Source organism: Apodemus sylvaticus, chromosome 1 (assembly GCF_947179515.1).
Source record: "Apodemus sylvaticus chromosome 1, mApoSyl1.1, whole genome shotgun sequence".
Classification (NCBI taxonomy): Eukaryota; Metazoa; Chordata; class Mammalia; order Rodentia; family Muridae; genus Apodemus; species Apodemus sylvaticus.
In genome coordinates, this window is record NC_067472.1 from 54,452,986 (window position 1) to 54,591,419 (window position 138,434).

At 48.1% G+C, this 138,434-nt stretch overlaps 9 protein-coding genes across 14 annotated transcripts in view; 1 reads left to right on the plus strand and 8 right to left on the minus strand.

Moving 5' to 3' along the window:
* Positions 1 to 14,933: 14,933 nt before the first annotated feature.
* Positions 14,934 to 45,309, minus strand: Ahnak (AHNAK nucleoprotein). Its single transcript, XM_052190300.1, has 6 exons — positions 45,143 to 45,309; positions 33,986 to 34,090; positions 33,471 to 33,627; positions 32,854 to 33,041; positions 24,004 to 31,992; positions 14,934 to 23,625 (listed from the first exon to the last, which is right to left on the minus strand). The coding sequence occupies exons 3-6, from the start codon at positions 33,625 to 33,627 to the stop codon at positions 15,790 to 15,792; spliced, it is 16,170 nt and encodes a 5,389-aa protein (XP_052046260.1). The 5' UTR covers positions 33,986 to 34,090; positions 45,143 to 45,309; the 3' UTR covers positions 14,934 to 15,789.
* Positions 45,310 to 55,716: 10,407 nt separating this feature from the next.
* On the minus strand, positions 55,717 to 65,389 carry Eef1g (eukaryotic translation elongation factor 1 gamma). The gene is made up of 10 exons (XM_052190321.1): positions 65,275 to 65,389; positions 64,125 to 64,283; positions 63,240 to 63,303; positions 62,969 to 63,111; positions 62,498 to 62,641; positions 62,050 to 62,179; positions 61,575 to 61,779; positions 56,402 to 56,574; positions 56,187 to 56,311; positions 55,717 to 55,955 (listed from the first exon to the last, which is right to left on the minus strand). Exons 1-10 carry the CDS (start codon positions 65,284 to 65,286, stop codon positions 55,797 to 55,799), a joined length of 1,314 nt encoding a protein of 437 aa, XP_052046281.1. The 5' UTR covers positions 65,287 to 65,389; the 3' UTR covers positions 55,717 to 55,796.
* Positions 65,390 to 66,381: 992 nt separating this feature from the next.
* On the minus strand, positions 66,382 to 78,911 carry Tut1 (terminal uridylyl transferase 1, U6 snRNA-specific). Of its 2 annotated transcripts, XM_052190306.1 has the most exons (9): positions 78,743 to 78,911; positions 77,412 to 77,602; positions 73,378 to 73,693; positions 72,943 to 73,043; positions 69,755 to 70,230; positions 68,397 to 68,506; positions 68,152 to 68,262; positions 67,931 to 68,023; positions 66,382 to 67,548 (listed from the first exon to the last, which is right to left on the minus strand). In XM_052190306.1, the coding sequence occupies exons 1-9, from the start codon at positions 78,822 to 78,824 to the stop codon at positions 66,428 to 66,430; spliced, it is 2,601 nt and encodes an 866-aa protein (XP_052046266.1). In that variant the 5' UTR covers positions 78,825 to 78,911; the 3' UTR covers positions 66,382 to 66,427. The 2 variants fall into 2 exon arrangements, with proteins under 2 accessions (XP_052046266.1, XP_052046273.1); XM_052190313.1 differs by lacking the exon at positions 77,412 to 77,602.
* Positions 78,912 to 80,782: 1,871 nt separating this feature from the next.
* Mta2 (metastasis associated 1 family member 2) lies at positions 80,783 to 90,637 on the minus strand. 2 transcript variants are annotated; one of them, XM_052190332.1, is made up of 18 exons: positions 90,025 to 90,635; positions 88,394 to 88,461; positions 88,014 to 88,107; positions 86,247 to 86,364; positions 86,047 to 86,110; positions 85,770 to 85,887; positions 85,417 to 85,519; positions 85,141 to 85,240; positions 84,829 to 85,017; positions 84,669 to 84,743; positions 84,483 to 84,541; positions 84,166 to 84,263; positions 83,892 to 84,031; positions 83,245 to 83,473; positions 82,726 to 82,815; positions 82,032 to 82,150; positions 81,783 to 81,931; positions 80,783 to 81,584 (listed from the first exon to the last, which is right to left on the minus strand). In XM_052190332.1, exons 1-18 carry the CDS (start codon positions 90,050 to 90,052, stop codon positions 81,419 to 81,421), a joined length of 2,007 nt encoding a protein of 668 aa, XP_052046292.1. In that variant the 5' UTR covers positions 90,053 to 90,635; the 3' UTR covers positions 80,783 to 81,418. The 2 variants fall into 2 exon arrangements, with proteins under 2 accessions (XP_052046292.1, XP_052046294.1); XM_052190334.1 differs by having other exon boundaries at positions 81,486 to 81,584; positions 81,783 to 81,962; positions 90,025 to 90,637.
* A 187-nt stretch (positions 90,638 to 90,824) lies between these two features.
* Eml3 (EMAP like 3) lies at positions 90,825 to 101,901 on the minus strand. 3 transcript variants are annotated; one of them, XM_052190329.1, is made up of 23 exons: positions 101,633 to 101,900; positions 100,898 to 101,079; positions 100,619 to 100,790; positions 100,283 to 100,540; positions 100,082 to 100,195; positions 98,805 to 98,872; positions 98,530 to 98,653; positions 98,124 to 98,294; positions 97,888 to 97,957; positions 97,691 to 97,801; positions 96,985 to 97,080; positions 95,469 to 95,624; positions 95,214 to 95,355; positions 94,833 to 94,984; positions 94,628 to 94,753; positions 94,421 to 94,552; positions 93,650 to 93,717; positions 93,068 to 93,156; positions 92,899 to 92,996; positions 92,676 to 92,763; positions 91,707 to 91,805; positions 91,361 to 91,491; positions 90,825 to 91,277 (listed from the first exon to the last, which is right to left on the minus strand). In XM_052190329.1, exons 3-23 carry the CDS (start codon positions 100,723 to 100,725, stop codon positions 91,074 to 91,076), a joined length of 2,604 nt encoding a protein of 867 aa, XP_052046289.1. In that variant the 5' UTR covers positions 100,726 to 100,790; positions 100,898 to 101,079; positions 101,633 to 101,900; the 3' UTR covers positions 90,825 to 91,073. The 3 variants fall into 3 exon arrangements, with proteins under 3 accessions (XP_052046289.1, XP_052046287.1, XP_052046285.1); XM_052190327.1 differs by lacking the exon at positions 100,898 to 101,079 and having other exon boundaries at positions 100,283 to 100,537; positions 101,633 to 101,901; XM_052190325.1 differs by lacking the exon at positions 100,898 to 101,079 and having other exon boundaries at positions 101,633 to 101,901.
* A 75-nt stretch (positions 101,902 to 101,976) lies between these two features.
* On the plus strand, positions 101,977 to 104,203 carry Rom1 (retinal outer segment membrane protein 1). The gene is made up of 3 exons (XM_052190345.1): positions 101,977 to 103,004; positions 103,375 to 103,621; positions 103,710 to 104,203. The coding sequence occupies exons 1-3, from the start codon at positions 102,415 to 102,417 to the stop codon at positions 103,926 to 103,928; spliced, it is 1,056 nt and encodes a 351-aa protein (XP_052046305.1). The 5' UTR covers positions 101,977 to 102,414; the 3' UTR covers positions 103,929 to 104,203.
* Positions 104,204 to 104,365: 162 nt separating this feature from the next.
* Positions 104,366 to 110,706, minus strand: B3gat3 (beta-1,3-glucuronyltransferase 3). The gene is made up of 5 exons (XM_052190356.1): positions 110,416 to 110,706; positions 109,008 to 109,182; positions 105,835 to 106,195; positions 105,368 to 105,658; positions 104,366 to 104,863 (listed from the first exon to the last, which is right to left on the minus strand). Exons 1-5 carry the CDS (start codon positions 110,495 to 110,497, stop codon positions 104,765 to 104,767), a joined length of 1,008 nt encoding a protein of 335 aa, XP_052046316.1. The 5' UTR covers positions 110,498 to 110,706; the 3' UTR covers positions 104,366 to 104,764.
* Positions 110,707 to 114,472: 3,766 nt separating this feature from the next.
* Ganab (glucosidase II alpha subunit) lies at positions 114,473 to 134,335 on the minus strand. Of its 2 annotated transcripts, XM_052190382.1 has the most exons (25): positions 134,248 to 134,335; positions 130,420 to 130,524; positions 130,148 to 130,256; positions 128,372 to 128,499; positions 123,578 to 123,757; positions 123,038 to 123,103; positions 122,240 to 122,309; positions 121,982 to 122,069; positions 121,799 to 121,895; positions 121,391 to 121,571; positions 120,598 to 120,751; positions 119,765 to 120,000; positions 119,547 to 119,673; positions 119,367 to 119,446; positions 119,008 to 119,151; positions 118,786 to 118,882; positions 118,165 to 118,266; positions 117,781 to 118,024; positions 116,525 to 116,589; positions 116,281 to 116,357; positions 116,120 to 116,194; positions 115,857 to 115,970; positions 115,641 to 115,753; positions 115,405 to 115,505; positions 114,473 to 115,301 (listed from the first exon to the last, which is right to left on the minus strand). In XM_052190382.1, the coding sequence occupies exons 1-25, from the start codon at positions 134,283 to 134,285 to the stop codon at positions 115,192 to 115,194; spliced, it is 2,901 nt and encodes a 966-aa protein (XP_052046342.1). In that variant the 5' UTR covers positions 134,286 to 134,335; the 3' UTR covers positions 114,473 to 115,191. The 2 variants fall into 2 exon arrangements, with proteins under 2 accessions (XP_052046342.1, XP_052046354.1); XM_052190394.1 differs by lacking the exon at positions 123,038 to 123,103.
* A 183-nt stretch (positions 134,336 to 134,518) lies between these two features.
* The window catches only part of Ints5 (integrator complex subunit 5), a 4,769-nt gene continuing 853 nt past the window's right edge, over positions 134,519 to 138,434 (minus strand). Inside the window, exon 2 of the mRNA XM_052190369.1 lies at positions 134,519 to 137,655. Coding sequence (XP_052046329.1) covers positions 134,676 to 137,655 — 2,980 coding nt within the window. The 3' untranslated portion in view covers positions 134,519 to 134,675. The remainder of the gene's footprint in view (positions 137,656 to 138,434) is intronic.

Consider the following 138,434-nt stretch of genomic DNA (forward strand, 5'->3'; position numbering starts at 1 on the left):
AGACATTTAGAAACCCACATAACAGGCAGGCATGGCGGCCTGTCTGCGATCCGGTCTCAGAAGGCAGTGACAAGGAATCTACAAACAAGCTGGCCAACAAGACAAACCATGTTAGCAAGCACTGGGCTTGCTGGAGAGACCCCGACTTAACGAATAAAGTAGAAGGACAATCAAAACCAATCGGGCTTACTCAGGTCACACACACACACAAACACACACACAGTCACACAAATGGAAAAAGGAAAAAAAAAACTGAATGGAGTTTCCAGTCAGGGGTGTGGTAGCACATGATTGCAATCTTGGCACTCAGGAGGTGGAGGCAGGAAGCTCAGGAGTTTAAAACAAGCTTTAGCTACATAAGGTCTTGTCTGAAAAAGAAAAAATAGTGGAGTTTCTATTTGGGGGTGGGCTATGATGTCATTTCTTTGGGGTAGGGGGGGGTCTAGAAGAGCTAACTGGGGAGATAAAGCGTGCCTGAAGGCAAGATCATGCAAAAGTGGGTTCTGGCCATCTCTTGGTAGCCACAAAAATAGGAAGAGACGGGAGGGGCTTAAGGCTTTAACACGCATGTGTAGCATCAGGCTGGCCTTTCACTAATAGGTCTTTGGGTGTGTGCCAAGCAGTGATACAAACTAAAGAATCTTCAGCCCCTTTCTCTCTGCCACACCCCAGCCTTTGAGAGGGACTGAAGTGGGTGGCAAACCTCTAGTCTGGTTTAGGAACACGTCACGAGAATTCCTTTCCTGCAGGTGACCACCTACAATGAGAATGACCAAGAGATGACAAGAGGACAAGAGATAGATCTAAGAGGCAGGGTAAGTGGAGCAAGCCACGAAGAGGAGTCCACACAGACACCAAGCATCTCCCTCCATATGCCATCCGGCCCCAGACCAAGGCCCACCCAGTCCTGGCAGTGCCGAGAAGCCACGTGGCAAAGCCTGTGGTGCCCAGGCCCTTGCTTCTGGCTATCCTCTCTCACAAGGCCATCTAGCTTCAAACTTTACTACCTATCTAAACAAGCAGAACTGCACTGGGATAGGCAAAGGACTGCACAGGGGCCTGAGAGGAAAAAGTGGAACTGAGTTTGTGGCTTACCCAAAAAAATTAAACATGGTTTAATTGAACCTGTTTCATTTAAAGTGAGAAGATTAAGGGAATCATGTATCCCAGACCACTACATTCTGGGAGAGATGGCAAAGACAGCCACAGACACAAAAGATAAATGACTCAGTGCTGGTGAAATTGCAGATATCCTTGACAAGCCGGTAGAGGAGATATTTCTGGCTCGGCAGCCTATCCTGAGGCTCTCAGATTGCACTTCATAGGACTTGGTTGCCCCACCCAAGCTTGGCCTAACCAGCTTCCTTGAGTGTGGGTTCACACGGGTACTGAAAGACTGGGGTAATCTGATTGGCCTGGAGATTCCGTGGTTGCTAGGGAAGATAGTTTCATTAATTATCTGAATCAGGTTTGAACCTGTTCCTCTCATTCCTACGTGCACGTCCTTGTATAGCCCTGAGGTGAGACACTGCCAATCTGATTACTCCCATGATTTGCAAAACCCAGGTTGGTTTTAAACTGCTACACCTGGTTGACCATAAGAACTTTCAAATTAAAGAATTACTTAAAGTCGTTTTGTTTCCCCTTAATGGCAAAAGAATCAGTGGTGAGATTCCTGACTTCCCATTGCCCTAGTGAATAATCTTTTTATCTCTGTTTTAGCCAGCAGAAGCTTGATTTCTGTGGAAGAGGAACCCACAGATGAAATCTGATGAGGCTAACGGAGCTGGCGAGGAACAGGGATTGCTAACCCTGCACAAATCCACTAACCAGTCATTTCTTAAAGACACGGTTTCTTGTATCCCCCATTGGTACTGAATTCTCTGTGCAGTTGAGGATGGCTTGAATTACTGAGTCTCCTGCCTCTATGCCTCAGGTGCTAAGGTTACGGGCGTGTCTGTGCCACCGTACCCAATTTAGATAGTACAGTGCTAGCAATCAGACCCAGCGTATTGTGCTTAGTAGGCAATCATTCTACCAATGGAGCTATATCCCCAGTCCTCAAAACTGCTTTCTAGAAGGACTTTGTCTCAACCTGAGAAACACAAAACATGTGCTCCGGACAGATATTTTTCTGAATTCACATGCCAGGATGTCACAGCCAAATGCCTCCTAGCAAAAGGCCCAGGGCTTTGTCTCATTCTGCAGTGGTCTGCATTGGCAACCCGGCCACTGGCATGTGTCTGGCAGGCTCAAACAGAACGGGAAGGCAGACATGGGGGTTGGAACAATCAGAAGAAAACATGATTCTCCACGTTCCGGCTGATTTCTCAGGATTAAAAAAACTCAGGAGAAAGGAAGGGGGTGGAGAAAAGGAGGAGAGGAGGAAGGGAAGAAGGGCAAATAAAGGTGTTTTAATATTTTGGTAAAACAAAACCTGAGGCTGGGAAGCTGGCTCAGTGGGCAGCAGTGCCCGCTGGACAAGCATGGGCTGCTGAGTGGGCATCCCCAGCACTCACCTGGAGCCCTGCACTGTCAGCAGCAGGGGCAGGACAGCTAGGGCTCTACTGGCCTGCAGTCCAGCTCCAGGTTCAGTAAGAGGCTCTGTGTCAAGGGTGTACAGCAAAGAGTGACAGAGCAGTACACCAAATATCCTCTTCTGGCCTCCATACATGCCACAGCTCACCAATACATGTCTGTATACATGACACATTCATAACCTTCACACACACCACACATAAACATGCATATATGATATCTACACATGTGGGAAAAGTAATATACTATAATATACATTTGGAGTCCCACTCAGAATTTTGTCTCATAGAAAAATGCATATATATATATATATTCATTTATATGTTGAAACAAGATCTTGCTATGCAGAATAGGATGACTTTGAGCTCATGATCCTCTTACCTTGATCTACCAAGTAGTGGATTTATAAGCCTTTGCTCCCATACCCAGCTATCATTTATTTGGAGGGTGGAGAAATAGCTCAATGGTTAGGAATACTTAGTGCTCTTTCACAGAATCTGAATTTGATTTCTAGCACCCACATCAGGAAACTCACAAGTACTGTAATTCCTGCTCCAGGAAATCCAATACCCTCTTCTAAACTACAAAGGCATCCCAGTGCAAGTGTGCAAGCATTTGTGCACATGCACACACACACATACACACACTTTATTTTGGAAGGTGTCTTAGTTAGGATTTCTATTGCTACAATGAAACACCATGACCAAAGAGCAAGCTCAGGAGGAAAGGGTTTATTTGGCTTATACTTCCATATCACAGTTCATCACTGAAGGAAGTCAGGACAGGAACTCAACAGGGCAGGAACCTGGAGGCAGGAGCAGATTCGAGGCCATGGAGTGGTTTACTTACTGGCCTGCTCTCATGGCTTGCTCAGCCTACTTTCTTGTAGAACCCAGGGCCACCAACCCAGGGATGGCATCCCCTACAATGGGCTGGGCCCTCTCCCAGCTGATCACTAATTAAGAAAATGCCTAACAGCTGGATCTCATGAAGGCATTTACTTAACTGAGGCTCCTTCTCTCTGATTATGTCTCTACCTATTACTTGTATCAAGGTTACACACAAAACCAGCCAGTACAGATGGATTGTTATGTTGTATATAACTATTTATTTTAATGTATATGGGCATTGTACCTCCATGGATGTCTGTATGCCTGGTGCCCTCAGAGGCCAAAAGAAGGCATCAGATCCCATGGCATTTCACATCGCTGTGAGCACCATGTGGGCTCTGGACACTGAACCTGGCTCTTCTCTGTCTCTCCAGCCCCTATTGTATCTGGAGACAAGGTTGCTTCGCTGCTCAGGCTAGTCTTAAACTCTTGGGCTTAAGTAATCCTCCTGTCTTAGACTTTTTAGAACCTGGTGCTACAGAGCCACACCACCATTCTAGCTTTTTTGGGCAGGGGGAAGGAGTTGAGTTAAGGTCTCACTATGTAGCTCTAGCTATTCTGGAACTTATGATGTATACAAGGCTAACCTCAAACTCACAGAGATCTGCCTGCCTCTGCCTTAACAGTGCTGGAATTAAAAGCATATGCCACCATCCCCCCATCTCATTCCATATATACATTCAATTCCATATACATATATGTATATTATATGTAATATAATAAATATATATTATATATAAATTATATACATTTAATAAAAATGAAAACAACTGAAGGGCAACATAATCATCTCAGGCACACTTCACTGAGCCATGACTAACACACCAGATGCCTGCCTCTTGTTTGGGACCTTACTGATAGAAAACTCTTCCACTCACCCTTCTCCCATAGCACCCCACCCTTCTCAGAGTTCAGGTCTTCACTTTCTGTGTCTCCAAGCTCCTGCCTGACCTCTGTCTACCCTTATGTCCTTCTGGAAGCTGGAATAACGTGGACCTGAGGAGCGCCACCAATAGTCTGCAGACCTTGCATTCCTGACCCCGGCTGAAGTCACATTCTAACAGCGCAAGGGAAGCAGCTGGCCTGCAGAAGCCTCAACAATAACTCAGAGAAGAAGAACAAAATAAATAAAAACAGCCCTGGTGTTTGTTGTTCATCTTCTTTTTATTTGTATTTGTTCTCATCCTGAATTTAGGAAAACGCCTCTGAGACCGCCCAGCAAGGGATAGAAGGAAAACAGGAGACCCTGCTGCTGATGGGAAGTGCATGCAGGGATAAGATAGTGCCGTGGTGGCTTACAGAGTCTCTGCCACGTGCTGGGTGCCACATGCCAGGTCCCTGGCATTATGCCAGAGGTGAAATAATAAATAAGAACACAACATCCCTCCCTCACAGGGTTGGCAGTCTTAATTCGGGAGAAAGACTGACAACCAATCACTCACTGGTAACTAAACATAAGTAGCACTGAAACCACAAAACTAGAGTGATGAGAGCACAGAACAGCTTGGGGGGAGAGAAATCCAGGCAGGCTTCCAGGAGGAGATGCTCCTTAAGCTGAGACCCAAGGGTGAGAAAGCAGAAGACTGCATCAAAGCCAGAGGGCTGCTGGGAAAAGCTGAGCATGGCTGGCAAGGCCATTCAGGAGCTTGCAGAAATTGACAAGCATTGCTGTAAACAGTAGGGGCAAGCCTGGGAGTCGAGGCTTCCTGGGTCTTGATTAGGTATGGACAAGCTGAGATATCACCACAAGGCTTCCCTCTGTGTGCGAGCCAACAGTCAGGCGTCCCACCACAGCATTCTCATCCACATTTCTTGTTTTGGTTTTTGAGACAGGGTATCACTATGTAGCTCTGACCGTCCTGACACCTGTGTAGCTCAGGCTGCCTGCAAACTCTCAGAGATCCACCTGCCTCTGCCTCCCCGTTAATCTGCTGGAATTAAAGGTGTGTGCCACCCTACTCCACAAAGATGGTTTTTAAATGGGTATGTGCGTATCTGTGTGACTGTATGCCACATGAGTTCAGACACCCAAGGAGGACAGAAGAGACAGTCAGATCCCCCGGAACTGGAGCTGCAAATGAATGTCCGCTACCCAATGTGGGTGCAGGGAATCAGACTTTGATCCTCCCACAGATCGGGAGTCACTCTTAACCACTAAGTCATCTCTCCAAGCACCCCACCCCCATCCAACTTTTAAATCTTTTAAGTGAATATTAAACAAGTGCTAGTAAATACACTCCAAGTTCAACCCACTGTCAGGGCACAGTGAATAAAAGACAAACCACAACCCCATGTTTTTTTCCTGTGACCAACAAAACCTATCAAAGGTTTTCCAAGGTTATGTAACAAGAACATGACAAGCGACACACAGGATCCAACCATTTCCCCTCTGGAAACAACGAAAGGGAGTGATTGCAGAACATGAAGTACAGGGCTTTGTACCTGGGAGAATGGTAAGGTCTGGAATGGCAATCCAGGGGCAGGAGGCTGGATAATCCAAAGCACTTATTTCCTTCTGATAATCAGTAATCTGTAATTTCCCCCCTCTTTTAGGGGTAGTAATTACTCCAAACAAAGAGCAGTAACCAAAAACAGTAGTTAAAGGGAGTGGCTTTTTTTTTCCTTAGGAAGAGATCTGTAGCTCAGTTAAAGAAAAAACAAATACCTTAGTCCAGAGCTTGTCTATTAGAATCAATAGGAAAAATAATTTGAAGGAAAATATGGTATGCAAACAGAGAAACAAGAAAGAAAGCCTACCCACACCGGGCCCCACCCCCTACCAGGGCCCCACCCCTACCAGGGCCCCACCCCCTGCAGTGAATTTGCCCTACCTGACCCACCTTCCTCCTACAGCTGAAATTCCTAGAATTTATTTTCTAGGAATTTAGACAATTCTAATGGGCTGCCTCTGCTCGCTCACCTGACATCCCTATCTGCCTGAAGGGCCCACTTGAAATTCAAGTGGTGAGCCAAACTCGCAGGCTTACAAATAGAAAATGCACTGTCATTCTTCTCCCTTGGCTTTTCACATTCCAGTCCTCCCCACGGCCTGGCTGCCTGAGCAAGGGGACAGAGAACCAGCTGCCTGGCAGCTATGTATCCTGGAAGAGACTGTACACACAGGGGAAGAAAAAAAAAAAACAACACAGAGAGCAGTCTACACTGCGTGGCTGAAAAAAATCAAAGTCTTCCACTTTGGGTGGACAGGAGTAGCGAACTTTAAGCTGAAGCTCTTTCCTTGGTAGGGTATCAAGTGCCCATACTGCAGTCCTATGTGACTACAGCTCAGTAATGAGGGCTGTCAGACTCCAGGAGATGGATGAATGGATGGACCTTAAATAGTCATTGGGAGGGTAACTCCTTGTGTAGCCCAGACTGACCTAGGATAAAGCAACCAATGGGAGGATGACCTTGAACTTCAGAGTCTCCTTCGTCCACCTCCTGAGTTCTGGGGTTTCAGCTGTGTGCCACCACACCAGGCTTATGATATGTCAAGTCCAGGACTTTATGCATGCTACTTTCCCAGCCCACACACAAGTCCTATTTTTATTATTATCTGTGTGTATTTGTATCTGTGTGCATGATTATGTATGTGCACATGTGTGTATATGTGTACAAGACTATGCCATTGCATGTGAAGGCCAGAGACATCTATCTTTTTCTATCATTCTCCACCTTGTCTCTTACTTGATCTGGCTCACCAATGGGCTAGACTGTCAGGCCACTATCCCCACCCCATCCCCCCAGGGATAAGGTTACAGACCAGAATACCATGCCCACCTTTTACCTCAGTTCTGGACACCAGAACTCAAGTCCTCATGTACATGCAGCAAGAGCCTAAATACCAAACCATCTCCCCAACCTTCTTTTAAATACCAACATTCAAAAGTGTAAACCTAAGATGTTGTCATATACCAGGTCATCTTTTAGGCAAACTCTGGATAAAGGAAAGAGTTGGGGCTGATGCTCTGTTTTAAAAATTAAGGTCTCACCAGATAAGGGCTGAGTTCCAGAGGCAACACATAAAGTGTGAACCACATACAGCAGCTTCCAGCTGGTCTCTGACGGTTTTTTTCTGTGATTGCCTAGCATCCTATGCCCAGTCTTATTTGGCTGTCAGCCTGGCCCATTACTTCACAGCAGCCGGGTCTAAATAGATAAAAATCTGCCTAGGGACTGTGACAGAACTTGGATTAGTTCCAAGATTGGCCAGTAGGCTAAAAGTGGCTACAGTTACTCCCAGAGACTGGGTTTCCTTGTTCCCTGGACTCTAACAGCCAGGACTGGTGATTGGGGTAGGGGGCCAGGATGTCAGATCACTTGATTTGGGGTCAGAGCAATAATTTTGCCTCAGTGTTACAGTGCTCTGATTTTCTTAGAGTACATTTATTTGGGGCACCAAGAAAGGCAGGGCTCAAACCCTCTGAAGCCATCCTTTGGGGCTGTCCATGTGGTAACGAATAAAGCCACCATTTTGCATGTACCAGACCACTGAGTCACACCCCAACCCTTCTTCTTCTTCTTCTTCCTTTTTCTGGTCTTCCTCCTCCACGCCCTTTACATTTCTCATCCAAATCATCCTGGCTCTGACTAAGGCACTTTTGCCCAGGCTTCTTGGGTTTTGACTTGTTTCCTTCTAGGCTCTAATTTGTGATTGAAGAGCTCTAGGTGTCCTGAGTTCTTACCCTCTGGCTTGGAACCCACGGTGGGTGGAACTGCCCCGTTCCACTTGGGGAGCGTGGAAATCCCTGATCACACTGCACTGCCGGCTGTGGGCTGATCCTCACACTGGAGTGGAGGAGGCGGAGACACACAGGGAAACACCATGCTCGCTGGGAAGCAGCTCTCTCCTACTCCCAGTTCCTATGTGGAAGCCCCTCACAGTCCCAGGCCCTCCCCTGGACGCGAGGCTCAACCTCCCAGGGTCCCAGATTGAACAGAACAGTGTTTGCAGACAATCAGCCTGTCCACTCTAGGGGTCCCAGGACCAGTGGGCAGGACTTATGGTGATACATTAACTTCAGTTGTAGTTTCTCTCCTTTATTAGTACCATGGAAGAGCGAAGACTGAATAGGGCAAACGACTGGGAATAGTATGAGGCAGGAAGTCTAAGGAAGACACTAACAGCTGCCCAGAAGGGCAAGCCTGTGCTAATGACTCACTGCTCTTGAGCCCGCTGGAGGGGAAAACTCCAGCACATACACCAGTCTTTGCCTTCCAAAGCCGATCCTGAAACCCGGGTTCCCCTGGGACCTCAATGTCCACCCTTCTTGCCCTAGTCCCACTCTGCTGCCCCACACTTCACTATCAGCTTTCACTCCTGCTGCCTCCCTGCTTGGAAAACCTCCCTCAGCTCCTCTCCAAGCCTTAAAACAGATTTACTAAGCCAACCTTTCCTGTAGCAGAAAGGACAAACTGCTGATAGACATGAGATTTCTCAGAACAGACTTCAGTGAGAGAGAATGTTGACCCCGTTTGACTATGTGCCCCTGCACACAGCTGCTAACCCTGTCTGAACTTGTCTATTAAATGCAAATTAGGGCGCACCTTGTGGAGTTGTGTGTAACATATAGAATACTTAACAGAGAGTTAGCAAGCAAGTCATAGGAATAACTCATACAATTTTTACTGTACACTGAGTACACTGTATTTTTCATGAAACAGAAGTTGTAGTTTATTAGAAAGAAAATATGTATTTTAATTTACGTTATTCTCATAATGCTTTAAGAGGAATTCTCCATGCCATCTCCTTCTTTTCATCTTATAGAAAAGGAAATTCCATAACTGCCTCCTGACCTGGGTCCTAAGGAATGAACCCAGGACCTGAACATACCAGGCAAAACTCCACCAACTAAGTTATATCCCGAGCCTCATGTCACAGATTTTGACAAGTTACCAAGGGTCCCAAAGGTAGGAACCCACAGAAATGATAGCCTTATTTTAAAATGGTTTTTCAGGACAGGATTTTTCTGTGTAGCCCTTGCCATCCTGAAACGCGATCTATAGACCGGGATGGCCTCTAACTCAAAGATTCACCTGCCTCTGCCTCCTGAGTGCTGGGATTAAAGGCATGTACCAACACCACCCAGCATTTAATAGCTTCTTTTAAACTATTTTTTAATACCTTTTTTTTGGGGGGGGGGGTTTCAAGATAGGGTTTCTCTGTGTAGCCCTGGCTGTCCTGGAACTCACTCTGTAGACCAGGCTGGCCTCAAACTCAGAAATCCCTCAGAAATCCGCCTGCCTCTGCCTCCCAAGTTCTGGGATTAAAGGTGTGCACCACCACCACCTGGCTTTTAATTTCTTTAGTGTGTATGATTATGTTCTTCTATTATATGTATGCATAGCACATGTGTGTCTGGTGCCCTAAGAGGCCAGAATGTATATCAGATCTTCTGAAACTAGAGTTTTGGATCATTGTGAGCCAACTTGTGGGTGCTGGGAACTGAACTGAGATCTTCCAGAAGAATAACAATACCCTTAACCTCTAAGTCCCAAGATTTAGTTTTTTAATTTATGTGTGTGAAACTTCATTAGTATATGTGCACCATATGCATGCATGAGGCCCTGGAGGTCAGAAGAGGGTGTCAGATCCCCAGGAACTGGAATTGCAGTTGGTTGTAGGTGGCCATGTGGGTGCTGGCACTGAATCTAGGGCCTCTACAAGAGTAATAAATGCTCTTAACTACTGAGCCATCTCTCCATCCCCAGTTATTAGCTGTTTGTTTGTTTATTTGTTTGTTTGTTTGTTTGTTTGATGAGAAATGGTCTCACTACATAACCTGGGCTAGCCTGGCACTCAACTATATAGACCAGGCTGACCTAGTACTCACAGAGAACCCACCTGTTTCTGCCTCCCCAGTGCTGAGATTAAAGGCATATGTCGCCATGCTTGGTTCTAGTTTCTATTAATACTTTCAGAGATGAGAAAATGTCTAAGATCCTACAGATTCCAAGACTCCCCCTTCCCAAACTCCCCCTTCCTTCAGGGAACTCTCACAGGGGAGAAAAACAATTATGTTTCTAAAATCTGAAAGCTTTGATTTCCCTAAGTAGGATTACCCTTCTAGGCTCTGAGCGAGCCTCACCTCTCTGGACTATGCGATGGAGTGGGTGGTACCTGCTTTCCTGGGTGCAGCTGAGAACACAGTGTGAGATATCCTGAGATAAAGCACTTGTGCACTAAAAGGACCTGCCTGTCCCCCACCCCCCAAAAAAGAAGGGTTCTTCATCTGTAACCCTTTCCAACCTTAACCGTCCTACTGGGAAGTCGTTCTGTGCTGGCCAAACCTCAAACTTGTTGTGGAAAAAAACAGAGGCATTTATGGGGAAATGAAACCACCCTCCTCGGCAGAACGTTCCCCCACACATTTGCTGTGGCACAGGCTGCTACTCTGCAGGGAGCATTCAGCCTCAGGAGGCCTCTGAAGCCGGCCTGATGCCACAGGGTGATCCAGAGGCTGGTAAACAGCTCGTGGTATTCCCAGCTCTGTGGCAAGCATTCATGCACAGAATTCTTTGACCTCGTGAGGAAAGACAGAAAGCTGCTGTGTGCTGCAAAGCCCTAGGCCAGAGCCTCACTTTCAAAATCCCCGAACCAGACCAGAGATCACGCCAAGGCCTAGCATGCCACCAGCCTCCAGAGCACACTTGCGAAATAAAACTTGCCCAAACTTGGACTTCTCCCTTGAAAACTTAGATTTACTTGTTAATTCTGAAGGGAAAACATGGCAAGATTACAAGGAAGAAGTCTGGCAAGCTCCTACTTAATTGGCACTAGTACACTTACATGCCTTCCGAAGGGTGAGTTAAAAGGCACCTAATGTCACTTCTGTGAGTGCCCTACCCTCAAAGGCATCACCTGATGTGATCATGGAGGGTTATTGCTACAAAACAACTGGCTCCACACCCTTCAAAAAGATCAATGCCAGGCCAGCGAGAGGGCAGCAGGTAAAAGTACTTACTGCCAAACCTAAAGACATGAGTTTGATCCCTAAGACCAAAGCTCTCACGTCCCAAGGTTTGTCTTCTGACTTCCACACTTGAGCCGTGTATCCCCCCCATACACACACTCACTTACACACTCATACACTCATACCCACATTAATTTTTTTAATTTAAAAGAAAGCTATTACAGCTGCTGGGGGTGGTTGTATACACTTGTAATCATAGCTTTGGAAGCTAAGGCAGAAGCACTGTGAGTTTGAGGCCAGCTTGAACTATAGAAGGACCTCCAGGCCAACGTGAGTTACAGGGCGAGACCTTCAAGACTGAAGAAATAGTGGCTCACACCTGTCATCCCAGAATTTGAGAGGTTGAGGCAGGAGGATCAGCATTAGTGTAAGGCCAATCATACACCGGGAGTTTCAGGGTAACCTAGGCAATAAGTGTAAGACTCTGTGTCAGAGACGGCATTAAAAGCAAAACAAAATAATAGACTGAAACCATGGAGAAGGGAACTAAATCCAAGGGGAACTCAGCCTGAAGGTCACCTGGGACAAAAACTCAGCTCTGTGAAGGAAACTACAGGGGTAATCAAGAAACTTACAAATGGATGATGTGAACGATAGATCAAAGACTTACCGAATTTAATCATTATATTAGCGTCGCGTAAGAAAGTGTCCACACACATGAAGCACTTAGGGGTTAAAGTGCTGTGACTTCTGTGGTCAGCTCTTGACCAAGTCAACAAAAAATAATGGTTATCATAATATCTATATGGAGGGAGGTTAAAGTAAGGGAGGAAAGTGTTAAGAATTGGAGAACAACTCTGGAGATGGTACACGTCTTTACCCAGCACTCAGGAAGCAGGCAGATCTGAGTTTGAGGCCAGCCTGTACTACAGAGATAGTTTCAGGACAGCCAGGGCTACACAGAGAAACCCTGTCCTCCAAAGGGGGGTAGGGGGAAGCACAAGTGTAGTGTATATGTGCGTCACCATATTATTCTTGCAATTTCTCTGAAGATTTAATTTAAAGAGTGCATACTTTTAACAGAGTGAGAGAACAAGTTGTGTGCACACCTTTAATCCCAGCACCCAGGAGGCAGAAGCAGGTGATTCTTTGAGAGTTTGAGGTCATCCTGGTCTATATAAGGAGTTTCAGGCCAGTCAGGGATACAAAGTGAGATCTGGGGATGGGTAGGGGTGGAGGTAAAGGAAAAAAAAATGATAAAAGGAAGGAAGGATGAGGGAAGGACCAGCACCTTAAGTTGCATGCTTAGCTGAGTTTCCCTGGTTGTATTTCCTAACTTCACAGCCCAGATGGTACCCCGGAGGAGGATGTGTGCATTAGCCATGTGTGAGTCCTGGCGGAGGCTGTCTGTCCATTTTGGTCTGGGAAGCTGGAGACTTAGCTACACTTTAACACTGACATGTCTCAAACCATTTCAGACAATGCCACACAGGAAAAATGTTACAATCATACCTTGCTTTTTACCCAAAATGGCCCATCCGCACCACTCTCCAGCCTGCTTCCCAAGGAATCATGGACGGTTGGGTCTGGGAAGGACCTTAGAGACTCTAAACGCCCCATCCACATTACCAGGGAGTAAATAGAAGCTCATGATGGACCCTTATGTACCCAACACGGGAGATGAATTCAGTGACTCCCAGGCCAGTACTCTGGTGCAGGTCCCAGGAACTCTGCAGTATCTTTTACTCCCTTTTGGCTCTCTGTAAAATTGAGAGAAAACTTTGTTTCCCTAAGGAAATTATCTTCCCTCTGTGTGCATTTGTACATGCATATGTATCTGGCTGGCTGGCTGGCTGGCTATCCAGCTGTCTAGCTGTAGTTCAGAAAGCAAACTGCAGGCGTTATATCCTTCCATCATTTGGAGCCTGGAGATTAAACTCAGGTCGTCAGGTTTTGCAGCAATCACTTTTACCTACTGAGCCATCTTGAGTCCAAATTATCCTTTTTAAATGTATACTTAACTCTGTATGCAATTACCATAGAGAAAGAACAAAAATACTGTTTCTGGAGATGTAGCACATTGGGTAGTGTCAGCCTAGCACACCAGAGGTTCACACTGGGTTCAATCCCCAACACCAGGTAAAGCAAAGAGGTAGCACAGAGAACTGAAATCCCAGCAGAGGGAGGAGGAGGACGATTCAGGTTATCCCCCAGCCCCTTCTGCCTCCTTCTGTGCTGTTCCTCCTGCTGAGATGGCCCCTGCAGAATGGAGACCTGTTCTATAGTCACTGCCTCCAACCTAAGCCTGGAAGACCTGAAAGGTCCCTTGAGGTTTAATGGCTAGTTACTGCCCACCCATTCCACTCAGGACTCCTAATTGTCCCAGCCAAGAAGTTATTACCTGAAGTCTTGGGAGTCTCATCGTCTCCACTAGATGTGCCATTTCCCCCACCCCTACCCCTTTTTCCAGGGTTCAGAGCATTCCAGATTTCAGCATCCACTGCATCATTTGGTCTGTAGAAGTCAACAGAAGAGATTTTTGAAATCACTGGGCCTTAGACCGCATCTAAGCCACGGTGCTCAAAAAGTATTTACTGAATGAGTAGACACTTCAGACTACCCTAGCTACACCTCTCCTTCCTCAAGCTAAAAATAAACGAGTTGGTGTACAATTGGACAGCTTGGACACTTCTGTGTAGGATATCTTCCCAATATCCCAATGGCTATCTTCCCAACAGTGTACATGGGTACTGGATGTAGTAACTTAACGCTTGTAACCCCAACACTCAGGAAGATTGTCTCAAATTCAAGGCCAGCTCAGACTACACTGGGAGTTCCAGGACAGTCTTGAATACTTGGATACAGTGTATCTCAAAATTCAAAATATCTGTCTCTCTCATTTTTTTTGTTCCCCCCACCCCCCAGACAGGGTTTCTCTGTGTAGCCCTGGCTGTCCTGGAACTCACTCTGTAGACCAGGCTGGCCTCGAACTCAGAAATCTGCCTGCCTCTGCCTCCCAAGTGTTGGGATTAAAGGTGTGCCCCCGCGCGCGGCCCCCCCCCCCGCCACTGCCACCACCCCACCCCCCAATCCCCCCACCCCCAAGCCCCAACCCCTACCCCCCACCCCCCACCCCCGGCTAAAATATCTGTCTCAAAAATACAAAAAAAGAATCCTTTTGCTTCCACCCCCATGTGCTGGGATTACAGTTGTTAACCACCATACTGGGTCTTAGGAGTGTCTGGGAATTTAAGCCAGGAGGATCTCACGCATACCAGCCAAGCACTCTAGGAACTGAATTACATCCTCAGCCCCATCCCCACTCCATTTTAAAGTCTTGCTCATGCTAAGATGGATGCTCTATGGTGAATTATGACCACTCCACTGTCAATTGCTCAGCAATGATGCTGCCGGTCTCCCATAATAATGAAGAAGCGAAAGCTTCCTTCTGGTATCCGTGCAGAGGTAATGCCTTAAAGTCACTATCAAAACTAACAATAGCATTGGGCAGATCAAGTCTGAACCATGAGGGCTGTGCGTGCAGTCTCCCTTGGCTTCATCTCTTCCACACAGAATGCAAACGCACAATACATCAGGGTTAATAAAGAGCTTTATTTGGCTTGTACAGCATCAACTTTCATACATTCTCAATTAATTTGCCATTAAAGTGCCAGACATTTCCTTAATCATGATGACATTTGATAAAAAAAAATATTGGAATTTTTCTTAGGACGTAGCGGTCATGTATGAACACTTTTCTAACCAAACCCAGAATGTAAGCCCCTCACATTGACCTGGTGGATTGGACAAACAGATTCAAATCCCCTCTCACCTTGAGCACCAAACTAGGCTGGGACTAACACACCTGGGGATTAAGAAGTCATGCTACAGAGATTGAGAAACAACCACCTACTGGCTCCCATTTCCTCGGGGCCATGCCGGGGTTTCACAGGTCCAACCCTCAGAGCAATGACGACCTTGCCCTCTCTGCCACCTTTTATCCCACCCTCCCTTACTCATGAAAGCCCCCAAAGTCATTACAATGGAAAAAAAAGTGGGTTTCCATTACCCAGGCACTAACCATGTTCAGTAAAAATAAGGAAGATAAACACAAAAGCTTGCTTAGTAAACACGAGCTCTCAGCGTTCAATGCAAAAAAAAAAAAAAAAAAGAAAGAAAGAAAGAAAAAAGAAACCAAAAACTGAAATCTTAAGGCAAATACTGTTGACTTTGCACGCGGGTCAGATGAACTTAGAACTCTTTACGTAGCTGCAGAGTCCCAGAAGCCTACAGGCGTTTGGTTTGTCAGCACTTGCCGCTGGTGGAGGCAAGATCTTTGCCTTATTGCTGAGGCTATTGGGGTGTTTCTCTTTGGAGTTATATACAAACACACCCAAGGCTGATGTTTTATATATATATATATATACATGTACATGCATGAAGGCCCACTACTCTTTCTTTGTAGAAACTGATAGCTCTACCTCAGGAAGCTGGATGCCGACCTTGGTCCCACTGTCGTTGCTAGAGGAAGAAGACAGTCGGGACTTCTTTGAGGCCAAGGACACTCCACTCCCCTGTAACTTGCCTGCCTCATCATCACTCCCAGTAACCTCATAATGACCTTTGCTCTTTGATCCCAAGCCACCAAAGGTGCCAAACTTCAGCTTCCCATGTTTGCCTCTAGCTTCTCCACCCGCAAACTCCAGAGTCCCAGTTGGGGTGGAAGGCGCTGAGAACTCCCTCTCATCGCTGAAGGAGTTGGAGCGGTGTCTTGGCTTCTTACTTTTAAACAGGGAGAATTTGCCTTTGGGGGAAGACGCTTCAGCTTCCACTTCCCCCTCCAGAGAGCCCAAGCTGGCCTTCGAGCTCTTCAGGTCCCCTTTGGACCCAGAAATGGATGCTTCTGGTGAGCTGGTGACACCACCTTTCCCTTTAGGTTTAGAAAAGGTAAACTTGGGCATTTTGATTTTGGATTTTTTAAGTTTTACTTCAGACTCTTCCCACTCGCCTTCTCCAGCACCAGCCTGCACATTGGCCTCCACTTTAGGGAAGTTGACATCCACTCCTACTTCTCTACCAATGAGCTCTCGGCCAGAGAAGGTAAATTTAGGGATCTTCATCTTGGGGAATGTTACTTTTCCAGATCCACTTTCCAAGTGACCTTGAGGCCCAGACACACTCAGCCCAGGACCCTGGAGTCCGATCTGGCCCCCTTTCACATCTCCTTCTATCTTTGGTCCTGAGAAATGAAGGTTCCCAGCGAGTTTAGATGTATCCAAGTTTAGAGAAGAGGAGGCTTGGGGTCCCTTCCACTCAACTCCAGAGCCTTTGACACTCATATGCCCTTCACCCAGGTTGATATCTGGGACACTGGCACCCCCTGAAACATCTATGCCTCCTTTGACTTTGGGGCCCTTCAAACTGACACCAAAATCTGTTTCAGGAGATGCCACATTAAAGGAAGGCGCCTTGACACTGATATCAGGAACAGCCCCATGGAGACCTATTCCTGAACCTTTCAGATCTCCTTTAATTTCAGGACCAGAAATCTGCCCTGATGAGAGTTTCACATCACATCCAGAAGCCTTAATTCCAGGCATTTGGAGATTTCCTTCTGGGCCTTGAATGCTGATGCCGGGAAGACCTCCCCCAATCACTGGGCCTTTCAATTCTCCAGCAGCCCCGAGGTTCCCCTTCACTTTTGGTCCTTCGAAATTAAAGTCCATGCCTGGTGCTGAGATCTGAGGCCCTTTCAGATTCACATCCATCCCTGAACCCTTCAGTTCTCCACAAACTTGTGGCCCCTTGATGTTAATGTCCAAGTCGGACCCCGGAGTAGAGATGCCAAACTGAGGCAGCTTCATTTGGGGAAGTTTGACACCACCTTCTGAGGCCTCCAAGCTAACATCAGGAGTAGTCACAGATACTTTGGGGCATTTGATGTCTCCAGCCACAGTCAGATCTCCTTGTAGACTTGGTCCCTTCAGTGTCACATCTGGTGCCCCCACACTGAGTGCCGTTGTGGCATCAATCCCCGACACTTTCATACCATCTGCTCCTATCTGTACTTTTCCACCAACACCTTTGAGGTCAAGACCTGGGGCGTGTAGCTTCATGCTTGGACTGGAGGCACCCAGGTCTCCCTTCAAACTTGGTCCTTGCAAGTGCAGGTCAAGATCAGGCCCAGACACTTTGGGCATAGAGAGGTCCACCGAAGGCAAGTCCACTCCTGGGCCTTTTAGAGACATATCAGGCCCTTCAAGCTTAACATCTGTTGTACTCAACCCTCCTTCAAGAGAGGGCATCTGAATCTCAGTGCTCCCACCTTCCACTTTCACACCAGGGGCACTGATCTTGGGCAATGAAAACTTAGGGAACTTGATTTTTCCTTCTGGACCTTGCAGATCTATGTCAGGTCCTTCCAGTCCCACACTGGGAACATCACCCTTTATCTTTGGTCCTGTCAACTTAACATTTACATCAGGTATGGAGACTTGAGGAGCAGAAACACTAAAAGAGGGTGCTTTGATTTTAGCTTCAGGGCCTTCGATGTTGATGTCAGGTGTGTCCAAGCTTGCCTGTACCTTGGGACCTTTCAAGTTGCCCTCTATCTTTGGCCCTGAGGCTTCCACTCCTGGCACCTTGAACTTGGGAGCCTTCACATGAATATCAGGAGCTTCCACATTAATCCCTGGTGAAGAAACATCCACATCTGGTACCTTGATTTCACCCTCCAGCTTGGGGCTAGGTAGGGGAGCCTCTGCTTTAAATTTAGGTGACTTAATGTCAAATTCTACATCTGGAAAGTACATTTTTCCAAACATAGTTTTCTTGACTTTGGGAGATTTTACTTCAGCTTTGAGTGCAGCATCAGGCCCTGCAACACTGGCATCTACATCAGGAACTTTGAGACTGGCATCGATCTCACCTCCAGGAATATTCAAATCAAATCCCTGTTTTTTGGCTTTAACTTTAGGACCACTCATGTGAATTTTAGGCATTTTAAACTTGCTTTTCTTGCCCTTGCCACCGATGTTTATTTCAGGAGAATCAACACTCAGCTCTGCTTCAGGGACATTCACATCAACTGTGGGTGTCTTGATGTCAGCTTTGGGGCTTTTTGCACCAAATCCAAACTTAGGTTTCTTAAACTTCGGAACTTTAACATCTGGCCCCTCAATATTGATGTCTGGGCTCTCCATGTGGACATCTAAGCTTGGCGTTTCTAAATCAACTTTAGGCCCCTTGAGATCTACTTCACCACCTCCTAACTTAGGCCCAGAAATTCCAACTTTCGGTGTCTTGAGGTGCACATTAGCATCAGGCCCAGTTATTTTAGGAACAGACATCTCCAACGATGGCATCTTCAAGTTAGGACCACTAAGTTTAGCATCGGGACCTTCAAAATCCAGCCCTGGACCTTTCAGGTCTATTTCAGGTCCTTTGAGAGTACCTTCAATCTTAGGAACAGACCCATCAAAGGCTCCTTTTACTTTGGGTCCTTTTAACTCCAGGTCAACATCAGGCATAGAAATCTTGGGAGTCTTGATATTAATCTCAGGCATCTTGAATTTGGGACCTTTCACTTTCATATCTGGACCCTCAATATTCACATCTGGAACATCAATGTCCACCTTGGGTCCTGAGATATCAAGGTCAGCCTTGGGCAGGCTCACATCTACTTCTGGACCTTCTGCTTTGAAGCCAGGCATGCTGAACTTGGGCATTTTCACCTTGGGCATCTTCAGGTGCCAGTCTGGACCATGAACATCCACATCTGGAACATCAATGTCCACTTTGGGGCCTTTGATGTCAACTTCAGGAACTTTAATCTCACCTTCCACTTTGGGCAGAGACACATCCACATCACCCTTCACTTTGGGGCCTTTCAGGTTTAAGTCAATGTCAGGCATGGAGATCTTGGGAGCCTTGATGTTCATCTCGGGCATCTTGAACTTAGGACCCTTCAGTTTTGCATCTGGACCTTCAATATTCACATCTGGAACATCAATGTCCACCTTGGGTCCTGAGACATCAAGGTCAGCCTTGGGCAGGCTCACATCTACTTCTGGGCCCTCTGCTTTGAAGCCAGGCATGCTGAACTTGGGCATTTTCACCTTGGGCATCTTCAGGTGCCAGTCTGGGCCATGAACATCCACATCTGGGGCACTGATGTCCATTTTGGGACCCTGGATATCAACCTCAGGGCCTTTGAGGTCTCCTTCCACTTTAGGTAGAGAAACATCTACATCACCCTTCACCTTTGGCCCTTTCAAATTCAGGTCAACTTCTGGCATTGAGATCTTGGGTGCCTTGAGGTGGAGATCAGGCATTTTAAACTTTGGGCCCTTCAGTTTCCCTTCTGGACCATGAATATCAATATCAGGAGTGTCAATATCCAGCTTAGGGCCTTTGACATCCACTTTAGGACCTTTCAACTCCCCTTCTGGTTTAGGAATAGAAATGTCCAAATCTCCTTTTATCTTAGGTCCTTTCATGTTCAAATCAATGTCACTCATTGAGATTTGTGGAGTTTTGAAATGGACATCAGGCACCTTAAATTTGGGGCCTTTAAGTTTTCCTTCAGGACCCTCAATGTCTATTTCTGGCCCTTTAAGGTCACCTTCCACATTAGGGAGTGCAAGGTCCACATCACCCTTAACTTTAGGCCCTTTTAGATTTAAGTCAAAGTCAGGCATGGAGATCTTGGGTGCTTTGATATGCATGTCTGGCATTTTAAATTTGGGTCCTTTTAATTTTCCTTCTGGACCTTCAATACTGACATCAGGAGTGTCAATATCCACAGTGGGGCCCTTGATATCAATACCAGGACCCTTTATTTCGCCTTCCATTTTAGGCAATGAAGCATCCACATCTCCCTTCACTTTGGGGCCTTTCAGATGCAAATCAAAGTCAGGCATGGAGATTTTGGGTGCTTTGATGTTCATCTCAGGCATTTTGAATTTGGGGCCCTTCAGTTTGGCATCTGGACCTTCAATATTCACATCTGGAACATCAATGTCCACCTTGGGTCCTGAGACATCAAGGTCAGCCTTGGGCAGGCTCACATCTACTTCTGGGCCCTCTGCTTTGAAGCCAGGCATGCTGAACTTGGGCATTTTCACCTTGGGCATCTTCAGGTGCCAGTCTGGGCCATGAACATCCACATCTGGGGCACTGATGTCCATTTTGGGACCCTGGATATCAACCTCAGGGCCTTTGAGGTCTCCTTCCACTTTAGGTAGAGAAACATCTACATCACCCTTCAACTTTGGCCCTTTCAAATTCAGGTCAACTTCTGGCATTGAGATCTTGGGTGCCTTGAGGTGGAGATCAGGCATTTTAAACTTTGGGCCCTTCAGTTTCCCTTCTGGTCCTTCGATATTCACATCTGGAACATCAATGTCCACCTTGGGTCCTGAGACATCAAGGTCAGCCTTGGGCAGGCTCACATCTACTTCTGGACCCTCTCCTTTGAAGCCAGGCATGCTGAACTTGGGCATTTTCACCTTGGGCATCTTCAGGTGCCAGTCTGGGCCATGAACATCCACATCTGGAACATCAATGTCCACTTTGGGGCCTTTGATGTCAACCTCTGGGCCTTTGAAGTCACCTTCCACTTTGGGAAGAGAAACATCTACATCACCCTTCACTTTGGGACCCTTAAGATGTAAATCTGGCATGGAGATCTTGGGGGCCTTGATGTTCATTTCAGGCATCTTGAACTTGGGGCCCTTCAGTTTTGCATCTGGACCTTCTATATTCACATCTGGAACATCAATGTCTACCTTGGGTCCTGAGACATCAAGGTCAGCCTTGGGCAGGCTCACATCTATTTCTGGACCCTCTGCTTTGAAGCCAGGCATGCTGAACTTGGGCATTTTTATTTTGGGCATCTTCAGGTGCCAGTCTGGGCCATGAACATCCACATCTGGAACATCAATGTCCACTTCGGGGCCTTTGATGTCAACCTCTGGGCCTTTAAGTTCACTTTCTACTTTAGGTAGAGAAACATCTACATCACTCTTTACTTTGGGACCTTTAAGATGTAAATCTGGCATGGAGATCTTGGGAGCCTTGATGTTCATCTCAGGCATCTTGAACTTGGGGCCCTTTAGTTTTGCATCTGGACCCTCAACATTCACGTCAGGAATATCAATGTCCACCTTGGGTCCTGAGACATCAAGGTCAGCCTTGGGCAGGCTCACATCTACTTCTGGACCCTCTGCTTTGAAGCCAGGCATGCTGAACTTGGGCATTTTCACCTTGGGCATCTTCAGGTGCCAGTCTGGACCCTGCACATCCACATCTGGAGCATTGATGTCCACTTTGGGACCTTTGATATCAACCTCTGGGCCTTTGAGGTCACCTTCCACTTTGGGTAGGGAAATATCTACATCACCCTTCACTTTGGGTCCTTTCAGATGCAAATCAAAGTCAGGCATGGAGATCTTGGGAGCCTTGATGTTCATCTCAGGCATCTTGAACTTAGGACCCTTCAGTTTGGCATCTGGACCTTCAATATTCACATCTGGAACATCAATGTCCACCTTGGGTCCTGAGACATCAAGGTCAGCCTTGGGCAGGCTCACATCTACTTCTGGGCCCTCTGCTTTGAAGCCAGGCATGCTGAACTTGGGCATTTTCACCTTGGGCATCTTCAGGTGCCAGTCTGGACCATGAACATCCACATCTGGAACATCAATGTCCACTTTGGGGCCTTTGATGTCAACTTCAGGAACTTTAATCTCACCTTCCACTTTGGGCAGAGACACATCCACATCACCCTTCACTTTGGGGCCTTTCAGGTTTAAGTCAATGTCAGGCATGGAGATCTTGGGAGCCTTGATGTTCATCTCAGGCATCTTGAACTTAGGACCCTTCAGTTTTGCATCTGGACCTTCAATATTCACATCTGGAACATCAATGTCCACCTTGGGTCCTGAGACATCAAGGTCAGCCTTGGGCAGGCTCACATCTATTTCTGGACCCTCTCCTTTGAAGCCAGGCATGCTGAACTTGGGCATTTTCACCTTGGGCATCTTCAGGTGCCAGTCTGGACCATGAACATCCACATCTGGAACATCCACTTTGGGGCCTTTGATGTCAACTTCAGGAACTTTAATCTCACCTCCCACTTTGGGCAGAGACACATCCACATCACCCTTCACTTTGGGGCCTTTCAAGTTTAAGTCAATGTCAGGCATGGAGATCTTGGGAGCCTTGATGTTCATCTCAGGCATCTTAAATTTGGGGCCTTTTAAGCTTCCCTCTGGACATTCCACATTAAGTTCTGGGCCTTGGATATTCATACTGGGACCTTCTATATTGATGTCTCCTTTTGGTAAATCCACACCCACATCAGGCCCTTCTGCTTTTACACCAGACACACTGAACTTGGGCATTTTCATCTTGGGCATTTTCACATTCCATTCTGGACCATGAACATCCACATCTGGAGCATTAAGTTGAACATCTGGTGTGTTAACATCCACTTTGGGACCTTTCAAGTCTACTTCTAAATTTGGGCCTGCTGCATCTAAGTCTCCTTTGACTTTAGGACCTTTCAAGTTTAGCTCCACATCGGGCATGGAGACTTTGGGAGATGAAATGCTCAGGAAAGGCATTTTAAACTTGGATCCTTTCACTTTACCTTGGACTTCAACTTCTGGAGCATTAACATCAACTTTTGGAGCTGTTATATCAATGTCTGGCTTTTTAAGTTTGGCATCCACTTCAGGTGTCTGAACTTTGGACCCAGAAAAATTAAATTTGGGAAGCTTAAAACGAGATTTCTTTGCTTTCCCATCAATACTGACTTTAGGAGCAGAAATGTCCACTTCTGGGCCCGTAACATCCACCTTGGGAGATTTAATGTCACCCTCCAGTTTGGGTCCAGAGATATCAACATCTCCCTTGACCTTTGAGCCCTTTAAATTTAAGTCAATTTCTGGCATGGAGATCTTGGGCATGTTTACATGCATATCAGGCATTTTCAGTTTGGGACCTTTCAATTTGCCCTCAGGACCATGAATGTCAATATCTGGAGCACTTACATCTACTTTGGGGCCCTTTATGTCAAGAGAAGGGCCTTTCAAATCACCCTCTGTATTTGGAATGGAAACATCCATATCTCCTTTCAGATTGGGGCCTTTAAGATTAAGATTCAAATCTGGCATTGAGATCTTGGGAGCCTTAATGTTCATCTCAGGCATCTTGAACTTGGGACCCTTCAGTTTTGCATCTGGACCTTCAATATTCACATCTGGAACATCAATGTCCACCTTGGGTCCTGAGACATCAAGGTCAGCCTTGGGCAGGCTCATATCTACTTCTGGACCCTCTCCTTTGAAGCCAGGCATGCTGAACTTGGGCATTTTCACCTTGGGCATCTTCAGGTGCCAGTCTGGGCCATGAACATCCACATCTGGAACATCAATGTCCACTTTGGGGCCTTTGATGTCAACCTCTGGGCCTTTAAAGTCACCTTCCACTTTGGGAAGAGAAACATCTACATCACCCTTCACTTTGGGACCCTTAAGATGTAAATCTGGCATGGAGATCTTGGGAGCCTTGATGTTCATCTCAGGCATCTTGAACTTAGGACCCTTCAGTTTTGCATCTGGACCTTCAATATTCACATCAGGAACATCAATGTCCACCTTGGGTCCTGAGACATCAAGGTCAGCCTTGGGCAGGCTCACATCTACTTCTGGACCCTCTCCTTTGAAGCCAGGCATGCTGAACTTGGGCATTTTTATCTTGGGCATCTTCAGGTGCCAGTCTGGACCATGAACATCCACATCTGGAACATCAATGTCCACTTTGGGGCCTTTGATGTCAACTTCAGGAACTTTAATCTCACCTTCCACTTTGGGCAGAGACACATCCACATCACCCTTCACTTTGGGGCCTTTCAGGTTTAAGTCAATGTCAGGCATAGAGATCTTGGGAGCCTTGATGTTCATCTCAGGCATCTTGAACTTGGGACCCTTCAGTTTCCCTTCTGGTCCTTCAATATTCACATCTGGAACATCAATGTCCACCTTGGGTCCTGAGACATCAAGGTCAGCCTTGGGCAGGCTCACATCTACTTCTGGGCCCTCTGCTTTGAAGCCAGGCATGCTGAACTTGGGCATTTTCACCTTGGGCATCTTCAGGTGCCAATCTGGACCATGAACATCCACATCTGGAACATCCACTTTGGGGCCTTTGATGTCAACCTCTGGGCCTTTGAAGTCACCTTCCACTTTGGGAAGAGAAACATCTACATCACCCTTCACTTTGGGACCCTTAAGATGTAAATCTGGCATGGAGATCTTGGGAGCCTTGATGTTCATTTCGGGCATCTTGAATTTGGGGCCCTTCAGTTTTGCATCTGGACCTTCAACATTGACATCTGGAACATCAATGTCCACCTTGGGTCCTGAGACATCAAGGTCAGCCTTGGGCAGGCTCACATCTATTTCTGGACCCTCTCCTTTGAAGCCAGGCATGCTGAACTTGGGCATTTTCACCTTGGGCATCTTCAGGTGCCAATCTGGACCCTGCACATCCACATCTGGAGCATTGATGTCCACTTTGGGGCCTTTGATGTCAACTTCAGGAACTTTAATCTCACCTTCCACTTTGGGCAGAGACACATCCACATCACCCTTCACTTTGGGGCCTTTCAGGTTTAAATCAATGTCAGGCATGGAGATCTTGGGAGCCTTGATGTTCATCTCAGGCATTTTAAACCTAGGGCCCTTTAGTTTCCCTTCTGGTCCTTCAATATTAATATTAGGGCCTTCAATGTCCACCTTGGGTCCTGAAACATCAAGGTCAGCCTTGGGCAGGTTGACATCCACTTCAGGGCCCTCTGCTTTGAAGCCAGGCATGCTGAACTTGGGCATTTTCATCTTGGGCATCTTCAGGTGCCAATCTGGGCCCTGCACATCCACATCTGGAACATCAATGTCCACTTTGGGACCTTTGATGTCAATCTCTGGGCCTTTAATGTCACCTTCTACTTTGGGCAGGGAAACATCTACATCACCCTTCACTTTGGGACCCTTAAGATGCAAATCAAAGTCAGGCATGGAGATCTTGGGGGCCTTGATGTTCATCTCAGGCATCTTGAACTTCGGTCCTTTCAATTTGCCCTCTGGTCCTTCAATCTCAATGTCTGGCCCGCTCATGTCCACCTTTGGCCCTTTGAGGTCTCCTTCCAATTTGGGGACATCTACATCCACCTCCCCCTTTATCTTTGGACTCTTTAAGTGAAGATCAATGTCTGGCATGGAGATTTTAGGAGATTTGAAGTGCATGTCGGGCATTTTGAACTTGGGACTTTTCCATTTACCTTCTGGGCCTTCCACAGCTACTTCTGGTATGTTGGCATCCAATTTGGGGCCCTTGACATCCAGTTCTGGACCCTTTAGTTCTCCTTCAAGCTTTGGGACTGAAACATCAATATCTCCTTTGATTTTAGGACCCTTTAAGTTGAAATCAACATCAGGCATGGAAATCTTGGGAGCCTTGAAGTGCATGTCAGGCATCTTGAACTTGGGGCCCTTCAGCTTCCCTTCTGGCCCTTCAATGTTCACATCAGGAACATCAATGTCCACCTTGGGGCCTGAGACATCAAAGTCAGCCTTGGGCAGGCTCACATCTACTTCTGGGCCCTCTCCTTTGAAGCCAGGCATGCTGAACTTGGGCATTTTCATCTTGGGCATCTTCAGGTGCCAGTCTGGGCCCTGCACATCCACATCTGGGGCATTGATGTCAACTTTGGGCCCTTTGATATCCACATCTGGAACTTTCATTTCACCTTCTATCTTGGGCACTGTCACATCCATGTCCCCCTTGACTTTGGGGCCTTTCAAGTGTAAATCAACATCAGGCATGGAGATCTTAGGGGCCTTGAAATGCATGTCAGGCATCTTGAACTTGGGGCCTTTCAACTTTGCTTCAGGACATTCAAGATCAACATCAGGCACTTCCACATCCATACTTGGGCCTTTTAATTCTCCCTCTAATTTTGGCACTGCCACATCCATGTCCCCCTTGACTTTGGGGCCTTTCAAGTGTAAATCAACATCAGGCATGGAGATCTTAGGGGCCTTGAAGTGCATGTCAGGCATCTTGAACTTGGGGCCTTTCAACTTTGCTTCAGGACATTCAAGATCAACATCAGGCACTTCCACATCCATACTTGGGCCTTTTAATTCTCCCTCTAATTTTGGCACTGCCACATCCATGTCCCCCTTGACTTTGGGGCCTTTCAAGTGTAAATCAACATCAGGCATGGAGATCTTAGGGGCCTTGAAATGCATGTCAGGCATCTTGAACTTGGGGCCTTTCAACTTTGCTTCAGGACATTCCAGGTCAACATCAGGCACTTCCACATCCACACTTGGGCCTTTTAATTCTCCCTCTAATTTTGGCACTGCCACATCCATGTCCCCCTTGACTTTGGGGCCTTTCAGATGCAAGTCCACATCAGGCATGGAGATCTTAGGGGCCTTGAAGTGCATGTCAGGCATCTTGAACTTGGGGCCTTTCAACTTTGCTTCAGGACATTCCAGGTCAACATCAGGCACTTCCACATCCACACTTGGGCCTTTTAATTCTCCCTCTAATTTTGGCACTGCCACATCCATGTCCCCCTTGATTTTGGGCCCCTTCAAATTCAAGTCCACATCAGGCATAGATATCTTGGCAGCCTTGATATTCAACTTAGGCATCTTAAATTTGGAGCCTTTCAGTTTTCCTTCTGGGCCCTCAATATCCAAATCAGGAACATCAATGTCCACCTTGGGTCCTGAGACATCAAGGTCAGCCTTTGGCAGGTTAACATCCACTTCAGGGCCCTCTGCTTTGAAGCCAGGCATGCTGAACTTGGGCATTTTCATCTTTGGCATCTTCAGGTGCCAGTCTGGACCATGAACATCCACATCTGGGGCACTGATGTCCACTTTGGGGCCTTTGATGTCCACATCTGGAACTTTCATTTCACCTTCTATCTTGGGCACTGTCACATCCATGTCCCCCTTGACTTTGGGGCCTTTCAGGTGTAAATCTACATCAGGCATGGAGATCTTAGGGGCCTTGAAATGCATGTCAGGCATCTTAAACTTAGGACCCTTCAGCTTCCCTTCTGGACATTCAATATCAATATCACCAACATCCACATCAACTTCGGGACCTTTCAAATCGCCCTCAACTTTTGGAAGAGAAACATCTACACCACTTTTCAGTTTAGGTCCTTTCAAATTAAGCCCAACATCAGGCATAGAGATTTTGTGTGTCTGTATATTCATGCTTGGCATCTTGAACTTGGGACCCTTTAGTTTCCCTTCTGGACCTTCAATATTCACATCTGGAACATCAATGTCCATTTTGGGTCCTGAGACATCAATGTTGGCCTTCTGAAGATTTACATCTACTTCTGGGCCCTCTCCTTTGAAGCCAGGCATGCTGAACTTGGGCATTTTCACCTTGGGCATCTTCAGGTGCCAGTCTGGACCATGAGCTTCCACATCTGGTGCCTCTACTTTGGGGCCTTTGATGTCAACAGCTGGAGCTTTTATTTCCCCTTCCACTTTTGGAACTGAGACATCACATTCTGCTTTTACCTTAGGGCCTTTCAAATTCAAGCTGACATCTGGCATGGATATCTTCTGAGGCTTTATGTTCATTTCTGGCATCTTAAATTTTGGACCTTTTAGTTTTGTCTCTGTACCTTCAATATTTACATCTGGAACATCAATGTCTGCCTTGGGTCCTGAAACATCAATGTTGGCCTTAGGGATGTCTACTTCTGGGCCTTCTCCTTTGAAGCCAGGCATACTGAACTTTGGCATTTTTATCTTAGGCATCTTAAGGTGCCAGTCTGGGCCATGAACTTCAACATCTGGAGCATCAATGCCAACTTTGGGCCCTTTAATGTCCACATCTGGCACTTTTATTTCACCCTCCACCTCAGGCAATGATGCGTCCACATCTGCTTTTCCTTTGGGTCCCTTAATATTCAAGTCCACATCAGGCATGGAAATCTTGGGGGCCTTGAAGTGCATGTCAGGCATCTTAAACTTTGGGCCCTTCAGCTTCCCTTCTGGTCCCTCGATGCTCACATCTGGGGCTTCAATATCAACTTTGGGTCCTGAGACATCAAGGTCAGCCTTGGGCAGGTTAACATCTACTTCAGGGCCCTCTCCTTTGAAGCCAGGCATGCTGAACTTGGGCATTTTCATCTTGGGCATCTTCAGGTGCCAGTCTGGGCCCTGCACATCCACATCTGGAACATTAATGTCTACTTTGGGGCCTTTGATGTCTACATCTGGAACTTTCATTTCACCTTCTATCTTAGGTACTGTCACATCCATGTCCCCCTTGACTTTGGGGCCTTTCATGCTTAAGTCCACATCAGGCATGGAGATCTTTGGGGCCTTGAAGTGCATGTCAGGCATGTTAAACTTGGGGCCCTTCAGCTTTCCTTCTGGACCCTCAAGGCTCACATCTGAGGTTTCAATGTCAAGTTTAGGTCCTGAGACATCAATAGTAGCCTTAGGCAGGTTCACATCCACATCTGGACCCTCACCTTTGAGAGTAGGCATACTGAACTTGGGCATTTTCATCTTGGGCATCTTCAGGCTCCAGTCTGGGCCTTGCCCATCCACTTTTGGTGCTTTAATATCTACATTTGGACCTTTAATGTCCACATCCGGAACTTTCATCTCTCCCTCTATTTTTGGTGCAGACATGTCTAGATTTCCTTTCACTTTGGGCCCTTTGAGATCTAGGTCCACATCTGGTAAAGACACCTTTGGAGCCTTGAAGTGCATCTCAGGCATCTTAAATTTGGGGCCTTTCAACTTCCCTTCTGGTCCTTCAAGGTTCAAATCTGGAGCACTAATATCTAGCTTTGGTACAGAAATGTCCACATCAGCCTTAGGCATGTTCACATCCAACTCTGGACCTTCTCCCTTGAGACTAGGCATGCTGAATTTGGGCATTTTAATCTTTGGCATTTTCAAGTTCCAATCGGGGCCATGAACATCAACATCTGGAGCACTGACATCTACTTTGGGGCCTTTCAAGTCTCCTTCCAATTTGGGCATTGTGACATCATATTCTCCTTTTACCTTGGGACCTTTCATATGCAAATCCACATCAGGCATGGATATCTTTGGGGCCTTGATATTCATCTCAGGCATCTTCAGCTTAGGACCCTTCAGCTTTCCTTCAGGTCCTTCAGTGTTCACATCTGGAACTTTGACATCTACCTTGGGTCCTGAGATATCAATGTCGGTCTTTGGGAGATTCACCTCCACTTCTGGGCTCTCTGCCTTGAAGCCTGGCATGCCAAACTTGGGCATTTTTATCTTGGGCATCTTCATTTGCCATTCAGGACCTTGAACATCCACATTTGGAACATCGATGTCCACTTTAGCACTTTTAAGTTCAACATCAGGAACTTTAATCTCACCCTCTGCCCTTGGCACTGTGACATCATATTCTCCCTTTACATTGGGGCCTTTTAAGTGTAAGTCCACATCTGGCATGGAGATCTTTGGAGCTCTGATATTCATTTCAGGCATTTTAAACTTATGCCCTTTCAACTTTCCTTCTGGTCCTTCAATGCTTACATCTGGAGCACTGACTTCCACCTTTGTCCCAGAAATGTCAATGTCTGCCTTGGGCAGGGTCACGTCCATTTCTGGGCCCTCTGCTTTGAACCCTGGCACGCTGAATTTGGGCATTTTCATCTTGGGAATCTTCAGGTCTGGTCCATGAACATCCACTTGTGGGGTGTCAATGTCCACTTTGGGGCCTTTCAGTTCTCCCTCAAGCTTTGGTGTTGTTACATCATATTCTCCCTTCATCTTTGGCCCCTTGATATGCAGATCCACATCAGGCATAGAAATCTTTGGAGTCTTGACACTTACTTCAGGAAGATTAATGTCAGGGCCTTTAAGTTTGCCACCCAGACCCTCCATGTTGACATTTGGAGCTTCTACATTGACCTTAGGCCCTGAAATACTGATATCTCCTGTGGGGAGAGTAACATCTGGGCCTTCTCCTTTGACTCCTGGGACACTGAACTTGGGCATCTTCAAGTTCCATTCTGGACCATGAACTTCCACATCTGGGGCACTGATGTCCATTTTGGGGCCTTTGACATCAACTTCAGGACCTTTGGCTTTTCCTTCTACTTTGGGGAGAATGACATCTACACCCCCTTTCCCTTTAGGTGCAGCTACATTTAAGTCTACATCTGCCATAGAAATCCTACATGTCCCTATTTTTCCAGAAGGGCTGCTGAGCTTAGGACCTGTCAAGGCCCCTTCTAAGTTTGGTGTCTCTATGTCCACTCTAGAGCCTTTAACTGCCACCTGAGGGCCTTTAACATCACCTTTCACCTCAGGAGCAGATACCTTCATATTTCCTTTCAGTTTACAGGACCCAAGGCTCAGATCCACATCCTGCATAGAGATTTTAGGTTTCTGGACAATCATTTCAGGAGTCTTGACTTTAGCACCCTTCATCTTCCCTTCGAGCCCACCAGTAGCAATCTCAGGCAGATTGACATCCCCAGAGACCCCAGGAAGGGTCACTTCACCTGTGGGCAGTGCCACATCAAGGTCAACTCCCTCTCCCTTTGAACCTGATGCAGAGAATTTAGGGACTTTCATCTTGGGCACATTCAGTTTGCCCCCTAGCCCATGAACATCAACATCAGGGGTTCTGATTTCCACACTTGGACCAGTGATGTTGCCCTCAATTTTGGAAGCACAGGCATCCATTCCTATATTCCCTTGCAGCTTGGTACCTTTCAGGCCTAAGTCACCCTCAAGTGATGGCTCAGTGATTTGGGGACCCTTTAGCTTCCCCTCAAGCCCCTCAATATTGGCAGAGGAGGCACTTACTTCCAGATGAGGGGCCTGGATGTTTCCCCCAATAGCCAAGCCTGGCTTGTCACCCTTGTGTCCTACAGAAAATTCAGGTGCAGAAACATTCAGCCCTACCTCTGGTATCTGTCCCTCCAGGCCTGCTGAGACACCAAATTTTGGCATCTTCATGGTAGGAATTTTAATTTTACCAATATCACCACTCTGGAGGGATGGGCCCTGTACCTCTACTGAGCCAGCCCCAAGAGAAGACGAAACGTCCACTCCTGGAACTTGGATCCCTCCTTTGCCACCCAAGTCCAAGCCTTTTGCTTTGACATTGACATCTAGGCTTCCCACCTTTGCCCCAGGCACAGTGACCTGGAATTTTGAGTGGCCAGCACCTTCAAGCTCTGGTCCTGAAGCAGAAATGGCACCTGCCCGGATATCAAGAGCAGAGCCTATGATTGGAGAGGCTGCTCCGGATCCTGAGGGCAGTCGTATCACCGTTTTCCCAGGCTGGGTTTCCACATCTGTGTTGGAGATTTCTGTCACTTCATGCCTTGGTATCTTAATCATGAACTCGGGGCTGCTGATGTCAATGTCCTTCACTCCTTCCCGACCAGTCACATCCACAGTGTAGGCTGTAACTCTTCTGGTCACTGTGATGGTACGGCTCTGGGTCTCCCCAAGGTCCCCTTCTACTCCATCCTCCGACCTCAGGCGTGGCTTGATCTTTGTGGTGTAGATGCGCTGGTAGTCCTCATCATCCCCACTCTGCAGAAAGACACGCCCAGCAGAGGTTGCAACAAAGCCTGCCTGCATTGGCAGATTCCTGGCTGCAGTTCAGCCGACAACAGGGTTGCCTGTTTCCCAAAGGTGCTCAGACCATAACAGAAGTCTAGAGAGCCTCCTAGACACAGGGCACTGAAGAAAGGGGTTGACAGTCATATCAGAAGAGGAAAATAGAAATTATTTGGAAGAAATTTTTGGTAAGCAGAAGTCAGGGCAGGGTTAGGAAATATGTAGATTCCTTGACTGTGCTGCCCAGGAAGAGGCTCTCCCACCCAGTGATAGTTCAAAGAAACCTGTTCCAGGGACCCTTCCCAATCAGGCCCTTCATCTTTCAATTCTCAGCTCACTGGCTTGACTGGTTAAGGAGCCTCCCAGGAGCCTTTGCACACTGGAAAGCATTTGTGAAACCTGATGGCTTAGCTGTGGTTGGGTAACACTTTCACTTTGAGGACACATGGTTTATCCAACAAGCAAGCCATTAGGAGTAAAGAAGCACTTCTCGCAAGCACCGTGCTGTTCATCTTCTCACTCACGGAATGTAGAGAGGCAGGTTGCACACCCGTGAGGTCATGTCAGAGTCAAGCAGCCAACCTTCCTCTTGGCACCTAAGCCCCCACTACTTGAGTTGCTTCCCACACCATGGCATTGTCTTAAGAGACTGAAGGAACACTATACTTGTAGGAATGGAATCAGCCACATGCCACATATAAAGAGGAAGAAACCAGCGGAGAGAAGTCACAAGAGAATGCAGAAGATGAAAGAAGGAAGGCTCGGGAAGTGAGGCCAAAAAGCCATCAGGATCATGGGGGAACTCTGAACAAAGGTGGGTCACCAGGTACTCACCAGAACCACCTCAGAGCTACGGGAACTGAAGACTTCGTGGGTCCAAGTCTGTCCAGGCTCAGGGGAACGGTCCCCTTTCCGGTGCAACTTCAAACCAACAGTGTGATGTCCCATGGTATTCAGCAACTGGGTCACCTCACCAGACTGCAGGTTGTCAAAGTAGATGGTGGCACCCACAATCTGGTCCCCTAAGTAAGGGAGTACAACAATCAGGTAAAGACCCACAGGTCTCAAGAAAGCACTACAAAACAGCCACTAAAACTGACTTTCCTTTAGCTTCGCGAACACCACGTAGACACAGTAGTGCCCACTCAAGCACAGATAAGGGAAGGCCAACCATTTTACACACAGCTGCAGAACTGGGGAAGAGCACAGAATCAGACCTGAGGACAAGGTCAGTCTCCAAGATTCCACATGACTACCTCCCCTGAGATTCACAAGCAAGACACAGAGTAGCAAGGGACAGGGCTTGGGTACTGACCTTCCTTATGTTGTCGGACCCATGTCTTCCACAGTCATTTGGTCATTTCTGCCTGTCCCCTGCCTCCTACTCTCTCCCCCTCTTATCCCCGCCCCCCCCTGCCCCTGTGCCCAGTCATTATCCTGGGGAGACTCACCCTCCTTGACCACCCCAGTGCGGGCCGCAGGGGAGTTCTGCATCACCTCCTGTACAAAGACTCCATCATCCCTCTGGGCAATGGTCAGCCCATGGGAGCCACTGCCCTGCCAGTTAGGCAGCAGCAGCTCCCGGGTTGTCTCTTCTTCCTTCTCCATCTGGGATGAGGTAAAAAATAAAATAAAATAAAATAAAATAAAAATAATAATAATTAATAATAATAATAAACAGATCTGGTCATGGGGATATGGAGTGCAGAAGGCCAAGAGAGCCAAGGATCTCTGGTGCTGTGCACTCCAGGGAATGGAGCCCAAGCTGCTCCCTCCCTCAGCCCTGGCTCACCTGAGGGGAGGACTGTCTCTTCCATGTTTTTCCACTGTGGAAGTTCTCACAATGCACAATAAAGACAGAAAGAGGAACACCCGCCCTTTGATCCACCCATGGCACAGGTTCAAATGCATGTGTCCAGCACGCCCCATCCTATCCTCTATCCTCTGCCCCATCCCATCTACTAACCTCTGCAGGACTCTGCTCAAGAGCAAACGCCTTGCCAGTAGCCCGCCCCTCCTTCTTCTCTGACTGTATCAGTCTTTCTCTCTTTGGGAATCTTGGTCACACAACCTAGGAAAAAAAAATCATCATGATATTCACCATCAGCCTCTCAAAACTCAGTGAGCTACCACCCAAAAGACAGATGAATACTGAACCCCTGGGCAGGCCAAAACTCCGGTCCCCACTACAATTGGTAACCACATGACTTTTTTTTTTTTTTTTTGAGACAGTTTCTCTGTGTAGTTCTGGCTGTCCTGGAACTCACTCTGTAGACCAGGCTGGCCTTGAACTCAGAAATCTGCCTGCCTCTGCCTCCCAAATACTGAGATTAAAGGCATGCGCCACCACCACCTGGCATAGGACTCTTGCCAAGGACACTTAACTTCTTTGAACCTGTTTCTTTGTGAACATGGAAACAGTTTAAGAGTTCCATGCAGACTGAAGGAAAATAAGACAGAAGCTGGTCCACAAAGGTTCCACAAAACACTCATGTTCATCAGTCTCTAGAATAACTGGTCCCACAGTTACGAGCAGAGACTGAGACTCTGAAAGGCCCATTGGCCTGGAGTGCACACAAAGAGGGTGATGACACAGATGTCTCTGTGGGTCTTTTTCGCTATGACACATTTAGTCTATACCCCGTCACCAATGTGAGACTTTTCTCTAAGCATGGATGGTGGTGTCTAACCCAGCGACAGTGACTCAGCTTACTATCTGTAGCCTGGTCCCAAGGACCAGAAGGAACCCTTACCCGCTGAAAGTTCCATAAGCTATGCTCCTAGTAATGGCCTAAACAAAGACAATCCCATCCCCACTAAGCTCCCAAAGCCAAAAGTCCGGCTTGGGCCCCTAGTTAGTCAAGGCAATGTGGATCCTACAGTGGACACTATAGGTGAAGGCATCCCTCCTTGCCTCAGGAAGAGCTATCAGCTGCAGAGGTGCCCTGGGAAAACACCCGCAGAATGGTGAATATGACAAGAGTTACAGCCACCCACACAAAATACCACTGGCAGTCGTCTAAAAGCATACCTATGAAACTGTATGAAGGACTCTATAAATTGTGGTGAGCCTCACCCAAAGCCCCACCCTGAAATTGTTTACATCTAGAAATTAGTCAACCAATCATAAATACATGTGTACTGATCACCTCCTGCATGTCCGAGTCTATACTAGATGTTGCAAAGGAAATCAGCCAGGGACAAACACAGCCCAGCCCAGCACGTAATTGTACACTGCGTTAGATTGTTACCTCCCAACACTCATGCATCCTCCAGACATTTATTAAATGCACTCCCTATGCCAGATATGGAAATTTAAAAGACTTAAGAGTCCTATCTCCATACAAATGATAAACAAGGGACTCTGGGTGTGACCAACTGGGCTCCACAAGGTTCCAGAAGTCTTAAGAGGCATCTCAGACTGAAAGATAAATGAGACTTCCAAGGTGCTGGAGCCAGCCTCTAGGATGGGACGGTAGCTTTTAGAAACCCATGGCACTTAGCAGGTCCAGTCTCAGACAGAAACCAACAAAAGATAAACACACGCAAACAAAAGCAAAAACAAAAAAACAGCAAACAACCTAGATCACCACACCTGTTCTCAAACTTGACAAACTCATAAACACAGTATTTATCGTGGGCCTACTTAACAACACAGGTGCAGGCTAGAGGGTAAGAGAAGACAAGAGAGAAGCCTGCTGGTGCAGGTTTGAGCTAGGGAAACACCCCCTCCCTTCCCAGCAGGCAGAAGAGGCTGCCTTAAGAGGAAAGTCACACTGACTCTTATCAACTTGAAACTGGCACTGTCCTGTCTGCCCTACCCCAGACCAACACTGAGAAGCCAGACTAGAAGTCAGAATCCCGGCAGAAACAGGAATGTAAAGGTCTCAAGCTCAAACACCTAAGAACTGAAGGCAGCCCTTCAAGCTCCTAGTACCTTCCTCCTTGCGCAGGGCCCCTTGCTGAGCCAAACATCCTGGTGCTGAGCCAGCAGAGGAGAAAGAGAGCCAGCTCACTCTCACCCACATGGTGGCCCCACCCTGCCTCCTTCCATGGTGAGTCACTGCAGTCTGCAGCAACAGCTCCAGACATGCACAGGGTCACGCCTAAAACCTAGTCAATGCAATGCCTCCTAGGCCAGGCCCCGAATGCTAAAGGAGCTAGGACTTCCCACAGCTTCCCTTCTCTCGATTGAGCCCTAGGACAAGGGTCCTTAGATGCCAAAAGCACTGAGGACCAACCTGGACCTGCTATATGCTTCACTCAGTAGGTTACTGCGAGAAGTCATTCCGAAAAATTCTCAACCACTGCAAACAGGAACCACTGGACTCATGCTACAAGTTGGCCCTGCCCAAGTGGGTCTGCCAAGCACCTGCCTACTCTGCCCCTGGCCAAGAAGGACTCCCTTCTCAACATACATGGTCCTGAAAGCCATGGGGATGCCTGTGAGAGATGGAAGGACGTGGTGGCAATAAGTTTTGTTTTCTGCATCTGGGCGGCAGCTCTTGGTCTGTCCTCCACCCATGGAGTCCGTAACCAGCCCAGATGTTCCTCCCTCTCCTCCCATACAGGTTAAGTCAGGCCTCCAGGTAAATCAAAAAGGTCTTAGGAGGTTGGGAGAATTCTTCACAATTCAGTCACTCATCACAAGCCTTGGGGCTTGAAAAGAGTCAGATGTGAGCTACTAACAGGGTAGCCACATGTGGCTATTTAAATGTAAATGGATTAGCCTGGCATAGTGGCACACACCTATAATCTCAGCTCAAGAGGGAAAGTTGGGAGAGCAAGAGGTTAAGGGCTGGCCGGAGATACAGCACAAGTTCAGGGCCAGCCTGGGCTACATGAGAACCTGTCTCCAAAAGCCAAAAATAAAATAATATTAGGCAAGTAATTAAATTACTGTGGTTTCACACACACACCACCACCACCACCACCACCACCACCACCACCACCACCACAGGGAAAAAAGATGAGAACTAACTAACCCAGTGGTGAAGAGTGCTTGCTGCTCTTCCCAAGAACCTTAGTTCAGCTCCCAGCAACCAAGTCAGGAGACTCACAACCATCTATAACTCCAGCTCCAGGGACTCTCAGGCCCTCCAGCTTCCATGTATACCTCCACACATGTGGGCATCCAGTCACACAGACATACATGTATACACATAAATAAGCATTTAAACTAGTTTTAATTATTTTAGTTGTGTGTGTTTGTATATAGTGCATAGGTGTACATGACTACAAGTGCCCATGAGTCCAGGAGTGTTGAATTCCCTTGAAACTGGAATTACGGGTGGTTGTTAAGAGGCCCAACATGGGTACCAAACTCAGGTCCTCTGAAAGAATAGTACTCACTCTTACTTTTTTTTTCCTTTGGATTTGTTTTTTTTTCGAGTCAGGGTTTCTCTGTATAGCCCTGGCTGTCCTGGAACTCACTCTGTAGACCAGGTTGGCCTCGAACTCAGAAATCCGCCTGCCTCTGCCTCCCAGAGTGCTGGGATTACAGGCATGTGTTACCACCACCCGGCATAGTAGTCACTCTTAACCACCAAGCCCTCTCTCCAGCCCTGTGGGGTCTTTTGTTTTGGTCCTTCGCCTTTTGAGACAGGGCCTCACACTGTCCAAGCTGACCTCAGCTTTGTAGCTGAGAAGACCTTGAACTCCTTGATCCTCTTGCCTCCACTGCCCCAGTTCTGAGATTACAAAGGTATTCTGCTATGCCCGGCTCAAAGTTAAAAATGTAATACCATTAGCCACATTACAGGGGCCTAACAGCCACTACCACACTTAGACAGCAAGGGTATGCATAATCTCCCCTACAGTAGCATCCTAGAGGACAGCCTGGCTGCTGCTCACATACAGGGAAAGGAAGATATACACAGAGGCTAGAATAGGGAAGTGTTAGAGCCCGAGAATTCAGGTCTGATAGCTCCAGTGCTATGGCCCAATAGAGATGAGCATTTGTGATGGGAAGAGGCAGGGTTGCAGTGGAGAACCCCTAAGGCGGAGGACTGCTTGGGGAACACAGGCCTGAGGTAGTGGGAATACTCCAAGTAAAGACAGAAAGGACTCAGAGATAGAGCATGATTCTGGCCAAAGGTCATAAACAGAATGCCCTTTCTGCAATTCAAAGTCACAAACAAATATATTCAGCAAAAATATATGTGCCTGCTACCATTGGGGACTGTACTGAGCAGATCCAGAGAATTTCCAAAAGCAGAGAGGCCTGGCAACAGTGCCCTCCAGAAGAACATTCTCTCCTCTCTGTCCTCTGAGAACTAGGCCTTTCTCTCTTCCCCACAGGGGAGAGCTCAGGGCAATTGCTAACAGCCACTGTATGTGTCAAGATGACAGAATCTATCATTCTCTCCTCTCTCTCTGTCTCTCTCTGTCTCTGTCTCTCTCTGTCTCTCTCTCTCTCGGTCTCTCTCTCTCTCTCTCTCTCTCTCTCTCTCTCTCTCATTGAGAAGCCAAGCCCTAGTGCCTCAATGGCTGAATGGGCCAAGCCTGAAGACAAGGCCTATACCAGGAGGGGCACATGGAGTGGACCTGCATAGCACGACCTGCACACCGACTACTCAGGGAAGAAAGAAGTACTCCGCCTACATCAGGGAGGACCTCTTACATCCGGGAGGACCTCTTACATCAAGGAGAACCTCAGCAACTGACCCTCCTACCACTGCTCCACCCACATGCTCTAACTAGCTATACACACAAGGCCAGGGACACGGAGTTTCCATCCCAAGAACATCATGACTCACGGTAGGATTAGAGATCTCCACTGGAGGGAAAGCCTTGGCACTCCGAACCAGGTGAGGGGTTGGACAGTCAGAGAGACACACCCAGAAGGACGATAGATGCACTGTCGTAAACACCCCCCAAAGGGGGAGAGAGAGCTGAACACTGGCCTGTCATCAATGGTTAGAAGAAGGAATTCTAAGATCTCTCAGACAGTGAGCCCACAACCAGGCAGCAGACACAGCAGAGGACTGCCTGATCTGGCCTCAGTGAGAGAAGATGCACCTAACCCTCAAGAGACTTGGGGCCCCAGGGAGTGGGGAGGCCTGGCAGGGTGATGGGGTGAGGGAGGGTGGGGGACATCCTCTTGGAGTCTGGAGAGGAGGAATGGAATGAGGGACTGTCAGAGGATGAGGATGGACCAGCAGAGGGATAACAACTGGACTAAAAAGATTTTTAAAAGAAGATTAAAGATATTTTTTTTTTAAAGATTTATTTATTATTATATGTAAGCACACTGTAGCTGTCTTCAGACACTCCGGAAGAGGGCATCAGATCTCGTTATGGATGGTTGTGAGCCACCATGTGGTTGCTGGGATTTGAACTCAGGACCTTCGGAAGAGCAGTCAGTGCTCTTAACCACTGAGCCATCTCTCCAGCCCGATTAAAGATATTTTTAAAAAAAAAGTTTTGCCGGGTGGTGGTGGCACACGCCTATAATCCCAGCACTCTGGGAGGCAGAGGCAGGCAGATTTCTGAGTTCAAGGCCAGCCTGGTCTACGGAGTGAGCTCCAGAACAGCCAGGACTACACAGAGAAACCCTGTCTTGAAAAAAAAAAACAAAGCCAAAAAGAAATTTTTTTTCACCAAGAAAAAAAAAGAAGAGAGAGAGAAGGAATGCTGCAGAACCCTGCCTGCCAGGGCTGTGCCGCTGATATCCCTTCCTTAGGGTCTCATCTCATGTACAAACAATCCTACAGGGATGAATTAACATTATTTTAGGAATATGGAGACAAGCCCCACCCCAACAGTCTTCACCCAAGCAAAGAGAAGAAGCCACAAATGTATATATAGGATGAGACACACGTGGGAAACCACAGAGCAAGACCCCTAAGGAAACAAACACCCAGAAGCAAGTCCTGTGCTGGAGCAGGAGAGAGTGAGCCAGAGGGAGGTGCCCACCAGGAGCGGGCAAACCGCCTACCCTTACTTCCACCAGCCTCATGATGGCCCCTCTGAGGAAGAGTTGTAGGTACCCCGGGCCCAGCATTTAATGAACCTTTATTCTGGGTCTCTTTGAGACTATGTCCCCAAGAGGCAGGAATCCCAAGCTTTTCAAAAGCCTGAACTCTCCAGAACCTAGTTCTGGATTTCTCTTGGGCTGATACATGGAAGGCAAGAGAAGTTTTTCTTTCTAGCACTCAGCCTGAGTTGGGTCAACAGAACACACGTGGCAGAAAAAGAGAATTGATGCCTACAAGCTGTCCTCAGACATTTACATGTGTGTCAAAGCGTGCAGATGCATACACACACACACACACACACACCACACATGCATTCTTAACAAAACAAGGAAAGCAACAGTTAGCAGAGACGGGCATAATGGTGCACAGTTACAATCCTAGCACTTAAGAGGCTGAGCCAGGAGGATCACTGCAAGTTCCAGCCCATCCTAGGCTATACAGTGAGTTCAAGGATTGCCTTGACCACATGAGATCCTGTCAAAAACAAATGAAAAACTTGACAGGAGTGAACCTTGTGCCTCACGCCACCTAGAATCCTCGGGAGGCTAAGACAAGAATATCTAAAGTTTTAGACAAATGAGGCTACTTAAGTAGACACGAGACAGGGCACTTTCCACTTATGGGAGGGAACGATCAAAGAGAACTAAACCAACAAGACCCAGATGACCTGGATATTGGAGGAATATTCAGAGAAAGGCATAGGGGAATCACACACACACACACACACACACACACACACACACACACACGCAGAAGCTCACAGAGACCCTGGTCAGCCCCACCACCCACCTTTCCCAGCTTAGGCAGTCCTCTGTGGTAAGCTTTATGGCTCACAGGAGGTATCTGTCCGCCTGGCACTCAGACCCTGGGTGTGCACCTTCCCCTCTGTGTCTGACCCTACCTTCAAGGGTCAGCCGTGCTACCACAGCTACCAGAAGAAAGTCTCACTTTCACGGGGATGCCCCCTTTAGCATCCCCCTCCCCAACAACTCCTCCCCCACCATGCTGGGATTTTTGCTCATTGACCTCTAGAACAGCCATAGCCAGACCCAAAACTGCTTCTTGATTTCTACCTCTTCCTCTCTACTCTGGCCACACACATTTCCCCACAACTCTTTAGAACAAGCTGCAAGCCCCAACGCCCTAAATTCTCACTTCCAGCAGGAAGGGAGAGTCCCTCTTCCTCCCCTAGCTAGGGGACCTTTGCCTCTCCTAGTGGTAGAGACCGAAGACAACATTGTATTACCCAGTGGGAACTTCCCCATCAGGGCACAACACCAAGGAAAAGTTGGCCTTAGACAGGACTTCTGGGATTAAAATACCAACTCTAAGGACAGTATCCTATGGTTGGGAAACCTGAGGGAGAAGTATGTTGTTGCCTTGTGGGGTAGATTACAATTTAGACTATACCCTGTGCCCCACCCAGCTCCCTAGTAAGTGCTGCATGTTCGCCCCCCAGTGGTCAAGTCATGTAGCAAAGAGACTCAGAGCCAGGTCATCTAACAGCGGCTGCAAAGCTCCCTCCCACCCCCAGCCTAGCCAGGACACGTAGCCAGGATCAGCTCCAGGCACTTCCCTTCCCCCAGAACCTCCGCTCCAGGCCCCAGGGACCAGGCAGGATGCCGCTCCCTGACAGGCCGTATGCAATACTTTGCCCAGCTCAACCTCCTTCTGTGGGGACTATCCTCCCAAGAGTGCTCTATGCTCCTTGAGGGCCTCTAGACGCAAGGCCTGGACCTGTACAGGACAAAGGAGCTCACTTCAGCCCACAACTGCAGTCTCCTCTGAACACTGGCATAGAACTTCCACCCTAGAGTAGTCAGTCATTGCTTCTACCCTCCAAGTCCCGGTAGGCTAACAGAGGTGACATATCCAGATTTTACCACAGTGTGAGGGCCCCATGAATAGCCAACAGGACATCATCTCACAGGCAATAACACAAACTTCACCGAAAGTGAACAGCGACTCCTGTAATGCAAACAGTGACAGACCCAAGACCAATCATTTCAGCTTTAGCCCCAGTGGAAACGGGGACTAGGAGAGAGAAAGGGGTGCTTCATCAAAGTATACAGACATCTCTGCAGAAATATTCTGCAACACCACCCCCATTCTGACACTGTTTGGACACACTCAGACACGGACGATACTTTGATTACAAAGGCTTTGGAAAGCCAGATGATCCAATGGTCAAATCAAGGAACTGCACGTTTCTGGGAGCCCTGGATGAAGCCTGAAGGGGCCCAGGTGTATTGCACATTCTAAACTGGCAGCGACCTCCCTTCCTCTAACCTAAGTGGATACAAGCACGTGGTCAGCCCAGCCCTGAGGAGAGAAACTTGGGGGCGTCTGGGCAAAGATCCCTTCAGAAGTCAGACTAGCTCTCCCAGTTTGCCTCTCTTGTCTGTCTCCAGGCAGTTCCCAAGTTCTGAAAAAGGTAGTGACCACACCCCAGTGCCCAGCACACTCCTCCACCCCCACAGCTCTACCCCAACCCCTCAAACCAGCTCCTCAGGCTCAGAGTGGTGTGCTCTGCCAGAACCCGACAGTCGGTTCCAAGTGGAGTGGAGCATAAGGCCTGGTAGGGCTCTGAACCTCTAAGCAGAGCCTCTCTAGGCCTAAAGTGAGCTGGGGCCCCATAACTCATTCCCTGTCCTTAACTAAGGCTACTTTTCTTCTTCCACAGAGCTCCCTGCTCCACTGTCTCTCTCTTGTCCTTTCCTTGACTTGGAGCTGTGGGGTGCTGGGCCAAGACCCTCTGTATCACCGCTGACCTCCAAACCATTAGTACTAAGCCCCAGATGACTCACATGCCTGTCTCTCTGAATGTCCTGGTTCTCTTCACAACGTCCCTTTGCATAATCTCTTAGGGACAAGAGCTTTAGAAAGGAGTTCAGACATCCTCCAGATGTCATCCAGGCCCCTGAGTCCTTTACTAGCTTAGCTCCCAAGTTCCCAGTTCCTTCCCCACACTCTAGCCCATAACCTAGCTCAGACTAAGGAAGTGCCCCTTAATGAGGGGTTCCCTTCAACTGCATAATCTGCACACTCTACAGACCAGATGCAGGCCTGTCCCCCACCACCACCGCCCATAGTTTTTCAAGTTAAGAAAAGGAAGCTACTGGTTCATTCAGCTTGGGAAAAGGAAAAGAGGCCCACCCTCCCTCAGGAACTTCCCTAATAGGGCAGGACCGAAGCGGTTCTACTCACCGAAGCTATTCTAAGTGTGGGTAGAGACCCTAAACATTACCCACATTGCCCATGGCATCTTCCTGTTTGCCCTCCCCTCTCCCAGTCACCTATGAGGACAGCGGCCAGCTGAATCATTGGATCTTGTGAACTCATCCCAACATCTATTATATGTTAGGCTGCTATTAGGAAAGGGGTGCAGTAAGATGGTCCCTGCCATTGCTAAAGTTTAAGGGCAGACAGTTTCAAAATCATTTGTTGGGAGTCCAGCGGTGTTCTGGGAACAGAAATAGACCTCTGGGTCCTTTTGCTCCTGGGAATTCCAGGTCACTCTCCAAGGACTCCCAACAACCTCCGGAAACTTTTCTACAAATCCCCTCCACAGAACAGGAACATAGAGAATAACACAAGTACCCCTGAGCACCGCGTGTCCTCAGAGACTCTGCCTTGGGCCACACCCTGCCAAACCAGGGTGCCAACCCAGACATCATGCGCACAATCTTCTGTGGTCACATTGTGCAGAAGTGACAGAGTGAGCAGGCAAGTACAACACACACACACACACACACACCAGGGACACTAGGTTGTTGTCAGGGTTATCCTCGAGTCCCCCCTAAGAGACTCGTGGATATCCTCGGGTCCCCCCTAAGAGTCATCAGTGCTCATCGCCATGTACAGCTAGCCCTGATACCAACCCAGAGCCACCAAGGTTCCGCAACCCCCAAACCGGCCCTGGCACTGCAGGGAGCTCCGGCCAAAGGAGGCCCAGGCTCCCGCACACTGCACATCCCCTCCCTGCATGGGAAAGCCTTACATAACACAGCTCTCTGCACACACCCTAAGCATGCTGCCTTTCCAACCCCACAGTAGGATCTTGGCCCCCGCCCTCTCCGCTGGCGTGCACTGCAAAAGTGGAGGGTTCCAAAGAGAGCAGTGAAGTCCTTCACCTACGCCCAGCGCTCCGGCCCCACCGCCTACACACGGCCTCTTTCCCCCTCCCCTTTGCCCCTCACCCCCATCCCCACCCCCGAATTCTGGTTTGAATTAGTCACCGGCTCCAACCACTACATTCCTCAGGCTGCTGGAATCCAGCCAGGCGCTGGGGCGGGGGCCATCCCGCCCGGACGAGTTTGGGAGTGGGGTGGGGTGGGGAGAAAGCACCGCCCCTCGAAGGAGCAAGGGAGGTTCTGGGGACTGTGTCGATTGCACAGCCCCCTCCCCGCCCACCCCAGCGCAGGAATCTCCCTAATTATGTCCCCCACCCCCAACTCCCACCCATCCCACAGGGAGGCACGCTGCAAACTTCCAAGCTCCGACGCCCTGGAGAAAGAAGGGAGTTTTCTGGATCTGGGAACACAGAGGGGCAAGACTAGGGAGGGGCAGCTGAAGGGGAGCTGTTGAAGTCGCCGCTAGGAGCCAGAAAGGGAGAGGCTGGTGCTACAGAGCAGGGTGGGGCCGAGGGGAATCCGGACGCGAAGTTCGAGATGGAGGTGTGGGGAGCCGCGAAGGACAGCAGAGGGGGCATGCGGTGCAGGGACGCGGGAGGGGCGAAGGGAATCTTGGAAAACTTCTCCAGTAAACATGGAATAGGAACCCATTAGCGCTCTGAGCCACCGCCCCAAAGAGAAGGGGTGGGTCAGGGACCACCGGACCAGAAACGCCCTGCAGTGCAGTTGGGACGACAACCCACCCGCGGGAAAAACTTAAAGTGCAGCAAAGCACACTTCGAAGCGATTTTCTAACTTAGTTAAACTTGGCCCCAACTCCGGTGAAAGAGCTTTACTCCCGAAGCACGACGCGTCGCCTGCCCCGGCGGCCCGCAAGCGGCCAGGTTTGCTCCAAACTCTTGGAACCCTCGTAGTGACACTACCGCAAATGCACCTCGTCCGAGTCCCTCCCTCCCCTGGTCGCCCGTACCCAGGCCCCACACCTCACTGCCCAGCGCTCCGCTTCCCTACCTGTGGGCTCAGCCCCAGGACGCAGCCATAGCCGGCGAAGGGCCCGAGGTCGCAGTGCTGTGATTGCTGACGACGGCGAGCCCCAGTCGGGGCGGGTCTGGCAGGGCGGATAGTGCAGTCCCTGCGGCAGAGCTGCTCCAAGTGGCCGGGCCCCCGCTCGCGGAGGCGGCTCTTGTAACTCGGGCGGGTCTGCCCGGAGCTGTGGGGAGAGGGCGGGGCCGGGCGGGGCCCAAACAGGGCTGGGACCCGAGAGCGAGACCAACACTGAAGCCACCCTGGAATAGACTGGTGAAGGGAGAAGGTTGAGGGGGCTCAGGGACGAGGAGACGTCGCCTATCCCCCTCTCCTATCCCATCTATTGCTCCTGTCCCGGGTCTGGATCTTCCCACCCCGTTTTAAACAGTTGTGTCTTCACCGGCGAGAAATTCCTGGAAGCACGCAGGGACAGAGGCTCACCCTCACGGTTGGAATCCAGCATCAACCTATTCTGCAGAAGAGCCAGGAAGCTCAGATGATTCAACCTCGACCTCCAGCCTCCACACAGACCTTTGAGCTTTCTCTCAAGCTCAGATACGTTAGTCCCAGTCCCAGTCCCAGGCTCCTCTCCGGTCCCAAGCTTCTTGCGGCCTCGCCCATTTCTTGCCTTCAGGCTCTCTTCTACAAAACACACTGACTCTAAGACTTAGATCCGACCCCTAGGAACGGAGACATCCGTGCACCATACCAAGTGGTGCTGTTCATCACTGCATCGACACCAGTCAGGCCTGCAGCCATTGGACCAGCCATAGAACTGTTCTCCTGTAACCCTGTCCCCCACGCCTTTTGGGTGTTTTGTCTGGGGGAGGTTGCATAGACTGTGTAGCCCTGGCTGTTGTGGAACTGGTTAGAACCTAATAGCCTTTCAGATTTTCCTGCCTCTGCCTCTCTGGGATTAAAGGCAGGAACCACTGTGCCCCGGTAAGCATGAAGAACCCAAGATCCAGCTCTTTCTGTGCCTCCCAGTTCTTCTGTCCCCCTCACAGCTCCTCCCCCATATCCCCATTTGCAAGTTGCTCAGCTCCCCAATTTACAGCCATTTCCCACAGCCACTTCTAACTATATGTGGATTTTATTAAATGCTTAATGATGGGGTTGAGAGATCTTCTGGCTACATCCCCCCCACACCTCCCTTTTTCTTCTTCCCTATTGAGTTCTACCCTCCCTGGCAAGTGGCTACCCAGCTGCCCACTCCAGTTTCCCTTCCTTCCCAAATGCCCCAAGAGACCTCAGGCTGGAGAACTGAGACCTTGGCCTGAGGCGGGAGCACCTTCGCTCCAAGATCATGAGTGGGCTGGGGCTGAGACCAGCCCTGCCCTGTCCTCTGAAATGGCAAACATGTTTACAGGCTAAAAATATCAGTCAAGTCTGCTGCCAGCCCTGGGGGCTGTGTCCAGGTCCAGTTACCACACTGGGTGCAGGCGATGGGGGGGGGGGGAGACCACAGCAGGGAGGGATTGAGAACAGGCACAGATATGGACACACCAGGGTGGAGAAATGTAGGTAGAAATTCAGGCAGGCATGGACGTGCAAAGACAGGCAAAGCAGAGGCTTGGCTACTAACATTCCTCTCTCTCTCTCTCTCTCTCTCTCTCTCTCTCTCTCTCTCTGTCTGTCTTTCCTCAAATCCACTAGACATCACACACTGTCAATTGGCTTACCAGACCCCCTCCAAGTCCACTCCTTTCCCAGCACTCACTAGGGTGAACTTCATGAGTTCTAAGCCACCCAGAGATACGAAGTCCTTCAGACAAAAAAAAACATTTCAAAAAATAAAACACAAGAGCCAGTCTTTTTTTTCCCCCTCTCTTTTATTTAGTGTGCATGATCATGTGGAGGTCAAGGGACAACTTGTGGGAATCTGTTCTCTCCTTCCACTGAGATCAAAGAGGTCATGAGGCTTGGTGTCAACTCCTTGAACAGGGCGAGTCATCTCCTAGCCTATGGTCGTGAGTTACTGAAACAGCCTTACAATGTAGTCCAGGCTGTTCTGGAACTCACGATGTAGGTTTGGTTGTCCTCAAATGCACAACAATTCTGTCCTAGCATCTCAAATACTGATATATTACAAGTGTTCACAACATCAAGACATTTTATTTCATTCATTTTATATAAGCACTCATACATTTATTAAGCCAGGAATGGTGGTACATACCTTTAATCTCAGCACTCAAGAGGCAATGATTGGCAAACTCTGAGTTTGAAGCCAGCCTGGGCTACATAGTAAAACCCTATCTACATATAGACAGGATTTATTTCACCTCTTAAACATAGACCTAAAATAAAATGAAGTACTCTGTAAGCCTACCAGCCAGCTAACCCCTGTAGGCATTAAAACAGTGCCTCCATCATGGTTAAGGGTGTTTGTTAGGTGTTTTGTGTATGAGTATTAGGAATCGAACCCAAGTCCTCTTACTTGAGAAATGAACACTGTAAAATTGAGCTTCATCCCAGTCCTTGAAATTTAAGCCCTATAGAGAGGCAGAACCATAAAAAAGCAAACTTCTGCCTAGTGTGGGTGTCACTCTGAGGCTGTCTGACTGAGACACCCACGAGTCAGGGTCATCTGTGATTTTGGCTACATAGAGTTCAAAGTAAGCCTGGACTACACAATGCCTTGTCTCTACCCAGACTCTCTCCCCCAAAAGACACCAGTTGGTCAATTACCAACAGATTGTTAATTTTGAAGCGTCTTCAACAGGGTGGCAGTAGCACATGCTTTTAATACCAGCATGCAGGAAGCAGAGGCAGAGGCAAGAGGATCTCTGATTTTGAGGGCAGCCTAGTCTATAGTGAGTCTAGGACAGCTAAGGCTATGCAGAGAAGAAACCTTGGGGGGTGGGGGAGGTCGGGTCCGGTCTTCATTTTATCCTTTGAAGGATCAAGTTTCCTGATGCGTGCTCAAACGGAAACTGATTTATCCTTAGGCTTTCAGGAAGGAGGCTATGATGTCAAGTGATGTAAGCCCAAAGTTGTGTGGTATCTGCAAGGAGCATCCCAGGCGGGAGAGTTAGGAAGGAGGGAAAGAAGAGAATGAAGGGATGTGGGCACTGGGCACCTCAACATCACATCTCCAAGAGGGTGAGCTTCCTGGGCTCTGAGCCAATTGTATCTGCCCCAGTGTTTGTTCTGACAACCCTCTTGGTCAACAGGGAAGAAGGCAGGACGGCCAGGCTGGCTTTTGTTGCTGCTATACAAGGATTACTGTCCAGACACTTCATTCAGGTTAAGGATGTCAAGTTTACCTGGTCAGGGCATAGTTCTGGGAACCGCTCCTGTCCCATTCTAAGCTAAGAGAACAGAGAATGGAAAACCTCCATCCTTAAAATCCTTAAAGATCATGATCGTGCAATTGGAACCAGACCCCAAGTTTCCTAATTAACCCAGAGGAAGGGGTTCTTTTCAAGTTTTCAGGTAGGTGTGATGATGGTTCCATGTCTATAAATCTAAACGCTCAATGGGGTGAGGCAGGAGGATCACTAAGTTCCAGGCCAGCCTATATTATATAGTTCTAAGTCAGCCTGGGTTACAGAGTGAGACTTTTTTCCTCAAAGAATCAAACACAATTTTTTTTGAGTGTTTTACGTGGAAATTCTAGCCCATCCCCAGCCCATGCCACCCACCACCATCCCATGTCATAGCTCCTTATCCCACCCCCACAATGATGACCATTGTATGTGACTCTGCAGCAGATTTTCACATATTAGCTCACTTAGTCCTCACATACCCTGAGAAGGAGCTACTTGATAGGGAAATAGTCTCAGGGGCAACTGATTTACCTAAAGTCACACAGCTGGCAAAGGAAAACCTCCCACTCACATCTACACTCCTTAAAGGGATTTTCCCTCTTCATGTGCTCTAGGTGGATGGGGAGGCACTGGCAGACACCCAGCAATCGCTCAGAAGCAAGAGTTGTTTATTTATTGTAATGCTAGGGATCAAAGCCAGGGTCTCATCCATGCTAGGCAAACACTCCACTACTAAGATACATCCCCAGCCCTCAGCAACATGTTAATTTACTGAATGCTTTCTCGATATAACTGGATCCAAAACCCTTGCTCCTTATACAAATGCCTTGCCTCTCTCTCACATCTTCTCCAGACTGTCAGTCCCTAGGGAACAATTCCAATTCCTCTACTTGTACATCTTCGTTGCAGCTGCACAAACATTATTGTCCACCTAACACTGGGCCCAAGGACTTGTCACTAGGTAATGGGGAACTCAGCAGGATGGAATCCCTGCCCTCCAGGTACTTAGCCCAGAAGGAATGGTTCAGAACCCTTTACCGTGTCTTCTCAGTTCCTTGTCAGAAATTTTTCCTGTTCAGAAAATGGAAAGCTGTCTTTTCTATCCTGTCTTTTTTTTTTTTTTTTTTTTTGCTACCCTACACCCAATACCAGATGCAGGAGCAAGCATCTCTCATGCACACACACACACACACACACACACACACACACACACTTTAAAAGAATTCCCTTTGCCCTAACATTGCAAAGAAAACCTGTTTTCAAGGTTTCAGGCTCCTGTCAACACTGGCCTGGGTTCAGGTCCGCTGTGGGTGGGGAGCACCTTCTCATCCTTCAGAGGTGCCCCCCACCTCAGTCCTCCAGATTCACAAAGAAAGCTAAATGAGCTCTAGGACTCGTCACTGGGAGAACCCGGCTTCCAGGAATGACGCTCCTACCCTGGGGGTTCCCTGAAATGAAGGAGTCATGAGTATGTGTGTGATGAACCTTAGGCTCCTAGGTTGCCAAGCAACGTGACTATGTTTTGTTCCTATTATGCCTGTTTCCATAGTAACCACAAAGGGGAGCTCTGTGGATGGGCCCTCTGCCAGGGGATTCCCCTTCCCCTCCCTTCTTGCCACAGTCCTTTTTTCTGAAACCAGTACATTAAAGAGAGAGAAAAAAAAAAACAACAGCTTTTTAAGTGTGATCCTAGAAAGGAAGTCAAAGTGTGCTATCTGCAGTTTAGAAACATACTCCTTCCCCTATTCAAAGTCCTTTCAGACAGCACCCTTAAACACAGAAAAATGACTGGCAACCCTTCCAAGTACCACAGGGTTCTCCCAGTGCCCACTTCCACCCGCCAAGCCCCACCCAGCACTAGGGACCCTGTTAAACGCTCTCTCCACTCACTCTAAGCTCTTCCTATTCCATCCTCTTTCCCAGCCAACCAATCGGTTAGTTCTGGAATCAAAGCATTTTCTAGCAACTCTTAAACTCTCAAGGCTTCCCTCTAAAGCAAAATACAAAACCAAAAACAAGATCATCTTTCCCCAGTTCAGTACAAATCCCAGCCTGTAACTAACCTCAGACTTCAAATAAGGACTTCCTGAATTGCTCAGACTAATACAGGGAAACCTTCCATGGCACTGGGTCCTAATAAAATCCTTAGCACCAGCTAGAGTTCAAGTTAAAGCTGGTTAAGGATCAAGAATGATAGTGCTGTCTTGAGAAATAGACGTCTCAGAAAGACTATCTGGAAAAAGGAAAAGAGCTAAGCAGAGGGAAGGGTGGGGGAAGGGTGGGTACCCACCCCAACAATGGAGACTTCAGGCATGAGTGTGCTTTTGGAGATCAGGAAAAAGAAACTGAGGCAAAGCAGGATTGCTTAAGAGAGAAGAGAGGAGAGGTAAGGAAGAAGACAAGTGCTCAGACTGGGCAAAGAGAGGGAGCTAGAATGAATAGAATCAGCCCAGCCTGCCTTCCCTCCCCAAAGGGACAGGGAGGAACACCAGTTTTGACTCTTCCCTGGAATCAGCTTTCTAACTTCCTCTGCCTTCTTGGGGGAAACGAATGCCAGCCTGGGTTTCCCTCCCTCTTCTGTTCACACTTCTCCCAAGCTCAACTTAAGATCAGGCTAAGAAAGGGCCGAGGAGGCTGCCCAGAGCCTGAGTCACCACATAGTTGAGGCTCCTGTCACTCAGTCTTGCCTCTGCTACACCCTATGCCCTCTGCCCGCCCCAGGACTTAGATTGCTGTAGCTGACCCTGCCCTGAGACTTGCTTCACTTCTAGGCTTCTTAGCACAGAGCTCTGGGCTGCTAGAACCTTTGGAAGCTACCTACTCCCTGCCCTCCAAAAGCTGCATTGTGTCCCTGTAATTACCATCATCTTCTGAGGGGAGCATTCTCTTACTTAGGAGCAAAGGTGACTGACTCAGTATGTGGCTGCAAGAGCTGAGCCTTGGAAGTATGTGATAAGTCACTTCCCCCCTCGGGGCTCCAGTTCATGCGAGATAAAGAATGTCTTCAGATGGTCTTACTGACAGCGAGTGAGGTACATTCTGTAAGGCTGAGTCAAAGAAATGGATACTTACTATTTGAAGAGAGTGGGATAGAAAGCGTGTGTTCACCAACCCCTGTCCTAACAGTAGAGATGAATGGGAATGGGTGGGGCAGAGCCAGGCCAACCGTAAGGCAGCCAACACCCTAGGAACTGGGTGACTCAAGTCCCACATGGTGAAGAACTGGCTGGAAAATGTATTATAGCTCTGCAGTTTATGAGTCAGGGGAAATGAGGATCTCCCTGATGACTGGCTAGGGCCCTGCTACAGCACACACTCACTCTCCCTTACATCTACAAAGTTGTCAGTCCTACCTCAACCCCAACTTCCTAGGATGGGAGTCTTTCCGCCTCCCTTTCCTGTTTGGCTGTTTTCTGCAGCTCCCATTTGACCTAGGCAACCCCTCTCCTCAGTCCTCAAATCCAGTCCTCCTTAGCCTCCACCCTCATGCCCTGCCTCGCTCCCAACTGCCATTAGCTCTGCCCATCCTCACTGTCCACCCCCAATGCTGGCAGAACTAGCCAGAAAATTGCAAAAGGGCTGAGCCAGCTAGAGGCCTTCACATGACAGCTGCTGCTGCTGCTGCTACAAGGGGATGGACAGCTGGGAATAAAGGCACATTCCATGGAAGATCCTATCAGAAAATAGTCCCAACAGCCTGACCGCCCCAACTCCTCCTGGTCTGGGCAGTATCAGGCATGGGATGTAGCGACAGAGTGCTTTCTTAGCATAAAGGAAGCCCTGGGTTCAGTCTCCAGCATTATACAAACCAGGTTCAGGAGCACACACCTGTAATCCTAACACTAAGGTGAAGGGAGACGAACAGAAGTACAAAGTCACTCTCTGCTATGTAATGCATTGAAAGATCCTCTAAAACAAACTCTATTATGAGCTCCAAAAACAGATATAATAGGCTCCAAAAACAGATATCCAAGGTAAACCAATACTATGTACCCAAGGTATTCTCCCTTTTATGATTAAAGTGACTAGTGATACTCTATAGTGATCCCCTGCAGAAGGATGTCTACCCCTCAAGCCGTAGGCACTTGAGCACAGGACATCCCAGAACTCCACTGGAGTTAAAAGACAGCCTACTCTGGGATCCATGCCAGCCTGATTTAGTGCACACAGACAGGAGCAGGTGGTAGCTTCTCTTTCAGGGGCATCAATATTTCAGCAGCACAGCATTAGAGGAAGGGAGTAGAGTGGGTACCCTTATCTACATTCATACACACAAAGGACCTGGAATATTATACCTTTGGCCTCCCATTTTTGAGAGCCTGGGCAAGCTCTGGCCTAACACAAGCCATCTGATATATAGAGACATTCTAAGAAGTGCTGGTTATTGTAGAAACTACTAATTTCAGGGTGGGGCCCTCAAGACACTTACTCTTCAACACTCTAGAGCCAACACACACACACACACACACACACACCCCTGCATCTTTCAAAGGGGGAAGTGGCACATTTGGAGCATGTGGGCAGCTGGTGGGCTAAGTCCAACCCAGGGAGAACAGCAGCTGTCCAGATCTAACTCAAGGCAGGACATGAATGGAAGAAAAAAGACAGTCTAGGTCTATCTTGGAAGAACTTTAAAACATCCTAACTTTTTAATAAGTGATTTATGCAGAACTGCCAACAAAGCTAAAATAAATAGCTACTTATGACCATTATCTACTGGCTTATCCACAAACTAAAATAAACCAAGGCTCTGCATTCCCATTCACACTCTAGACTCAGATTCTGAGGCAACTACCCCCTTTCTACTTTCAGCCCCCTCTGAGCTAAGAGTCTGCCTGTTAAGTGGGTACAAGGGCCTCCCTTCCGCTAGTTTTCCAAGATCTCAGCCTGATCCATTCCTAACACCCCTCCCCTTCTGCCCTTGACCCCTTAACTTTGCCAGCTTGTTGTGGGTAGTGATGCCAACTCTAGACAGTGGCTGGTGGCAGAGAACCTATCTGGCACCCGGAGACCTTCACTGGCTCACGCTTGTATCTGTGGCTGACGGTAGAGGACTAGCTTCTAACAAAAAGCCTCCAGCCCAAGCTGAGATGGAGTAAGGCCAGGCTGGCAGTGTGGTGACTCAGGCCTCCCCAGGGCAGGGCGGGACCAAACTAACCCCAGATGTGCTTCCCCTTTCTGCACTGCACCAAAGCCAAGGCCTCCCTCTGCTCCTCACCCCTTAGAAACTTCTGTTAACTCTTTCCTAGGAACCAGCCCCAAAGCCTTCCATACCCTCCTCAGATCTCTAACCCATGTGCACTGGCCCTTTATCTAACCATCTGGCCACCCTGCACCCAACCAAACCACCAGGGTTAGAGGCATGAAGCAGGATGTGCAGATGAGTCACCCTTCCTGCAGGCTGAGAGAAAGAGGAGCTGGCGGTGGGGTCCCTGCCACCTCCAGTCCAGATAAAGGAGGCTGCTTGGTCCACCCTGGAGAACTCTGTCCTTAACAGGTCTCTCCCAGGCTAAGGCCTACCCCTTAAAAGCAGCACACAAGGTGGCCTTTTTGCCTCAGTCTCTTGATATTGGAAAAATGCAAAGGACACCAAAAAGTAGTGAAGATTGCACAAGTACAGGGGGTGGGGTGGGAAATGGGATTTAGGAGTCTGACAGGTTCAGTGAGGTCCCAGCAAAAAAAGGTATCGACACACCCCACAGCATCTAGTATTGAGAATACCCAACTGCACAGGAGACAAGTTTGGATCTAACTCAAGGTCAGCTGCCTGGGAGCAGCACTGGAGTAAGAACCAACCCATCTTTGGCTTATTTGGATTCTAAAATACAGCTCCCACTATTTTTACAAAAAAATATCCAACAGCAGGTTCAGGGTTCTAGATAAAGAATTGTCCTACCCCTCACTAAAGGATGGGGTAAGAAACACAAATACAAAATCCTATACCAGAGATGAAGGAAGTCAACTTTCTAAAAATACTAGTTTCTAATTCATTTGCTTTTTGACATAGTTCTGAAGTAGCCCAGGCCGGCCTGTACTTCCTAACCCTCTGTCTTTAGAGACAAGAGCTTTACTATGTAGCACTGACATTCTGGTAATACTTACACTGCTTTAAATGTGCAGCAGCCTAGCCACTGCCTTCCGGTTGTTGAGATCACAGCCATGTGCCGCCACAGCTCACTTATGTTGTACAGGAGCGACCACAAGGTGTCACCAATACTAGCCAAGACTCTACCAACTGCGGTATAGACCCAGCCTAGCATCTGATTTTTTTTTAAACTGATTTCTTTTTTAAAGATTTATTTAAGTATGAGTACACTGTTGCTGTCTTCAGACACACCAGAAGACATCGGATCCCATTACAGATGTTTGTGAGCCACCATGCTGGGAATTGAACTCAGGACCTCTGGAAAAGCAGTCAGTGCTCATAACTGCTGAGCCATCTCTCCAGACCCTGGTATCTAATTTCTAATGTGAGCTGTTAAGTTAGGGGAACATCGAGATGGGGTGGCACATTCCTCTAACTCCAGCACTTGGAAAGCTGAGGCAGGAAGACCACGCTAGCCTGGGCTGCAATGAGAACCCTCTGGGGCAGAAAAACCAACCAAAATTCTGAAAAGGTTATAGAACAAGTTCAAAGTGGGTGCAGGGGGGCAGGATTTACTATTAGCCTTTGGTCTCAAAATATCAGGAAATAATCACAACTTGATATTCTAGACGTCAGCGCAACACCTACTGGATTCAGCAGCCAGCCTCCACCTCAGACATGTTTACCCAGAGTTACTGTGAACTGTCCCCTCCTAAGGCATCTACGAGGAATGAGACCTCCCTTTCCAAAGGTCTTCTGTAGAGCACTTCACTGCTCTACAAAACAGATAGGCAGAGGCCCTATGAAAATACTGCACCATTTACATTAAGGTCCTGAGCATGAAAACTACATATGACGTTACTCCAGAAACCCAACCCATACAGAGAACAGCAGATATGATAGAAAACGCCTGTGCACACTGTGAGCTACCCCTTAGCTCAGTAGACACTTTCTTCAATGGTTACAGTCTGGGTACAGCGTCTAAGAGTTTAGTAATTAAGCCCCATGTCACCACCCAGTCTGCCTCTCATCTTCCCCAGCTAGAATGGCATCATTGTAGGAAGCAGGGCAATAAAGACAAAATTGAGGCCAGGCCTTTACTTCTGCTCTTCTGAAAACTTCTGCCTCACCACAGTGATGTCTCAGGCAAAGGCAAAAACTTTTGAAGAAGCCACCAATCACAAAGGAGGCAGGACAGGAAAAAGTTCAATGTTCAGTTTCCTTTAATGACCCCCATCTCCCTTGAAAGGTAGGTGCAGGCAGCTAGACGACTGGCAAGACATGTTCACTTGAAGATCTTGCCTTGATTGACGGCTTTGCCCACGTGCTGGAAGGCCCCCTCCCAGGAAAAGTACTCTCGAACCAGGGTCTGGGTCTCCTCACTACCAGGATCCAGTTTCCGCCATGTATACGACTCATAGTCCACCTGCCAATCTGGACTCAGCTGAGGATTTAAAAAAAACAAAACAGTACAGAGGCATGTGGTTAGACACTGGAGCCATCTCTCCAAATTCTAGCTCAAACATATGACAGCAGATGCCAGGATTCCCACTGATGTGAACATACTTTCCATGTTTAATCCAAAATTCTTCCTTCATACCCACTGGCCATGACTCAAGACTCCTAGTTTCCCATATTACTGCCCACCGCCCCCCACCCCCAACACCTTCCTTACCGGAAAGGCAAGCTCTTGGCCTCGGAAGACCCAGACGCCAGAAATAGAGCTGCTGTTGTTGGTTCCAAAAAGGATAACACTAGCAAAGGCATTCTTCCTCAGTTTGTCCAATCGCTGAAACATTCCTGGAGGGGAAAAGGGAGACTCTCTAGTCTCTGGAATCATGTCACCCACTACCTTGTTCTTCCTCCCAGACCCACCCTTCTTCTTCTCACCAGTGATGAGGTTGCAACTCATGAAGGTCTGGGTGAGCTCTTCAGGGAAGCGGTACTCAGCATACCACAGGGACCAGCCATCTTTATCAAAGTGCTCCCAAAAATATGGCAGCGCCACTGAGAGGGTGTCCTCGTTGGAGTACTTACGCTTAAACTCGTCCAACACAAAGGTACTGAAGAGAAAAGAAAACACAGAAAGCCCATAAGGAGCAGGCCCCACGGAGACTGCACAGCATCTCTAGGCCGATGGCATTTTTATTTAGTGCCCACTGGTGTGAAGGAAGTGGTCCCTGTAATGTAATGCAACGACAGAACACTAATAACATGAGTAAAGAGAATGACAAGCCAGGACATCAGTCTGTCTGTCTGTCTTGACATGCATAGATGAGCCAAGACCTTTTAATGTCATAAAGTTGAAACAATTTAACTATCATTTGTTCAAGATTTCATTCTGGTCATATTTCTTGTTTAGTGGTTTTATTTACATGTTTTTTGGAGTGTTGGGTATTGAACTTGGAGGTTCGCATGCTTAGACAAAGTGCTATACGTTCTAGTCACACCACCAGTCCTAGCTTTTTGAGGCAGGATCTTGTTAATAGTCCCTGCGAAAGCCAAGACTCAAAGCATCGGTGAGCCCGCAAGGACACAGCTCCCTGCTGCCCCCAGGTGGTGGCTAAGAGCAAGGTAGTCTGTTTTCCTCTCTCCCCTCTCCTGGACATTCACCAGGAGCCACAAGTCAATGCTCCAGCCTGAGTCTCCCTCTCTACCATTCAGGCCTTCTCAGGTTACAGGCTGGACCCAGAATTCTAGCAGAGGACAGCCACTTCAAATCTTTACACCCAGGGCCTCTAGTTCTCTTTGTCCACTAACAAGTTTGCATACTGAGAGCTCTAAGGTCCAGGTTATCTTCAAAGTAACCTGACACTAGGGTCAGCTGCCAGGACAGCCAGCCAGCAGACAGGCACAGGAGGCATTACTTCTCCATGGCTCAGGCCCTATTTTTTCTTTCCTCTCCAATCATAAATTGGTTCACAACCATCTTTTTAACTCCAGTTCCAGGGAATAGGCCACCCTCTACCCGCTTCTGAGCTCCTCAAGCATTAGGCATACACATGGTACATATAAAAATAAATCTATAGAAACTGTTAAAGACTGAGCATTGACTGAAGAGAATCTATAATCTCAGTAAGGACTAATACTTTATGTCCTTTCCTTTAGCCTTTGTGCTTCCAAAGATGCAGCCATGAGTTTTGTGTGCCACAATTTAATAGTGTGACATGCTAGGAATAAATCTTACCAGGTGTGGTAGACTAGCACACCATAATCCCAGCATTTGAGAAACTGAGTAACAAAGATCATGGGTTCAAAAGCTGCCTGAAATCCTATGTGAAAAGAAATTTTAGCAGCTAAATAATCTCGTATTGCATGAAACATGAAATGTGCTACAACCTCCCACAACCTGTTAAATAAAATGAATTAGCAGAGTGCTTTAAATTAACATAAATATTGCTTCGAGGTGGGGATGGTTGTGCCATACTCACCCAGTGCTTGGGAGGAAGCAACAGAAGATCAGGAGTCCTTAGACAGCTCCAGTGCCAACATGAGCTACACAAGACCTGACTCAACAGTGTAAGGATCTCCTTGTTTCACTCAGTCCTTGTAACTTCTGAGTTATGTTATTACCTTTCTCTCACTTCACAGCTGAGGTTAAATAGTAAAACTTTTCCAAGATTACTTTGTAGCAAAGTCAGAAGTCTGCCCCCTAACCACCAGTTCTAGATTGGTCTCCAAATGTCCATGTCCCCTCTTCCCCCCAAATAATGTAGATCAGGTATGTTCTGCATTTGTCATCTCAGCACAGGGACTATAACAAGATTCTGCCTCAAAAAGCTAGGACTGGAGGAATGAATACAGAAAATGTGGTATATTTACACAATGGAATACTACTCAGCAATTAACAATGAACTCATAAAATTCTTAGGCAAACAGTTGTAACTGGAAAATAGCATCCTAAGTGAGGTAACCCAACCACAAAAGAGCACACATGGAACGCAGTCACTGATAAGTGGCTATTAGCCTATAAGTTGTTTTTTCTTAAAGATTTATTTATTTACTGTATGTAAGTACACTGTAGCTGTGTCTTCAGACACCCCAGAAGAAGGCATCAGATCTCATTACAGATGGTTCTGAGCCACCATGTGGTTGCTGGGATTTGAACTCAGGACCTTGGGGGAGAGCAGTCAGTGCTCTTAACTGCCGAGCCATCTCTCCAGCCCCCTAGAAGTTCTGAATACCCAAGACACAATTCACATATCAAATCATTCCCAAGAAGGAAGGAGAGGGCCCTGGTCCTGGAAAGGCTTGATGCAGCAATGTAGGTGATTACCAGGACAGAGAAGTGGGAGGGGGTTGACTGAGGAATGGGTGGAGGGAAGAGGACTTATGGAACTTATGGGGAGGGGAAAGTGGGAAAGGAAAAATCATTTGGAATGTAAACAAAGAATATAGAAAATAAAAAAATTTTTAAAAGTTTTTTTAAAAAGCTAGGGCTGGAGGTAACTAGACTGTGTCACGCTTTAAGCATGTGTGACCCTTCAAGTTCAATACCCAACACTTGAAAACCACAAAACGATAAACATGACTGGAATGAAACCTTGAACAAATGATAGTTAAATTGCTGGTTTCAATTTTATGACATTAAAAAGCCTAAAGATGTTGATTAAATATGGTAGCACACTTCTTTAATCCTAGCACTCAGGAGGCGGAAGCAGGCAAATCTGAGTTTCAGGTCAGTCAGAGCTGTCCTAAGGGAAGGGAATTGTAGCACGTGTCAGTTGTTTTTTTTTTTAGATTTTGGTTTTTTCTAGACAGGGTTTCTCTGTATAGCCCTGGCTGTCCCGGAACTCACGCAGTAGACCAGGCTGGCCTCAAACTCAGAACTCAGAAATCCGCCTGCCCCTGCCTCCCAGAGTGCTGGGATTACAGGTGTGAGCCACCACCGCCCAGCTAGTAGCACATGTCAGAAATCTAGAACTTGGGACTGAGACAAGGAGTCTCAGGAGTTAAGGTCACACCTAGCTACAGACCATCCTTTGATGCATTAGAATCTGTCCACCAAAAACAAAAAAACAAAACAAAAAACATCAGGGCTAGAGAGATGGCTCTGGTTAAAAGCACTGACTACTCTTGAAAAGTTCTTGAGCTCAATCGCCAGCAACCCACAAGACGACTCACAGCCATCTGTAATGGGATCTGATGCCCTCTTCTGGTGTGTCTGAAGACAGCGACAGTGTACTCTTACATAAATAAATCTTTTAAAAGGGGAAAAAAATTCCCACAAACTAACAGCAAACAAAACTCCTTTTTTTTTTCCTTTTGGTTTCTTGAGACAGGGTTTCTCTGTATAGCTCCGGCTGTCCCGGAACTCACTTTATAGACCAGGCTGGCCTCAAACTCAGAAATCCACCTGCCTCTGCCTTCCAAGTGCTGGGATTAAAGGTGTGTTCCACCACCGCCCAGCAGCAAACAAAAATCTTAAGAGAAAACCACATTTTGGCACCTCATCATGGTAACACAAAAAACAGACATTAAATAAACATCCTCGAAGGTTCCTAAGAGCCAGCAAGATGGTTCAGTGGTTAAAGATGCTTGCCTAATGACCTGACTTTGATCCCCCAAGACTCCTGTGGTACAAAGACAATGGACCTCATTCAAATTGTCCTGACTTCGATATACATCAATGCTGAACCTCTACAGGTGGCAAGAGCAGGCACACAATCACACATAAATTGCAAAAAAAAAAAATTATTTTTAAGGAGAAAAGGCAAAAGCAGCAAAATTGTTCAAAGATTTTATTTTGCTTTGTTTATTCCCTGTCCACAATATAGACCAACTTACTATGTGTAAGAAGTGTCTAGATTACAACAGCATATGTTAGATGCATTATAGATTATAGACCTTGCTCATTAAATCTATCCTGGTGCAAGGCTGGAGATTAGTTATTTGAGTTCAAAACTTAATGTATTCTTAAAAAGCAGGGCTGCAGATATCCTGAGAGTTTGTCTTAAATGAACCTAAGTTCCATCCCCAGCGCCTTCCAAATCTTCCATGCACACATACAACTTAAATAGCAGCTATAGCTGGGCGGTGGTAGTATATACCTTGAGTCCCAGTACCTCGAAGTCAGAGGCAGGAGAATCTGAGTTCAAGGCTACCCTAGTCTTCAGAATGAGTTCTAGGACAGCCAGAGTTACACAGAGAGAAACCCTGTCTCAGCCCACTCCTCACCCCTCAAAAAAAAGAAAAGAAAAAGCAGGAAAGCTAAATCTGAAGTCTTTTTGGTCTCATACCAAAAAAAACAAACACACAAAAACAAGAACTAGAGATTAGGACTCTCAGCTGTAAGTCCCTGTCCTTTGGTACTAACCTTTGCTGCAATTTCCAACTCTACAGCCAGAGTACTTCTACATGCTAGTTTACAAAGCAATCATTTAAAACATCACAAAATGTAGGTAGGTCAAAACTGAGCCCGCATGGCTGCTCTTTGGTCAACTCGACCAGGATAAATAATGAGTGGACCCCAGCATTCACATCTCTCTGCTCCCCAACTATGCCTGGTTGCCATCAAACCATAGACAAAATAATCCTTCCTTTCCGTTGTTTTTCCTCAGTTGTCCCAGCAATAAAAACAAGTAGTAAGAAGCAGACCAGTGTAAAGCAGGCGGCTTTGGGAAGGGCGGAGATGCTAGACTCCGGCACACCAGTAATGCAGGTACTTGAGGTGCAAGTGCAGAAAGAAGGTCCTGCGCAGAACAAAACAAAACCTGCTTCCAGGCAAAGCCAAGTCGGGCACGGTGGCCTCTGAGCCACAGTGAGACCCTATCTGAAAGGGGATTAAAAAAAAAAAAAAGCAAAAACAAGCACCTCACACATACACTCCACTCTAAACTTTTGCCCTCCTGTTAGAAAGAAAATTCCAAGAGGCGAGGACATGGCTTGGTGGGTGAACTGCTTGCTATGCAGGCTTGAGGAACTGACTTCAGGTCCTCAGCACAGCCTGGACTACATGAGACTTTGACTATACTTACACCCATCAGTATTTTAACAACCTAAAATTGTAGCCGTAGATGTGTGTGAGAAGGACAAAGGTTAAGAACACCTTCCAACGGCTTACCTCTTGGGCAGGTGAGCAAAAGGGTCCTTGGCCTTGGGCTCGGCAGCCAACGCCTGCTCACACTCATCCATCTCTTCCTCAGGAGCTGGAGCAGCTGCCTTTTTTTCCTCTTTCCGCTCAGCCTGGGGCTTCTGTTTCTCTTCCCGTGAACCCTTTTCTTTCCTTGGGGTATCCTTTTTAGGCTGGCTCTCTGCAAACTTCTTAGCTGGCAAAGGAGGGAAGACAATAAATATGCTACCTCTTTCTTTTCAACCAAACCAGGAAACAATCAGGGGAAAAGGGGTGGCTGGGACAGCCAAACAAGCCTTGAGGAGCAAACCACACACTATTCATTATCATACAGATCTGCATTTTAATGTAAACGTCAGTCAATGGGTGATGTGGGTGAACAAAACCAAAGGTTATGCAAATCAAGGGGTTGACAGGAGCAAACTGCACCCTGACCCGATCACATGCCCAGTCCCTTCAGACTTACCATCAAACTGGGCCATCTTCTCACACAGCTTCACCTCCCCCAAAACAGCCCTGAACTGGGGCTGGTTAATGCAGGTAAGGAACCATCGGTTGGTATTGGGGAAGGCCTGGCGAAAAGAAGGCTCTAAGACCTGACAGGATGGAACAGAAACAAAATCAATAATGAACAAAATCAATAATGGAAAGGCCACAGGCAGATTTCACACCAGATTACCAGACCCTTACCTATAGGTCCACTGTGCTCCCCACGCCCTGACATCAGAACCTTAAATGACTAGACCTACTGAAGAACTCCTTCCTTCTCAAAGAAAAAGTGCATTTTTTATGTGTCCGAGTGTTTTCTCTACATAGACGCTAGGATCCCTATAGCCACTAACTGGTCTGTCCTAAGCAGAACCGGGGTAACCCAGTACAGGTCTAATACCTGTCAAATGGGATATAAACCTTACCTGTTTATAGAGCCACAACAGGGTGCAGACAACTGTGATATCAGCCAGTGTCACTCGCTCACCCACCAGAAAAGTCCGGGTCTTCAAGTGAGTGTCCAGCAGGCCCAGGATTCGCTTCACCTCCTCCTTTGCATTTTCAGTGGCCTGTTGATCACTCAAACTTAGTGGGTTCCACAGCCCTTTCCTCAGATCCCCCCACCAACAGAACTAGAGAAGCCATTTAATCAGTATTGACTCAACCCCAACCCTCTATCATAAGACTCTAGAAGCAGTTAAAATGTTTCAGAAATGAATCACTCATGTTAAATTTCTTCATGACTTTATTTCCACCATACCGGTAGAGGTAACCACGTCAGCCTTTGCACTGCCCACCCATTCCTGGTTATCTTTTCCTTCATCTATTTCCCAGTCCCAAAATTTAGGCTCTGACCCCATCTCTACCCCAGCTTCTCTCCAAGTCCAAAGCGTTACCTGTTTGTTGTGGTGCATAATGCCCAAGGTGGGGAACACCCAGGTGCTGGCTGGAGGGACGATGTCGCTGTCGGCAAAGCTCACCCACTGCACCACCTGAGCTGCTGCCTCTGGCGTGCTTCCCCGCAGCTCCTCATTGCTTACTGCAAAGGCAGAATGTACAGCTTACAACTTTGACCTCATGCCAAAACCAACCCAGGTCTCTACTGCAGCCTCTTCTACATACAGTCTTACCCCCAGACCCTCGCACTTCTGCATCCCCACAAATTACCGTAATAGGCGATGGCATTGCTCTCAAACACACAGAATCCATCATCACCCTCAAATGCTGGGACCTGTGGAGAAAGTAGTGGAGAACACATAAAACAGGGATTTCTCACTAGCCAATTCGTCAGGTTGAATTGTTCTAAATAACATGTTAAGACGACAACTCCTGCTATACAAACTCGTGACATCTCGAGCTCAGAAACGAAAAATACTTAGTATCCCTTATGATATGGATTCACATTAGCCGAAATTCAAACACAGCTGAAATATGGTATCCCATACTCTCAATCCCAGAACTTTTTGTCTGGAACCAGCCAGAGCCAGTGAGGGCCCCCTCCCTCATACCTCAAAATAAATTCAGATGCAGATGCCATCCAACAATCCTACAGCTTCACCACCCAAAGCATTAGGTACAATCCAGATTCAGCATTTGCCCTCCTCCATATTTAGTTTGGATATTTAGCTCTATTCAAACTCTTTGGGGCAAGAATCCAACTCAAGACATACTTAATATATATGTACAGATACATTTTATCCCACAAACATAAACTAGGTCTGTAATTCTTGACAGTCACTGGACAGCTGTGAATTTCCCTTCAGAAATACACATACCTCCATTTTTTTATTTTTATTATTATTATTTTTTTAGACAGGGTCTTACTATACCATATAGGCTTACTTCACACAATCTTTCTGCCTCAGTCTCTGGAGTACGGGGATTACCAGAAACTTTCAATTTTTTTTTTCCTTTGGACAGTCAAGGTCAGTGGCTTTCGTAGGTTACATCCCTGACCTCACAAAATTTCTTAAATAAGAAAAAAAAAAAACACCATGGAGGCCATCTCCAGAAGAATGGGATTCTGGGGATCCCTGGTACTTCCCTACTCACCTTGCCGGCAGGAAACTTTCGGAGAAATTCAGGGGTGCGGTTGGTTTGGCCAAAGTGGAAGTGGGGTGGTGCGGAGAGCACGCGGACCTGAGCCCCGCTGTACTGAGCAGCGATGAGGGCCTTGAAGGCCCTCCAGTTCTCAGGGTATGTGTACAGGGTCTACAAGAGAAAGGGGGAAGGGTGACCTGAGTGACGGAACCCTGAATGCCACTCCCCACTCACTTCCACGTAATTCCGCCGTGCACAGCTTAGTTTCACTCCTAGTGAACCGAATGTAATCAGAGTCCTTTGAAATACCAAGAAGTAGAACATACCAGCTGCTAAATAAAGCCTACCGACAGATGTGACCTCTCTTAAGGACATCTCTAAAAGCAGTCTTCCCTTCAAAACTTCTGGTCCCATCAGACTCCCATCCGCCTAAACACACGCACACATTCACACCCATCTCTCCCAGAACCCTTGTTTCATTCATTCGTGGTGACCGGGCATCTAACTACTTCCAGGCTGTTACCACTTCAGAAGCACGCACATACACCAAGAGAGCTCAAAGTTCCCCTCAGAATCACCACGCTGAATTCTAACGCTCATCAGTTGTTCTTCCTAAAAGGCCTTTCTTTGCACGTCGCGACTTAACATCCCTCTGGTCCTGTCCTGCAGTGAGCTCCCAGTTGTCTCCCTACTAAAATATCAGCAGGGGCCATGTGGGCTCAGTGCACTGATCCTTTATTCCTCTGGTTCTCAAACCTCCCGGAAGGACAACTCCAACTGTGCCTGTCACCCCTTCCCATAAAGACCCTCTCCTTTTCACTATCCACATTGTTGACCCACAAAACGGGAGCAAAAGTTCCACCAACCTGCTCAGACGCCACATCTCAAAATGGCAGTGAGGCTAAACACTTTTTAAAGGTCCAGACAGTGGAGACCCAGCATCTCTTTTACTCAACCCCAGAACGTTCCACCTCTGGCCTCCGAGCCCCCAGCCTCAGTTGCCCTCCAGGCCCTAGGAACCCTGCTGTCCGACCGTACGGTCCGTGGACCTCAGATCGGCTCTCGGCTTGGGTCTGAAACTCCCCTGGCGCCGACTGGCCCGACTCAGGCAAAGGATGGCGGTGGATAGGGTGACCCAAATCACCGGAGCCGGCAAACTTACCCCAGCCGCCATGGTGATTCCGCAGAGAAAGGGGGTGGGGCTGTCGGGGCTGCCGCAAAGTAAGCCGCAAGGGAGACGAGGGAGGAGGGAAGGAGAGAGCCGTGTGGAAACAGCTGCCGGAAAGCGAGGACGGCATAAAAGGCATACGCACGACAGTTCCGTCTCCAGCCGCGCTGAGTTGGAAAAAGCAAGGGGTGGGGCCCGCTGCCTGGAGCGCAAAGAGCGGGCGCCTGCGTAGAATAGCTCTGGACGAGCCAGCCCCACCCGCGTGACCGACCAATCGGAATTCTGATAGGAGATGCAGCTCACCGAGGGAGGGAACAAGTGTGAGAACCTGGCGGAAGCACCGCCCCTCGAAGGCTAGTATCTGAAACCTATGACTACAGGAACTGGCCCAGGGAAAGGGGGTGGCAATTTACTGAATTCCTTTTGTTCCTGTTCGAGTTTTTTCTATAAGGGGATGTCTGTTCAGCTGGGGCCCGTGGCGGAAAACATCTGAAAGTAGGTCTGCTCCGACTAAACTCCGTGCTGCTAAAACTTCTACAACAGAGCAGCGCAGACAACTTGCCACGTCACGCGTACCTCTCAGGCTTGGCTGCACCCCAGAGGGTCGGGTAAGGCAGCCAGTTCTGATACAATAGTTTTCACATATCTAAATTTGAAAATCTTGCATCCAAGTCGGGCAGTGGTGGTGCAGGCGGACTTCTGAGTTCGAGGCCAGCCTGGTCTACAAAGTAAGTTCCAGGACAGCCAGGGCTACACAGAGAAACCCTGTCTCGAAAAAAACTTATCCAAAAAATCTTGCATCCAACTTACGGGCAGTTTGAACTCTCTTTCACGTTAAAGGATAGAAAAGACAAACCCTAAATCCAAATTTGTGGTGGTTCCCATCACCTGGAGGAGCAGGACAAACTTTGTGTAGGCAAAGCTTGTTCTTAGAAATCAGTGCCTTTGCCTCGTGGAGGTGGCCCTATGAAAGTGGTGTGAAGTAGGAAGGAGAACTCTGAAGTGTAATTGATAGGACTGTTTTAGGATAGTCAGGCCAGAAGCTACATTAAGGCAAAGAAAAAAGGCATTACCAAGAGAAAAACAAAGTTGTCCAATGTCTGTATGAAAAAAACTAGCAGCTTTATTGTTTTTGAGGTTTGGGTCCTCACTTGAGGAGATTTTTAAGCGCTTGGGGGATAAAAACCTGTAGAAAATGATGAAGACCAGGGAACAAGCCTTGGGGATCCTGGAGTGGTGCCACAGTGAGTGTCTGCTCAGCTTGGGAGGCAGATGCCTCGAAGGTGAGGAGGGGCTCCCCCTCTAGCCTCTGCTGCTCGCTGTTGGGTCCTTTCAGTTCCTTGGTTACACGAGCTTCCATTGCCAGCCACTCTGCTCCAGTGGTGGGACCTCTGCCTTCTTCCCTGGTTTGTTGCTGTAGCCGTCTCCGGGCACGCCGCCTCCCCTGCCATACTTGGTGCCACAAGGCACAGCGCCAGCTCACTGACGATGGGTGTGATGCCTCCTTCCCGCTCTCTCCCTGACACCCTTCTCCAGCCACTTCAGGTGTCATGGGATTATGCTCAGCTGGCTTGTCTAGACAGTCTGCAGTCATCAGAGGCAACTCCTCTGGTGGTCCAGAGCCCAACAAGGCCCAGTCCTGAGGTGTGTCTCGCACCTCTATTACCATTTCTTCTACCTCATTCTCACTGTGGTCCCCTGCACATCCCTGTGGCTCCTCCTTCCCTTCCTCACAGCTCTTTTCTTGCCCACCAATTCTCAGTCTCTTGTTTGCCCCTCCCAGGGGAGAGTCTTTCGTTCTGGCACCTTCTGACCGCCGTCTCTTGGTTCCCTGTTCTACATGGCATCCTAGCGCTTCCCTTAACACATTCACCAAAGCCATAATGATCTGTGGAAAGGGGGCAGAGGGTAAGGGGATAGACTTGGCAGATAGCAGGGAGCTAGGGGAGCTGGGCTGCAAAAGCGGGAGCAGCCCCCAGTCCCGGCCCCGGGAGGAACGTTGCTGGTACTGGAGGCTTCGGCAGTAACTGGCCGCTGCTCCACAACAGCTCTGCAGACGTTTAGCCACCCGGCTAGTAACATTGGCTGCAACATTGTGGCTCAGGTCAAAGGGGTCCTGGAGATTCATGGGGCCAAGGCGCAGCCCTTCCCAGAGATCAGAAGGCAGGCCCCCTGCCACCATCAATGGCTGACCTTCCCGCAGGGACAGCAGGGAGCCAGAAAGATCCCAGCAAGAAACACAGGAGAAGAACTGGGCCAGCAGTGAACCTGATGAAGACAGATTAGAAAAAGGGGGTCACCTGGAAGCCATAACTGGAACATCCTGTAGCTACTTGAGTGGGACTTTCTTCCCTTCATAGGGCTTCAGAAGTGTCCTGAGCAACCCAGTTCCTCAGCCATGTCCTGCCCCAGAGCTTGCCCTAGAGAGCAGTGAAACTGGGGAGTATACCTCTTACTGGCCTGCTCCAGATGTGTGCTTTTTCATCCATAAAACATTCGCCATAGGCTACCATGAAGACCATGCTTTGCACACAACAAGTGTGATGTATGTCCCCTATTCCTGAGCCTGCCTTGCACACAAGTATGATATATGTCCCCTATTCTTGAACTTATCATCACTATCAGTGTTCTACTAGGTTCCCAGACTCACTGAGAGACTCTGTGTTGGTGCTGGGCTCCAGTCTTGAGGCATCCTTAGGGAAGGTACAGTCCCAGCCATCAACTTCTACCTGTTCCCCTTCCCCTGTGACAAGAAGAGACAACAATCAGCCTTGCGCCAGGCTGATAGGTGAGATCTCATGCAAGGGCATCTGAAGTGTGAAGGGCTGAGGTGAAGCAGAGGTCCTGTCAGTAGAGGCTGTTCTGCAGTACCTGATCTCTGGGTAAGCTGGGCCACAGTAGGAAGCACTGGAGGGTCTCTGGTCTGAAGGAAGTAGATCACTAACAACGTCAAGGCGTAGTTATTGAGAAGGGGGCCGCCCCCTGGATAATAACCAATAATTCATGTTAGGAAAAAGTATTTACAAGCCCTGGTTCCTGTACCTACCTCTTTTTTTCTTGCTCAATCCCTGCCTTTGCCTGGCACACACTTGGAGCAAGTCTGTCCTCATTCTCACCTGACAGCCCATTATGCTGAGCCCAGCAGCGTATGGTATACACAAGGGGCCGGACTCGACCATCCATCTCAGAGCAGAGATTCAGGAAACGGGAATTATACAAGGCCAACCTAGGAAAATGGAGAAACAAAGGTGTTAGAAATTTTCCCAAAGTTTTACTGACATAATGGTCTTATGAGAGAGTTTGCAAAAGAACATTAAATGGATCTAGGGGGTGTGGCTCAATGGTGGGACATTCACCTGGTACTGATGAAGCCCTGTGTTGTATCCCGAGCCTAGGGATGAGGTGGGGGAAGTATGTATCAACTGAACCTTAGGCGATACTACATTCCAAATGCTCACCCTGTACAGTCACCATTCATAAAACATGTTTGTTTATATAGGACTTCTCATTAGCCAAGTGTGGTGTAGCACATGTCTGTAATTCCAATACTCAAGAGATTAAATAGTAATATAGAGACACTGCCCCAAAGACACAGGACCAGTGAGATGGCTCAGTGTGTAAGAGTCTGCCACCAACCAAGACGGACACCCTCAGTTCAATCCCTACGAATTGTGTTACAAGGGAGAGAACTGATTCCCACACGTTGTTCTCTGAACTACACTCAAGATGCACACACAAATATGTGATTTAAGATGTTTTTGAAACAAAAAATACTATCAGAGACTTTGGGGGAAGAAGCAAAGTAGCAAGAATAGTGCAAAGTGATAATACAGGAAATAAGTGATCATAAGGAAATATGCAGGCCATGTTAATGAGAGTATTCAGGGCCCTGTTATAATTTTTGGGGGCCTCCTTTTATGGAGTTCAAGAGAAAGCATTTGGTTGCATAGATGTTAATATACAGAGAAACATGGAGTAGGGGAGGAAAAAAAGTGAGGAAAAACCTGTTTACTTTTAACCTAACAGTTCCTAGACTTATGTAGTTACAGAACTCTTTCCTATGCATTTTACCCCGACTGAGGAGGCAAAGGCCTCTGAGCTCGTCGGCCTGGCCCACACAGTAAGACTGTCTCAAAACACAAAACCAACAACAGAAAGCAGTGCTGCAGAATCACAGAGTCAAGCACAGTGGCACATGCCTGTCAGCCCAGGATTCAGGAAGCTACGGCAGGAGAATCACACAGGCTTAGGCCAGTCAGAACAATGGAACAAGACACTGACTCAAATGCAAAGTATTCCAAAGAAAAGCCAACACTGAAATGGAAGCCAGGTAGGAGGTGACATTCATGGAAGAAAGGAGGACTGAACCAAAGAAGAAAAAAACAAACTCAAGGCGTAAGCCCTTCTACACCAGAACCCCCTCCTCAAATACCTGAGACCTTAAGAGCCAGCCTTTAACCCCACACAAAAGTACCGATTACTGAGGGAGACATCTCCATGAAGACCGGAAGGCCGATGACAGAACTTGACCACAGGACGCCGGGCAGAGGGCACAGTTTGGACTCGGTACACTCCAGGGACACAGCCACGGAGAATAGATCCCACCAGCTCTAACACTGCTGCTGCCTCCTCCTTCTCGTCCTTTGAGGCCTCTGCTAATTCTAGCTCCTTCCCCTGTTTCCCCTCTCCCCTGTCCTCCTGCAGTGGTGAAACTGGAGGCAGAGACTGGGGAGAGGTGACAGTGTCAGAGCCCAAAGCAGAGTCTGGTGTCTGTGGTGCCAGAGAAGAAGGGGTGTCAAAGTCCAGGGCCTCAGAATCTTGGAGAGAAGTTGGAGACAGTGAGTCTAGAGGAGACGCTGGGGTGCAGGCCGGTGCTTGAGGATCCAGGGAAGATGCAAGGGCTGAATCCAAGGAGGAAGTCTCTGGAACCTTTGGAGCCTGTGGGTCTGGCTGTAGTGGAGATAAAAGGGAGTGAATACCCCTCCCCCTCCTCTACCTTCTAAGGACAGGCTTTACTCTGCAGCCTTACATAACTCATTTACATAACTCATTTTCAACAGTCATTTGAAGCCAGGCAATGGTGGTGTGTGCCTTTGATCCCAGCATTCAGGAGGCAGGTGGATCTCTGTGAGTTGGAGGCCAGCATGGTCTACATAGTGAGTTCTAGGACACCTAGGACTATATAGAGAAACCCTGTCTCAAACAAACAAAAAAGACAAGGTGTACATGTAGCTCAGACCTTAAACTTTCTTCCTTTTATTATTATATGTATTTGGTTTTTTGCCTGCATATATGTCTGCATCACATGCAAGCAATACCTGTGAAGGCCAAGCAAGGGCATCAGAGTCCTGGAACTGGAATTACGGACAGTTGCAAACTGCCGTGTTTGTGCTGGGACTCCAATCCCTGGTCCTCTAGCTAGTGTTCTTAATCTCTGAGGCTTCTTTCCAACCCTATGACCTCTAAATTTTCACAATCCTCCTGTCTCAGCCTCCCAGAGATGTTCATACTTTAAATTAGCCTAACTATCAAGGCTGTCCAAAAGATACAGCCAAAACATACAGCCTACTGCTGTTGTCCTTCCTTGGCCCCCAACACCCACAATGTCTGCAGAAGACATTACACATTTCAGAAATAGAGCCCAAAAACCCCTGAGCCGGAAATGACCTGAATGCTTCCTCTGTGAAGACAAGCTTTCAAACTTCCAGAAGAATAAGGCAGCAAACACCCTTAGCCAGCTATGGATGCCTATGAACAACATCAATAACCAACACATCATTGCTGGGCGGTGGTGGCGCACGCCTGTAATCCCAGCACTTGGGAGGCAGAGGCAGTCGGATTTCTGAGTTCGAGGCCAGCCTGGTCTACAAAGTGAGTTCCAGGACAGCCAGGGCTACACAGAGAAACCCTGTCTCGGGAAAAAAAAAAACAACAACAAAAACCAACACAGCATGAAACCCCTAAAAGTATAGTAGTGGCAAACACACTTGACAGTAAATGGCAGCTTTCTAACTGGACTTAAGACCTGCTCAACCAGAGGATAACCATGCCTGAGAATGGAAACATATTACCTACTTGGTGCTAGTGAAGTCCTGGATCTTGAAGAGAACCTACAACCACTACTTTATTAAACCAGCATAGTCAATCCCTAACAACAATCTAAACATTTGTCCTTATAACCACAGGGAAATACTGACTTCACCCCTCATCAAGGAAACTTCTTTTTATAATAGAGATCACTACAGAAAACCACAGCTAATGAAAATGCAGACTTGTGGAGCCCAGTCCCAATGGATACAGAGAACTCCTGTACTTAAGGCTCAGCGGACATTGTGAAGGAAAGAACTGCACAGACAGTAAGAACCAGAGAGTCAGGGAGGCTGCTCTGTGTTGGAATGATCTTTTTGTACGCTGTGGAAGGAAAAATTATCTCTGTAGTCAAATGCTGATTTCTGTACCACAAGAGTACAAGCTGCACTTTATTTATACTGTTATTCTTATAGCTGCATCATATTTTATAAACACTCCAACACCTGATTGGTTTAATAAAGAGCTGAATGGCCTATAGCAAAGCAAGAAAGGATAGATAAGACTTCCAGACAGGCTGGAGAGATGGTTTAGCAGTTAAGAGCACTGACTGCTCTTCCGAAGGTCCTGAGTTCAAATCCCAGCAACCACATGGTGGCTCACAACCATCTGTAATGAGATCTGACGCCCTCTTCTGTGTGTCTGAAGACAGCTACAATGTACTTAGATATAACAATAAATAAATCTTTAAAAAAAAAAAAAGACTTCGAGACAGAGGTAGGAACCCTGGGGAAGAATCAGGCAAGAGGGATTTGCCAGCCAGACACTAAGGAAGAAACAGGTGCTGGTACTCAAGAGGTAACAGGCCACATGGCAGAATGGAGATTAGTGTAGATTAGTATAAAGTTAATCTAAGTCTAAGAGGTAGTCGGAAACAAGCCTAAGCTAAGGACAAGCTTTCACAATTAATAAAAGGTCTCCAGAGGCCAGCATAGTCTACATAGCAAATTCCAAGGCAGCCATAGCTACATGGTGAGACCCTGCCTCAAAAAATACAAAAACAAAACCCCAATAGGCCAGATGGTGATGGCACATGTCTTTAATTCCAGCACTCAGGAGGCAGAGGCACATGGATCTCTGAATCTCTGAATTTGAGGCCAGCCTACATACAGAGTGAGTTTTCAGGAAAGCTAGGAGTACATAGAGAAACTCTTCTCTCAAAAAACAAAATAGCCCGGGCGATGGTGGCGCACACCTGTAATCCCAGCACTCTGGGAGGCAGAGGCAGGCGGATTTTTGAGTTCGAGCCAGCCTGGTCTACAGAGTGAGTTCCAGGACAGCCAGGGCTACACAGAGAAACCCTGTCTCGGAAAAAACCAAATCCAAAAAAAAAAAAAAAACCCCAAAAACAAACCAAACCAAAACCAATCATACAGACTTTGAAATGTCTTACTTCCTGTGACACTGTTATCTATCCTATGCCAACTCACTTTCACTCTATCTAATGTACATCCACCCATATCCACATTCTCACAATTATAGTAAGGCCTCTGGTTAAGAACCACCTTGTATACGTGACACTAAAACAAGAGAGTACAGGTAACGTCGGGTGACTGCATGCTCCCCCTCACTCACCGGGGCCTCGTCCACATCGCCCAGGTCCAAGAAGAGGTCGAGATCACAGCCATGAACATCAAAGCTGTTGACAGAAGAGCCAAAAGGATGGACCACACAGCCTAGGGGCCAAAAAATAAAGATAAAAAAAAGATATTAGGGAGCTGGCAAGATAGTTGAAAAGGTGAAGGTCTGATGAGCTGAGTTTGATCCCCAGGACCCATGCAGTAGGAGAGAGCCAACTCCTCAACGTTACCCTCGCTTCCATAAGCGTGTGTGTCACTTGTATGCACATATAATAAAGGGGTAAAAAGACAGGGAGCTGTCCAGTCATGAACATACTGAAGTACAAAGACAGAAGAGCACACAAATGAGGGAGAACTGAGGGTTCAAAAACGGGGGAGAGGAAGACTGACAGAGGTGTGAGAGAGCTCAGACTTAGAGCAGGGGACTCACCAGGGAAGAACTCTGTGAAGACCTCCTGCATCAGGGCCACAACAAGGTTCCGAAGCTGCCGCTCAGCCTCAGACAACTCCCTCAGTTCCACAAGCTTCACCATCTGTGCCCCGACATCTGCGGCCTCAGCCAGTGCTTGGGCCAGCTGGTGACTACTTGAGTCCACTCCTTTGGGAGACTTGGAAGCTGGGCTCTGGAACTCCTTCTGCTCCCTTGGCCGGACACGCAGTCCATGTCCCCCAAGGCTGTGCTTGGGCTGTGATAAGACAGCCTCCCGAGCACTTATGTCTCCCATCTCCACAATGGCAAACACGCCCTGGAAAAGCAAAGGTGAGTTTGGCAATCAGGAATCCAAGCATATGTTTTAACAGTAGATGAGAATCTTTGAAATGGGAACCAGCCTATATATATAATGGTAATATTTGCTTGTTTTTGTAAAAGGGAACATACTCTGAGTAGTCTTCACCCTTATCCCTTACATTTTTTTTTTTTAGAAAGATTTATTATATGTAAGTTTACTGAAGCTGTCTTCAGACCCAACAGAAGAGGGCATTAGATCTTGTTATGGATGGTTGTAAGCCACCATGTGCTTGCTGAGATTTGAACTCAGGACCTTCGGAAGCGCAGTCAGTGCTCTTAACTGCTAAGCCATCTCTCCAGCCCCAATCCCATACATTTTTATTCCAGGCTGCCAATTAAAATTTCATCTATTGCCCCCTATGCTTCACAATAACTTAGTTTTGCAGGTAAAAATAAGATCCATCAAGCCATGCTTGGTGGTACATGCCTGTAATCCCAGACTAGGAGGGAGAGACAGCGCCTGATAAGATGGCCCAGGCGATAAAGGTACTTGCTACCTAGCCTGATGATCTGAATTTGAGCTCCCTGGGACTCACATGGTGAAAGAATACAACTGACTACTGAAAGTTATTCTCTCTGGTCTGGAGAGATGGCTAGGCAGGTAAGAGCACTGACTGCTCTTCCAGAGGTCCTGAGTTCAAATCCCAGCAACCACATGGTGGCTCACAACCATCCATAAAGCTACAGCTTTAGCATACTCATATACATAAAATAAATAAATAAATCTATAAAAAAGACAATAAACATACTGTATGATTTAAAAAAGAAAGAAAAAGTTCTTCTCTGCCTTCTCTGCCTGTGCCATGCATGTCCCCTTGCTCACCTACCACACAGACACACAAACCAAATAAAATGTCACTAAGGAGCTGGAGTGCTGATGGCTCAGAGGTGAAGGGCACCTGTTACTCTTTCACAGGCCCTGGGTTTGGTGCCAGCACCTCCAGGGCAGGTCCCAACCATCAGTTACTTTAGTTCTTGGGGACACAATACCCTCTTCTGACCTCCAAAGGCACCCACAAACATGTAGAGTAAAACTCATAAACATAAGTCTTTTTTAAAAAATTAAAACACAATTTAAAAAGCTTTAAAGGAGTTAAAGATGACTTAGCAGTTACCAGTTTGGTTCCCAATACCTATGCCAGCTAGCTCACAACCACCTATAACCAGTTCTAGGGGATCTGATGCCCACGTCTAGAGTTAAATGTACTTGTACACAACTTCTCACACAAACACATGTATGCATAATTTAAAACAAAAACATCTTGTCCAGGCTCAGGGGCACGCGCCTTTAATCCCAGTTCTTGAAAGGCTACAGTGGGCAGATCTCTGTGAATATGAGGCCAGGCTGGTCTACCTATCATGTTCCAGGACTAGGGAGAGAGAGACTGTCTCAAAAAGAAACAATAAAGCCAGGTGGTGGTGGCACACACCTTTAGTCCCAGCACCAGGAAGCAGAGGCGGGCAGGTCTCTGTGAATTCAGCTATAGTCAGTTCTAGGACAGCCAGGGCTACGTGGAGGAACCTTTCTTGGAAAAAAAATTAAAAAGACAAAAACCAACAAAATCCTTTTAAAAGGAGAGGACTTGGCAGGAAGATCGGGAGCTCAAGGCCAGCCTCAGCTATATAACAGATTTGAAGCCAGCCAAAAAGACACGAGATTTACTCTCAAAAAAACCAAAAGCCAAAGTACAACTTTTTTCTAGCTGATTCTTTTTAATGATAAGAATCCATAGCAGGGAGGGTCCATATATGGAATTCTAGAGAAATCACTCAGTGATTAAGAACACTTGGTGTCTTTCGAGGGACTGGAATTCAGTTTCCAACATAGCAAACAGCTTGCAACCACCTATAACTCCAGGTCCATACAATCCAATGCCCTCTTCTGACCTGAGCACCTGTACTCACATACATGACTTCATACAGACACCCACACACAAACATTAAAGTAATAACAATAATATTAATAATTCATGTTGGGGAAGCCCGGCGGTGGTGGCGCACACCTGTAATCCCAGCACTCTGGGAGGCAGAGGCAGAGGCAGGCGGATTTCTGAGTTCGAGGCCAGCCTGGTCTACAGAGTGAGTTCCAGGACAGCCAGGGCTATACAGAGAAACCCTGTCTCAAAAAAAACAAATCCAAAAAAAAAAAAAAAAAACAAAAAACAATTCATGTTGGGGTAAAGTGCTTGCCACCAAACCTGACCCTGATTTTAATCCCCTGAACACACTCTGACAGAACAGACTCCCAAACATTGTCTTCTGACTCCCATATTTGCACCATTGACCATACATATGCACACATAATAAAGTTTTAAAAAGAATACATGTTGGGCTTAAAATGTAGTTCATTGATAAAGTTGTGTCATAAAATCTTGGATTTAAGCCTTAGCACCAAAATATAACAAATTAAAAAAACAAACAACAAAAAAACCACCTGCTACTGCTAATATACCCACTCACTCTAATAAAAACCCCTGTCTTCAGGGGACTTACTATCTAGGATTACCAACAATATGAGAGCTGGGCTGCTGTGATGTGGATGAGCTGAACATGGCGAAATATATATTTTTTGTCTTTTTTTTTTTTAAAGGTAAGGTAAAACATTAGCAGGAGCAAGGCAAACATGCCCGCTTTTAAGTAAAAATACTTGTTCTTTTATATCAACTATTCCTATAAAGAGACACTCTGTATAGTAAAAAGACTGTAGTATTGGGCTGGAGAGATGGCTTAGCCGGTGAAAGCACCAACTGCTCTTCCAATGGTCCTGAGTTCAAATCCCAGCACCCACATGGTGGCTCACAACCATCCGTAAACATATTTGATGCCCTTTTCTGGTGTCTGAAGACAGCTACAGTATACTTACACATAATAAATAAATCTTTAAAAAAAAAAAAAAAAAAGACCAGTGTCAGCATAAAGACATAGTCAGATGGAGAGAAACTGATACCAACAAATAAATCCGTGCATCCAGTCAACTAGTTTTCAGGCAGACAAGACCAGTGGGAAAAAATGGCCTTATAGACAAATGATACTGGAACATCTGATAGTCATAAGCAAAAGAATGTTAGACCCTTACCTCCTTATCATAACAAAAAATTTACACAGATCTCACCAGCACATAGGCATGAATCACAGACAGGAAGTGATTGATAACAGATATGGCAATAGTTTGGAGATAAAGGCCACTTTCCTAGCATTAGTACTTTTCAAAAGTACTCAGGTTCAATCCCTAGGACTAAAAAGAAAAGGGGAGTGTGTGAAAGAATAGGGCAAATGCCTTTAATATCAGCCTTTAATTCCAAGACCAAGGTAGGCAGAAGCAGGTGAGTGTCTGTGAGTTCAAGACCAGCCTGGTCTAGATAACAAGTCCCAGTCAGCCAGAGTTACATGGCAAAACCCATAGTTATGTGATAAGTACCCTCATACATACATACATACATGCATACATACATACATACACACACACACACACACATTTGGTAAACAAGACCCCCCATAATTAATACTGGTGAATGAAAATCCAAAGAGTGGAAAAGGTGTCAGAAGCTCACAAACTGAGCTACTCAATGTTCTAAAATGTCTACCAAGGACAAGCCAAAACAGACTGCTGGTTTCTCTCTTTGCAAATGAAGCAAACCTGTCTGACACATTAATCCCAGAGCCATTCACTCTACCTTGTCCTTGTCCATGACAATATTGGCCACAGGGCCAAATGTCTGGAAGTACTCAGAGAGCTGAGCAGAACCCACATCCCTGGGAAAGCCACTGACAAACACACTTCGAAGTCCCTGGGCCTTTCGGGTAGCTCGTAGTTGTACCAGATCGCGGTGCTTCCGGCCTTTCAAGTGGGCATCTAGGCTGGGTCCTGTAGAGACGAGTGTGACACAAAAGCATATAAAGTATCTTTTAGCTCTTTGTTCTGCCCTCTACAATGGAATTCTTGTTCCTTCAAAGACAGACAAAGGGTGATACTGGAACAGAGTTGTAACTCCTTCCACACTTGATATTCTTTCCTTTTCTACACAGTGCACTCTCTGAGTGGTCTAAGTGAGGAAGACCTAGAGTGCAGGTAGTTTTTTAAGCCACTGAAAAGCATCAAGTAGAGCAACATCTGCACACTGTAGAGGAATTATCAAGTAGCTTGTCCAAGGCCATATGCAGCAGAACTAAATTAGGGCCCTGAATAATTCTCAGGAATAAAAAGTAGGTATTCCAAATGTATTTTTTTTTCTCAGATATATGACAGAAATGATAGTGCCTAACACATAGGAATCATTCACATACAGCTCCGGCCTTCTGGGATGTGGTAAGTGTAGAAAATTAGCTATTAGTATTATCAGTCAGCTGCTTGATGCCATGGAAGTATGTTATGTGGGCAAAGAAGGCTCCTAAGTTGCTGGCTTGTCCTAATGAGCAGAGTGCTTGGCGGGGAGGGAGTGGAGAAAGGGATCATTCACAAAGAAAACACCAGAAGGCCCTGTTTAGGGGAGACCACAATTACAGACATAAAAAGTAGGCTCTGATGTGTCACTGAGCCGCTTACAATGTCACAGAATGATCCAGGCCACCTTCCCAACCCCTTTCCTCACTGGCACCTTCGGCACTCATTCCGCTGTTTCACTCATCCTTGCCTTTGGGGCGTCTGAAACTGAATTACTGCCAACTCTGTGATGCCTCAGCCCTGTGGTGTACTGAAACTACCTCATGGCAAACAATGAGTTCCTAAATCCCCTTCCCTACTCCAGAGACCAGCAAAGTACCAGAAGCATAGAAGGGATGACCAGTAGATGATGATTTTAAAGGGAATAATAAAACTTCCACTATGGAGATTTTCCATAATGGGAACGACAAGTCAGATTTTTCTCCACTCTCCAGTGCCCCGGGATATGCTGAGTGAAAATAGGTGGATGACCCTAGCGACCGCATAAAAGACAAAACAAACAAAAATAACCTAGAAAACCCTAACTTTCACTAGCACCCACCCCCCTCACTAGCCACCGCTTACGGTTGGCTGTAGTGACATCGCAGAGGCAGCAGCGAAAGCGGCCACGCGGCAGCGATACAACATCCGAATCCGCCGCCGCCATAGCCACTCTCCGGTACGGATCGCCTACAATCTAGTCGGCTACCACCGGAACACACAACTAAAAATTGTAACGTGCGGGTAAGCCACTTCCGTCAATGCAGTAGGAAGTGACGTCGTGTCCTACGCTACAATATTCCCCCAGAAACCTCGTTCGTAGGGTGGAGAGTTCCAGCTCTAAAACACTTTCAGGAAAAGCCGCCCCTCGACGGTGCTTATTGGCCTACAGTTCCACTCCAGCGTTGATTGGCCCGAAGAACGTGAATATTCATTAGGCAGCCACAAAGGCGGGCCTGCTTCTTGACAGTAGAGGTCCTTCTTTGCCAAGCGGTGGCGGGCGATGTGTGCCTTCATTTCAACACACAACTGCCCCTTCAATCTATTTTACCCTGCGAATAGCAGCAGAGGGTGAGCCGGGCGGTGGTGGCACACGCCTGTAATCCCAGCCCTGGGGAGGCACAGGCAGGCGGATTTCTGAGTTCGAGGCCAGCCTGGTCTCGGGAAGAAGAAAAAAAAAAAAAACAGAGTGGGTGTTTGTTTCCAACCCCTTGCCTTGTGGAGCTCAGGGACTCCCACACCCTCGGGTCAGTTCCTGTCTCTGCAGCCGGATCCTTCTACAAGACAAATGTTCTCAGCGCTGTCCGTCCCTGTCCCTCTCCCTCTCACCCTCATCAGCTGGACTCAATGAGGGCAACGCCAGATGGCTACTATCTCAGTCTGCCAGTTTCTTCCACAGATGTAGTCTGATTAACGAGGCCTGTTTCAAGGCAGTACAAAGAAAAACAAACTACAGATGAGATAAACACATTCTTTCAAGGCGGTGGAAGGGGAAGTGTAGAAGATCACAAATTAGAATAAGTCTTGTAGGTTCCCAAACAGAAGAGAGTATGAAAGCTGAACACAGAGACCATAATGAAATGTAAGGGCTATCAGGGGAGCTCAGCAGCTCGAGCTGTGATTACCAGCCACGCAGTAGACTTTAGGCAGAACGCCAGTCTGTGACTGTGCCTGATTCACCAATGAGGCCCTGCTCAGGCGTCTGATCCTTATGCCAAACCAAAATAGCAGACCAAACCAAAAAAGTAGAGACTACTACAGGACATTTAATAGCAGGGGCAGTTGCTAAGGTTGGCTGTGTTAATCCTCACGCAGCAGTCTGTATACTTACACCACTGAGCTGGAATTGCAGTCTTGCCTTCGTACCACACCTAAACCACTAAGATTGGATGCATCTGTTTTTGTTTTCAAGATGAACTCCCTTAGTAGATCTAGATCAAGATCAAGAGATCTGACTGTGTCTGCCTCCCCATTGCTGAGATTTAAAGTGTGTGCCAACACCACCAGCACTTAGTGGGGTCCATCTTAGCCTAGTTGCTAGCATTTCCTAGAATGCCAAAATGAAAGTAAAGGCTTACCCAGGCGGTGGTAGCACACGCTTGTAATCCCAGCACTCTGAGAGCAGAGGCAGGCGGGTTTCTGAGTTCGAGGCCAGCCTGGTCTAGAGAGTAAGTTCCAGGACAGCCAGGGCTACACAGAGAAACCCTGTCTCGAAAGTAAAGGCTGAGGATGCAGGTAGGCGGCTGTAGGGCATGCACTAGCATGCACCAGGCCCTGGGATCAGTTCCCCAGCGTCAAAAGGGGGAAGTAGGTAACAGGAAGACATTCTCACACCCTTCTGTGGAGACCCAGAGTCATTAGAGAGCTTTGAATGAATCTAGACCAAGAGACTGCTTGCACTCCAGCCCCAATGGGAGAAGCTGAGTCCCACAAGGTTAGCTGGCACAGACGTCCTCCCAGTCCGGCTGCATGTCTCATAAAGCTGTTCCTAGAACAAGCACCATCTGCACCTCTTTCAGTGTCCTTTGTTCTCTATTTTTCCCTCTCAAAACACCCCCAACACACACACATATACACATATACACACACACAGCAGCAGCAGAGAACAGCTGAGCCTGGAGGAGCTGAAGAAAACGGCTTTTTATTTGTCACTGTAAGAACCAATTACAGAATCTGAGGTTAAAAAACAGACAAAAGATCTTTATTTCTGAGAACGGGCGTATAAAAGGCAGAGGGAAGGGGAGGGAAGAAAGTGAGCTTGGGCTGCAGTCGGTGCCAGCTTAGGGCCCTCAAAATCCACCTCGGAAAGTCCGGACACCGGACAGTAAGAGTAACCCCCCATTAGAAAATAAAGAGAAAGAGACATGGCAGTGTACTCCCCGTTCCCCTGCCAGGGACCAACACCCGATATGTTTACTCTTCCCTCCCCCATCCCTTTTACAAAGGGAGGTAAATTTTTAAAAAATTAAAAAACCCTCCCCCCAACTGTCCAAACCAACTGTGGGTCCCAGGCCCCAAATAGGGTAGGTACACACACAGGCAAGTTCCTATAGGCTTTTCTCCATCACAGGCATAGAGAAGCCCAAAGGGGGAGTTACTGGCAGTAATACCAGGGGGTGTCCAACCCCTGCAAGGACACACACATACCAGCTTCAACCCTCCTCACTCCTTACTCCGTTTGACACCAAAAGGAATGAAGATTCGTATACCCTGGGCACCTACCCCTCTACCTGTCATCCCACCTCCCTTCCCTTAAGATGCTCAATCCTCCAGGACAATGGGCTCATTGGTGCTGGCAGGATGTGAAGATGCTGGCAGAGGAACTGGGGGCCGCACTGTCATCAGCGTTGGCTTCACCTTCAGGGGTAAGTTGGGCCTTCGAGCAGCTCGGCGCATTTCCAGGTGAGTTAGAGCTTTCCTTAAAGCCCTGGCCAAAAAGAGCAAGACAGAAACAGGGAAACTTGATGAGCACCAGGACTCACCCACGTAAGACTCCACAACGCCCTCTGCAGGTCTACCCTCTGGTACCCATACTCTTGTGCACCTATCTTTCTCATACTTCTAAAGCCTGGACAACATGGATAGTCATCCTCTCAGCCCCGCCCATGGTGGACTCCCTCCCTACCTGGTATCTTTTGTGGCCACAAATACCACTGGATTGGGAGCATCAGCAGGGTTTAGTTTCTGACGCTTGGTTGTTAGCTGTGAGCTTGACCGAATCCCTGAAGCCAGAGGCCTTCCATTGGCAGAGAAGGGGACCCCTGCCACTGCCATCTGGAAAAGGATGGGGTACATAATGAAGGAACTACCTTTCTTAGACTATTAGAAACACAAGCTCACCCCATCCAGCTTTCCCAACCCACTGTCAACTCACAGCCTCATAGGAACGTTTCACCATAATGCCCCCCAGGCTTCGATTCTGGGTCAGCTGGTTTCTGTTGATTGGTGTCTTGGTGCCCCGAGGTGTTTTTGGTTTCAGAGGTGCCTGGGCCACTGTCGGTAGAGGGAAAAGAAATAGAAAGTTCCTATCTTCCTTGCCTATGTAGATCCATTACCATTCTTTCCTCCCCGTCTACCCCGACCAGGTGTTTACCCTGATGGCCTAGATTAGTAATGGAGAAAAGCCTATCAAGCCACTTACTCGTATTTTTAAAAAATTATGTTTTCAGATCAGAAAATACTTAGGTAAAGCCACTTCTGTGCCAGAGATGAAGCTCAACAGTAAACCACTTAACCAGAACATATGAGGTTCTGGGTTTTGATCTACAGCAACACCACCACCAAAACACAGTAACAAGAAGGATTGTAATAATAATGTGTGCGCACGTGCGCACGCACACGCACGCATGCACGCACGCACGCACACGCACGCATGCACGCACACGCACACACACACTCATAGTTTGTGTAGACTCAAATGTGATAGAAAAACTCTGGGGAAGAAAAGACTTAGTAAAATTTAGCTTTCAGCCTGACGGAAGAGAACATTCTTCAATAGCCTGACACCACCCAAACTGTTTCTCCACCCTCCACCCACCCTGGAGTGAGTGTAGTTCTCCATCTCATACCCAGATCTTTGACGATAGTTGCCAAGGGCAGTCGCACCAGAGGGTGAATTTTCAGTGGTGTCTTGGCAGCCTTAGGAAGTCGGATAGAGCCTGGAGAAGAGAGGACAGCCTCTGGGTGCTCTGCAGCTTTGTTTTGGTTTTTTGAAATGGTCCTGCTGCGGAATCACCTGCTGGCCTAGAACTTGCTACCATCCCTGACTTCACCTGCTTGGGTTATAGGCATGTGCAACAATGCCTAGCCTTGTTTTTTGTGATTGGGTCCTAGCAAGTAATCCAGGCTAGGCCAGAGCTCATTACATAGCTAGGATGTAAACAGCTATATCCTATCTCAGCCTGTGGGCTTACATCCTAGGCATGCACCACCAGACATAGCAGATCAAAGCTTCTGAAGGAACATCACTATTCTCTTCTACAGCCAAGGTCTCTAAACACCCTCTGTGGCTTACTCCCCTTGCAGTCACTAGGCTCTGGCCAGAGCCACTTTGGACTCATTGCTAGGACCACCACTCCAGTTCTTACACTCTGCCTTGATGGCATTGGCATTGATAGGCGCGTAGGGTCTTCGGGCAGCCCGCCTTGGCTGTAATAGGTCTCTGCACATCCGTCTAGCAAGACGAGTTAGCTTTGTGGTCTGGAGCAAGAAAGTCTGCCTGTTCTTAGCCAGCAACTTGGCCCGGTTAGCACTGGTTGTATAGGGGGAGAGACTCTGGGCTTCAGGTCTGGATAAATGACCTCTTGAGTGTGGCTCCTAGAGGAATGATATACAAAAAAGAGAAATGGCAAATCAGCATTGCAGTGCTATCCTCCATCTCCTGCAGTCAACTGTTTCTACCTGACCTCTTCACCAAATCCCCCAACCCTACACCACCAATCCTCGCCAACCTTCCTGGCTCTCCAATACTTAGCAAGTGTTCCTACCCATTTGACAGTCTCCATGGAAGAAAAGGTCAAAGGTTTTCTGACCTTTGCCTAAAGGTCACACCCATAAGCCCACTACTCTCCCCATCTCCACATGTTCTTGCAGTAATTCTTTTCTACTTGTTGAGACAACATCTAACTATATAGCCCAGGCTAACCTCGAGCTTGCTGTGCATACCAGACTGGCCGCTAACTCAGACCCCACCTGCCTCAGTCACCATGCCAAGTTCCCACCCACTGATTCTTACTGTGGTGCCCCGAGCAGCTCCTTCAAGCTGGGTAGGGGTCTTCAGTCCCCCATACTTCTTCCAATAAATCCAACAGGAAGCACAAAGTCGGCACTGCATGTTAGGCGGGCCCCAGGCATACCACTGCGCAGACTGTGTGGCTATAGGAGCAGAGGGAGAAGGGAAATCTGTTGACAGGAAATATGCCAGCAGAGGTCCTCAAATTCCTAGGACAGAGAATAGGGCATCCTACGGCCACCCATCCCCAGAAACCCTGCCCCTCCTTGGAACTCACTGTGACAGCTCTCACAAGTCAGGCCTTTCTGGAATCCAGCCCCATTCATGCCAGGTTTTGAACCCACAGAAATGATCTGGTTAGGGTTTGGCTTAGTACTAATGAAGGAGACATGAGGAGAAGACAGCCGCTAGTTAGAAAAATCACCCACTGTGTCTCTTTCTCTTCCAAGCATGCCCTTCTATCTCTTGCTCTCCGGGGTGCTGGGGATTAAGCCCACAGCCCTGTGCACACACAGCCCATGCTTCTACTGAGCTACAGCTTCCTCACTTAGCTTCTGCTTATCCGCAGTCCGTCTCCCCTCCTGCCACACTTACTAAGTGGGGATGTAGACCTGTTTCAGTTTGCTGTCTGCTTCAGCAGCTTTCAATCGTTTCTGTTAAAAAAGCAAACAATAGAAATTCAGAGCATCTCAGTACTCAGTACTTGTTCAGCAAACAAGGCAGACGGCAGAGAGGTAAGCAGATAGCCTGGTGCAGCCTCCCAGCCGGCCTTGCCCGTACCTGCTGAATATACCGATCTGTGGTTTTCCACATGTAATAAAACTGGACTATGCTCGCAAGTGACTTCCAGGGCAGCTAAAAAGAACAGCAAACAGAAATGAGATGGCGTCTGCTCCTAGCTCCTTCGTGGCTCCCCCTTCTCCCAGTCCTACCTACTTACAAAGTCCTGGCGGATGTCATTGAAATCCTTCCCGTACTTCTCCAGAGCCTCTTCAAAGAGCATGGCTTCCGAAGCAGACCACTCCTCCATCTCATCCCGGCAGAGCACCGGGCCTCCCTGTGGTACTAGGGTTGACATAGCCTTGGCTAAATCATAGCCATTTTTTTGCAGCGTGTCCATGGCGTGGAACTACCAAAGATACAGAATGAAGCAGAGCTGAGGACATGTGCCCTGTCAGCACATCTACCTTCTCTAAGACTCCTCCCCTCCTGCCTCAGTGTGCCCAGCCAGCCATCATCAAGCTGTGCTTACCAGGGTGATATCTCGGGACGCAGCAGCTGCACTCATGTGCAAGCTTGGCTGCCGAATTGAGCTGCTGCAGTCTAGGGCTCTGGCAAAGGTTCCCACGGCTCTAAGGAGAGATTGAGAAGTCAAGAAGGGAAAAAAAAAGTTCAAGCAGGTTCAGGAACTAAGAAGAAGAAAAATGCCCAGGCCTAAAACAAAGCCCACTTAAAAAAAAAAAATGGATGAGACTCAGAACTCAGTCCATTCCTCCCTCGCCCACCTTCCTGATCCACCCACCCTCACCGGGCCACCACGAGAAACTGATCAATCTGCCGGTCTGTAAGAGGGTTGTCTGGGTCCCAGACTTTCATCTCCATCTTCTGTTGGTTTCGATTATCCGATTCTCCTGAGGAAGCAACAGAATCATCACAGAGGAAGAAGGAGGGAAGAGAGGAAGAGAGTCTCTCAGTCACTCACAATGGGTCATCCTCCTCTTCTCTGCTTGGAGTCTATGAGGCACATCAGACCTCAGAGTTCCCCTCCCAGCTGTGCCCATCAGAGTCACAACAGAACACCTAGCAGATTGTGCACTGGTACTCCAAATTATGCTATCAACAAAAGCTTTCATGGTCAAGGACTTTTGTTCTGTTGCTTACCCTCTGCCAAACGATCTGGGATCTCTGCTTGGAATTTGCAACCAACTCTGATCTCCCCTTGATCAGCCAGAAGTGTCTTCTGCACAGGATCAAACACCAGCGAGTAAAAAAAGCAGTCCTGAAGAGGAGGAGAGGAGGTTAGTGGGAAGGAATCCACATGGACAGTGAGGTCTATGCAGGCTCCCCAGCTGTGAGGTCCACGAACCCTTTATCTCTTCACTTGTCTTTAGGAGCAACATTCCCTCACCTCCCTCCTCTCACAATACCTCCTCCTCACCTCCTTTTCCAGATACTGGTTTAAGATATCTGTCTCATTCAAGAGAGTCACACTGCACTTCCCCCTAAGAAAAAAGACAGACCCAAAGTCCCGGATGAGCAGTGCATCCCTCCTTATCTGCCATCTCCAATATACCACCCCCTTCTCTCCATCGTCTAAATAAAGGTACATAGGCCACACTGACCCCGATCGTCTTATACCTTATGTGGGTAGCTGGTAATGATTCAAACTGACGAGAAAGAAAAAGCTCTCGGTGCTTCAGTTGATGTCTCTGCTGTTCTGAGACCCCTGGTTGCTTTGATTCCTCCTCAAACTCCCCTAGAATATTGAGGAAGAAACCAAGTCAGAAACTAATTCAGAAAACAGGTACCTTAGCCGGCTAGCTAGTCTGGAAAAGAACTCCTAGGCCAGCTGCTGCACACAGCTCTCCTTGGGCATCTCTCTTATCCTACCAGCTTTCCCGTTTAGCCTTATATCTATCTCACTGGGGACATTTCAGCAAAGGAATTATCACAGCCCCCCCCCCTTTTTAAGATGTATTTATTTATTATATGTTAATACACTGTAGCTGTCTCCAGACACCAGAAGAGGGCGTCAGATCTCTTTATGGATGATTATGAGTCACCATGTGATTGCTGGGAATTGAACTCAGGACCTTCAGAAGAGCAGTCAGTGCTCTTACCCATTGAGCTATCTCTCCGAATTATCACATCCTTATACTGTGAGGGAATAAGGATACCACAGAATGCACCCAAGCCTAGCTGCCAATACTGACACCACTCAGAAAGCACAAACAGAGCCAGAACACAGCATGATGTCACAGTTCACTTTCTTTCACAGCCAGTCCGAGGTCCTAAAATCCAGTTAGGAAGAAGTAAAAATAGCACACATGGTCATTTTTTTTACCAGCTCCTCTTCATACTTCAGGACTCGTTGCTGTGTCTGAAACATCACATGCAACCTAATGCTCCTTCTCTTTCTACTTGGCTAATAATAGTTTGTGGGCTTTCAAGAAGAGCAACTCTGAAACCAGTGCCAACACCTTCCTCATCAAGAGGCAGCAGCTTGCACTGAAGTCTTGGTGGAAACAGTTAACCTGGCTAAGTGCCAACCAAAGTGGAAGAAGGCAGAAAACTCAGGCATATGTTCATTGGTGCATTGTTTCCCTGAAAAATCGGGGGGGGGGGGGGGGGGGGGAGGGAAGGGGTGTTCTTCCCTGTCTCTTGTGTGTGCTCTAGGAAACCCAGGGCTAAGGAAAGAAGGACCACACCCCCACCCTTCTGATTGGACAAGGCCAAGGTCAGCCCCTGCCAGATGGCCCTGGAAACCCCAAAGGGCCAGGAAACTTGGTAGGCCCAGCTCATTAACCCTTTCATGACTGTGGCCTGAAAAAGAATCTAGGAGAAAAAAGGAGTTAAAAGAAAACTAAGTGGAAAAAAATTACAAGATAAAGATCATAAAGAAAATGCAGACAAAGCAAAAAGAAGTAAGCCACTAATTGGAATGGAGAGGAAAAAAGAGAAGGCAGGAAAGTTGAAAGGAGCTTGTCCTAGCTTCCTATCATCTCTCTCAGTGTCTGGCACTGATAGAGATGACTTAAGCCTCCTCTCTGTCATGCAGGCTTCTCAGAACAGTATCCTCCTCTTTCCTTAACCATCATTCTTTAACCACTGTCCCGATGTCCCCAAAATGTCCCCAAGTGCCTGCTTCTCTAAAGCTCTTTTCATGTCCTATCACATATCTCTCACTCACACACAGAAGCCACATTCTGCCTTTCCTTATCATGGTCTGCCTGCCGGGCTTCCAACCCCGACATGTAACAACAGGCCTCCCTCCACAGACCAGGCACGTCCCACCCCCAAACGCATGCCCTCCCTTGGGCGTGCTACCAGGGGAAACACCTGCAGGAACACGTCTAGCCCTCAGATCCTGGGGAGGGGAGAGGGGTAAGGAATGAAGATACTCACTAGCATTACTGTCAGCCAAGCTATTGAGGCTACTAGAAATGTCCCTTCGCCGGAAGAGACAGACAACCTTTGCTTCCACATTTCCATTTGCAGTCTAGAGGGAAAAAAAACATGACAAGGAAAATTGGCCATTTGAAGGTGGAGGTGCACAGAGCCCAACAGCAATATCTCCTTAAGGGTCTAAGTAGAGGAGATGGAAAAACTTAGCAATAAAGACTTAATACTCAAAGACAGTTACAGGACCAATGAAAAGGGTCTCCATAAGTTTAAGATCAGCCTGGTCTGCCCAGCAAGCTCCAGGCAGCCAAGGTTACATAATAAAGAGACCCTGCATCTTAAAAAGAAAAGGGGAAAGAAAAAAAAAAAAACCCTCCACTCACCTTATTGAGTTCCTCAATCCGTCTAACCAGGTAAGGGTTGCTGGAGGAGTTCTCAAAATAGACGTAATCTGTAGGAGGTGGGGAAGAAGCAAGAGGATCAGAGGAGGAAGCCAGAGCGCCCGGACGAGAAAGTCGGTCTGTGTGGACCAAAAAGAGACGGAAGTTCTAGTGGGTCAGTGCTGGCACATGCCTTTAACCCCAGCACTTGGGAGGCAGAGGCAGGCCGGGCCTACAGAGTGAGTTCCAGGACAGCCAGGACTACACAGAAAAACCCTGTCTTGAAAAACAAAACAAACAAACAAACAAAAAACAAAAAAAACAAAAAAAAGAGAGAGAAAATTCTAGAGATGAAGTGGAGATGTATATGAGGAGAGACTTAAGAAAAAATTAAGTATTAGATTAGCCATTAGCAGCTGGGCGTGGTAGCACAAGCCTGTAATCCCAACACTTGGGAGGCAGAGGCAGGCAGATTTGAGACCAGCCCAGTCTACAGAATGAGATCCAGGACAGCCAGTGATACACAGAGACACCCTGTCTTGGGGGGGGGGGGGGGCGGGAAAGATTAGATATTAGCTAGACATTAGTGGCATATGCATTTAATTCCAACACTCTCTGAGGCCAAAGCAGGCTCTTGGTTCAAAGCCAGGCAAGTCTACAGCTCAAGTTCCAGGACAGCCAGAACTACACAGAGAAGTCTTGTCTCTCGGAAAGAAACAAGGGAAAATCCTGCCTCAAAAAGGAAAGGGGGTGGGGGAGAAAAAAAAACCGGGAAGGAAGGAAAAGATATTATGGAAATACTTTGCCAGGAAGTGGTGCCACGCACCTGTAATTCCAGCAGTCGGGAGGCAGAGGCAAGTGAATCTCTGAGTTCGAGGTCAGCCTGGTTTACAATATGAGTTCCAAGGATACACAGAGAAGAAACCGTGTCTAAAAAGAAACAAGGAGCCGGGCGGTGGTGGTGCACGCCTGTAATCCCAGCACTCTGGGAGGCAGAGGCAGGCGGATTTCTGAGTTCGAGGCCAGCCTGGTCTACAGAGTGAGCTCCAGGACAGCCAGGGCTACACAGAGAAACCCTGTCTCGAAAAAAACCAAATCCAAAAAAGAAAAAGAAAAAGAAAGAAAGAAAGAAACAAGGAAAAAGGGAGAAAAAGGAAATGAGTTTTTGCCCCCTACTTCTGCAACACCCAGTTCTAAAGTCAAATCTTCACTCAAAAGTGAGACTTAAGAAATAATTACAAGAATTTCCCTGGAGCCCATACAACTTTGCATTGAAGTTGCACCCCTGTACCGGAGAATTGAGTAAAGTGTTCAGGCCCCACCTTCGTGAACGCACAAGCCGCCACCGAGAAGAAAACCCCTGCGCGCCCGGCTCTCCCGCGGCCGGCCCGGCAGTCACCCGGGCCCCTTCCAAGCCGGGCGGTCCGGTCGCAGGTCTCAGCACCGTTACGGCTGCAGGTAAGCCTCTGCGGGAGACTCTGCGCCCGGTAGCGTCGCCGCCGCGGAACCATAGCTCTCGGTTCCGGTTCCGGTCGGTGCCGCGGCCCAAACGACCCCAGATGTGGCTCCCCCGCGCCTGCGGACACTGAGTCTCCCCGGTCCCGGCCTCAGCCTCTTCCGCCCAGAGTACTCACCTCCCACCCGGTACATGTTAGCCGCCATTGCCGTTCCCGCCGCCGCCTCCGGCCACACAAAGAGGTCCGGGAGGCTTGCGGGAGCAAAGCTCAGCTCCAGACGAAGCCCCCAGCGCTGGGCTGACGCTTCGCGGAAGTGTCGATGGGGCCCGAGCAGCCGGCACCACGGCTCGCTCAGCCGTCGCGGTTCATCACTGCCCGCGAGACGACGGCGCTGCTTTAGCCTCACGCCGGGACACCGAGGCCGGCTCCGGTCTGCTCGGCTTCTTCCGGAACGAGCTCGATTCCTGCCTGACCGGAGTTGAGGTTCCGGCTCCTAGCGTCCTCACCGAGTCCCAGCCGACTTCGCGCGGTGCCAACCGCTGGGAAGGTTTGCCCTGCCCGCGTCCCGGCTCGCCTCCTTCCGGAACACCTTCGGCCGATCCGGAGAACAAGGCCCAGCGCTCGGCTCAGGTCGGAGAGCAAGACCCCACAGATCGGCCACTTCCGGAAGGAACTCGGCTTCTTTCGCTCAGCCGCGGCCCCGCGCTCGGTTATTTCCGTTGCAGCTCGACCCCGCCCTCGAGGGCGGTGGGGAGCCGGAATTAACTCTTCGCACTTTAGGTTCTGGCAGCTCCCAGACAGTGGCGTCAAAAGGCCCGCGCGCGCCCTCACTCTTCTTGAGGTTATTTGCAAGCCGCTTTGCCTGTTATTTGCATATTTGCTCTGAACTCCCTTTTCTCTTCCCGCCCTGCACTTTTTTCTTTCATCCTAACACAACTGGGCCCCTGAGGGACCCACCACACAAAAGCACCAGGCAGTTACTTTTTTCCTTTTATTGCCCCTCACCAGGCAGAGGGTGTCGGAGCTGGGTCACCCGGCTCAGCCAGCAAGTCTGTTTTTATCTTGTGTGCAATGGGGTGGTTTGCCCCTCCAGGAAAATGAGCAATTGGGAATGTATTAAGTCAAAGAAAAAGCCAGCCCAGGAAGAGACTGTCCTTGGTCCTAGAGGTTTTAGCCAGAGTGGGGCCAGACCACAGTACCAGAGGGACAAGACCATCCTGCATCAATCACACGTCCAGGGAGGAGGCAGGGGACAGAGAGGGAGTTCTAGATGGCGTGGCAGGAGCGGGCCCAGAGCTCCCTGCCCCCAGCACTCGCCACTGAAAGATGCTAGCATCTTTGCCACCTAAGGAGACAAGGTATGAGTCGTCGTGTGTGAACCGGACACTAGTCACATGGCTGCCATGGCCTGAGTACATTCGACTTGGCGCCTAGATAAGAAAAAAAGAACAGTTGCAGAAATGGCAGGCTACCAAACCTCCCCACCTGGGCCCAGCAGTCCCCAGTGCCTCACCTTGGCTCGAGCGCACGGGTACTGAAAGAGGTGTACTTTGCAGAAGTCGTCGGCCACAGCCACCACCCGTTCATGGTGGGAGCGACAAAGGGAGTTGATGTCTGTCCCATCAGAGCCATCAGGCCACACACCTAACACAACAGGTGGCCTGAGCCAGGCTGCTACCCACAACCTAGAGCTGCAGTGTTTCAAGCTTTCAGGTTGCCACTGCACTCCAGACAATCCTTCCTGGATTGGCCACTATGATCCCCACCCTGTGGTGGCACACACCCAGTATTCTGAACCCATATGGGTTCCTCCTTGTTTCCCCAGGACCCTGAAGGGTTCCGGATCCTGGCTTGCTTACCGTAGACGTGGAAACCCAGCACACAGGTGTAGGTAGCCCACTCCCGGTCTCTGCTCTCATAGCGGTTCCTCAGCAGTTTGCAGCCTCCAGCCACATCCCCTAGGTGGAAATTGCCCTGCTCAGCAGTTATTCTCCCTCAGTTGAGATGTGAACTGATCACAGGCACGCCGTCCACTGTGAATCCCACTATATGCTTCCTCTAAGTTCTCACTGAGGTTGTGTGATTTGGACTGGCTTTAAGATAGCCCTGCATGGTGGTACACACCTTTAATTCCAGTACTAGAGGAGGACATCTCTGAGTTGGGAGACACCCTGGTCTACAAAGTGAGTTCCAGGTAACAGAGGGAACCCTATCTCAGAAACAGAGAATCTAGCCTAGACATGCCTAGAACTTTGCATTCCTGCCTCAACCTCATCAGCTTCTCCTTCCAAAATAAGGTAGCGCCTCAGTGCTTGCCATAAGAAGCTATCCCAAAGCAATGTCTTCTTAGTGCTTCATTCTATTTCCTTTGTTTTATACTCTGAGGCATGGTCTTCCTATGCAGCCTTGGCAGGCCTGGAACTCACTATATAGACCAGGCTGGCCTTGAACTCATAAAGATCGCCACCTACCTCTGCCTCCCAAGTTCAGGGATTAAAGGTATACACTACAATGCCTCGCCCATTTTTCATCTCCCTTGAGTTCTTGTTGGAAAAGATATGGTGTGAAACTCTAGTTTACCTACTTACCAGACTATTCCTATGTGTACAACTCCAACTCCATTTCCCTCCACATTCGCCCCTCTGTGTGACGCTCCTCTAATACCCTCTCCTGACTAGAAGCCTCCTATCGGCACCCACATAATCTCTTAGGAAACATCTTCAGGAGGATGACAAATGCAAAAACAACATGGGCCACATAGAGAATTCTAAGCCAGGCTGATACAAAAAAAAAAAAGTTCCCATTATCCCCATCTCCCTGCCACTCACAGTAAAGAATCTCATAATCCCCAGAATTGGACATGATGAAATTCCCATCCTTGGACCAGTCAAGGTGAGTGATAAAACTGGAGTGTCCCTGAGGAACAAGAGTCAAGATTTTGACAAGATGGCTATCGTTTCCCATCCCCAAACTATCCCTTAATGCACCAAACCCCTGCTACTGTGCCCACAGTTAACAAATCCCACCTTCCACTCCAACATCCTTACTTACCATACACCTGCCAAAGCGGCTGGACTTAGTGCCACAACTGGAAACACTATAGATGTAGATCATGTTGTCATGGGAACCAATAGCCAGGTACAACCCATCTACAAAGAAACTTATTCAGATAAAGAAGAGCCAGAGCAGGAACCAGGTGCAGGGTGGGGGTGGCTCCCACCTGGGCTGTACCGGACAACTGAGAGCTGTTCATTGCCATCAGTCACGTCAGACACAATCTCTCTGGTCTCTGTGTCCAAAACCAACCACCTGAAAGGGAGATGGGAAGGAAGCAGAAGGCAGGATGTGAGCCGGCCCCTAGGGAGGCTCTGAGCAAAGGGTCAGAGAGGCTGTGGTGTCTGGAAGGAGGCTAGGGAATGGGAAGAGGCTAAGAGCCTATAAAAGCTGAGGGACTTCTGATGCCTCCTGGGAGAGAAGTCAGAAACTGCAGACCAGGCCAACCACAGAACCGCTGTGGAGTCAGTAAGCCTGTCACTTCCCCGTTCACCACCCAGTCCACCCCTCCCAGTCCCACTGCTTCCCCATCCTGGGCTGCCACCCGTTCTGCTCTCAGACTGAAGAGTGTGGGGAAGACTTGTGACAGCAGGAGAGGGGGGACCTGGGCTATAGAAAAGCACCTGAACATGGAAAGGTGTGCTTCAACACTTTAGTTAGCCTTGGTCACCTCTTGTCCCTTCCCGTTACCAAGAACCCCTCCTAAACGTCCCTGCTTCTCTTCATAGGAGATCTGGTACCCTCTCACCTCCCTGTGTTCAGTCCTACAACCACAACTGCCCCACTTGGGTGGAAGTCAGCACATAAACCCGTCTCCTGGGGAAAAAAAAGAAGGTAAATTGAAGAAATTGTTTTTCTAAGGAGCATGTGAGATCAGGAGAGAGGCTTCGGGGGATGGGGTTGTGGAAGGGGTAGTAAAACGCACATCAAAGTATAAAGGGAAATACTAGAGAAATGAGGATTCAAACGGGGATCAGGAGGTTCGGGAAGGAAAGGGCCTGGATCAAAGTCAAAACTGAGTATGTATGTAAAGGTTAATTAAATATAAAGTTTAATAAAAGAAGATGGCTTTCTAATAAGAGACGTTGGATGGATGGACACTTTGTCATCCTAGTAACTTCCAAGGCTCCTCCCAAGGCAACCAGAGAAAAGGAAGCATGAGCATCCTGGGATAGAGCCTAGTGAGGGGTAGACACCAAAAACACCTAGCAGTGCTCCAGCTAGCAGTGCTCCAACTAGCAGTGCTCCAGCTAACAGTGCTCCAGCTAGCAGTGCTCCAGCTAGCAGTGCTCCAGCTAGCAGTGCTCCAGCTAGCAGTGCTCCAGCTGAGCGATTGCACTGCTGAACCACAATGAGGTGTGAGGCAGCAGCGCTCAGGGGTCACTCTTACCAGTCTATACAGAACTCATCTGCATAGCCTATAACACAATACAATTGACTCTCCCAGACACAGAAGGAAAGGCAATATTAGGGAGTCAGAGCAGGTGTAGCATGGTGGACTAAGGACAGCTGACTCTACCTTTAGGTCCATGCTCCAGGCCAGCGCATGGCCTTCCCCATCCCACAGGCAGAGCTGCCGGTCATGGCCACAGGTGAGGAAGCGGTTCTGGGACGGATGTGTACACAGGCCCCAGAGCTCATCAGTGTGGCCCTGCAACAGGATATAGTTACCACCGCTCTTCTCCAAACTCCCTTCCCTACTTCCCCTGGCTTTTAGCTTCCAAACCTGGATAACAGGGGAGAAGCCCTGAGCCAGATCTCCCCTCAGTAATGCATTCTTTGTGGTTCCCACCAGCAGCTCAGAGCCAAGCCCTTCAGCAATGGCCCTCACAGCTCCAAAGTGTTCTGGAATCTACAGAGTAATAACAATGTCAAAAGCATACTGACCATTTTTCTTCCCATCCCTTCCTTGACCCCAGCCCATCTCTCACCTCAGCCTCCTGGAGGGCCACCAACCCAGGCCCCCACTGTACCAGCCGTCGGTCCCGCCCACCACCACTCAGCACTGTCCCATCCCGTCGGAGACACAGGGCGAAGATGGACCCCTCATGAGCATGGGCCTGGGCCACGATTGTGTAGGTCTCTGTTGGTAAAGTCTAGGTAAGTCACGCTCTTAAGAGTTCCAGTAAGTAGGGAAAGGAGCAGCTTAGAGCATTGCTACGCAGAATAACTTCTCTACTATGTGGCTCCCCACCTTTTAGACCAGCCCCCCAGGGAGGTCATCAGTTCTCAAGGTAAAAGGAAAGCCTCTGCTCTATTCCCACAGAATTTCTGAGATACAAGCATCCTAAATGCTAGCCCTAACCACATACCTTTGGCCCCACCCCTGCCTGGGGTCTTAGAATCAGAGACACTTCGGCCCCAGGTAAGAATGTTCCCCTCAGAGTCTCCAGTGAGAATGTTTCCGTCAGGGAGGAACACAAAGCAAGGGATAAACTTGGGTTTCTTGTATTTCTGGAGAGGGCAGAGAACAGGAATCACAGGAGAGTTGGGGGTGCTGGGCGCATTCAAGTCTACAGTACTCATTCCCACTTCCCTCTCCACTACCTCACCCATCCACACCTCACCCCAAAAACACCCTGCTTCCGGGCGAGGATCCCATTCCCAGGAATCCCTGTTCCACCACTCCAGTTCCAAAAGTGGACATGAGATTTTCCACTGGTGACAATACAGCTGCTGTCACGAGGGCTGAAGCCAACTGCGAGGACTGAGTCATTTGTACTCTGAAGAAAGGAAAACACTTGGTTCAAGCACCCTAAGTCCTGAGCCCCTTCATTGCCTTTGACGCTTGCCTGCTTTCCTTCTTTCCTTCTTTCCTTCTTTCCTTCCTTCTTTCCTTCCTTCCTTCCTTCCTTCCATCCTTCCTTCCTTCCTTCCTTCCTGCCATCTCTCACCTCAGCCTCCTGGAGGGCCACCAACCCAGGTCCCCACTGTACCAGCCGTCGGTCCCACCCACCACCACTTCCTTCCTTCCTTTCTCTTATTTTTGGTTTTCCGAGACAGGGTTTCTCTTTGTGGCCCTGCTGTCCTGGAACTCACTTTGTAGACCAGGCTGGCTTCGAACTCAAGGGATCCACCTGCCTCTGCCTCAAGTGCTAGTATTATAGATGTGCACTACCACACCCTGTTTTGGTTTGTTTCTTATGACAGAGTTTCGTATACCTCTGGTTGTCCTAGAACTGCCAATGTAGCCATCTGGGGATGAACTTTGAACTCCTGATTCTCCTGCCACCTCTTCCCAAGTGCTAAGTTTATAGGTATGGACGGCAAGTGACTTTTTTGTTTTTTGATGTGCTGTCCTTTGCTGAGACAACTTACTCTATAGACCATCCTGCCTAGAACTCTCAGTGATCTTGCGTCAGCTTTTTAAGTACTGGAATCACAGTCATGAACCACTACACCCAGCACTTGACTCTTGGTTTTTGTTTTTGTTTTTGTTTTTCCTGAGACAGGGCTTCTCTGTATCGCTGGCTATCTTGGAACTCCCTCTGTAGACCAGGTTGACCTTGAACTCACAGAGGTCCACCTGCCTCTGCCTGCTAAGAGCTGGTATTAAAGGTGTGCACCACCTCTGCCCATCCCTTTCTATTTACTTCTATTGCCATATTAGGGTTGAGTTTAGGGCCTTGTGTGTGCTATGTAAGCACTATTGGGCTATCTCCTCAGGCTTCTTTCCTTCCGCTCAGTCTCCGGAGTAGCTGGGATTATAGCCTTGTGCCACCAAAGTCTACTCTAACTCAATCTGCTTCCTAACAGCTGGTCTACAAAAGCCCTGAAACCCCAAGATAATTCTTCCTTCAAGGCGCTGGCTGAAGACTAAAGGTATAGAGCAATGGTAGAATGCCCGCCTGCATAGTAAAGGCCCTAGTTTGACCCTCAATAATACAAGGGGGAGGGGAGGGAGAGCTGATCCCCTAAAAACAAATCATAGTCCCCAATGCACAGATGGAGACACGAACGCTGAGAGAACTGAGAGTCTGCCTGAATCAGAAGTGTATGGATAAGTAAACCTGGAACTGCTGTATTCTACCACTCCCACCCTAACCCAGATTCAGAAACCCTCAAGCCACCTAGGCTCCTCACCTTGATCTCAGCCAGCTTCACTCCCCGGCTACAGTCCCACACAGACAGCATGTGCTCATTGGAATCATCCACCACACAAAGAAAAGCACCTTGATCCTGAGGAGGAGACACAGCACTGTGAGTTCTGAAGGTCTGGACATGCCTGTTATTAAACAGAGATTCCAGCAACAAAATAGCCAGGCGATGGTGGCACACACCTGTAATCCCAGCACTCTGGGAGGCAGAGGCAGGCAGATTTCTGAGTTCGAGGCCAGCCTGGTCTACAGAGTAAGTTCCAGGATAGCCAGGGCTATACAGAGAAACCCTGTCTCGAAAAATCCAAATCCAAAAACAACAACAACAACAACAACAAAAGTTGACAGGTCTTTTTCTCTGGAGGACTGCCTGTGTGAGCCTATAATAACTGGTGGGTTGAGACAGAAGGATCAAAACATCCTCATCTACATACTGAGTTAGAGAGGCCAGCCAAAGATAGGTGAGACCCTGCCTCAAAAAACAGACAGCCCAGTATGGTGGAGTACATCTTTAATTCCAGCACTTGGGAGGTAGAGGCAGGTGGATCTCTGTGAGTTCAAAGCCAACCTGGTCATACTGAGCTCCAGGACAGCCAAGGCTACACATAGAGGAACCTGTCTCAAAAAACAAAAAAGACAACAAACAAACAAACAAACAAAATAAAGATCTAGAAGCTTTGTGTCCAGCTCACCGCTGCTGAAAAGGCCAAGGCCCCCACACCACGCTCAAAGGCACCCAGTCCAATCTCTTGCAGTTTTAGGAGTGTCTCCGAGTCCCAGATGTGAACCACAGGCTGCAGGGGCTAGTAGAAGAGAAGGGGTCTGAAGTGTTAAGAAAGACTGACCTGTTATCTCATCCTATCTGCTCGATAGTCTGCATTGGCATTACCTTCCCGTCCTTGTCCACTCCAGCAGTCTGTCCTGAGGCTACACGAACACCATCAGGGTGAACAGCAAGGCTAAGTAACAGGAGGAGAGCTCTAGGAAAGGGGTCTCTCTCGAGACCACCCAAGACAGGTTTTCCTTGCTTAAGAAGCAGCAAGGCAACTATCTTTGCTACCCTTCCACCCATAGCCAGACTCTCTGCCTGCCAAGCCCACCAGCCCCAGACCCCAAGACCCTCACCATCGAACGCAGTCTGTGTGACCCCGGTAATGTCTCTGGCCGCCACCTCCAGGACCCCCTGGGCCTCCCCCAGGCCGGTACAGCACCACTACACAGGCAATAAAGTAGACCACCTCCCCAGAGCGCAGCACAAATAGATTAGAGCGAGAGTCACGACCCCTGTACCCATAACTGTGTTGGGGACCATGGTCAAGGAAAGGGCCAGACGAAGGACAGGAAGAGGAAGAAGGGAGCATGAAAATGGCAAAGCTCCCCCTTGGCATTATCATCCACACTGGGCTGGGGTGGATGGTCACAGGATTCCTTGTCTCACCCCCCCCCACACACACACACAGAAAGAAACTGTAAAGAAGGAAGGGGGACCCATTGTAAGAAGGGGTGATTCCCATGGAACTGAATAGGATACACCCAGTCAAGGCTCAGGGTCTCCGGGGGTGGGCCACTGGGCAGCTCCTCAAGACTTCGGATGCCCGACGGAATGTACATGGTGATGGGGCGGCCACGAAGGAACATCTTCACGGAAATGCCTTCTACAGAGAAAGGCAGAGAAGTAAGCTTCCTTTCCCAAAGGCCAAAGCAGCCAGCCCACCATTCCTGACATTTCCCCGAAGCGGCTCCTAGGGTTTTAGCCCAAACCCTTTTCCATCATGCAAGTTTTTTCCTCCGCCTCTCTGTACATACCTAAGTTATAATTGCTCCTCCTAGATCCGGGACCCCCAGGGCTGGACAGGGGGTCTTTGTTCCCCCGGCTATTGAGAAAAGGTAAAAGTATAAGACCAGGATCAAGACCTGAGAGGGGTGGGACAAGATACTGACAGGAGGTTCCTCCCAGTCAGTCAGCCTGCTGGTGTGGGGTCACTGTCAAAGCACAGGGCTCTAGAGAGACGGGGACTTTTAGCAGAAAGAAAGAAAGAAAGAAAGAAAGAAAGAGAGAGAGAGAGAGAGAGAGAGAGAGAGAGAGAGAGAAAAGAAAGAAAAGAAAAGAAAGGAATCAAAAAGCAAGATAAGGAAAGAAAGAAAGAGGAAGAAAAGGAGAGAGAAGGCGGTATAAAGGTGAGAGAATAGAACTTGTAGCCTGTGCCCTTTCTTCTAGGCCTCTGCCGACCTTTTTATTTCCATATTTGTAAAATGAGGCCAGAATATAGACCAGCCCTGGCCTTTCAGGAATCTGAGAGGTAGGCAAAATATCCCAAAAGGAAAATGACAATTGAATTCCAGAGGTCACTGTCACTGGATGATAAGCTGGCAATAGTTCTTCAAAGAGTAGAAGGTGAGAAAGGACAAGGCTGGAGTGGACCTTTAGCTCCACTAAGACAGGGAGCCCAAACCAACAGGCTTCCTGGCACTAGCATGTTACAAGAATGGGCAGAGAAGAACTTTATAGAGAATGGGGAGCCTGACACTCTGAGGATAGCCATCTGTGAAGGATCCCCAGAGCTGCTGGATATTTTCCCAATACTCTGGAGGCCAAGAAAGGACTACCATACCTTTTAGGCCAGTCGGGCTACAAAGTGAATTCTAGGCTAGCCCAGGCTATGGTATGAGACTCTGTCTTAACTAACTACATAAAATGTCATCAGAGCTTTTAGCTCCTAGAATTTTGAAAGGTATGTTGTGATATAAAAATGTCAGCAGAACTAGAATCAGGAAAAATCAGGTTCAGAGCTTGACTCTGTGACCTGAGGTAACAGATTGCCCTCTCTGAGCCTGCTTCACCTGTGCAACAGAAAGCATGCGAGACCACCTATTCACCAAAGAATAGGGCCTGTCATTCAGGGCCTGAATGACGCGAGGAGAGTTTTAACACAGGGCCCAGAACATTCAGGAGTCCCAGGGAATGCTCTGTTTCTTTCTTCCTGTTGAGTAATGAGGTCACCTACCCCACCCAGGAATGGAGAAAGTCAAGAAGCCAGGCCTGGGGTACAGCAAGTTAAAGGAGGAAGGGAAGGCTTACCCACCTCTCTGTGCTCCCTGACCGCAATAGCAGGTTAGCTGAGGAAGCTGCCTTCCTGGAGAGTTTCTGCCTGGGCCTCTCTGAGGGGGAGGAGGAGGAGGAGGAATTTCTTCGGGGCCTAGTGGAGCAGAATGAAAAAGTGAAAAAAACCAAGCCTGCTTCCCGGACTTCCCATCCTTCCTAGCTACCACCACAGGACACCTACGTGTCAGAACGCTGAAGGGGCTGCACAGGCCTGAGGGTTCCTGGGGGGCCAGGGGAGCCTGCCCCACTGCTGCTGCTGCACCCTCCTTCAGACTGAGTCCCACTAGGTTCTTCACTGCCCCCAGGAAGAGCTGGGGGCCCATTGCTCAGGCCAGGGGGTCCAGAGGATGGCTCTATCTCCAGTTCTTCTGTTTGGGTGCCTCGGCTTACCAAGGAAGGACCACATGCGGATGGCAGTCCTGGAGGGACTGTAGTGCTGCTAGGGAGACAGCAAATTAACCTGATGCCCCGGAAGTTCCCAAGAAGGAAGAACAAGTGTGCTGGCATGTGTACCTACCTGTTCATTGTCAGAGCTGATATGCCATAGCCCTGCAGGGTTGTGGTGGGGCCATGCAGCCGCAGCAGGCGAAGAGCTTCTGCCAAGGCTGCCTTTACCAGTTCCATCTCTTCTTCCTGCACCCGAAGCCGCTGGCTCAGGGTCTGCAGGGTCTCATGAGCAGGGCCCTCACCTGGGAAAGGGGCAAGAAGCACTCAGAAAAGTGCCACTACCTGGGAGGGTGGAGGTGGCTCTGTCCTCCCACCCAACGTTACAAAGCAGCCATTCAATAGCGCTAACCCTCTCAAGCAGTGTAAAGCTTGAAAGCTCATCCAGAGAAGAGGAGATGGACGAAGATGGGAGAGGATCAAGCGCCTCCTCCCAGCAGGACAGGCAAGGAGCCTGGCAAAACTCTTCCTGCTGCTGTCTCTGCCTCCGCAAAAGCAAAGGATCGTGGAGTACCAGGGGGGAAACAGCGAACACTGCCGAGGTATGTGGGAGCCGGAGAGAGAGGCAGGAGAAGTACTGGTGAGGAACCACACAGCCCTTTGAGCCCACCAGCAAGCGCAAGTCTCTACCAAATGCAAACACAGCCAACAAGCTAGAGACACGGGAAAGTGAACTGGTCAGTAAAATCAGACTGAGAGGCCAGGGTGTAAAGAACACAATCTGGTGAGTGTATAGAATATCCGTGGAGAGCTGCTACAGTATACATCTCAAGGTAACCGTGGAAGTCAGAAATAAAAAGACCCGGAATTCCCGGGGAAGAGGCCCAGTGTGACACAGAGGTCAGGGAAACTTTGAGGGGCACAGAGAACCAAGGAGTAGAATAGCATTAAGGAAGTCCAAAATGACAGTAGCGGGTTCCTAGAAACAAGAATTGGACAACCTGAAGAACTGAGGAGGATGCTCGCGAACCTCCGGGGCGCAGGAGCACGCGAGCACGCCACCAGACAGCGGTCCAGCACTGGCGGTGCCCGTCGGGCTGGCGCTCAGGGAATCCAGGCCACGCTGCCCGCCCCGCCCCGTACTCACCGGGCCCCGCAGCCCCGTCCATCCGGCCCCCGCGTTGCTCCGAGCGGCGGCGGCGTCGGAGGCGTCTAAGCCGCGGGGGCCATGGCTGGGGAGAGGGGAAGGAAGCACTCGAGCGCGCGCGGAGGGGAGCCGTGCCACCCCTCGGGGGCGCTGTCGAGCGTGGGGGAGGGACAAGACTTGGAGGGGGCGCTGTGGAACCGCTTCTTTTACTCTCTTGGGGTGGACTCCCGGGGTGCGGTGACGGGCCGTCCGGAGCCCCTGCGCCGCAGCACAAACAGGCGCGGGACCCGGAGTCGCCAGCGAGCGCGGGAGGGGGGCGGGCCGGGAGGTGGGGGGGGCGGGCCGCCAGGTAACCCTTCCCTGTCCGGGACCCGAGGCTCAGGCTGGAGGCGGGGACACACGGCTGACCCTTCACCCCGCCAGGCTCTCGCCCGGCTTCCGGCCCGCAGGCTTCCAGGGACCTGGGAGGGGACGTAGGGCCTGAGAGCTGGGTCTCTAAGCCTGGAGCCCAGCGTACCAAACTCTCACTTCCGCGAAAGGGCAGGGCGGGGTCACGAAATGGGCCTTCAGCCCGGGGGCGGGGCCTTTCCTAAAGGGCAAGGCTAAGAAGCATCCTGAATCGGGGCTGGGTTATTAAGACTGGAGTGGAAGGATGTCCAGGGTATTGGGGTCAGGGTGGCATTAGCCCTGTTGAAGCCAGGCTGGGCTGACTCAGCATCCTGCCTACCCTAGCCAACCCCAAGCCTCGACGGGCTCCTTACTCCCTTGGGCAGAGATGGGAGATGGCGCCGGTGCTGCCCGTGGTGCTGCCCCTCCAACCCCGTATCCGTTTGGCACAGGGGATCTGGCTCCTTTCCTGGCTGCTGGCACTGGTCGGTGGCCTCACCCTCCTTTGTAGCGGGCACCTCCTGGTACAGCTGGGGCACCTTGGCACCTTCCTGGCTCCCTCTTGTTCATTCTCTGCCCTACCCCAGACTGCCCTGGCAGCGGGAGCTGTGGCTCTAGGCACGGGGCTAGGAGGTGCAGGAGCCAGCCGGGCGAGTCTAGATGCAGCTCAATACCCTCCCTGGCGAGGGGTCCTGACTCCACTGCTAGCAGTTGGCACTGCTGCAGGCGGGGGGCTGCTGACCCTTGCCCTGGGGCTAGCCCTGGCTTTACCTGTAAGTCTCCACCGGGGCCTGGAGGAGGGCCTGGAGGCTGCCTTGGCTCACTACAAGGACACAGAGGTGCCTGGACACTGTCAGGCCAAACGTCTGATGGATGAGTTGCAGCTGAGGTACCATTGCTGCGGGCGCCATGGCTACAAGGATTGGTTTGGAGTTCAATGGGTCAGTAACCGTTACCTGGACCCCAATGACCAAGACGTAGTTGAGTAAGTGATTGATTTACTTCTCTTTTTCTTTCTCCTCCTCCTTAGCCTTGAATTCCTTACCCAGACATGCAATAAACAGAGCACAGTGGCTGAGAGACTAGATTATAATTCTACTTATCAGCCCAGGGCATGTTGCCAAACCACTGTGGGCCCATTCCTCATCTGTAAAATGGAGATAACTATACCTGTCTTTATCTTCCAGACAGGCTCCTATCTTATGGAGTTGTGGAGATTAATGAATTATGCAAGCTTGGCGAGGGAAGCACTCAGTAAATGTTGTATAATCCTTTTCCTCAACTGCCCCTGCTCTCAGATGCTCCTGCAGGCCTCTAGCTGCAGCCACCTAACTATCTTGTCTATGCCTTTGCAGCCGGATCCAGAGCAACGTGGAAGGTTTATATCTGATTGATGGAGTCCCCTTCTCCTGTTGTAATCCCCACTCACCCCGGCCTTGCCTGCAAAGCCAACTCTCAGACCCCTATGCCCATCCGCTCTTCGATCCTCGGCAGCCCAACCTAAACCTCTGGGCCCAAGGGTGCCATGAAGTGCTGCTGGGATACCTGCAGGGTCTGTCAGGCACACTGGGAAGTGTTCTGGCTGTCACCTTATTGCTGCAGGTCAGTCAGCCAAGGGCCCTGACTACTGCTTTCAGCCCAGTGACCCCAAATCCACTGACAATTACCCTTTCCACTTGTGTCCCCACAGGTTCTAGTGCTCCTTGGTTTGCGGTATTTGCAGACAGCGCTGGAGGGCCTTGGAGGAATCATTGATGGGGAAGGAGAGACCCAGGGCTATCTTTTTCCTGGTGGGCTGAAAGACACCCTGAAAACTGCATGGTTACAGGGCGGGCTTGCCCACAAGCCAGCACCTGAGGAGGCCCCCCCAGATGAAGAACCTCCCAAGGAAGTTCTAGCTGAGGCCTAGAACCCTGAAGTGTGGGGGTGGGAAGGGGAAAAGATGGACAGATGTGCAAAACTTACAGTTATTTACTCAGGCTCAGGGAAGGCAAGGTTCCTGGGATTACAGGAGTTAGAGCAATCAGAGCTGGGCTGGGATGAGAAGTCCAGGTGTCCTGGAGCCCAGCGCTGCGGTGGAAACCACCGAGGGTGAAAACAGATGAAGGTGACAGGGAAGTGACAGCCAAAGGACTGGAGACTGTTTCTAGTATACAGATTCTACAATAAAGTTTGTGGACAGAAGTCACTGTGCTCGCTCTCTCTCTCTCTCTCTCTCTCTCTCTGGGATGGGAACCTGAAGGACAGTGCAGAGGAGGAACCAGCCTGTGTAGGAACACGTGCCTGATCGCTTGTGATCAGAGAGCAGCAAGTAGGTTTGCCAAGTCAAAGAAAACTCGAAGCCCCTCCAGGTTGAGATCTTTTATTCTAGAGGTAGGAAGGGGGTCCACATGCTCAGGTGGGGAGGGTCCAGCCCAGCTCCTCTAGCCCCCCACTGCATGCTTCTCCCCAATAAGTTATCCATTTCCCTCAGCCACCCTCCCTTCTGAGTCCATCTGCCCTGCTCCACCCCAGATGGGGCTGACCTGGCTCCCTACAGAAGCTGCTTGTCCCCAGCCTGTGGACAGTGCCACATGGCAGGCTGGGGGAAGGGAGGGAAGCAACTGGGCCACACCCTGTGGTTGGAGGGGCTGCTTCTGGTTCTTAGGGGTCAGGTCTTAAAAAAAAAAAAAGCCACATCCTGGGCTGGCTTGGAGCCCAGTCCCACAAGGTATGTGCCTAAAATAAGGTCGGGTGAGGTTGCCATCACACCTCAATGGCTGGGTCTGAGCCCTGGCCCTGCCGTTGTAGCTGCTCCTCCTGCTTCATCTTAGGTTTCTCTGTCCGGGTGTGCCATACTAGTACCTGTGAAGGAAGGTTTAGGGTCAGGAGCAGCCATAACCAGTGCTCTGGGGTACGTGATCTAACATGGGTCCCACCCCACCCCCACCTCTTCCACATTCAGCGTTGGTATACAATGTATAAAATATATGTGTGTACACACACACACACATGGGTTCACATTAGTCTGCAAGATGAAATGGCAGGAGCCCGACTCTAACTTTTAGTAGCCTTTTCTTTCTTTTTTTTTTTTTTTTGGATTTTTGGATTTGGTTTTTTTCGAGATAGGGTTTCTCTGCATAGCCCTGGCTGTCCTGGAACTCACTCAGTAGACCAGGCTGGCCTTGAACTCAGAAATCCACCTGCCTCTGCCTCCCAAGTGCTGGGATTAAAGGTGTGTGCCACCACCGCCTGGCTTTTAGTAGCCTTTTCAAGAGAGTGAAAAGAGATCTGGAGGGTGTCTCTCGGTTCAAACACCCATTCCCATCTCTGTTAGCTGCTATCCCAGAGCCTTTTCCATCCTCTTACCTGGGTACAGTTGGCGGCCCGTGGCTCCAGGTCCTTGGGATCTACGAGATGGCTCAGGAGACTACTTTCCAGGTGGCCCCGGGGTGCAGCAGCATCAAACTGGGCATTGGGCTTCGCCAACAGCAATGGCAGGGCAACCGCAAATGCCGCCATGTCCAGGGGAAAGGGCCTGTTGGGTTCCCATGCTGTGTGGAAACCCACAACGCGGCCATCCTGTACCTGAGGCCCCTCAAATCGCAGGCCGCCCACCAGCCCCACAGGCCATACTGAGACACCACGCGTCCAACGCATCTAATGGAGATGAGAGAACAGAGGGGTGGTCCAAGGAAAAGAGCTACTTTGTTTATTGACACCCCTCCCTACTGTTCCCCATCTTCACCCAGCAGCCCACATCGACACCAGTAAGCAAGACAAAGTAGGAAGCTGGTCCCACCTGGCTCTTTCTCCATCTTTACCCCAGGGCTCACCTCCTTAAAGAGCTCCCGGCTGTAGGTGTTGTCATCATCAGCAAAATACACGACTCCTTGGGTCCCCGGTGGTGGCGGGTCCTTCTCCCCCCCAACAGCACCCCCTTTTCCTCGAAGCCAGTCAAGGGCCTTGTTGCGCTGTTCTACTCCTCGGGGGCGGACCCAGCCTGGCTCTCCTTCCCTAAGCCGCTGAGCCTTGGGGGTAAGGACAGCCAGGTGTGTAAAGAGGAGACCAGAGGCAGCCAGCAGCCCCGAGACCAGCGGGGTGGGGCTTTCAGCATCCTCCACTAGCAGCCAGTGTAGACGGGGCACCAAGCTCAGGGTCTGGGACAGCCGAACCAGCTCTGCCTTCTGTACCAGCCTGCAGAGGGAGAGATGCAGGAAGGAAGGGACCAGATAACCCTGGCCCTCTGTTTAGAATGACAGCTGCTCCTAGGCACTGTTAGCATCCATCTTCTCTGGCATGTCCCCACCAGTGCCCGAGCTCTGTGTGTGCCGCTCAGGACGGAACCCAGGATTTCAGGTATTCAAACATGGATCAACAGGCTGCCAAGCTACCTCCCTCTCCCTTAACCGTCTATTTCATGTAGATATTCACCTGCCCTATCTTTTCAGTCCATGGTTATAACCCACTTCAACCCCAGGACTCAGGCTGGGGCAAGACTATAGAACAAATGACTTGGAATCAAATGGATCTGGGTTTGAATCTTTTTGTAATTTGTTGGTTTTTTTTGACACACGGTCTCACGTAGCTAGGCTGGCTCAAAGTCATATGCTAATGATGATCTTCGATTTCTGCACTTCCAGTCTCTGCCTCCCTAAATGCCTCTAAAATGTTGGTACGCTACCACACCCTGAATTTCAGTTTTATAGTTTATCAAGTGAAATACTTTGAGAAATGGCTTAATCTGAGACTCCTTTACTCAGGAATAAAACTGGATTAAAAAGATGGGTAAAGGGGCTGGAGAGATGGCTCAGCAGTTAAGAGCACTGACTGTTCTTCCGAAGGTCCTGAGTTCAAATCCCAGCAACCACATAGTGGCTCACAACCATCCGTGACGAGATATGACACCCTCTCCTGGTGTGTCTAAAGACAGCTACAGTGTACTTACATGTAATAATAAATAAATTAAGAAAAAAAAAAGATGGGTAAAGCTGCACACGCCTTTAATCCCAGCACTTGGGAAGACAGAGGCAGACAGACCCCTGTGGAGTTTGAGGCCAGCTTTCTACATAGCAAATTCTGAAAGAGCCAAGACACTAACTACATAGAGAGATCCTATGTCAAAAAAGGAAAGAAATAGGCCAGGCAGTTGTGGTGCACGCCTGTAATCCCAGCCCTGAGAAGACAGAGGTAAATGGACCTCTAAGTCTGAGGCCACTCTGGTCCATAGAGAGAGTCATAGAACAGCCAGGAGGCTACACAAAACCCTGTCATGGAAAGCCAAAATGAAAAGGAAATAAATAAAATGAAAAAGGGCTGGGAGTGTCAGTGATATCACAGTCCCCTGGCCAGAATGCAGTTCAATCCCCAGGATCAAAAAATAATAAAAAAAATTAGATGAATACTTTGTAATAGTTTTATTAGTTTTATTATTGTCTTTTTCAGACAGTCTCACACTGTAGCCCAGGCTCGCCTCAAACTCAACAATCTTCAGGGCTCAGTTTGAGTGTTGATACTATAAGTAGGTCATTATTCAGTTTTAGGGATTGAATCCAAGGCTTTGAACATGCTATCCAAGCACTCCGACACTAAGTTACACCTTCCAGACAAAGATATATTTTAGGAAAACAAGATAAGCTGGTCATGTAAAAACCCTTTAGGAAATGGCTTGAGTCTCAAGTTACTCAAGATTAACGCTGTTTTAGGAAACTGGGCACAGCTCACACCTTTAATCCTGTTATTTGGGAGACACGAGCAGGGGAATCAGCCTAGTTTACCGAGTGAGTTCCAGGACAACCATGGCTACACGGAAAACCTTCTCTTGAAAATAAATAAATAAATAAATAAATAAATAAAATTAAAAAATGAAGCACTACAGGGCCAGGTTCTTTTCTCTGGTAAAGCTTCCAGAGAGGAGTTTTAGAGGAAATTCCAGGCATTCTCCAAATGAGAAAATTATTTATTTCTTCATTTTGAGACAGGATCTCCCCATAGAGCTCTGGCTAGCCTAGAACTCACTATCTAGACCACAGACTAAACTGGCCTAAAATGCTAGAGGAGATCCTTCAGCCACTGCTTCTTAAGTGCTGGGATTAAAGATGCACATAATCTATGCCCAGCTATTTATTTTCAAATGCCCAGCCCCAAATTGTCTTAAGAAAGCACTGGCTTGCCTCTTTTGGGTTTCCTTGTGGTTTACATTGGTTTGCTGCTCAAGGAGTTGGTAGTGTGTGTAACTTTATGAGTCCAGGAAGGTATGTTGAAGACATGTTAACAGTAAAGACTTTCTGGCTGCAGGCCCCAAACCACACTTCAAAATTGGTTTTCTCGGTTTTAAAACAAGATTTTGACTTTAAAAAAGGGAGAGAGGGAGGGAAGAAGAGAGGGACGGAGGGAGAGAAGCTGGTGGAGAAATATTTCTAAAAGCTAGACTATCTGTCCCTTTCTACCTCCTCCAACTTTCTACTAGAAATCACTGTCAGAGCCCAGTGGATGCTAAGTAAATATTATTTGACCAAACTGTTTAGCCCTGTTCTCTAAATTTAATCAGAAATGTTTGTTTGTTTTGTTGTTGGATATTTTTTGCTTGTGCATTTGTTAGAGACAGTCTTACTCTGTAGTCCAGAATCAGTACAAACAGTAGCTCTCAGTCTCCCCAGTGCTAGGATTACAGATGTCAGCTACCATATCTGGATCTAATCAAAGTGTTAGAACTTTCTAACCAAGAGATTCCTAAGAAGAGTTAATTCATTGGCAAGCTGAAATTTTCTTTCACACTTTATTGTTGTACCTTAAAGTTTAGCAACAACTCAGTAATCTACTTCCTAATAGTCCTTTGTCTATTTTTAAAGGAAAAAAATTTTTCCCACAAATCTGAATAAAGATAAGGGTCATTTTTTCATAACATTTGGCAGACTCTAAGTATCACCCCCTAGTCCAGTGCGTCCCCAAACTCATCATCAACCCTCTTCTTGTTCAATAGAAAGCTCCTGAGTGTACCAGAGCATACCTGGCATAGGTGGGGGTAATGACATAGATAGTAGGCAGGGCCTCAGGCTCAGGGGGCTGGGCTGGGGCAGGGGGTGGACGGCCGAGATCAGCTTGCAGCTGGGATATCCTCAGGTCCTTCTGCCGAAGCTGCTCAGCTGCAGCTCGAAGTGGAGGGAGGCAGTCACAAGGCTGGCCTGGTCCCAGGAAGCACCAACAGGGAGAGGGAGTTGTGACAGAGAACCACAGGACAGTAAGTAGTTCAAAAGCCCAGGGCCAATTCTTTTTAACTCCTAGCCAATGCAGAAATTCCCTTGTAACTTGCTTTTTTTAGAATGGTGTCAGAGAGTTCACTCTTTCAATCAACAGGCCTTCTTCATCTTTCATTGTTACTGTTTGAAGAAAGGTCTTGTGGGGGAGGGGAGACCAGGAAAGGAGGACAACATTTGAAATGTAAATAAAGAATATATCTAAAAATTAAAAAAACAACAAAAACGTCTTGCTATATGGCCCCAAGCTGACTGACCTCAGACCCTTAACCCACTGACCTGTTTTCCAAATAGTGTGCCACAACATTCAACTGTTCATTTTTAATCAGATCCATCTGTCACTCTATTCTTTCTTTGCTGGGGCCCCGACCCAGGGACTTACACTTGTGAGTGTTCTACCACTGTGCTACACCCTCGGCCCTGCCACTAAGCCTTCCTCTCCTTTCTACCTTCTGATCCTAATTTTACCTTCCAGACATAAGTAATAGAACAATCTGAAGTCCTGAGGCTCTCTGGAATGGCACTACCGGAAAAGCATTTACTGAGCTCCTGCGTAACAGGCTGGAGTCAAGCTGTTCCATGGTCATGTGACCACTAACTTGTAAGTTCAGTGATTCCATGGCACCATAAATATTTATTGAATAAGAAGGGGGAGGGGAGAGGAAACAGTCCCTTCTCTCAAGGAGCGTTTACTTTAGCGGACACTAATAATGTCATTATAAATTGCGATGTGGGACACTTAGAAAATTAAGAGACCAAGACTAATAAGGGTTACTTGAGCTAAGGAGGTCAGGGAAGTCCTGACGTGACATCCGGCCTAAAACCAGAAGAATGAGAAATAGATGGACTGGGGTTGGAAGGAGAGGAAGCGCAGCAGGTCAAAAGCTGATGGGGACAGTGAACCTGGAGGGTCTCAAAAACCTGTCAGCAAGCCGGTCTGAGAGGCAGAGCAAGGGAAGGGGTGGAAAATAGGTTGCTCGGCGGCGGCGGCGGCGGGGTCATTTGGGGCTTGGCCGGTATCCGCGGAGTCGCAGACTGCCGAGAGTTCTAGACACGGGGCCACCGAGGGCTGTCCCGAGGGCCGAGCGGGAAGCAGCTGTCTGCGGGTCTCATCCCCGGCGCCTCGGGCCGGCCCTCCGCACCCCGCCCCGCCCCGCTCACCGAGCTGCACCAGAGCGTAGAGGAGGCCGGCGATCGACACCAGGAAATAGGCAAGAAACACGTTCTTCAGCTTCAGCTTCATGGCCGTGCCGCCGGGGCAGGCGGGGTCCACCGGGGACCGGCAGGGACAGGTCCGCCCTGCCCTCGGCCCTCCCGCCGGCCCCGCCCCGGCCGCCCCGCTGGCGCCCCGCCTTCCCCAGACTCCCTTAATAGTTCCCGGGAACACCGGGCTCTGAGCGACACCTAGGACTTCCGGCTAGTGGCGTCCCTGCCACAGGCAGCTTCCGGTCCCGCCTCCTGACATGCCATCCAGGACGGTGACGCTATATCCGCTGGGTCAAGCGGTCGTGGCAGGCTGGCCCAGAGCACGTGCGGCCCAGCTCTAAATGTTCCTTGAAGCTCCCAATTGAGCACAAGCCCCGCCCTTGTCACTGAGTTTTCTAGACCCACCCAACCACCCTTCAGCCTCAGCACTCAGCGCGGCTGCTTCAAGAACCGGTTGTTCATTACTTGTTTAACCAATGAGTGAAATATAGAGCCCACCAGGTGACTGACTAGTTTGACTAGGTCTTTTCCAGTGATTCTCAATCATCCTAATACTGAGACCCTTTAATACAGTTCCTCATGTTTTGGCGTCCTCCCCACCATAAAATTCTTTTTGTTGGTACTGTAATTTTGCTGTTAGGAGTCATAATGTAAATGTTTTCCAATGGCATTCCTGCTGGTCCCTCCTATTTTGCGCTGAGGTTGATGAGTCCTGGTTGTCTCTGTGAGGTCGTGCTACCACTGCTGTCCCTACGCTACCCAACTGGACTGATAATAGACCCATGAAATGTCTCAGTGGATCGGGTTGCCGCTGATAACCTGTGAACTGAACTGCCAATTGCCAGACGACAGACAAGAGTTGCTCCAAAGAACATTTCTAAACAGGTCCACTTCCCCGTATTCTCTTTTCCACTACCTCTGATGGGTAGAAAGTTGCATCTTACTCGGGTGGAAGGTTAACAAGGGAGTTTAAAGTATTTAAGAACCATCATTAAAAATAGAATTTGAGCCCGGCAGTGGAGGCGCAGGCCTTTAATTCCAGCACTTGGGAGGCAGAGGCAGGCAGATTTCTGAGTTCGAAGCCAGCCTGGTCTACAGAGTGAGTTCCAGGACAGCCAGGAATACACAGAGAAACCCTGTCTCGAAAAAACAAACAAACAAACAAACAAACAAAAAGGAATGAAAGAAAACTGAAAAAAATTAGTTACACATGTTCGTGAGGATCAGAGGTTTCAAGCTTGGGACCTCAGGGTTGGTGCTCTAACTGCTGAACCATCTCACCAGCCTTCCAATTTTAAGTCAAAATTATGTCATTACCATAGGACAATTTTTAAAAGTTCCTTCTAGATGTTCCACTCTAAGATCTGTAGTCTCTTCAGGACCACCTCTTTTCAGCAGTGACTACAGTGGTAAAACTGGGCACCAAGTCTGCACTAGAACAGTGGATGGCTTTGTTCAATGATACTTAACAATTTACACATTTAGTTCAGGAAGTAACTTGTCTAGTGTGCACTGGTTTTCTTTGTCCCACACCTACCAACACCCCAACCCAAGACAAAATTTCAATTTCTCTATGTAACAACCCTGACTGTCCTGGAACTCACTTTACTGACCAGGCTGACAAACTCAGAGATCTGTCTACCTATGCTGGGATTTAAAGGCATACACCACCACTGCCCTGCATGTGCACGCACGGGTTTCTATCACCAAAAAACCTGGGGTACTGGTACATGTAGCAAATCCTGCACAACATTGAAAGTGGAGGTAAACTCCACTATATATCAAGATGGAGAATTCAGAGTCAGCCTACACAACCTAGAACCCTGTTCTATTACACAAAGTGATTCTTTGTTGAATAATATATATTGTTTCAACATATATTCAATAAAAAGAAAACTCACACACACACTCACACACTATGTTCCTATCAGTAACTTTCTTTTTTTTTTTTTAAAGATTTATTTATTTATTATATGTAAGTACACTGGCTGTCTTCAGACACTCTAGAAGAGGGTGTCTGGTCTTGTTATGGATGGTTGTGAGCCACCATGTGGTTGCTGGGATTTGAACTCAGGACCTTCAGAAGAGCAGACAGTGCTCATAACCACTGAGCCATCTCTCCAGCCCAATCAGTAACTTTCTATTTCAATGTTACATAATAAAAACATTTAAAATTCTTTCATTTAGCTTTGTAAAAACCATTTAGGAATTATCTAGTCACCCTACCATACAAAACAAAATTTTAGACACCCCCCCCCCAGCCAAGAATCCACTACTGTCCTTTTTTCAATCTTCCCAACAATAGAGTTTTGAGACTCTTAGCCCTGAATAGCCTTCCACTTACACAAAAGTCTCAGAATGGCCTGAGCTATACCACCTGGCCCTGAAAGGTTTTTCCCCCATCTCTGAAAGGGTCTGTGGTCTAGAATGCCTTTGGACTCCCTACTCAGGTAATCTACCTGACTCCAGAACAGATGAATAGAAGCTCTTTGCTCTAGCAAGTTCAACTTAACAATGGGAGTATTTTTTAAATGTTGGTATAGAGCATGACCATAGGTTCAATCCCCAGGTCTGCAAACCAAGTTTTAAAAGCTGAGTGTGGTGATGCTACCTATGATACCAGCACTTGGAAGGCTGTGACTAAAGGACCAGGTGCTCAAAGCTGGTGGACTACATATCAAAATCCTGTTTTAGGTTGGGCATGGTGGCATAAGCCTTTAATCCCAGCTCTAAGGGAGGCAGGAAGAGCTCTTGAGTTCTAGGCAAGTCAGAGCTGTATGGTGAGACCCTGTCTCAAAAAGTGCTATTACGCCGGGTGGTGGTGGCACACTCCTGTAATCCCAGCACTTGGGAGGCAGAGGCAGGCGGATTTCTGAGTTCGAGGCCAGCCTGGTCTGCAGAGTGAGTTCCAGGACAGTCAGGGCTATACAAAGAAACACTGTCTTGAAAATACCAAAACCAAAAAAAAAAAAAAAAAAAAAAAAAGAAAGTGCTATAATAGCCTTCTGATAAAAAACTTGACCCTGGGCTGGAGAGATGGCTCAGTGGTTAAGAGCACTGACTGCTCTTCTGGAGGTCCTGAGTTCAAATCCCAGCAACCACATGGTGGCTTACAACCATCTGTAATGAGATCTGATGCCCTCTTCTGGTGTGGCTGAAGACAGTGATAGTGTCCTTACAAATAATAAATAAATAAATAAATAAAAAGATATAAATTAAAAAAAAAAAAAACTTGACCCTGTATTTATTTCTAAGAGACCCCATTAGCTCTGATCACTACTTATTACGCCCACATTAAAATATGACAGTTGCTGTGACTATGAAATGTGTGTAGGCCAGAGGTTAACCCTGAGTATTCTTCAGGCACCATCCTTTTGTTTTGTTTTGTTTTGTTTTGTTTTGTTTTGTTTTGAAACTGGATCTCTCCCTGGACGAGAACTTACCAAGTAGGCTAGGCAAGCTGGCCAGAGCCCCAAGGGTCCGGCTGTGTCCACCTCCCAAGAATCAGGCTTACCAAAGCCTGCCATCATACTCAGATTTTTTTTTTTACAGTGAGTCAGCCTGTAGATCAAACTCGGGCCCTTAGATCTGTGAGACAAAGCAGTTTTCTGACCAGTTTACCTCCTAAGACCCTTTGCTGGGCTCTTCTAAAGGACTAGCACCCACCAAGCTAAAGAAGCCTCATGTTTGCTCATTCTGCTGAAATGAAGCAGCTTATACAGAATAAAATGGTAGGCCACTATCTACGGAAGCTATTTTGTTCAGTTTACAACTACAATTAAGACATCCAATTTTTATCTGTTTTGTTTGTTTTTTTATTGTTTCTCCTTTTTATCAAAACCTGTCACAGTTGGGAACCCAGAGGAAGTAAAAAAAATTCCCACAAATATTTCTCCTGGTTCCTGAGTCCTCCCTCAACCCGCTTACCAGGGCTTGAAGCCATCCCTGGGTACACATGATCATCCCCCCCACCCTCAGCCTTCTTCCCAGCAATAAATACAGGTGACCGTGATTCAGTGAAACCACAATTCATTTCTCTATCTTGTGTGTCCCAAGGGGACCAGAGGGGAAAAAGAAGTTTAAGAGCCATCCCCTCTTAACTGTGTGGAAGCTTCTCCCTCTAAGGATGGGAGAAATGCAGCAGCTCTGGAAAGAAACAGGAAGAAAGGTTGAGGTGAGAAGGAAGAGGACATTCTCCAGGAGCCTCAATCGTGATCCATTCATCCCCTACCAGGTAAGGGTGGTCCCAGTGTATTAGGGGGACATAGAAGGGGACATTCAGTAGAAGGAATGAAAGGGTGGGCATTTTGGAAAGGAGGGAACAGGGAAGAAGAAAAGGAACCCTAAAGTTCACTGTCCTCATCTTCTCCCAAGAAATGGTATCAACAGACAAGAGGCATGAATAGATGGGGTCTGAGGAAAAGGCGGGGACCCCAAGGAAGAGAAGAAGAAAGACAAGGCCCCTTGGGTCTTCACAAATGACTGCGCTCCAGTTACAGCAACAGGATACTGGGTATGAAGGGAAGGGTTTGGTAACACACAGAAGGAAAGACTAGGTCACAAGAGGAATTCAGAGCCCTAGGACAGCCCTGTCATCTTGCCCAGATATTGACAGAATCTGGGTCTTGGAATTAGAAGGTGAAATCTAGGTAGGGTCAAACTCCAAGGCAAAAGAAAAGGTAACTCAATACCATCACACCCTTCCTCCCAACTCAGAACAAGTTCCTTGGGTTATCGAAGATGAATACTCCAGTCAGATGCCACATTGACGCCAGGTTTGCGCAGTATCAACACAGAGGTCTCAGGATCATGTTGGAAGGACAGGTGACTTTCAGGGGATCCTATAGAAGGAAGACAAGCACCACAGTCAACAATAGCAAAGTTGCAACCCTGCCAACCTCTCTGTTTCTTTTTCCCCATTTCAAGGCCAGACCTAGGACTAACCTTTGGTCTGGAGCACCACAGTTGCTGGCTTTCCAGCCCCCATTATGACCACTCGCTCGATCCAGATAGGTGTTTCAAAGTGGCCTTTAGGGTCTGCTGAACTGGAGGCAACAAAAGCAAATGCCAATTGGAGAAATCAGCAGGAAGATAATCCAAAGTGAAGTCGAAACGTAACAAAAGCACAGTGAACCTGAGCACCTCTAAAGGCAAGGCCCACACAGAGGATACCCCATTACCTAGAGACAAGTGTGTTGCTAGAGAAAGAGAATCGGCGCAACAGGAACTCATGGCGAGTCTGATAGTTAAAGGTGTGTCCATCATCTAGAAAGAGCTCTCCTTGGGCCGTACCCTGTGCAGGAAGAGGTGAGGAACTTAAGCCAAAGAGGGAGTGCCCTCATTCCTATCCCAGAGGACAGAGTCCTAACAGGAGGCAGACAGCTGAGGTAGCTCACCTGGGGACTGAGAGCAACGAAGAGAGTGAGAGGATCATCCTTCATGCAGTCTGAAGAGCGCCTCACTCGCATCCATCGAGGCACAATTGTCCCGCCACGCTGGAACACAGGGATCTAAGGCAGAAGCGCTGCAGTGAAGCACTATTCCTTTAGGCCTTTCAGCATTGTCTTCTTCCTGCCCTCTGGCTTCCCAAATTACCTATTTCCTCCCCTTCTGGAGATGTACAAGCAAACAGAGACAGCATCTGAAGAGGTATACTTACACTGCTTAGCGTTACGGGCAGATACAAGGTCTGGGGCCCATGATGCTTCTGATAGCTTTGAATGTCATACCACACCTGTGGATGACAAGAAGATGCTGGATCACTCAGTACATAAGGGTTCCATCCTTTTGCTTCTGTGCCTACAACATCCTGTAACTTACCTCTTCTTGGCCAGGCAAATAGACCTGCACTCCGTGGGCCCCAGCATCCGATACAGGGTGAACAAGGAGTGCATCCCCTAAACATACCAGAAGGAAGAGGAAACAAGGGCATTAACAGTCTAGAGAGCATTAAAGGATCTGTCTGTTTTAAGTTCAGCCAGTCTCCAACCCCACACATACACATCCCACACATTGTTCTTAAGCCCAAGTCCAACCTACTACCAACTGTCCTCCTATTTCTCACCAAGCATGAACTGATCCTCTATACTGAAGGTAGACATATCCTCAGGATACTGTACCCATAGGGGTCTAGAAAAGAAGCAAGACAGGAAAGGAAGACATTACTTTCACAGAGGTCAAAGATGCTCTCCTCCAAGAGCTAGCAATTAGAATTGCACTGGGGAGACATCCAAGAGCTTTCAGCCAATGGGTGCAGGCCTTCGGCTGCACTACAGAACCCCGCCTTGCCAGTCACTGTACTTCCTATCTCACGTCCCTAACTCCACTCTTCTTCCAACTGTTCTCTACCCTCCAGGGACCTCCTTCAACACTTCAGTGACACACAGCTTGCAAGGCCCTTTAGGAGCACAAGTATCATTTCTTTCCTAGTGACAGTCTCTCTACCAGCTCCTTCCCAAGTCCCACGACTTTTTCTTTCTGACTTGTTTCACTTCAGAATTTTGGCACCTGCAGCTTCCTCTGTGTGGAATGTCCTTCCCTAAGATCAGGAACACCTACTTTACTTATTGGACAGATTCCTAATGTGGCCATATTCTCAAAAAGGCCTTTTGTGACTACCTCAGGTTACTTATTCTGGTCAGTAACGTATCACTGCTGGCAGTCTCCTTCAGACGTTAACCTCCATTACTCACTTATTTCCTTTCATCTTTCCAGGACTCTCTTTTCCAGACAGGGACTTACAATGTAGCACAAGCTGGTTTTGAACTTTCATTCCTCCTACCTCAGCCTCCTAAATTCAGGATTATAGACATATATAACGAGATAGGCTGCTGCTGCTACTATTATTACTACTACTACTATTATTATTATCATAATTTTGAAGGTATGGAGGGTCACATGCCATGTATGTAGTGGCCAGAAAAAAACTCACAAATTCTAGGAGTCAATTCTCTACTTCCATCAAGTTCTAGAGACTGAACTCCTATGTTTGATGGCAATTTCTTGTACCCATTTCATTAGCCTGATTGATTGTTTGGTATTTGTTTTGTTTTTTGTTTTGTTTGTTTTTGTTTGTTTTTGTTTTTTTGTTTTTTGGTGATACTGGGGCTTGACCAAACTTATGGCTTTATACACTAAGAGGCAAGTACTCTACTTAAAGGATGTAGAATTACATCCTCAGACCTCCCTTCCACATTCATATTAAAATCAGATCTTACAAACAAGGCCCTGGAAAGGGACAGGAAGAGGCCCAGAGATGCAAACCAGACCTAGTTATCTCCCAGCCATCTGACTCTACACAGGCCCCACTGACTAATTTACCTCATGACAGGAAACCCTTCCTGGTGAGCTTGATAGAAGAGGGTATACCAGAAGGGCAGCAAAGAGTACCGCTGGAACAAGGCATCTCGGATTGCATCTTGGTATTGAGACGCTAACAGCCACGGCTCTCGCCGCCCAGTGTCCAAGTGGGCATGAGCCCGAAAGAATGGCTGGTAGGCACCCATTTGGTACCAGCGCACAAGCAGCTCTGGCTCTGGGTTCTTGAAGAAGCCACCCACATCCGCTGGGAGAGGAGAAGGAGCAGGTTGCAAAATGGCAAAGAAGAAGCGCTGGCAGCCATCCATATAAATATTCTGTTCTTTGCTCATGCCCAGGTCCTGTGACTTTATCCCAATCAAAACCCCAAATTTCTCCTTCTCTTACCACCACAAAAGGAGAGCCCCACCAGTGCCAGGCTGAGACACATAGGGACAGAGATCTTCAAATGATCCCATTCCGCAGTGTTGTCCCCTGTCCACACCGCTCCTAAGGAAGTCAGAAGGGCCGGAGTGTGATACAAAGCAAGGGACTCAGCCTGTATACAAGTGTCCCCTGACCTGCCACAGTTACTAGACAAGTGTCTAGGACACTCTGACGATAGTAACGTTAAACACCACTCCTTCTCTTTCTTGGTACTAGGAACTTAGCAATGGCCCGGCATAAGCTAGGCAGTGCTCCCCCTCCATTCCGGCCAGAAGGGTTAAACGAGGATTAGATAACACCATTTACACGTCAAAATACACAGCTGGAGGCTGTAGTGTGCAGCTCCTAAGATACCACGGCTCCTCTGATCTGGCCTGCACACTTTTGTGTCATTGCTTACTCTTCTGTTTCTGTTTACTTTTCCCTTGAGACAGAGTCATACTAAACAGATCAGGATAGCCTATACTACGTGGACAGTCTAGGCAGCCCTACAACCAAAGCTATTCCTGACTCAGCATCCTTAAGTGCTAGGATTATAGGCACTGACTCTCAAGCACAGCTGCCACAGTCTCCAAATCTTACCAAAGCGCTGGGAGCCTGAGAAGAAAGCCCTACTCAGGACAAAGGGACGCTCTATACCACCAGAGCGCTGTATTAGCCCATCAGCAGTCGCCATGTGCTAGGAAGAAAGACAAGAGAGAGTGAAGAGCAAATGCCATCTGACATCTGGTGACAACTACACAGTCCTCATGTTTAAGTACTGTCCTCCCTGTGTCCACTGAGGTTCTTCTCCCCGTCCCTTACCACATATAAGCCATAGATGTTATGGATGTCCCGGTGCTCCCAGCCGCCATAATGCACAGCATCCTTCAGCATGGTGACCTCAGGACCATTGAACACAGATGGTTCATTCATGTCATTCCAAACAAAAAGATTGGGAGCTGAACCCTGAAAGCACAGGCAGCAATTATGTGTGGACAAAAGAACAGGACAAAGGTAAACACTGTCAGAAAGAAAGCTTCTAGACATCCAGAACCAGATATTTTTCAGAATTCTCCAAGATCCTCAAGTCCCCATGAAATGTTTACAGGTCCAACAAAAACAATGGTACTGAACAGAAAAGCTTATTGGTGAGGAAAAATAGAAAAGATAGTCTTTCCTACCTCATAATTGTCAAAGCTGAACATGTTAGCCCACCAGGCCCTCATCCTTGGGTTAGTGAAGTCAGGGTAACTAGCTGAGCCTGAGAGAGAAAACACCAACAACTCTCATTTCCCAAAAAGGAAAAACCCAAAACATACCTCCTTAGCCACTCCATAGCCTCCCCGACCTGGCCTGCCTACCTGGCCAGCACCAGCCCTCATAATCAGAGCCATCCCGAGTTTTAACGTACAGCCCATGGTTTCGCAATTCTTCGTGAACTCGGTAGCCAGCGTCTACCTTGATGTGTGGGTCCACGATGGCCACCAGCTGGGAGCAAAGAACAGAAGTAGAAAGGGTCGAGGCTTCCATGCCTCAGCCCTACTGCAAGACGACCAAACACAGCTAGAGGAAGCCTTACCTTCCGCCTCTTGGAAGCCAAGTGCTCAAGCATACTGAGGGGCTGAGGAAACCGGGAGGGGTCCCAAGTGAAGTACCGCTTGCCGTCAGCATGCTCAATGTCCAGCCATATGACATCACAAGGCATGTTGTGATCATCAAAGCCCTGATCCACTTCTAAAACATCAGCCTCATCCCGGTAGTTCCAGCGACTCTGGTGGTAGCCGAGTGAGAAGAGTGGGGGTAATGCCTGGGTCCCTGCAGGTTCAAATGACAGGGTCACAGGGGTTGAAGAAGTGGCAGAGGTTAAGAGCACTTGCTGCTCTTCCAGAGGACCCAAGTTTGGGTTCACAGCACCAACATCAAGCAGCTCACAACCACCTGTAACGTCGGTTCCATGTGCCCTTTTCTGGCTTCTGAGGGGACTCACACATATACGTCACACATGCATGTGTATACAAAACAAAAGGGGAAGAAAAGAACATAGTCACAATGGGGATCAGGTTAAACCAGATTCCAGAGTAGAAGGATGCCAAAAGGGAGACAGGGTAGGGAAACAGGAGTGCAGAGAATGTCCGAAAATGCACAAACCTAACTTCTCAAGAACAGAAAATTAGCCGGGCAGTGGTGGCACACGCCTTTAATCCCAGCACTTGAGAGGCAGAGGCAGGTGGATTTCTGAGTTCGAGGCCAGCCTGGTCTACAGAGTGAGCTCCAGGACAGCCAGGGCTACACAGAGAAACCCTGTCTCGAAAAAACCAAATCCAAAAAAAAGAAAAAACCAAATCCAAAAAAAAGAAAAAACAGAACAGAAAACTGAGGTTGTTGGCTGGCAGAAGTGGAAACACCACCTACCTGTGAGACTAGCATACTGCCGGAAGACATCGAAAACCGAAGGGCCAAGCATCAGAAAAACATCAATAATGCCACTCTCTGACATCCAGCGAATGTCTGTCTGTGGAGTCTCCCCAGATCCCTGCAGGTAATCCAGCATCTTCCCAAACAGGGTCTGTGAAGGAAACAAGGGAAATCAGTTTCTCACTACAAACTTGAAACAAAAGCAACTTTCTCTTGAGTGCTCACACAGCTGCCTCCTACCACCTCACAGTAGTTTAAGAATAAAATATCATTCCCTCAAGGAAGCTTTGGTGAACCACACATCAGATTGCTGTTTACCACTCCTGACGTCCTCTTGCCTTATAATAACGTCCCTGAAATGAGGAACCTTTTCTTTCTTTCAAGAGGTATTTACTTACGTATTTCATGTATATGAATAAGTGCTCTATTTGCATGCATGACAGAAAGGGCACAGACACATGAGGGATCAGATACTACTACAGATGGTTGTGAGCCACCATGTTGTAGGGAATTGAACTCAAGACCTCTGGAAGAGCAGCCAGTGCTTTTAACCACTGAGCCATCTCTCCAGCCCCAGAGATTGGCAACATAACCCCTGAAACCTAGAGTGTCCCTACAGAATGGACAGGGCACAGCCAGAGAGGCATGGCTTCATATGAAGACTACCTGGTAACGACTAAGGACTGCATACAAGTAAGCTGTGCCATCAGTGCTTTACACTCACATCCAGTATCCCTATGGAAAGACATGACAGACTCTAAACACATCTGTCCTCATGCCATGCTCTCACCTTCCCAGCCGTGTTGGAGGATATATCAACCCATGTCTCAGCAGCATTGAGCCAGAAGATGCCCAAGTCTCGATGAAAGCTGTGTGCCAGGAGCACAGGCACAGACCCATACAGAGCCATGGGGTTGTTCAGCTCATACTGGAACACATCCAGGTTGTACAGGCGGTACGGCTCACCACCCCTAGTGGCAGACACATAGACTGAGGCTATAGTTTGTGCAAATGCTACCCCACAGACATAGCTGAGAGAAAAGGAAAGTGTCCTTCCTTAAAACAAGTTATAATCAAGGAGGTAGGCCAGATACAGGAAGGGACTTATGCACATCTATAGTATGCAGCTGTAAGAGCAAATCCCCAGCCCTGACTGCCTCCTTTTCCAACCCCATCCTAGCGTTACTATTGGACTCACTCAGTGACCTTCAGTCTCAGGCTGTCAGCATGCTCAGGGATCCCATACACGTGTTCCATTCCTGGCAGAGAGAAGTCCAAACCTACAGACGTGGGACCTGAAAGAAAAACGCAAAGGATGATTTACAGAGTCTCTGTTTGCCAAGATGCCTCTGTGGCCCTGCCCTGGGCTTCCCAGCCCTACCGTAAGGCTTGCTGTCAGCATGTGTTTTGAATGTCTCCTCCCAGGCTCCTGGCTCATCATTCTCAGCCTTTTCCTGGGTCTCCTCTGGCTGTAAGAAAAGTGGACTGATACCCACTCATGTAACAGTTGTCTTTTCCCACTCTAACGATGTAAGTCTCATCCTTTAGGATGAGAACAGGCTCACTTTCCTGTGGGCCCTTACTCGGCAGCCCCCCAGGCAGCCCTGCACTCCACTCCAGCCCCCCCACTTCAACTCGCCTTGTCACCATCCCCAGGTGTTGCTTCAGGCTGGGCTCCATTGCCTTCAGCTGGATCTTTTGATTCTTGCCTGGAAGGTAGGAGAGCTGTCTGCTCCAATCCAGAGGGGCAGGGACGAGGGGCTAATGGAGGGAGGGGTGAGGGGATAGAGAGCCAGGGTCCAAAGGACTGAAAGCACTGGAGGAAGGGACCCAGTGAGCAAGGATGGGAAGACCTGACAGGAAAATGAGGAGGAAATGCCAGCAGGAAGTACTTTCTACACACAGGCCCATATCAGCAGCCTTTGTTGGTATCTAGAAGAGACAGGCAAGGTGGTTCAGTGACCTGGGTTCTAACTGCCAGTCCTGGCTCTGCTGCCATCATAGAGAAAAAAATCTGACCTTTCTTGATCGTGCTTTACAAAGTTGGTCAGACCATAAAAAGCCTCTCCAGACACACTCTGGGATTCCAAAAGGTTTTGCCAAAGAATGCTTTTCAAAGGCAGCTAGCAAAGAGTTCTCTCCAGAATCTCAAGTATATTCCAAGTGAGAGCCAGGAATAATAGCAAAACGGGGCATCCCTCCATCCCTTAGCAAAGCAATAGGCTTCCTACAGTCCTTAAGGACTTCCAGCACTCATCTTCCTTCCAGAGGGCTCACAGCCAGGGGTACAGCAAACAAGGACCCAGATACCAGGAGTGAGGAAAGGACAGATGTGAAGGGGAGGGAACACAGAGATGAGGCAACTTCCCCAGAGGGCCGGAGAGAGGGGCGGGTGAGGGAAGAGGAACAGATACAGTACCAGTGGCCATGGATTTACCTAGAGAAAAGGTTCTTGATCTTATCCCACATGCTACCGAGCGTGAGACTAACTTTATCCGAGAAACTGGGGCAGGAGGAGATGAGTAGGGAAGGGGAAGGAGGCACAAAACCAACACAAAAACAGAAACATAAAAGTGAGTTTCAGTAGACAAACTTCCAGAGATGGGGGGAAAAGAAACCATAAATAAATAAATAAATAAATAAATAAATAAATAAATAAATAAATAAATAGGAAGGAAATACACTAGGGGAATGTGATGATGTGAAAAGGGGAAGGAGAGAGCAGATCCAGGCAGACTTCCCAGAGGAGGTGCCTAGTGTACAGCTCAGGGACAGAAGTATCTGCCTCCTGATCTGTACATGAAAGAGAAAACTGCAACCCCGATCTGGTTTCACCCTCTCTGAGAGTATCTCCCACCCTCCTGCCCCTGTCTGGCTGTTCTGCACCCAGTCTCTTCCCAAGAGTACAGTATCAGACCTTGTGGCATTTCTAGGCACTACCATGGTAAGTTCCCTGAAGTCCCCACCCTGTACTCACGGGACCCTGGGGGCCCTCTGGTGCTCAAAAGCCATGAGTCCTCTGGCATTGACACTGAGCAGGAGGCTTCGATCTTCTAGCAGGTCAAGGCGGAATGGCCGAGCTGTCAAAATGATTTTGTAGGGTCCCTCAGCCACTGTTAGCTCCACGCTGTTGTCATCACGGCCAGAGACCGAAAGCCTGGAGAAGAGAGAGATCAAAGGGGTATATATATATATATGAGGGGGAAAGGCCAGACCTGTTACAGGCAGCAGGTCAAAGCTCAGAGAAAAACAAAGTCATTGGAGCCTTTCTCTCTTTAAACATTTTTGGGGACTAGCAAGATGACCCAGTAGGCAGATACATACTACTAAACCTAGTGACCTGAGAAAGACCTACACTGTAGAGGAATCGAACCAGGCCCCAAGTTACCTTCTGACCTCTACATGCATATGGTGCATGAACACATACACGTATATGCAGTGTACAAAGAACAATAAAATCACAGAACAAAACTTCTTATTTGCCGGGTGGTGGTGGCGCACGCCTTTAATCCCAGCACCTGGGAGGCAGAGACGGTGGATTTCTGAGTTCGAGGCCAGCCTGGTCTACAGCGTGAGTTCCAGTACAGCCAGGGCTATACAGAAAAACCCTGTCTCGAAAAAACCAAAAAAATATAAAAAAATAAAAAATAAAAATAATTTTAAAAAAAATTTTAAAACTTCTTATTTTTTTGTAAGCTCCTATTTATTTTGTGGGGACAAGTTAGCATGTGCCACAGTTACCATGTAGAAGTCAGAGTATGATTTTTGGGAGTCTGATTTCTCCTTTTCTCAAGTTGAGTATGAAAGACTGTCCCTTAGGCTCAGCAGGAGGAGGTATCTTTACCTACTAAACCACCCTACTGGCCCCAAAATAAATAAATCAAAACTAGGTATAGGAACACATATCTGTAACCGGCACGTAGAAGGCAGAGAAAGACAGGGCTGCCTCAAGTCTGAATCCACCTTGGTCTAGAGCATGTTCCACACCAGCCAGAGCATAGTAAGAGTCTTTGTTAAAGAAAGTTTAAAGTGGGCTGGAGATATGGCTCAGTGGTTAAGAGAACTTCCAGAGGTCCTGAGTTCAATTCCCAGCAACCACATGGTGGCTCACAACCATCTGTAATGGAGTCTGGCGCCCTCCTCTGGTGTGTCTGAAGCGAGTGAGCGACAGTGTACGCACGGACATAAAATAAATAAATAAATCTTTAAAAAAAAAAAAGCAAAGAAAGTTTAAAGCAAAAAGCTAAAGAGAAAATAAAATACTTACAAAAGAACCTCACTTCAATCCTTAGAACCTACATAAAAATGTAGGTGGGGCTGGACATGGTAGGGAATGCTTATAATTTCACTGCCAGGTGATCCTTTAGGTTAGCTAGCAAGCCCAAGCTACTTGCTAAATCCCAAGCAGTCACAATTTTTTTTTTTTGAGACAGGGTTTCTCTATGTAGCCCTGGCTGTCCTGGAACTCACTCTGTAGACCAGGCTGGCCTCTAACTCAGAAATCCACCTGTCTCTGCCTCCCAGAGTGCTGGGATTACAGGCGTGCGCCACCACGCCCGGTTGCAGTCACAAATTAAAAATGTGAAAAAAATTAAAATGAGGGGGCACATCCCAGGGAACACCAGCAGAGTGTCCTCTAACTATCACAGGAATGTGCACCTTTACACACACACACACACACTTGCTCACAAACACAAATAAGTCAACTGGGGATAGAGAGGACTCCTTTTACAGAGGATTCAGGTTCAATTCCCTGCATCCATGTCAGGTAACTCAGAAGCACCTTCAAGGGCACCTGCACTTACATGCACATACCCACACACCAATGGGTCTCACTATGTGGGTCAAGTCCCTTAGCAGGGGTGGGGGTGAAGGGCTGGGGAGGGTGGGAGGTGTCCAATGACCCTTTTATAGGAGTCTCCTTAGACCATCGGAAAACACAGATATTTACTTAAATTACCATTTATAACACTAGTAAAATTAGTTATAAAGATGCAAAAAAATAATCTTATAGGTAGAAGTCAGCACAACATGAAGAACTGTACTAAACAGTTGCAGCACTAAGAAGGTTGAGAGTGCTGGGCAGTGGTGGCGCATGCCTTTAGTCCCAGCACTTGGGAGGCAGAGGCAGGCGGATTTCTGAGTTCGAGGCCAGCCTGGTCTATAGAGAGAGTTCCAGGACAGCCAGAGCTATACAGAGAAACCCTGTCTCGAAAAAACCAAATCCAAAAAACAAAAAAACCAAAAAAAAAAAAAAAAAAAGTTGAGAGTACAGTCATACCCAGACACACAAATATAATCAATAAGTAAATACATAAATAAAGATTTAGGAATCTATTAGAAGAGACATACACACTTATTCAATAGGTCACTGGGGTTAGGAGACAGGATTTAAAATTTAAAAAATATTTTAGCATACATTAATTGTAGAAAGGAACTTCATTATGACATTTCCATATAGGCATATGCATTCTTTGTCAGAAGTAGTGGTGCACACCTTTAATCCCAGAACCTGGGAGGCAGAGTCAGGCAAATCTTTGAGTTTGAAGCCAGCCTGGTCTACACAGTGAATTCTGTCACATAGTTAGACCCTGCCTCAAAAAAACAAAAAACAAAAATTTTCATTTTTCCCTCTCAGTTGACGTTTATATCTTTGTTTAGTTTCTAAAAAGATGTTTCGCTTTATAGCCTAGGCTGGCCTCTAATATCTAGTTAAAGAGATTTTCCTACCTCAGCCTCTCAAGTAGTTGGGCATATAAAAGCCGACTGTGATCCATACCTGAATGAGACAGTTGTTTTTATAATGCTAGGGACTGAGCCCAGGATTTCATATATACTACACACGTGCTCCACACTGAGCCACATCCCAGCCCAAGAGAAACAGCTTCAACAAAGCAGTGTGTGCTAACAACACAAGGCAGAAAACTGACTGACACATTAACCCAAGAATATTAACAGTAAACATTTGTATTTATCAAAAGACATCTTTAGTGTCATCAAGAATATTCAAAGTCTAAAAAACTGTCTCATTCCAGAGAAATCTGGAAAAGTATGACAACTGAATGCAGTATGATGTCTTGGCTCCAGAGCAGAAAAAGTATACTAGGCAAAACCTAAGGATATCTAAATAAACATGTTTAATGGTTGATAGTGAAGTGCTACCGATTCATTAGGGAGGACAAAGGAAGGACAGGTATGTTAGCAAGTGCAAAAAAAGTGCCCTGGGTAGGGCACAAGGGAAGGCATTCCTTCGCCTTTCCTGTAAATCTAAACCCACAGGAAATTAACGAGTGTGAGTGTGTGTGTGTGTGTGTATATGTGTGTGTGTGTGTGTGTGTGTGTGTGTGTGTGTGTGTGTGTGAGACAGGGATGAAAACTGGAGCCTTGCACAGGGTAAGCAAGTGTTCTACCTCAAAGCTAAAAGCTCCCCGGCCCTACTACTGTGATTTGTTTTTCTTGACAAATAGAAAAACTTCCACACACAGCCTAGCAAAGTACCTATAATTGAGTTGCAGCCTTAATCTCAAGCTGTTTTCTTTTTTCTTTAATGATACCTTTAGTAAATTAAAAGGTTACAACCTAAAAAAAGGTACCCACAATATATAAATAGTAAAGACTCAAGATGAACAAATTCTCTAAGGCAGTAAGGACAAACCACACAAGAGATGAATAGGTATAAACTGGTCAACTATTGTCTCTCAGAATAGTAAACCCAAAGACCCCACATCAATGAGGCCTGGGGAAAGATATCAGTTGGCAAAGTGCTTTCTTCACAACTGTAAGGAGCAGAGTTGAATCTCCAGAAGCAGAAGAAAATGCAGTATGGTAGCCTCACATAATAATCCCAATCTTAGAGGAGAGTCAAGTAGATGCCTGTGGATCACGGGCAGCCAGCCTAACCCAATTAGTGAGTTCCAAGCCAATGCGATGGTTTCCAGAGGTTTTTCTCTGGCCCCACACATCATACTTGCATACAGACATACATTTGTGCACACACTAACATTAAAAAAAAAAATTAGAGATGTTCAGTTTCATTAACAGAGAAGAGCATGGTATCGTATGGTAGCTCATATCTTTTATTTTGTTTGTTTGTTTTTCTGTTTTTCGAGACAGGGTTTCTCTGTGTAGCCCTGGCTGTCCTAGAACTCACTCTGTGGACCAGGCTGGCCTCGAACTCAGAAATCCACCTGCCTCTGCCTCCCAAGTGCTAGGATTACAGACATGTGCCACCAACTGCCCGGCAGCTCATATCTTATTACATAAATCGTCAAGATACTGAAGCCACCAGTAGGATTGAGACTGTGGCCAAGTGTGATCTACATACTGCACTCCAGGTAAACCTAAGTTACAGAATAAGATTCTGTCTCCCAAAAAAAGAGAGAAACAGACAGATGCAGCCAGACCTTTCATCCACATAAATGTATGAATAAATATAAAATAAATATTTGAACAGTTGTATTCTAAACAATGAAGGGAAAAAAGAAGGGACAAAAGGCTGGCCGACTACAAAGGTATGATCTGGGCCTCACTTACTTCCTTCTAACAGCAGTACTTAGCCTAAGCCTGACAGAAAGACAAAACATCACCTGTCTGCTGAGTGAATCTAAAGAGCGAAAGGAAGTAAAACAGAGGAAGAAGAGAAGCAGGAAAGGCTGGAAGACGAGGCGCTAGTCAGTCAACTATTTCTCTGATGCAAGAAAGTAAGTTACCACAAAGATCCATCGGGAAGGAAAAGGGCATCAGACAGATACCCTTCTCAGGAAGCATTTACCGAGCTGTGGGGGGATCAGCCACTAAAACATCTGGCACTCGGTATCGTGGCCGCCGGGGCTCCAACTCATCGATCCTGATCCGGGTCATGTTCTTCTGAAGGCCCTGGAGCTCCAGTACAAGCAACACCTGCAGAGACAGAAACCTGAGCCTGGAGGAAGCAGACAACCTGATCATAAGCACCCTCTCAGTCGCCTCCTCTCAGCCTTCTGCCTACTGCTTTGATTTAAAACCAATTTGTTTTGTTTTGTTTTTTTGGATTTGGTTTTTTCCAGACAGGGTTTCTCTGTGTAGCCCTGGCTGTCTTGGAACTCACTCTGTAGGCCAGGCTGGCCTCAAACTCAGAAATCCCAGAATGCTGGGATTACAGGTGTGCGCCACTACCACCTGGCTTTTTGTTTTGTTTTTCGAGAGAGGGTTTCTCTATGCAGTCCTAGCTGTCCTGGAACTCACTCTGTAGACCAGGCTGGCCTTGACCTCTGCCTCCCAAGTGCTGGGATTAAAGGCATGCACCACCATTGCCCAGCTTCATGTCCCAGTTTCTTATACTATGGGTTGTAACCCCTATGACATGGAGGAGGAGGGGGGTCATGAAAAACTTACAAGTAGTTTCTCAATATGTAATGGAAAAAACTTATGCAGAATCAAACATGGAGCTCAGTTAATAGTGTACTTGCCTAGTTCAAGATTAGCACAGCATAAAACCTGCTTTGACATATACTCCTGTAATCCCAGCATTCAGAAAATGAAAACAAGGAGGTTAGAAATTCAAGGTCATTCTTAGCTACAAAGTTAGTATGACACTAGCCTGAACTACATGATACAAAAATAAACAAAACCAAAAACCAAACTCATGATGAACCTAAGGTTTTCCGAGCCATGGTCACCCACATTGCATCTCCCAACTTCACTGAAGCCTTGGTTCTCAACACACTAAATTCAAATGCCCCCATGGCACACGATGCAAACGAACACTCCCAAAGTCACTGCAGTCACTGCGGCTCAGATCTGAGACTCTTCTGTGTTATCAATGGGACGTTTTTACTACACATACAAGGTTTTCTGCTCTGACAAAAATATGACAGTGATAGTGGCATACACCTTTAATCCCAGCATTCGGGAGACAGAGGTAGGCAGATCTCTGTAAATTCAAGGCCAATCTGGTCTACAGTGAGTTCTAGATTAGCCAAAGCTACACAGAAAAACCCTGTCTAGAAAAAACAAAAAACAAACAAACAAAAAAAAAACCAGTAAAGTTATTTCTGTACCAAAGAACTGTTGTGAAATAAATGTACAGTTTACTTAAATGTTTGATTTGTACACACAACTAATATTCTCTCTTTTTCTGAATCCTATAAAAATTTCTTGCAAAAAAAATTTTTTATTGCAAATGTAAGTTTACAATGTTTTGGCCTAAGGAACCTGAAATCAGATTTCTTCAAAATTAAATATCTCAGGCGCAGAGATAGTTCAAACATTAAAAAGCACTGGCTGCTCTTCCAAAGAACCTGGGTTTGAGTCCTAGCATCCACATACTGGTCTGTAACTCCAGTGCTCACGATGGCTCTATAACTCCCATCCCAGAGATCCAACATTCTCTTCTGGCCTCCGTGGGCACTGCATACATATCTGTACACAGACCAACATGGAAGGCCAAACATTCATAAACATAAAAAAGTAAAAATCTCAAGATCAGCCTGACACAAGACATTTAGTTACAAGTTTCTTTCCCAAGTTACCACCATTTCCCCATTCTACCACTCTTGCCTTGCCTGACCTTGGTGACTTCATGGATCAGATGGACTGTGACAGCATCAGGACCAAGCTGCAGAGTGTCCAGCAAGGCACGGTAAGGAGAGAGGCCTGGCCGAATGCTTCGCTGCCGTCTGTCAAGTCCAATGGTTGGGAAGTAAGGTTAGATAGAGAGCATCTCACTATCCTTAGGTGGCTCTACTTACCAAATCTTTCTTACACTACCCACCTCACCTCCCACCTCCCACACACACCTCCCACGTTCCCACTTTCCATTCACCTCTTCTAGAAACATACTTGCAAAAGGAACTCTCATCACAGGTTTTAAAGTTGCTTCTATCCACAGCAAGAGTAATCCCCAGACAGACACCTAAGTATGTCAGCACCAAACTTAACCAAGACCTATGGAAAGACATGGAGAACAGTTAACACTCTGGTCAAGAAGAGGCTCACCTTCTTGACATAACCCTAATAGACAACTCATGAAAAGCAATCCTAGTAGACAGGAAAAAGGCCAAGCAGACCGAGGGTGAAGTCAATTCTAAGGAGGAGGAGTGGAGCGCATCTTTATCCTGGCACTCGTATCTGGGTGGCATAGGCAGGGCAGATCTCTGAATTCGAGGTCAGTCTGGTCTATACGGTAAATTCCAGGTCAACCCATACTACACAGTGAGATCCTGTCTCAAAGGAAAAAGTTTTTTTTAAAGAAAAAGGTAGTCATGAAGGGATGGTTTATTCACACTGTCCCTTATCCCAAAAGATAAGAGAAAGTGGACAAAGCATGTCTGTCTGGCCTTTAGAGGCTGAGTATTGACTGTAGTTACATCAGCCTCTCAGAGGAAAGGAACAGTAACAGTCAATCCCAAAGGAAATGGTGGTACCATGTGTGTACATCCGAACAACAAAGCTAACTATGCCTTTTAGGGGTAAGGCATCAGATGGAGCTAATCTGTTAGTCACAACTCCTAAGATCCTAGAACACTAGACACCCAGTGTTTTGCAACTTCAAAACAAATCACCATCATCATTATCTAAGTCTAAAAAAGTAACAGCTGAAAAACACACTGAACCCTAATACACTCAAAGAACTAACTTATGTAGCTTTCAAATGACTGCAGTCTTAAAATAATCAATAGCCTAGTAACACCTTCAGAGACTGAGTTAAATTGGCCTAAAACAGGGTCAGTTTGATCTCCCTATGGCATGGCTATGCTTGTAGTACACAGCTATTGGGAGGCCAGGGCCAGGCTAGGGACCCACTTGAGCATAGGAGACTACTATGAGCAGCAGAATGAGAACCTATCTCAATAATGATAAAGCATGAATAAATAGCCCCTAGCCCTTACAAGTAACCCAGACTCAAAACCACTTTACATGTATTTACTTTCCCCCGTTCTTTCTCTGTTTTTATTAGTTGTGTTAGGTTAGGAGGTTTTTTCCAGATGTAAAATTAGGGCATACAAGGGACAGTCAACTATGACTTTTGAACAGCTACTAAGGGGTGAAAACGGCCTCGAGCTGAGTCCTGACTGACACTAAGACTATGATTTCTACAGAGTACACAGAACAGCATACTAATCATCAGCAAAACAGATCAGACCTGCTGCACTGAAAAGTCTCACGTCAAGGTCACCACAAACCATCACTCCCACAATGTGCATCAAATGAAAGACTATGGACTAATAACCTTACTTAAGTTTGGGGCTAGAAAGACAGCTCAGTAGTGAAGAACAGTAGCTGTTCTTCAAAAGAGCCTGGGTTTGATTCATAGCACACACATGCTAGCTCACAATCTTCTGTAATTTGTTTCAAGGGATCCAACACCCTCTTCTGGCATCAGACATATACATGGGGCACAGACATACATATAGGAAAGAAAAACATAAAAACATATAGAGGGGGGAAGAAAGTGAGTGGGAGGAGAAGGGAAGAAGGGTAAGGATGGAGGGAGGAGAGAACCTAGTCAAGTGTGGTGGTACAGACCTATAATCCCAGTACTTGGGAGGCAGAAACAGGAAGACAGTTCAGTCATCCTTAGCTACATAATAAGTTTGAGGGCTAGCCTGGGCTATGTGAAATCCCATCTTCAAATAAGAAACACTTGTGTGTATTAAACAAACACTGCCAAACCTTGCACCAGAAGTTTTATTTAATTTTTTTGCAGTGTTGAAGAGTAAACTCAGGGTCTCATTCATGCCAGGCATTCAGCTACATCCTCAGCTTTCTAAACAAGTTCTTCAAGTGACTATTATTTAAGCAATACAGGAACACACTAAGATGAGTTCCCAGGGAGGACAGAGAGGACTCATAGGAAGGTTTAGTAGATAAGAGCACTTGTAGCCAAGTGTAATTACCTGAGCTTGATTATCCAGGACCCACATACATGTGCACACTACACACACAGGCAAATAAACATTAAAAACAAAAACTCAGCCAGGTGGTGGTGGCGCACACCTGTAATCCCAGCATTCTAGTAGGCAGAGGCAGGCGGATTTCTGAGTTCGAGGCCAGCCTGGTCTACAGAGTGAGTTCCAGGACAGCCAGGGCTATACAGAGAAACTCTGTCTCCAAACCGCCCCCCCCCCCAAAAAAAAAACTCATTTAAATAGGGGGGAAGTCAGGCATAATGGTGCACACCTTTAATCCTCGCACTTTGAGGCAGAGGCAGATGGATCTCTTATAGGACAGAGGCCAAGCTTGGTCTACATACACAGTGAATTCAAGACCAGACAAGCCTAGATTGACAAGATCCTGTCTCAAAATATAAATGAATAAGAAGGGAGTTGGGACAGGGCAACACAGAAGACATGGTTCTTCTAAGCAATAAAACCAAGACAGGGCCTATCATACAGTTATCCAGCCTCCATATCTGCTTGGACGTTATAGACAATTACCATACAGCAAGGTGAATGCAAGGCACTCATCAGGCCCTGTTTGATCTCTAGAAGCACCAAAAGAACATTTTAAAGGGGATCAGTGAACAGAGTTCCCTAGAAGCAGGAAATGTTTGAAGGCTGGCAGGCAGTCGTCAGAGTGAGAAAACACTAGGCTTTGGAGGAAGAAGTACCTGTAAGACAATTGCTACTAGAAAAACCTAGCCATAAGGCATAGATACAGCCTCTATCCTGAGGAGTGGCTGCTTACAGGAACCTTGGGCCACCAGTCCCAAGTAGCAGTAGTGAGCAGTTTAGCACGCCAACACTCCCTGGAACCCTATCTTCAAGTCTTTAAAATAGGTTTGGAGATATGTCAGTAAGGATATGATTTCTAAAGAATATTTTCAACTATGACTTGTTGGCTCTAGGAATTCAGGAATGCCTTAAGCATCCCAAATGAGGAGTGTTCACAAGCTAAAAGTCAAGAATGAACTTTAGGGTAAGTCACATCTGTTTATTGGAGAACTTGAGTATATGATTCACCCTTTTTACACTGCTGTTGACAGTACACGCCTCTCCAGACCCTTTACATCCGTTAGGTGTACCGTGCTTTTCGGCGCTGAAGTGTTTCCAAGCATTTTTTAGGTTCCTCAAAACTCCAGAGAGCAGACCAAATCATTCAATACATGTTGTGTTTGAGCAACATTATCCATGCAGACTGTGAACTTACTGGACCCTGCCCCAGCCGTGCCCAGCAAATGAGCATTAATGAAAATGGCCAAGGCTGGTCGGGAGAGCAAGGAGATAATACAGGATGACCTGCCCATCGCATTGCTTCCAGCCTCAAAAAGGAGCAGTGTGGCAACAGGCTGCTTTATTACAGCCTGGGATGCATTTCGTCCCTCTGCCTGCCTCGATTGCCCAGCGCACTGCAGGAAGAAGACGAAATCATTGGCCACCCGAGCCGCCAAGGGAGAGAGGCAGCTGGAAGCGGACAAGGCAGAAGACAACACCCAGCTTCAGCCTTTCTAAGCCACCCGGCGCGATCCAGGAGCCCCACAGACAAGGGCCGCAGCGACTCGTGAATCTGCCGCTGGCAGGCTGTAGCCAGAGGCCGCCACCACGGGCACAAAGAGCCCGTTGAGAGGCCAGAAGCAGCAGATGATGGGAAGGCATTCAGAAAGAATCAATATGGGGCTCGGGGGATCTAGGGCCGTCCGGACGCGCCCCCGGGTTCCGGGCTCCTCACCGCCTCCTACGCGCCGCCACTGCCGCTACCGCCGCCATCTTGTACCGGGTTTGCTCCTTGACCCGAACCTACCCGCCCCTGCGCACGTTGAGCCACGTATCCTAGTGCCCGCCCCTTCCGGCCCTCCGATTGGCTCGTCCAGAGCGCGGCCGGACGTCTATTCCATTGGTCGAGCGTGTTCTATATTATGAATGGGGCGTGCCTTGACGCCCGGGTCTCTGCGTTCTCAGGCTTTTGGCAGCTTTCCGAGTCAGATAGAAACACTGCACTGTTTGTCTCAACTCGGCAAATTTTATTTAGAAAAAAATGGTGGGGTTTGAAAAAAGTGACACCACTCATTACGTACGGACTTAGAAGCCTCCGCCCTTCTGTAGCACCTTAGTCTCTTCTCTCAGTTTAACCTCTTTGCACAACTTGTAGGGAAAAGGTCAAGTCCCCGGCCGAAGCAGAGTGGATGGTGGAGGTGCTTGAAAACGGCCAGAGAAGAGCCCCAGGCGATCGATGTTGCGGTGGAGGACACTGTGCAGCACAGACAGATGTGGTCCTCCTTCACCTCCACCCTCCCTGGAAAAGTCCCGGATGAAGCGGCCACGCTCAGACTGAAAGATGAACTTCTGGGGCAAGGGCCCATGCTCCCGAAGAAAACCCCAGACACTAAGCAGCAACAGACGCACTTCAAAAGGTGCCAGTTGGCTAAATACCTCGTGCATATTACCCAGGGCTGGTGGCAAGAGGCTTCCCTCAGCCATGACAGCCACCAGGATACAGGATGCCTCCAGATGCCAGGGGGAGTGGGTTGTATCAGGGTGTCGAGAGGCTTCCCAATGGCTCAAGAGGGCAGCCAGCAGCCCCCGCAGCAGCACGGAGCAGTAGCACAGGGCTGGGGGAGCAGCTGCTACCAGCTTCAAAAGCTCAAACAGCAGGGGTTGTTCCCGGAAGCGCCGACCAATGCGGAGATCCCGCTCCACGGTGGCTCGCGCGTGATCCTCTGGGGGCCAGGCCAGCTCAGCACCAGCTGCATCAGGACACACGCTCTCCACTAAGGTCACTGCAACTGCTTTGGCTGCCTCTGGGCTCAGGGTGGGAGCCCCCCAGCAACCCTCACGCTCACTGCCCCCAGATGCACTGCAGCAGTGCACTAGGAGGCTAACGAGGCTCTGGGTGTTATAGATCACTTCCTGATGGTTTCGAGATTGAACAATTTTAGGTGGCTTTAAGCCACGACCGATGACTCCAGCATGGAAAACTGACCAGATTCCTCCAGGACCCGGCACGGCTGCAGTATGCCTCCGGTTAATGTCCAACAAAGAGGCAGAAGCCAAAGGGGTTGAGACAACTGAGAGAGTCCCATTGTCTCCATCCATTTCCCCTCCAAACAGTTCTGTGTTGCCCCGATGCAAGGCTCCCTCAACTAGCAGCTGTAGGACAGCCTTGAGCCCAGCTGGGGAAGTCTGAGAAAGGCGGGTAAGAAGCTGGGAGGCTGAAGCCACACCAGGAGGGCCATGCAGCCTTAGAGAAGCAAAGAAGCGGTGTACCCCAGCTCTCACTAGTCCCAAAAGTTGGGAAGGGGACAGGACTTCTGAAGGAAAGGGACATATTGCAAGGAGGGAGGCAGCAGCTTCAGCTACTTCCTCCTCTGGGTGTAGTAGGAGAGGAGCCAGATCAGACAGGTGGGCTGAGGCAGACTCCCCAAACCGGGCCCCTAAGGCTGAAGGGCCCTCTCCACCCTGCTGCTCCCACCCCACCAACAAGGCCAAATTGCGAAGAAACCGGGCTGTGAAGGGAGGCTGTAAAGTCCCTGCATGCACTCGAGCCAGGCAGCTTCGGAAGGCCAGGGGAAGAAGGCCGGAGAGACTAACCACTAGCCCTGCATATAGCTGGGTTGCCAAACTCAACTCTTCAGGGCTTCTGGCTCTGCTCAGTAGATGGCCCAAGGCCTCAGGTCCACAGCTAGGTCGAGTATAGACAGACAGTAGGCCCAGGAGCTGGTGCTGCCAGAGGAAGCGCTTCCGCTCTAGCCGTAATGTCTCTCCACACAGCTCTCCAACATGGTTTCGTAATGCATCAAGAAAGGGCACTGGACGAGGAGGTGGGGGTGGGCCCAGCACCCCTTCTCCAGGAGACCCTCCCCGATGATGAACCAGTTTTTGTAGATGTAGCAATAGCAGCTGGATCAGCCGGTCACAGGCCTCTCTCACGGTGTCTGGCACAGCCAGGCCCTGGGTAGTAATAACTGAAGCAGGCATAGCTGTGTCCACTAAGAACTGCAGCAGGCGGTAGGCACCGGTCCCAGAGGCCTGGCTCACGAGGTGCACAGCCAGGTTTAGCATGTTGTCTAGGTCTTCTCTTGGGAACCCCTGCAGGTGTTGTTGCAGCTGGCTTAGCACTGCTGGGGGCTTGAGGTAGTCCACAAGTTCTCCAGATACTGTGCCTAGCAAAGCGGGCGACATGACTGCCAGCTGCAGTAGGAAGGGAACTGTGGCCTGAAGAGAGGGCTCCCCATTCCGGCCCCCAGTTCCCCCTGCCAAGCTATCATGAAACATGCGCAACAGTTCCCGTCGGATGCTGTCTCCATGGCGGGAAGCCAGGTGCCCTAGGATGCCTACAACTGAGGCAATTTTGGGTACCCGTTTTTCCCCGGGGATGGCAGGAGACCCAGGGAAGGGGTCTGATGAGGGGGTTTGAGAGGAGCTTCCACCGCAAGCACTAGCTCCTCCTCCAGCCCCGCTATGGACACAGAAGTCCTTAAGGCCACAAGAGAGGACACGAGAGATGATGGTGCCAGGAAAAGAAGAGCCAATATGGGCCACAACCCAGTCAAAGTGTGGGGAATGCTGGACGGAAGTGTCTAGCAAGGCATCCACACATGCATCTGGACAGCTCCCAATGAGAGCCGAGAGGCACTGCACATAGATGTCCATTAATGTGCGGGTGGCCCTGCAGCCCATCCACAGCTGTAGCAGTTCATTGAGAGAGCCAGTGGCATGGGGAACACGCTGGTGCTGACCTGAATATGTGCTGCTCAGTTGTCCCATGAGGTCAATGGACCATGCACTAATCACAGGCGCCCAGGCCTTTGGGTTGGCCCGGATGAACTCACAGAGCACCTGCTGCACTTCATGCACCACATCCTCTAAGCCAGGTCCACCAGCAGGGACGTGGGATGGTGGAGGTGGACGGAGGTGAGGTGGACCAGCCACAGGACTTTCTTCTAGGGCAGCTAGGTGGGCCCGGACACTCTCATCAAAAACACCTCTCAAGTGGTCCAACACAGCGGCCCGAGCAGGTGGTAAAGATCGGAGCAGGAGAAGACCACATCGAGCATGTTCACGAGCTGAGAGTTGGTGGCCCAGAATAGGGTCTACACCGGTCAGAAAAGCCTTGATCTCTTGGGACAGCTCCTGAGCACTATAAAGAAGAAAAAGAAAAAAGCAAATCAGAACTCAGAACACTGTGTGATGTTATATTCCTTCCATGAGCTTTGGTTTCTTTTTATATAATAATAGGGTAATACGCTCCTCATGAGAATGTCTGAAAATTTAGGTTCACCTTGGTCATTCAAGAAATGCTAGTTTTCTTCCAGCAACAATAATCATGTAAATAGTAGATTATCTTTCAAATATCCATGTTCCTTTTTCTTTTTCAGTACTAGGTATAAAACCCAGACCTTTAGGCATACTAGACACTATCTCTAAGCTCTATCCCCACCACACTTTTAAGTTCTTCACTAGTAATTTTTCAGTCCTGACAACAATATAGTTCGACTATTATCCCATTTTACAGATTAGAACTGAAAGTTAAGAAGTCAGGATGAATATTCCCAAGAGGCAGGGAACATTTCTAAGCTCCTAACCCAGAATTCCCTTTTGTTAAGGTGCTGGTATATGGGAAGTACTCAATGAAAAATGGAATTAACTAAATATATTGAGATTCTATACCTACTTTAACATCTTCCCAGCCCTCTCTACAGCACAAGCACCCTGAAATCTCTCAATGGACAGAAAATTGTAACCTTACTAAAACCTCCCAAACGTGTGCTTTTCCATACTGTACAAGAATTTGGCCTTAACTGGGGCACAGGTCTTCAATTCCAACACAGACAGATCTGAGTTCAAGGCTAACCTAGTATACATAATGAATTCCAGGACAGCTATGTCTATCCATAGAAACCCTGTCTCAAAAAAAAT

What these genes read in the sequence shown, in the direction of transcription:
- Ahnak (XM_052190300.1), bottom strand. Translation starts at nt 33,627, where the DNA reads ATGGAGAAGGAAGAAGAGACAACCCGGGAGCTGCTGCTGCCTAACTGG. An exon ending in CACTGGGGTGGTCAAGGAGG is followed by an intron (nt 33,042 to 33,470) that starts GTGAGTCTCCCC and finishes TCCCTTACTTAG; the next exon opens with GGGACCAGATTGTGGGTGCC. An exon ending in TTGATGTCTCAGGACCCAAG is followed by an intron (nt 23,626 to 24,003) that starts GTGGACATTGAT and finishes TCAGGACCCAAG; the next exon opens with GTGGACATTGATGTTCCAGA.
- Eef1g (XM_052190321.1), bottom strand. An exon ending in GAGTTGCAACCTCATCACTG is followed by an intron (nt 56,312 to 56,401) that starts GTGAGAAGAAGA and finishes TTTCCCCTCCAG; the next exon opens with GAATGTTTCAGCGATTGGAC. An exon ending in GCCAAGAGCTTGCCTTTCCG is followed by an intron (nt 55,956 to 56,186) that starts GTAAGGAAGGTG and finishes TTAAATCCTCAG; the next exon opens with CTGAGTCCAGATTGGCAGGT.
- Tut1 (XM_052190306.1), bottom strand. Translation starts at nt 78,824, where the DNA reads ATGGCGGCGGCGGATTCGGATGTTGTATCGCTGCCGCGTGGCCGCTTT. An exon ending in CGATGTCACTACAGCCAACC is followed by an intron (nt 77,603 to 78,742) that starts GTAAGCGGTGGC and finishes TCGTCTCTACAG; the next exon opens with GACCCAGCCTAGATGCCCAC. An exon ending in GATGTCTCCCTCAGTAATCG is followed by an intron (nt 68,507 to 69,754) that starts GTACTTTTGTGT and finishes CCATTTTCCTAG; the next exon opens with GTTGGCCTTGTATAATTCCC.
- Mta2 (XM_052190332.1), bottom strand. Translation starts at nt 90,052, where the DNA reads ATGGCGGCTAACATGTACCGGGTGGGAG. An exon ending in ACCAGTATCTGGAAAAGGAG is followed by an intron (nt 85,888 to 86,046) that starts GTGAGGAGGAGG and finishes CCTCCTCTTCAG; the next exon opens with GACTGCTTTTTTTACTCGCT. An exon ending in CAGATCGGTATATTCAGCAG is followed by an intron (nt 84,542 to 84,668) that starts GTACGGGCAAGG and finishes CTTTTTTAACAG; the next exon opens with AAACGATTGAAAGCTGCTGA.
- Eml3 (XM_052190325.1), bottom strand. Translation starts at nt 101,654, where the DNA reads ATGGACGGGGCTGCGGGGCCCG. An exon ending in GCTTCTCCCCTGTTATCCAG is followed by an intron (nt 94,553 to 94,627) that starts GTTTGGAAGCTA and finishes ATCCTGTTGCAG; the next exon opens with GGCCACACTGATGAGCTCTG. An exon ending in GGATTATGAGATTCTTTACT is followed by an intron (nt 91,806 to 92,675) that starts GTGAGTGGCAGG and finishes ATTTCCACCTAG; the next exon opens with GGGATGTGGCTGGAGGCTGC.
- Rom1 (XM_052190345.1), top strand. Translation starts at nt 102,415, where the DNA reads ATGGCGCCGGTGCTGCCCGTGGTGCTGCCCCTCCAACCCCGTATCCGT. An exon ending in AATGACCAAGACGTAGTTGA is followed by an intron (nt 103,005 to 103,374) that starts GTAAGTGATTGA and finishes ATGCCTTTGCAG; the next exon opens with CCGGATCCAGAGCAACGTGG. An exon ending in CTGTCACCTTATTGCTGCAG is followed by an intron (nt 103,622 to 103,709) that starts GTCAGTCAGCCA and finishes GTGTCCCCACAG; the next exon opens with GTTCTAGTGCTCCTTGGTTT.
- B3gat3 (XM_052190356.1), bottom strand. Translation starts at nt 110,497, where the DNA reads ATGAAGCTGAAGCTGAAGAACGTGTTTCTTGCCTATTTCCTGGTGTCG. An exon ending in CTACGCTCTGGTGCAGCTCG is followed by an intron (nt 109,183 to 110,415) that starts GTGAGCGGGGCG and finishes TCCTGGGACCAG; the next exon opens with GCCAGCCTTGTGACTGCCTC. An exon ending in ATTACCCCCACCTATGCCAG is followed by an intron (nt 106,196 to 109,007) that starts GTATGCTCTGGT and finishes CTCCCTCTGCAG; the next exon opens with GCTGGTACAGAAGGCAGAGC.
- Ganab (XM_052190382.1), bottom strand. Translation starts at nt 134,285, where the DNA reads ATGGCGGCGGTAGCGGCAGTGGCGGCGCGTAGGAGGCG. An exon ending in CCTCCAACACGGCTGGGAAG is followed by an intron (nt 120,752 to 121,390) that starts GTGAGAGCATGG and finishes TTTCCTTCACAG; the next exon opens with ACCCTGTTTGGGAAGATGCT. An exon ending in ACATCTATGGCTTATATGTG is followed by an intron (nt 118,883 to 119,007) that starts GTAAGGGACGGG and finishes CTTTCTTCCTAG; the next exon opens with CACATGGCGACTGCTGATGG.